The sequence below is a fragment of the Toxotes jaculatrix genome, chromosome 1, assembly GCF_017976425.1.
Source record: "Toxotes jaculatrix isolate fToxJac2 chromosome 1, fToxJac2.pri, whole genome shotgun sequence".
In the NCBI taxonomy this organism is placed as follows: Eukaryota; Metazoa; Chordata; class Actinopteri; family Toxotidae; genus Toxotes; species Toxotes jaculatrix.
Window position 1 is genome coordinate 4,240,008 of NC_054394.1, and position 129,216 is coordinate 4,369,223.

Below are 129,216 nucleotides of genomic sequence, written 5' to 3' on the forward strand. Positions count from 1 at the left end.
TAGGTATACTCACATACACACACAAGCAGACAAACAGTACTAGAGACACTTGTTCATGAACACACACACACATGCTGGAAATATAAACCCTAGGGGGGTTTACACACATGTGCTTGCTTACACACAAATACACAAACATTCAGATATATTCACACTCAAACATGTTCTGACAAAGTACTGTGCAAACAATAAACACGCACCAGAGTACCAGAATAAGCACACACACGTGATCACTCACAGACCTACACACACATGCACAGTGCACCATAGCACATATTCTACCACAGAAAACACAATCAAACACATACACAAACAAAACACACTGCAATTATATTTTCTCTCTCACACACAAACACACACACACACTCAGCATCCCAGGGTGAGGCAGGGCAGAGCAGTAGTGGAGGACACCGAGACAGAGACATGGAGACCACCTCTGGTAAAGCAGGTCAAAGAGACTGTGCTCCCTTAGCAACTCAACATCCCACAATAGCATCGTATCCACAGCCCTCCAACCTTCTGCTACAGAGGTGGAAACAGAATCTACTACAGTCATATGCTATGACCTTTGCAGTCACCAGATCTCCACCCAGTTGAACAGCTATGGTTCAAGACATTTTGGACTGATGTGTTAGACAGTGCTCTACACCGCCATCATCAAAACACCAAAGTCCAGAGACTTATAGACTCAATGCCCAACACCTTACACCTTAAGACACTGTATGTTGGGGTCTCCTTTAATTTGTCACCTGTCTGTAAACATGCTGTTGTGCAGGGTTGCAAAATCCAGTGTTTTGGGGGCTTGGCCTATACTTGAGACTGAAAGACATGATCTGCCACTTTGATTTTGACCTTTCTCTTATTGAAAAATCTTTTCTAACATTATGGAAGCATAACACCACACTGCTGGAGAGCCTCCTTAAATCAAAGCCACGTTCTCTCTTTTTTTTTCCTTTCTCCAAAATCTGTGAGTAAAATAGCAGCCTAACTGACTGGATTAATGGCCAAAAGTATGAAAATGAGACTTGGGTTCAAGCTAAATTTTCCAATAATCTCTCTGTGTGTCGAAATTCTTTGTTGTCTTTGTTATTTGCATCTTATCAGTAATTGCTGTATCCCATTAACAGCTGTTTAAATGTCTCACTTTCCCGATGAAGATTATCAAAGTTTAATCCAAAAACAAACAACAACAAAAAAAAATCAGACCTATTTCCTTACACTTCTGAATCCTCGCCATGGTTCCCATGGGTCCACCCCAGTGTTTAAGCTTTGGAGATAAATTGTCCTTGAAAAGCTATATTAAGTCTATGTGTCTTCAGGTCGTGGCCCGTCCCCGCTCAGTTATGATGATAACCTTTATCCGTCGGACTGCTTCAGAGCTGAGGGGGTTGAAAAGTTTGGGGACTTGATTGATTCCTTCCAACTTCCCCGGCCTTTTCCAGACTACATTTACGGAGTCAATCACCGGCGGAGAGTGATTTATTGGCACTGCTGGCATTTCCGTGGTACACCGCCACCACCCACCCACCACCACTACCTCCCAGTCCATCCATCCCTCCCTTAATACCCTCAATTAATGCATCAAGGCAAGCGCCGGGTTATCGTTCCCCATCCTCCTCCACCCTCCACTCTTGCACTCCGACGTCCCTCCATCCCTCCGTCCCTCTCCATCATTCTCAATTAAAGGGAGCTGGATGGGTAGCTCTTATCTGAGCTTATGAATATGCAAGCGACTCTTATCCGTTCGCCAAGCGGCAGGTAAAATGGTTACTGGAGCTCCACGCACTGCATAGAAATGTGTTTGGGGTTTGGATGGTGACGTGGTTTAGATAGGAAATACCTTTGCCCATCTGATCCCTTCACCTGTTATGCAGTGAAACTTCATTCAGTAATGGTTTATTTTCCATTTACTCTTATTGAATGGCGAGTGACACAAGACATTTGCCCTGCATCTGTTAATCTGTTCTTCTGTTTTCTTTTGAGTCTCTGATATTATGGGCTGTACCTGTAGAGTTATAAATGATTATTTTACTAAAGGTTATTGTGAGGATTATTTGTCTTGAACAGTAGGGGAACATAAATGTATGTATATTAATACACTGTAACTACAGAATATATACAGATTTTCAGTATATCTTCATTATATACAGAATTTCCTCTTATTGTGGTCCATATTTACCAAACTTCAACAAAATGAGGGAAAACTTCATTGGTTTTGAATGCAGCAACTACAGTCAGGAAGACTTGAAAGAGTGTGCACTTCCTTTAAGACCAAAGTATATTCAACTGACAGGTGGTGATTCACCTTCAGGAACTATTTTTGTGGATTTACCTTCCGTTTCATTTTACTTGTTGCTCCACTGTTTGTTTTTTTCACCGGTTTTGTGGGCAGTTTCTTTGTTGCTTCTACACATGAGCATTTATTTTGGTCACCAATATATGTATGAATGTTGTGCATAGTCCAGTGTGACAAAAGCACTCGATGTAACACAACCCTTCAAGGAAAAATGAAAATGCAATATACAAAAGACAGACATTCATTTCGAGCACAGCAGTGTAAACTGTGATAAACTGGGATAAAGTATTTCTTTGGGTCTTCACTTCATGGTATCATGAAGTTGATGCAAAGCAAATTTTGAACAAACCTTTTCAGACAGCAGCAATTTTATAGTTTTGTGGGTGAGAGAAGGAAATCATCAGTGTTAGATCATTAGTTTAGTCCTTGTTTGAGGCACATTCAAAAAAAACTGCAGGTAGAGTAAAAGAAGAGAATGAAAGAGAGATTTTCCCTTCAACAGACGAGAGACAGGGCTGAGAATATTACTGAGGAGTTTCAGTCATGGGTAACAGCACCATCTATAGGATGTTTACGGAAGCAACAAAGAAAAACTGAATTAAAATCACATCTTCTCTGATCATTAAAGAATATCTTATTGTGTGGTGGAGGAAGCAAGGAACAGAGGCATGCACGGTGGAGGAGTGGAAGGAAGAAGGAAAAATAACAGAAAATAAATGTTTAAAAAAGCAGAAAGGGGAGGAGAGGAGAATGGAGAGGGAAAGAACGTGCAAGAAAGGAAAGAAAAATAAAAAAGAATAAAAGAAGAGCAAGGAAAGGAGGTAGAGAAGGTAGAATACAGGAAATTCAACAAAATGCTCAAAAATGCCAAGAGGAGAGAAAAAAAGAAATATGGAGAGAGGTAAGAATGGAGCAAAAGAAGGAAAGTTAACCCAAAAAAAGGAGAGAGGAAAGGCAGAAGAAAAAAAAAGAATGAGGAGGTAAGAAAGGATGAACTTAAGATTGTGAAGAGCTAATTTTTGAAGTTCACAAATGATAGAGGAAAAAGGAAGGAAAGAGGGAAGGGAGGAAGGAATCAGGAAAAACAGAGAAAATTAGCTTTTGTGTTTTAAGAAAAAACAACCTCTTGAAATCACTGTTTGTATGAAAACATATAAATGATGTGCCTTACTTGTTGTATTATCACTTCATGTACTGTGGTTACAGCCTCCAGTAAGTTTGACACCTGGCTGAACCTCAGCATCCCCCCCCCCCCCCCCCCTTTGTCTCATCAGTTGGCCTCGTTACCCTGCAGACCAAATGGAGGACTGTTCCATGTCAGGGGGAATACGGGGAGAGGGATCGGATGGAGAGGGCCTGCAGGCTGAGTGTCACTCACATCAGCAGATGTGTCAGTGAATTTGACATATGTCTGATATATATGTGACACACACACATTCATAAACACACACACACACACACATACTCTTCAATGCTAGGTTCATAGCCAAGGGCCTACCGTTGGCTACTCTCTCATTTCACACACTTTAGAGCTGTAGCCTCAGGCAACCAACAAGCCAGCCCCCTGTTTCAGAACACACACATACACATAGACTCTCACAGTGGGCACAAATACAGGATCCCATTCCCACTAACATGCCCAGTTTAATGAGTGGACCACATATACATATGGACATGTTTGTGTATTTGTTTGGAATATAGGCCAACGTATTTCCTCTGAATCACACAAATGAGTTGTGATTCCATCAATATAGATATACATATAAACCAGAATAGATGAACATGTTTGTTTGTTTTTTTCCTTCTGAACCACATGGTTCTAAGATCAGTGGTGAAACCAGTCTGACTCAGTTTAGTTGAATTTTACATAGTTGTCTAAGTTAATGAGAATTGTGAAATATGATAATTTAATTGAAAAACTGTAGCATTAATGTGGACATATCTGCAAAATTACACAAATGTTTCATCATTTAATGTTAAAGAGCCACACTGATGTATCTGGCTTTTTTGCTTTTGATGCAGATTCGTTGAATTCAGTGATGTCCTAAGATAAGATGAGATGAGATGAGATAAGATAAGACTTTATTGATTCCACAGCGGGGAAATTTACTTGTTAGGCAGCTCACAAGAAAAACTGGAAAAAAGGGCAGAAAAACAAGAAGTGTGCATGCAATTCACCTACCACACACAGTAAAACTTTTTGAGCAGCTGAACAAACAAGTCTCCCAAAATGCTATTCATTTAAGTGGGAACCTCAGCGGTGGACAGTGCAGGAGATTGATCCTGCCAATAGAGGATCTAGTTGGCAGCACTACAATTTTGCAAACAAGCACCTGAAGCAAAGAAAATGGGGGCAGCTGAATGGTTAAACCTACATTACCTACTTTTTTTTTTTTTTTATTTAAACCTGCCATAGAACCAAATCCTCCAGAACATATTTTACATTTTTACCTGCTGTGGTGCCACATATTTTTCTAAATACAGAGATGTCTTAGCTGTATCCCTCAAAATTAGAAATATAAAAAAGTTGCACAAAATAACTTTAAACCACAATAAATTTGAGTGTATTCACTGGCTAGTCTTTGAGATACACTCAAATTTATAAACTAAGACAAAAACAAAACGAACACCCGCTATCTGGATTATACTAGTTTTATTGTGTGCGCTGTTTATGGATTTTTTGCGACTTTTTACTGGTTTTCTGCACACCCACTCGTGGAAGAGAACAGCTATCTGAGACATGTTTAAAGTTTGATATGTAAGTGTTACTCCTCCAGTTTAATATGCAAAAAGAATTATTGCTCTATCTTATGTGGTTGCAGTTTTACCGGCATTTAAAAATTGATATGCAAAAGAGATCGCCGGCGCTCCCGTCGGTTTAAACCCCTTAAAGATCGCCGGCGCTCCCGTAGGTTTAACAGGGTTAAATACCACACTGACATAAGAGTATGCTGACAGTTGCAGACACATTTTCATGTTGCATATGTAGGGCAACATTAGTATTCATTTAGAGTCATGTCCAATACTCAGTCTTCTTTCAGCTCTGGTTTGGCCTCCACCAGCTTTTTAGCTGCTAAATGCTCCACTACATTTATACGTTAGCTATAGTTGCATTCAGTCTCGCTCTGCTATTACACCAAAACTATGCCCTATGGCATGTTATCTTACAGTGTCTCAATATTTACTTATCATATTTTGCATGACAGGCTTTCTTCCACTTCAAAGAATTGTGAAATGGAAACATTACCAAAATGCTGGTGTTAATCATTTTAGTCACAGTTACCACTTCCATTCAGCTTTTATCTGTGCTCAACTCAGTACACTACAGTTCAGGTTCAGGTTGAAGGAAACAAGTTGTGAAGCACTCATCATGAGCATGTGCAGTTCAACTCTTTGAGTGCAGAAAGTTTGAAGTTAATATCAGGCCAAGGAGGTCCTTGGCCTGATTTGGGCCCTCAGACTATGATCTCTTCTTTAAGATGAAAAGCTCAGTGGTCACCATTTTTGACAGCGATGATGACATCATCGCTGCTGCGGACCACTTCCTGGAGGTCCAAGATGCTGACTTATACAAAGAAGGCATCTGTATGCTCCACTACTGGTGGACCAAGCTTGTAAATCCAGAAGGGGACTATGTTGAAAAATAAATGTGCTAAGTTTTCTTAAACTGTCTCCTTCTACCTTAGCCCATGAACTAATCAGTCACACCTTGTGTTATGCTTTAAAGTCTTTACCTCTAGGTTGATCACACCTGATGTCTTCCTATTTCATTGCAAATAAAAATCTAGTTTTGCCACACCATTGCTGTTCATGCCACTTATTACCAGCCTCCTAGTTCACCCCAATTAAACATGAGCTCTGGCTGCCCTTTATGAAACATCACCTTCCTCATGACAAATTAAACATTACTAGTAGAGCTAAAGATTGAATTAAAAGAACCCCCCACCCCCTCTCTCTTTCTCTCTCCCTTTAACTGTTCATCCAGTCAGCAATAACCCCAGCTCTAATTAGCAGCAGGGCTGAATCTCCAGACTGATTTGGTTCAGGCCAATTTGTCTGTATTATTACCTGGTGACATTCAGCTCTGCTGCCTTTACATATTTGCCGGGTTTATTCTCTAAAATCTGATTTTAGACTCAGCAGCAGAGCAAACTGATCTTGTATCTTATTGTGAAATGTAGCTTTAGTGAACCTGTCCTGTCACCTTGACAGAAATTATGAAGATGTGTGACAGCAGGATGAGCTTATATCTACAGATTACTAACATCAATGAGCAAGAAAATAGAGTGCAAAGGCCAAAAAACACATGACCCTGCCAGTGGATTGTCACAATGGTTTTATTTGTGAGAGAACAGCACAACTCATTTCCTAACATACAGTGTTTTTTTTAATTTTTTGCCCTGGGTTTACCTTACAGGTTGCATACTGGCTCCTGTTATTGGTCGAGGTTGTTGCTGCCATTTCCAGCCTGACAGAAAAATCTTCTATTGCCACTGCATGTTTTTTTGAGGAAATTCAATCTTGATCTTGACCTGTTGGGGTTAAAAAAAAAAAAAAAACAGACTCTTGTATGGAACACTAATCAAAGACAGGATAGTAAAGGACAGATGTAACTACAGAATAATACACCAATGAAAATGAATGTCATTTGTCGTTTGTGCATTAATAATTTCTGTAGAAATTCTTTCTTGTTTTTTTTTTTCCTTAGGCTTGTGTTATAAAACCTTGCTGCAGTTTAGCATTACCCATGAGATGAATGTTAACTACAGTAGAGGATGATAGGAATGTCATTAGTTGTGTAGGCTGTAAACTAAAGGGGTCCACAAACTGAAATTTTGACCTGATGTTGAGATATTTCAGTGTGTAACTGAAAAGTTTGACCTGCTTTTGGCTCCAGATGAAAAATCAAAAGATCACCAAAGTCATTAGCATTCAGCATCTGGGCTTCATGGATATCTGTACCAAATGTCATGCTGATAGAAAATTTTCCTAAAATCACAGTTAATTTCTGTCTTCAAAATCATTTAGTGGAAAACCTTTAACACTGTTCTGCTCAGGAGACTGAGAAAACAGTTGTTGGGAAATAGTCGGTGAAATTTGATAAACAGTCTTAACCTGGTCTCAATATGGGCCCCATATTTCCTCAGCTTTTGAACTTGCGACACATAATCATGCAGTCTTATTGGACCATTCATTCAAAAATTGTCATCTGGCCTGCAACATAAAAGCCCAGGCCCCTGACCTGCCCACCTATGGCTCCATCCCCGGCTTTCACAGCACCTTGAAATATCAAATGCATATTTCACATTTCTGCACTATGACCAGCTAAAAAGCAGCAACACACTCCATCTGAAGCTGTTATTGCTTACACTAAATCACAGATACAGACAAATTGGTCCAACCAGGATGGGCTGGACTGGGTGGGAGAAATAGTCTAGTTGTTTTGAAGCTCGACAAACAGTCTACACACAGCAATGTATAGTTACACACACACACACACGCAGCTCTGGTGGCTGCATAGGTGCTGAGGTTTTTTTTTTTTTCTTCCTGAGGCCTAATGGAGTGTTTACTACTATGTTTACCAGTCTTAAACATGTCATAAACAACGCTAATAGGGTCAGCTCTGCATGTCTGGGGTCAGTGCCAACATCAGTGAGAGCGAGTGAGGAGGAGAATCACAGCATGGTGTGATAAACTCTTCACCACCTCAGAGCTTATGCACTTAGCGTCCTCAGTTTAAGCTATGTACATATCGTATATCACATATAATATAAACTATGAGTGGAAAATATTGACTGTATGTCACCTGGTAAATGTCAAATACTGGCATTTACAAGGACAATTATGAGAATAGAGGCATGGATATTTCTTACAAGTGTTGCACTGCAATAACATTCAAGGTCAAGGTTCAGGTTGCCATTGGATACGCAGCTGTGCAGACTGTAGGCTTATAAAATAAAAAAAATAAAAAAGTAAATGCATTCAATATTCACTTTCAAAGGTTGGAATATTTATCCAAGCTGTGTTAGGATGATCCATATTTCATATTAGAGCAATGGAGTTTAGCAAGATATCACACCTGCTTTCTTGAGCTGTCATCGAGCTTGTTGAAGTTACATCAAGCTTACAACTGTGTAAATGTACGTACGTCTGCAGAGTGTGCATTTTCTTCCAGCTTGTGTAGTGTGTCTAGACATGAATCCAAGTGGCCAGCATGTGCGTCAGTGTGCCTGACTCATTAGGACACATTAACAGTGATTTCATTGCGGCTGACGCCAACATCTCCGTCTCATCCCAAATGAGAAGGGACGCGATGACAGCGTGCACACACACGGGAGGGATAGCTCCTCTGAAAGATGGAAAAAAAATAGTCCAAGCTGAAGAAACAAGATTGTGTGTGTGTGTTTTTTTTTTCATCTCTAGATAACAGAATTGCAGTGTGACAAACTCAAAACCCCTCGCTTTCAGCCCAGGGCCACATTAATTGCATTAATTTGCTCTGACAATTGCACAACAGGAAAAGAAAAGACAAGGGAGTGGGAGTGTGCCTGGTTTTGAGTGCGTGTATGTGTGTGTTTGTCGCAGAACTGTTCTTGTCATTTTTCAGCAATGATTAAATTAGCAACAAGAGTTCTGTCTGGCTATAATCAATCATTACCCTCACACCAGTGCCACCCAATATCACCAAAACCATATTTCCCCCACTTGAGGACAAAATGTTTCTTGATTGTGTGGCACACTTGTCTATAAATATATCAGACAGACCAATTGCTCCCTGCAGTATTGAATTTGAGGAGTTTTTTTTTTTTTCCTTTTTCACAATATGATTGTGTATGTGTACCTCTGTGTAAATGTGTTTGTTAGGAGTCTGTGTCCAGGGATCTTTCAAGAGTAAACATCTGTTTCTGCCTTTCCAGAAACAGATTAGTGACCTGAATACAGCGAGGCCTTGGTTGGACAGCTGAGTATTTTGAAATCGCTACTGATAATATTAAGATGTGCTGCAAAATATTCAATAAATACCATTCAAGTTAATTCAATTTAGTTTAGCCCAAAATTCCACTGAGTAATCCTTTAATGGGGAGAAAAGAGAAAATCCTGAGAATACAGCAACAACAGATGGTGTACAGCATGTACAGAGCAGAGAAACACAATGACATGTTCCCATCTATCTATTCATCAATTCATTGTACCTTACTTTATCAGTTTGTTTTGACAGTTTTCTTAAATTATTACAATTGTACTTTTTTTTTGTTTGTTTTGTTTTTGTTTTCTGATTTCTGAACTACTGATCTGCCTCGATTCAGGCATAATGTGAATCCACATAATCCACATTAAGCAAAAGTAAAGTTCCAGTAAAAATAAAAAGACTAAACATGACAACGGAACATAGAAAACCACACATCCTCTGTGCAAAACAATTAAAAAACTAAGCCACAGTCAAAAGAGCAATGAATTCACAGTTAAAGTTACAGTTAAAGCAAACTTCAAAGAGATCAAATAAACACAGAATTCAGAAGATCGTATAAGGAGGCTACCTTATTAAATTAAAATTGTAGTAAATATACAGTTTTATTCAGAAATTCACATGTGATTAAACCACTCCTCCCAAAAAATGACACAGAGCCTGCCAGATACTTATGTCAGTCTAACTCCAGTCGGCTGCTCACACAACACACCCTTTTAATCATGATGGTGCATTTAAGCCGTCAGTGTTCTGCTCAGTCTTTTGATGCATGCCTGCACACACCAATCACCTGAAAACCAGCTCCTATATAATTCAGTACAGATCTGTACACATACACACCTGGCACACAGCATATGGACGTGTTTTGTGAAAACAATAACACACTAGGTATTGTTCTGAATTTTTTTAGTATAAACTCTTTAACCAGCAGCTACAAGTTGGATGAACACACACACAGGACATGGTTAGTTCACAGTGACACAGTTTAGTGCCAAATCAATGAGACCCAGGTTTAAGACGATGAGTGACTGAGTGAAATTCTGAGAATGGCCAAAAACTTTGGCACATGCTCACAAGCCACAAGAAATAGCGTATAGGTGGTCATTTTCGGAGTGCTGCATAATTTACTGTATTTCAAAATGATGTTAGATAAGGTCGTAAAATGATTTAAACTCCTATTTTGATCAACTACAGAATATTCCAAGTCTTCAAACTAATCTTTATAGTTTTGGCCTTATCGTGCTTGTGATATTCTTTTTTCTTCACATGATCACAAATCATTTAGTGCAACTAGTGTGTCCCAGCTAGAAACATGTAGCTCCTACCTCCCGAACCTGTACATAATGTCATGTCAGAGCCCATATCAACTTGATCGTTGTGTTCAGGGTCATTGCTGGTGGTGATAGTCAGACAGGGGCCATTGCTCGCTGTGGTGCCGTGGTGCTGTGGTGATTTGTAAGCCGATTTGTTCCTTTATTTCCCCTGGCCATACACATGCAGTCACAAGGCCTTTATACTCACAAACACACACTCACACACACACACGCATCAAGCAAAACACACAAAGGCCCTCCCAGAGGACAATCTGTTCTGAATCGCATTACAGCCATTTCCCATTCTGTAGGAGGGGACTGGCCCCAGCAGAAATCAAATATTTATCATGTTGTATTAACCCCCACTGCTGCCCTGCACACACACACAAACATACACCATTGGCCCTCACACTGCCTCTACACACTGAATTCATTATCCTATTAGGCCATAGCTCAGGCACTGCGGCTGGTGTGTGTGCAAACAGATGCACGTACATTAGTACATGTGTCTGTGTGTGAGAATGGACATATACGCACATACTCACACACAGAAATTCTCATATTGCCAGGAGCCCACTATTGTTGGGTCAGTTAGCTTCAATGTAGCATTATGTTATAAATAATATAAAACCACATCCATTTCTTCCATTGATTCCACATAACTGTCTATCTACTGAAGCTCTGATCATTTTTCTTTGTGTCTGTCAACAAGACTCAAAAAACTACAGCAAGATTCCTGGAAATTTGTCTCTTTGTAACCCATTAAATGATATGAATATAGGCACCATCAGTATGTCACTAACATTATCCATGCTTTTTGGTTCTGTTGTCTGAAGGTGCATTTTGGGTTTTGATGTTGATGTTATCGTTCAGATGATACTTGCCAACAATTTTATTTATTTTTATTTATATTATTTATGGTTTATAGTTTTAATCTTGTGTCATATGTTGTTGGAAACTTAAAAATTGTTTTTTTAATCTCAACAAGGCTTTCCTGGTTAAATAATAGTTGGGTAAAAATTGAAATAAAATTTACTCCTCCAATTAGGATGATTTCACATGCTGTTGTAAAAAGGATGGGAGAGATGCAACAACCCATTGCAATCCATTTCTCCAACTGGTGCCAAGCAGTTGAGATCTCCTGGGTTGTATAGCAGTTTGTTTGAGTAGTTTACTACTAGGCTCTGGATGCATGATGGTATATGGAAGAGCAAAAGTGATGAGCCAGTGGAGAACCGACCTGTAGGCTTTTGCAAGATCCAACCAAAGTACATGAGGGTGTGGTCTGCTGCTCTTGCAGCATTTGTTTTGCAATCATGGCAGAATCTGCCACGCAGCCAAGAAACCCTGGGATACCTGCCCTCTGGGAGACTTTCTCCTCTGAGATGAAGGAGGTAACCACTCTGCTCCACACTGAATGGATGGATTGGGTTTTGCAGATAATGCCCATCAACTTCCACAAAAGTCAGGAACCTGCGGCAATTCTTGTATAGCCTATAGGGTTTGCCTTTTGGTCCAGGTGCAAATGCAGATCTTGCTCTACCACGTGTTTGACTTTGGACCTTTGCGGGGAGTGCTAAACTGCAAAGAGGGCTCATGTGGGCAAGGTACATGCCCTGGTCTGGTGATCTGACAAGCCTCTCCTTTTGGTTGAAGAGCTGGTCTTTGTTGCATTTCTCCAGCTCCTCTTTGTCCAGCTCAGTGGTCTGCAGTGTCCTGGTCTTCTTCTCCTCTACCAGGCCTCCGGCATAGTTGAGGGGGTCCCTGGAAGGATCTGACCCTTGCTTTCACCTTATAGCTTCTGTGTTCCCTGATCCTTTCAGCGCGCTTAAGGTGCAGAGTCTTATTTTATTCTGGTCCCACTGGTACTTCAAGCCCTCCTTTTCCTGGTCCTTGGCTTCCCTCCTTGATTTCTGCAAAAGGTGTTGCCAGCTGGAGCAGTTCCAATATCTCCTGTTGTGTTTTGGAAGGATGCTCCTCTGAGGTATCTCCCCAAATCTCTCTTTGCCTTTCTCGTAGATACTGACCCAAAGATGTGCAGTTTAGATGTTATGCTGCCCCTTAGTGTGTTATGGAAGGTGATGTGTAGTCTCTGGTTGAAGCTTCTCTATGCATCCTTGGCACTGGCATTTGGCCACTTGGATTGGTTTCTCTGATGTTCTTCTTGTGGGTACCCTTTGTGTTTCATTGTGATGCTCATGCTGTGGGCTGTGCTGTTGTAGATGCAAATCCAGCTGGTAAGGCTCATCTTCCTTTCTCTCACCAGTAGCACTGTGGTGCTCTACCTGGCTATGACTCCTCCTTGTCTGTCCCACTGCTGCAGTTCAAACTTGCATCTGGTTTCTGCTGCTGAATTTTGCCTTCCCCTGGTGGATTTGCATGGCCCAGATAGGTTGTCACTTTGGCCCACCCAAAGCTGCATGCTCTCAGGATCCTTCGATCACTCCTCTTTGCCATGCCAGTCTGTACTGTGTTCCATCCTGATTGGTCAATTTTGCATCCTGCCTCTTGGTGGACCTGTGGGCTGTTTTTTCTTCTTGATTGTAGTTGATTTGGGGAGTACATGTAGCAGGCACTTCAAGGACATGTTGAATGCTTAACTAACCCCTCCACCTGTGGTGCATTCTTTTCTGCTGCCAGCCAGTCTTCCCTGGCAGCCCTCCAGTCTTTCCTGGACACCAACTGCTCTGTTCACAGTAGTCACTGGCAAGTCAGATTAACTAGATTTGAGCACAGGTGGGTCCACCTGCAGGGCGTTTCTGCCCTTCTGCTATTGGAGGTATGTTGGGCAATTAACCAACTCAAAATTTTATTAAAGTTTGTTTATTTGAAAATTTAGAAAATTGAGCACATTTTCTCTTTTATTATTGTTATTGTTATTGTTATTGTTATTTTATTTTATTTTATTTTATTTTATTTTATTTTATTTTAACAATGCATCTACTGTATGTGCTGTCTTGGCCCACTTTCCAGGAATTGCATCCATATTGGAAGTTTCATTGGACGCCTTCCTTCTCTGAAGAAGTAAGGGTGTGAATGTGTTACTTTTGGTCAAAGTTTTGTCCCATCACATACCTGCAGTTAATTTTGCTTTGCTCATTAATTTTGTTTTTGGTTTTTGTTCTCCACCATGATCTTTCAGCCATATCTTTGTTATTATGTAGTACATAATAATAGTATCTTCTAAAAGTGTGGCTTCTAAAAGTGTGGTCTGGTCTGATGGTCTGGAGCCATTAGTTGACTGGGGACACATGGATGATTTCAGTGTCAGTTTTCTCATCAGTTAAGTTCACCACTGTGCCATCAAAAACATACTTACTAACTTTCTTAATAGCGCTTTTCCTCTCATTCAATATCCATGGCTAAAGCGCCCTTGAGCAAGGCACCTAACCCCCCAACTGCTCCACAGGCGATGCAGCTGTGGCTGCCCATTGCTCCAGGTGTGTGTGTGTGTTTGTGTGTGTGTGTGTGTGTGTGTGTGTGTGTGTACTGGGTTGAATGCAGAGGTCAAAAGTGTAAAAAAAAACCCCATACTTGGTGAAAAAAGAATTCTTCTTCTTCATGGTTTGGCTGTTGTTGCATACATCTGAATGTCTATTGGATTCCTGCAAAACAGATATTTATCTTCCTCAGAGAATCCCTGTCTGGAGAAAGAGGAGCTTGAGAATGACAACAATGAAAAAAAAAGATAAAAACACAAGTTGTGCGCATGCAAGTACACACAAACACACACACAAATACAGGTGTCTTCTTTTTGGACTCTTCTGCCCTTCTTTCTCTTCACCTCACCTTCCCTCTGCAGAATCAGTATAAGTGGTGGATACATGACCCAGCCACACATTGTTATAATCAATAAGCTGGTTGTTATAGTGATCAAATTGCATTCGTTTTTTTCTGCCCGTGGCAGGTCAAGACTAATGTACCTTGTCACTGCATGTGATGATAAAGTGTCTTATTACCCAACAAGCAGGAATTTTAAGATTACTATGAATATCTTAAGGAGTCAGTCTGACTCTGTACAGTTTTGTTGCTTTTGACCTAGTTGGGTGAATGTTTGTTTGAATGTGTGTGGTGCGCGAGCGCTTCTGTGAATGCTTGTGCAGCACATATACACTAATTGTGTGTGCATGTTCTTGTGCATACATATTTGTGTGCCAAACTGCGCGTATGCATGTTTGTGGCCAGGAGGTTGTGTACTCGTGTTGTTCTCTGCTGAATAAAACAAAGCAAGTCAGGGCATTTTTGGTCAACTCTATATGTATGTGCAATTGTGTGTGCGTTTCTATAGTTAGGCAACTTTTCCTCCTCTTTGTCCTAAACTCTACATACTGGAGGGTAAAAAGGCAATTAGAAGCAGTGAAAAACAACAGCATCGTCTCCCACCAACATTTATCTCAGCCCTGCTGCTACAAAAGCCAACTGGTCGGGCCGTCCACCCCTGTTAGCTGCGAGGTGTTAAGGACAGATTTATCGATGTAAATATTTTGACTCCTTGACTTTGGAGATAACTCCGATTTTACGAGGTAGTATTTCTGCCTGTTCTTTTTTTACATTAGGTGAATATTGCACTTAAAACTCCACCATTTAATTATTTGCACCGGCCCAATAAACATGACTTTATAGTGTCCATAAATCAACCAAACAAAAACACACTTCACACTGTTAATCTCACATATTCCACCATAAAGAACCATCTATAAAAAAAGATGTGTTTTACACCAAATGTGCGTGGCTGAATACCTTAAGTAAATGTAATAAATGTGGCAAGCATGGTGTATAAATCTCACATGCTGCATGTTGTTAATTTGATACATTAGGCAATAATTTGTTATAAATAATTGTTTATTAGTCGAGACATCCTGTGCTAAGGCCTAATGATATGTACTTAGCAAGTTTTAAGAGATGCCCCAATCAGTGCACAACTTTCCAGCAGCAGGGCCGTTTGTTAAGAGGAGAAAAAATAAAATGATTGTAAGTTAACTGTATAATTCAAAACAACACATCATTAAAAGGAGGGGATTAAATTTTCAAATTGCTCCTTTAAACATGGATTTTAATGTAGAGCTGGAACATACCCCCTCTAAACTTAACATATTAGCATGGAGGGTTTCATATGGACACTGTCCTCAAATTCCCAGTATATTTTTTCTTTTTCTTTTTTAAAAGTATCATATTTTAACAAATGAACTCTTAAGTTTCACAGTGTATAGGGCCATGTTTTGGTAGTAATGAAATGGAAAACAAATGGAATCTGCCAACCATGATGTTTGCAAATGTGAACAAGTAGCCCACCTATGGCCCACTCTCCGCTATCTATTCACTTATTTATTAATTCGCTTCATTTTATTCACCCGCTCTCTTGATCAATAAGTAATTAATTTCCCTGGCTGAGGGAAAACAGGCCCTATAATGTCACTAATGTTGCTCCTGCCTCTGACTTTTCTCTTTTCTTTTTTTTTTTTTTGTTTGAAAACTTCAAATTTAAATTAGAAGCAAGAGAGGAAAGGCGATAAATAGATGTCTCTCGCTTCGATTTCTCTGAGAGGGGAATGAGTGTTGCTTTGGCTCTGTTCTTCCTTACTGATAGTGGACAACATCTCATGATAATATTGCATTTGTTTTGTTGGAAGGGAGCCAAGGACAGAGGAGTTGGAGAGCAACTTTGAATTGAGTTACTGTACAGTTAAGTTACTGTTAAGGTAGTCTTTTTTTGTCTTCTACTCACTTTCTGCTCAACTTCTTTTTCTTTCCTTCCACACTTTAGCAAAGTGAACTAAACACATCTAACACTAAGCAAAGATGATATTTTTTTAAATTTTATTTAAGAATCGTAGTATAGATTTAAAACCATTTCTACAAAACATTCACCTGGAAAACTATTGATAGTTGTTGCTCACTTTGTGCATTATTCATGCATTTAATGTCATTTTCTGATTTAAAAACTGAAGATTATTTTTGAAAATGAGTGTCTCACAGTGTCTCACACAGGGAGGAGGGATCATCATCTAACTACACATTTAAAGGTGACTGACATACACACTTTTCTTAGAGAGCAATGTATTCAGAAATTCTTTCTTATTCCTCTAAATATTCCTAAAAAAAAATTTTTCCCTTCTTATTCATATTGTTTGCTGACCCTCAGCTGAGACGTGTAGTGTGACTTTTTTTAAACACACTGATCATTTCTTTATTATTTTAACATTTTAACACCTAAAAAAGTGTGAAAATGGTCAAATAAGCAGCAATTTATTAATTTATTTGTTTAAAGCTTCCACATAATATCTGTGTGAAATGCTGTTTGATAGTTTGTTTGTATAACTATAATATATATAGTACTGTATAATACTGTACCTATGTTGTGCTTGTGATACAAATTATCATAATAAATTACATTATTGAAGGCTCAGCCACCTTCCTGTACAGATTTAAGCCCAATTATCTTGTAATTTTTTTTTTATACTTTTATGACATTTCAATGTAAAAAATATCTGACTTTTCTGCCCTTTTTTTTCTCCACTGAAAACATCTTTAAAAAGTAATTTCATTAAACAGATTGGCAGTGTAGTATGAGTAGATTTTAGTGGCATTTGTTGGTGATTATTTTCATATGCAGATTAGTACACATTTGGTGATTCAGTGATTAGAGCTGGTCTATGTCTGGCTAAAATAAAAATAAATTACAGTGTCTCTCTGAACACCCAGTACAACAATGTGGCTCACTGATGTGTTTTAATAGTTTTCAGACACTGAGCTCTGAGGGTGTAGAGGAATAAGACATGTCTAGCTTTGGATACAGAAAGGTTCATTTTTGGTTTTGGTCTTTTCATAGGATTTGTTAACATTTAGATAAAAATATTGAAAACTGTTGTTTAGTTTATAATTGTTGATCAGCACTTCAAATCAGCTGAACTAAGAAGTCACAGTGCCTAGAAAACATTTCTGAATTCACATAGTAACACCACCATTCATGACCAAAACACCCTGGCAAACACGCTGGCACTTCTCCCAGCAGTCACCGCCACTGCAGCCCCACACGTAGACCCCAGTCTCCTCCAATTCCTCTGTGATAACATGATTCATATATTCGATATGGCCCAGATAGATCATGAAGACACATTATTTCCCATTCCTCAAATGAAAGTATTATTATGCCATGTTGTTATTGTTGTTAGGGCTGGTGTGTTGGTGTAGTGGTCACACAATTTTTCTTTTTCAGGTGAACCGTAGCTGTAAGATTGACCGGGGCAACAGAAAGAGAAATCACACCAGAGAGGAAGGGAAATCGGATCAGCGAGCACAATAAAACAGCAACTCCAAAGAAAATGACTTGGGAAGCAAGCCACATGCCCACCTCTCAGAGGGTGTGTGTGTGTGTGTGTGTGTTAGTGGAATATATTTTTAGGGGAAGAAGGACTGCGATACATATAACTACAGGCTGTCGTTTTGTTTGCTCACTCCCGTGGCAAAATGGAGGACATACATCGTCTCTTATTGCCTAAAAAAAAGAAAAGAGGCGAGAAAGAAAAGGGGGGGGGGCACAATGCAATTCCAGTTGCCCTTGGGTGTGGCGTGGCTCTGGTCACTCAGGGAGTGTGCTGCAGGAGTCACATGGTTCAGATGGATCACATCAATTTGCCACAAAAACAATATACCCCCCTCCTCCACCTCTCCTTCTCTCTCCCTCTTTCATATATTCTTCCTTCTTTCTCCACCTTCTCTAAGCCTTCAGTCCATCATCACGTAATATAAGAGGAGAACAAAATCCAAAGCCTGACCTCTCTCTTCACCTTTTTTTTTTCCTTGGGCTACTTTGTTCATCCACTCTGCACATTTTCCTTACACCTCTCTCATCTTTTCTTTAAAATATTTCCTCTTTTTCTCTCATTCTTTCTTTTTTTCTTTTTTCTTATTCTTTCCTGCCTTCACCCTGTATCTCTGCACAACATCATTTGCATTTGAAGTAAAAATAATATAAATCAGTTGTTCTCTCACTCTCTAACTTATCTCCTGTTTTCTGGTTTGTCTCAGTTTCTCTACATCATGTCTTCTCCAGTTTTATGTCTTTATTTCACTTTATTTGATTTACTTTAGTACATTCAAATGTGTTTCACTGGTATGTTAAGGAACGAAACCAATGTTGAAAAACTCAAACTAGATTACTGATATTAATTAAACACAAAATCACTAATATTGTTGTTATGAGCAATAATATGAAAACACTCAATAACAGTTTGGTCCGGTTTAAATTCTTTGCCTGTGTCTGTCTTTGTATATCTCATTCTTCCCCTGCGGTACATCACCCACTGACTAGAAGGTCACTACTGCCACCCTGTGGTAATCCTTGGAATAGCACAAAGGAAGTACACGCTGTCAAACTGATAAAGATGAACAGATAAAGATGCTTAGTAGGGAAGGAAACTTGTGCCATCAGACAGCACAACTTGTGATTCTGTTTTGAGTGTATCATTTGAGTTTCACATTTCAGAAACAGAAACATGAACAGATTTTTCCTCACTGGTAAACTGACCAGACTCCAGCAGAAGTTGGGATCACTGCGTTGTTAGTAATCCATCTGAACAGTGAGAGAAGAACTATAAGTTATTTCAAACTCTGCTGAATTTCTCACAATTCTTCTTTCAAAAGCCTCTGAACATTCCCTCAGTCAGCTTTTCACTCCTCATTAAGATACGCACCAATCAGAATTGAGTAATATTCTAATTAAAATATGATGACAGGTGTGGGGTTGTTGCTTATGTGGGCAGATCACTGTCAATCAAATCTGATGACAGCACATTTACACAGCAGCAGAATGTCTATGTGTTTCTTACAATATGCTGTAAAACAATGCTTAGAATTAAACAATTAGAATAAAACTGACAAAAGTCATGATTATCCTTTGTCTTGAGTGATTAAAGAGGGACTCCACTGATTTTACACATCAAAATCAGTTTATGTGTCATGAGAATACAGCTCAGCCTTTGACAACAGCTGGAGATGTTCAGTCGGGCACCAGAGTGAAGTGAGGAAAGAACCTGGATAATATATTTAGGCTGGTTTCAATGTCAGCTTGGAAACACATTTATGACAGAAAGTCATACAAATCCTTTAAATTCAATGAATTGTTAGCAAGTTTTAAAAAAATCTAAACCCAAATCTTAGTTTTTTGTTTGTTTGTTTATTTGTTTGTTTTAATCCACATCTCACTGTCATCATGTGATCCAAGTATGGAGCTCTGAGGAATCTGAGGTGCAGTTGACAACACCAGAAAAAAAAAAGTGGACTTCTTTTTTTTCTCATCAGTGGCCCTATACATTTCCTTCTGTACATTTCCCCATTTCAGTCTATACACTGTGTCCTTTCTTTCCCTCATTCACATTCAGTCAGTCCCCACTCAGCTCCGTGGTTGGAAAAAATAACACACCCTGAAATAATAGCTTAAACTGAAGTATTACTTTAATACTTCAATAGAAATAACCTGATTTCAACATTTTGAAAGGAGCAGGCTCAGTTGCCCAAGGCTATACTATATGTGTGAGTGAAAGTATATGGGCTGTCACTTCAGATTAGAGAACAGTCTCAGTGTGTCTTTGACGGAGAGGTAACAGGGGTAATAGGAGGTGGAAGGAATTACAGTTCATAAAAATCACATATGAATGGAGATAGCCAACAATGAAATATGTCATTTTCAGCACACGCTTGTTTTACACCAATTGGGCCTGAATTACATGGAGGGTATTTGTGTGCGTGTGTGTGTGTGTGTGTGTGTGTGTGTGTGTGTGTGTGTGTGTGTGTGTGTGTGTGTGTGTGTGTGTGTGTGTGTGTGTGCGTGCGCATGCATGTGCGTGTCCACTTCTACCTGTACAGTTCCAAGTAAATGTCTGACTTGAACAAATCATTCAACATCATTTGAAGTCCTGACTAAAATCCTTAAATGTTTTATCTAATTTATTCATCAAACATAAATGTGAACGCACACAGAAAAAAATACAGTTGCAATGCTGTCCACAAATGTTATGTTTAATGTCTTATTTTAGCATCTGCATTGCTGCATTGTTTTATCTACACAGCAAATTAATCAACAATTTACATTTACAAATTGAGATGCTTGATTTATGAGACTCCATATGGAGTCTGTGCAGTTGTAAGATTTTGAGCATTTGACATAGCAGCTAAAAATAGTCATTCAGCTTGTCTGTGAGAAAATTATCTTTGCACTTTAAGATTCAGACTGAGAATCTGTATCATGAAATATGTTGTTTGACATATTTACATTGCCTTTCTGTTTGAGTATTTGATTTCATTTATTTCCATGGAAGCAGCCCTGTTTGAATTTCAGACCATTCCTGCTTCATTGCACACACACACACACACACACACACACACACACACACACACACACACACACACACACACACACACACACACACAAACAAGATCCTTGCAGTTGGGATCCTTTGTGATTGGGATGTGAAGAACAGGTGACACCAAGATATTAGATTAATTCAAGGAAAAACAAAAATCAGACAAGAGGTGAATGGAAAAAATGAATGGTCATGACAGAGGGACACAATAAAACAAGAGTTAATGTTAATGAATTTGTGCTGACTGTCTGAGAGCAGAGCCTGGTAGCCTGTAACCATTGTTGTCTAGAATCATTATTCAGGCTGTGCAAAATCTGCAGAATCTACGTTCGGTGCAGAGCACTGCACACTATTGACACAGACACACACACTCACACACACTCACACAGACTCACACAGACACATACACTCACACACACTCACACAGACGTAGTGTGTGTGTGTCTGTGCGTAGCACCACACGCTATTGTTATTCTCAGTTTAGGATTTTTGGTTTGTAACTTGTCCCACACCATTGAGCGCACACCAACAAATTATACATCAAAATGTGCAGCTCGATCGGACTGGGTATGCTTGTATACACTTTTCCAGAATATAAATTTTTTGCAACATAATTCGTGAAAAACTGCAAAAAATTTCCCAAAGGCAAAACATCGGCATACAAGAAAACAAGAGAAAACAAAGTCCTGTGACGATCCCAGTGTCCTGACATGGTGCAGGCACATTAGATCCATTCATAGGATCAGACAAATTATTACTGTGATTAGCAGTGATAACAGTAGTCATACTAACTGCAGTAAAAGTCAAATATAAAATAGATAAAAATAGTAACAGTAGCAGATTTAGTGGTCAGCAATTGCAGCAAGTGCAATAAAAGGGAAAAATGTGAACATGCTATTGTTTCTGAACAAAAACCTATAAATCTGTGGCTCTAAACATGGGGACAGGGACCAAAAGGGGACCTTAGCCAAAGGTTGTGAATGACAGTCAATCGTAGTTTTTGCTTTTGTTTAGTTATTTGCACTTTTTTATTTGCCCTATTGATTTTATTTTTCACAAACAACTATGTGCAAGGCAAGCAATTTTTTTTGTTATTTTTTATAGTGTTGATATTATTTTGTTATATTGTTGTATTGATATGTTGTTATTGTTTCTGACCAAAGAAATGAACAAAAATCTTAACTGAAGAAGTAAAATTTAAATTTTGACTTAAAAAGTATTTTTTATTTGCCTAAAATCTTTGTTCTGTGTTTTATTATGATCATAATCATGATCAACTAATTGAAAACTGAAAAATCACAAAATCATTTAGTGATCATGAAAATTCAAATTTTCAATTTTCATTCAAGTTTGCATATTGCATTCACGTCATTATGACGCATTGCTCCGCCCTACACAAAAGTAGATCAGCTGCTTTTCTGAGTATTGATATTGGTATGGGTATCAGCAGTACTGGCCCTGTATTTACTTGGTATCCGATCATACCAAATTTTGCAGTATCGCACACTCCTGCTGGTTTCTATGTTTTGTTTCGTAATACATTACCTGCATGGTCTGGCTCAATTATCACTGGCCAATCATTAGCCAATCAGAGATGACAACCCACCTGGTTGTTAGAGGGGTGGGACTTAAAAAGGACAGGTGCATGCCGGGCTGACGCTAGAAAGAGTTTATTCAAATCTGTGAGATACTGTTGTTCATCAGGTGAAGAGTCTTCACTGAAGACCCGGGACTTTGAGTCAAAGTGTAACCTGATAAAACCGGACGCTGAGCCGTGTGTTGGAGCTGGTTTCAGCTCGTAGTTCAGCTAAACCACGGTACCACTGCGACCACCACGCAGTGCACCAAGCCCGCCATTACCGCGCCGCTTTGGAGGAGAGGAGAGCGCGTGTGCGCGGAACACAGACTTCCACCGAGTTTCTGAGTGAGTATGGAAACAGTGTGAGCACACTGAGGGAAACAGACCAGGTGTATCAGACCAGGTGTATCAGCCTGTGAATCTCTGTATTTCAGGTGCTGCAACGGAGGCCTTTCCACCGTGTGAGCCACAGACGCCACTTTCTGCACACGCCCGCGCACACCCTCGCGCACACAGCCTCAGTGCGCGTGTCTCCATCGCACCGCTCACCTTGGACAGACTGCTTGGAAACGGCTTTCTGGACTTTCTACGAAAAGTGAGTACACACAGCATTTCAGTCCACGATTTCAGACGAACCCCAACGAGCGCGCCAACGACATGGTTCCGAAAACAGACACACTTTACGGTGCTTTGGCTCACAGGTGCAGCAGCGGCCTGGGTGAAGGTGAATCTGAGGGCGGTGCTTCGCTCTGAGTGAAGCTCGGACGGTAAAATACCGCCATCAGTTTGATCAGTGTTAATTTTCCGTTTTACTCGTTGAGCAGAATTTAATCAATAAACAATATTTAAAGATTGTGAAACGCTGCTCAGTGAAGAGAACGTGCTGCCGATCAGTAAACCACCTGGAGTCAGTCTGAAAATCTTCATCTTTCAGCTTCACCACAGTCATCCTCACTCACACATCACAGTCTCCAATATGATAAATAACTATGACAGGAATATTCCATAAGCTCGATCACAGCAGGAGAAATTCTTATTTCCAGATCAGTGTGAGGTGTGTGTGTATAAAGCTTCACACAGATGGGTTTATATTCAGTGAACTGATGTCTGTCACTCTGTCTTCACAGGTGAACTGGCTCTGACCTGCAGACTCAGAGTGAGCTGGTTCTTCTTCTTCTTTCAGGTCCACAAACAGCTCAGCATGAGAATAAATCAGCTAATTGTAAGTGAAGTTTGTATTCTGCTGCTGGTGTGTTTGTGTGTGTGTCTCTCTTGCACACACACACAAGCATACGCACACACACATGGCCATTGTGCCAATCTGTCTCACCCTCTTCTTCTTTCTGTCTCACACATGGTCACCATGCCATAATTATTTGTCCGCCCGACCGTTTGCCCGTCTGTCTCTCTCTTGCACTCTAACCCTCTTTCAGCATTGTAGCGTCGATTTTGACCACGTTGGATCAAGAGGCTATGCGAGGTATGAGTTTCATGTCTTTGATGCTGGGATGTCTGGCCGCCGTGCCATAACTTTTCCTCCTACAGAATTTGTTCCTGTCCATCCAGTATGGCTGCCATCGGTTGTCTCTCTTTCTATCAGTCTGTTGGTCGGGCGGTTGTTTGTTTGTTTGATTATTGTTTGCTCGTCGATTTTGACCACGTTGGAGAAGAGGCTATATGAGGTATGCGACTTTCACTTCTTTAATGCTGGGATGTCTGGCCGCCGTGCCATAACTTTTCCTCCCACAGAATTTGTTCCTGTCCATCCTTCCAACCTGGCTGCTGTCCCTCCGTCTGTTGAGTCTTCAAGAGGTTTGTGCTATGTGATGTTTGCTCAGCCACAGTGCCTTCACTTTACCTTGTCTCGGCTGCTGTACCTTGTCTCTGTCCTTCTGTCTATCTCTGTCTCACACACAGACTCACACCCACACCTCTGTCTCTCTCCCTCCCTCTAATCAGCCTGCTAGGGGTTGATCTGGGGGCCCAACATTGGGGCTGTTTAGGGCCTGTTTTGGCCTCTCCCATCCTCACTAGCTTTATGTGGGCTGATTTGGGGACCCTGTGTTGGGTCTTGGATTTTGGCCTGCCCCCCTATTAGCTTTATTGGCAGATCAGATTAACCTAAACACCAAATTTCCAAAGCAGACAGATGATTGGCAGAATACACAGTGATATTTATCAGCAGTTATGTCACAAGACAAAATGCTTCAAATACGACAAATTAACTTGAACTTGTGACCATAGTCACAAGTGTGGAAGGACAAATAACACAGGCAGCTGTTTAAAAAAAAAAAAAAAAAAGTAAAACAATCAGGCATTTTGATAAATGAGACCCTCCTTTCAACTTTCAGTTTGGATAGTTAGGATCAGGTCAGGGTAAGGAGCTAAGGCATTATGCTTCAGTGTGTCCTCACAACTGAAGTAAGACAAGAATGTGTGTGTCAGATCTACTGTAAATAGAAGTGATTACTGAGGAGGTGAAAGGTAGAGTATGAGCAAGGAGGTATCTACAGCCGCCATGTTGGTGTGCTGGCTGTCTCTTGGCTCTGATGGCGTTTCCTCCAAGGAGGTGCTATATTTCAGTTTAATCAGAATCTGAATGTTTGAATGAACTTTTTAATATATATATATATATATATATATATATGTAAATCTATATGTTTTTTTTTCTTTTTTTTCTTTTTTTTTTTAACTCTCTCTGCATGTGCTTCCCTGTAAATTCTTTTAATTTTTTGATTAATCTTGTTATTTCCTGGTGTTAACTTCTCTAAGATCATCATAACTGATTATGACCAACTTTGATAATGACTTGCCTGTACTTTGAGTGGTCTAAACGGAATTATTGATAGAACATTGCTATTCTGATCTAGTTGTAAATGTGTTTCTGATGTTTGCTTTTTTTTTTTTATATGGAGTAAAATCATTGTTAGGTCAGTAAGTTGCTAAGTTTTCAATCATTAAATGGTGGAGGTACACGAGCAGGTCTGATGTAGATCGATTGGGGATCCTCTAAAGTAAGAGTTGTTTTTTTAATAGTATTCAGCCTGTGTCCTGAGCACAGTTGCACTGCCGTCCATCATCACCAGCCAAATTTTGATAGAAGCTTTATTGTACAGGGAGGGTGAGTTGGACTTTGAGGTCAAACACTGGCTCATCTCGCTCTGCCAAGTTTCGCAGTGTCAACTGTGAAAACCTAATAGATATGTCAAGTTCACCAGGTTGAACAATAATGATTAATTTGCTCCTACTGAGCTATGTGCTATTGACATACTTGAAATGAGACATTGTCATGGGCTGAATTAAAGAGAAAGTCTTAAGGAAAACAGGCTTTGTCTTGAAGTAGAACTGCTAATCTCTATAAACAATGTGAACAGAGTGACAGCCATTTCAGAAGGCAAACCTGAAAAGATGTTTACAGATGCTAGAGAAACCATGTCATAGATGCTAGAGGGGAAGACACAGTTAAGGCCTCGTTTCAGTGCTTGAAGGAACAGAGTGAGGAAGACATGTTGAAGTTTGGACAGACCATAAATTCTGCTTAAATGATTGTGTAGCTGTTGTAGTTCCATTATGAACTGAGGCCTTACTCTGTGGCTGAACTTCCAGTGATGGTGTTACTCTCTTTATCCATGTTATTTACGTTTACATTATCTGTTGCACACATTGCTCCCTTATTGTCAGCAGACGTTGTTAGTTTTCTGTCCTTTTGCACTTTTTACATGTGCTTGTTATTTATTTTAGTTTGACTTTACATATTTATGTGTAGGTTTTTTTTTTAATTCCTTTCATAGCTATCCTTTTTCTTAAAAATTTGTTATTGTGAATTTTTTTTAACTTTATCACTTAGATGAAGAAAAGCTTGTACTCTGTAGTGCTTGATCATTTGTGTTTTTTTTAAACTTCTGGCTTTCCATTTGGACTTATCTGCAAAAGGTGTAAAGTGCAGTAGGAGACAATAGTGTTTTCTAGTGCCTCTATGTACGTAAGGACATTGGACTTGCTAATTACTGCTGAGCCTCTGTGGAAGGGTTTGCAAAGATCACAACACCACGGCAGAACATGCTGAGGAGGAGTTCCACAGGCAATACAGAACTGGAATGTGATGAAGTTTTAACTTAATGGATTGATGGATTGATGGATAGATGAGTTCAGAGACTCCCAGCAGACTTTCAACCCTGCAGGAATGGATGCTCTGGACTGTTCCACCACAGTCTGTGAAAGCAGCAGACACCAGAGTCAGAGGAAGTGAAAGAGCGGCAACCAAAGGTGAGATCTGAGGTCATGTTGAAGGTTTGCTTTAGTCTGTTTGTTTTTTACTTATTACTAATGATTGTTTTTTTTTCTCTGACTCATATGTCCAACCTTAAGGAGGGCTGGAAGGAGAATGTTGTGGCCTGACCTGATCCACCAATCCCTGGATCTCCTGACCTGACCTCTGAAGGATTGTTGCAGCCCACATCGCACAAGTCTGCAAGCTGCTCTTCAAACTACAGGACATGAGCAGGAAGTGAGTCTGCTGCATCTAGGAGGTGGATGGACAAAATGGTGGTCAAACATCACATTGGTTTCTCACAGTTTCAAATAATTTTCTTCCGAACAAATAATTTATTTGGTTTTTCTTTCATATTGGCCAAGATGTTGAAACGTCAAAGGAAATCATATAAATTTAAACTGATGGTGTGAAATGAATGATAAAGCGTGTGAAAGTAAGAAAAACTGTACTTCTCTTTAAGAGAAACAAGGTCTAACATGTCAAAAGGTTCTTTAAAAACTCTACAATTACAAGTTACTACTCAACAAAGGAAAATATGCAGGAAATGTATTTTTAGTTGGTTTTTTTTGAAAGCCTAAAAAGCGGCAAGTTATTTTCCAGATTGAAGCGTTATTTTTCATTTTCCTCTGGCGCCTTGGTCTCCATTGGTTCAGATTCAGGTCAGCGAGCTCATCTGTGGACATTTCTTCCTGCTTTTCCTCGGTGGTGTTTTGCTGGGGAGACTGGTTTTCTTCTCTCTTAGCTTTGAGCTTAGTGGAGAGATCAAGGTTGAGCGAAAGCTGTAGGCTGAGCTGAGGTTCCAGCTCCCCCAGTTCTCTCTGCAAAGCCATCTCTTTCTCAGCAGATTTTTCCTGCTCTGTTCTGATCTCCTGTTCCGTCGTCACACGGAGGGTGTCTTGCTCAGCCCTCAAGTTCTCGATCAGGAGCAGGTTCTGTGAGTCTCTCTCTGCATGAGACTTGTGTTCACTCTCAAGCTCACTCTGAAGGTTGTCAGCCTTCTCCTTCACTTTTAGGACCTCAGCTTCATACTATTGTTTTTCCTCCAGGTGTGAAGTTCTCAGTCTCTCAAGTTCTTCTTGAAGATTTTCAGTCAGTTTGGAATCAAAAGCAGGTTTTAAACCTGTTCTGAATGGTGATAGTGGGACAGATCTTGAGTTTACATTTGAAGACATCTGAGATCAGGGATGATTAAAGCATGTCTACACCTGCATCTTTTACTCTAACACACATCTCTGATGGAATAAACTCTTCATCAATCCAGGTGTCTGCACAGGCTGCATGAAAACCAAAGTGTATGTTAACACATCAGGTCTAACTGCCATGATTGTGTATTTGGCTCTTTAGTTATCCATTGAAAACTCACCTGAGAAAACAAATCTGATAAATAAATAAATAAATGGAAACCCACCAACCTTGAGTTGCACATGCATGAAGGAACCACTAGATGTTGACATTAAGCTGTAGATAATGTAGCAGGCCTCCACTGAAAATAACAGCAGCTGGAGGTTTCAGTGGACCACGGTCAGTGGAGTCTGGATTAAATTAAAGTGTAATGTGTACTTGATTTTGCCTTCTCTTCTATGTTGAGGGTGGGCATGTATTTTTTTTTTATCTTCATCTCCACTTCCAAAACAAGTCAGGGATTTTCAGATGTTAGTTTCATTATTATTATTATTATTATACACCAGAATGGGTTCATCCTCAGCTGAGGCAACACACATCTTTATAGGGATAACTGAGAGTGGTCATATTTGAAAGGTTAGAATTTCATATTCACACACATGAATAATGTGGTTTCTGTAATTTTTGTGTAAACTGTATAAAATCATTACACAAATTTTATCAAAATCCATCACCTGGAAACTAGTGGAAATGTGAGAGTGCTCATATACACATACATTTTCAAGTAATTCTGTATTTCTTTGTGTAATTATCTTGTGTATTTGCACCCAGTTTTATTATATTTGAGAAAAAATGGTTAGCCCCTTCAGAGGGTTCTCCCCTCCCTATAAAAACATACTAAAGACTCAACAGATAAAGCTGTCAAACTCTACAAGGGTCTACAGACGGGAACCCATCAGACATGTCATAGGAATATTGACAGAAGCAAATCTCATGAAATGAGTTTACGTGAAACACTCTGCTCACATATGTAAGTCACCACTTTATTAAGATGGTATATTTAAGCTGTCAGAGCCCTCACTCAGGGTCTGATTCAGTTATTACTGCTGCTCACCGTACCCCACATCCTCCAGTTTTGTTATTTATGTTTATTTTATTTTATTTTATTTTATTTTATTTTATTTTATTTTATTTTATTTTATTTTATTTTATTTTATTTGTTGTTGTTGTTACTGTCAGCTCTCCCACTGTATGTGCAAAGGCAAAATTATCAAGGCAAAGTTACAGAATTCTGGTACCAGCTCTGTCCACCTATGCTATCACATGAATGATACACAATGTGAATAGTAATTCAACTAGAAAATGGAAACATGTCATTGTAATAAGCACTGGTTAACAGGGACTCACACAGCAAGGCAATCCAGCAAATAAATAACACAGTCAGTAAGCAGCAGTTGAATGGTTGGATAGTTGGATGGATGGATGGATCAACATATATGCGCACACTGATACACACCATTAATCACTCTCTCCTACCACCGTATCTGCATGACTGCACTCAATGAATTAAATGAGAAATTGTATTAGTAATTTACAGCATAAACGCCTTGCGCACACTTGCGCACACATTTGTCTTTGTAACCACGACATTAGTCGCTGTTTTTGCTAAATCTTTCTCAAAGCCCTGAACGCATCGACGAGAAGCTCGAAAACCCGGAGGTGTGTTTTACGAGCAGCATGTGAAGGCAGCATCAGGCAACATGGTAATTCGTGTCGGCCACCTGACCCAAACTCCGAGTCACGTGACTGATATTCCATCCTCGCCATTTTGCAATGTGGGAGAGAGAGGCCACTTTTTATGGCTAACGAATAAAACAAAGTAGTTTTATGTGGTGAGGACAAAGAGCGCCGGGCCTTTCTGTGTCAGTGAGTATATTTTCATTAAAGTACAGTCACGAGCTTCTCCGTCACTCATTAACAGAAAAGATCATTAAAATGCCCTTGTACAGTAAAGTGAGTAACTGCTAGCACAGTGTGAGACTCGTGTGTGTGTGTGTGTCTTTGAATAGCACACAGCAAGCTGTGAAGCTAACTGCGAAGCTAACAGTGTATGTCCTGCTCCCTTTTACTCAAATTTCGTTCTCCCCTCATATGGAAGTGTCTTTAGTGTCGCAGCAGCTTCAGCATGTCGGCTAACGTTAGCCAGCTGATTTAGTACAGTAGTTATCCGGTGTGTCAGGATGAGTTGTGTTCAGCTTCATTCTACAGAGGAATGAACGTGGATGAAATATTTTTAGATCCTGACATAACAGCTGCTCATCTTAGACTGGTTTGAAGCACATGATGGTGTCCACAGAAAGGCTGCACTGACCGCACTCCACACTCAGCCTCATAAAACTGTGTCAGACGTACTACAGGAGGCCTGGCTTTTATCTTTTCTACTGACAGACTTTAAGTTAGTTGACCATGCGTTGGTTATTTGGCAGATTTACATTGTTCTGGTAAGACGTTTCTAATAGAAAAAGTCTGTTATTGTTGAGTGAATTATTCTTGTATGATAATTTTAGGCCAGCCTCTGTTTAATGTGGTTACCCCTTTCCAAATGTGTGTCCTCTTGCTTTGATGTAGTCATACAGAAGCAGAAGTAGGAAAAAGAGGAACGTGAGTTGTGGTCGGAAAGTGAGAAGGAAGAAAGTGTTGGATTTGCTGAGATGAAGTTATTTCACCCACATGAGATGTGACCATTTCCCTCAGGCTTGGTTTGTAAACAGATGCACATGGTGCACGCGCCTGTAAGCCTGTGTGTTGGGGAGCAGTGGCAGGGCTTCTCATGAATGAGTTAAACTGTCACACTTATTGTGGTGCTCATTTTCTCCACTTCCCTATTCTTCTAAACAGCCAATCCCCTCACTAGACTCTTTGTACATCTTTGTTTTTCCTTCAACAGATGTAAATAGATTGGATTTCTCTGGGTACCCATATAGAAGTTTAACTGGTTTGCGTTTGTCTGTTCTTTTTTTTTTTAATCATTGTAAATTGAATAACTTTGGACTTTGGTTAAGACAAAACAAATAATTAGAAGAAGACACTATGGTCTGTTGCAGAATATGATGGATATTTTTCACTCTCTTCCTGTATTTTATAGAATGAGTCATTAAGTTGGAAAAATATATAGTAACTTTAGACAAATAAACTATACTGACAATAATTGTTAAGAATCATGCACTAAAATAGTGATAGCTGTTGTCCCTCTGAGAACATGAGTCATTAGTAAATTTAAGCCATCAGGTTGGATAGGTAGGCTGTCAGTGTTAATGTCACTCAGTTAGGATATTGAGGATTTTATCTCAAACATACTACTTTTTGTTATAAGAACATCCTATCCTGCGTAAAAATAAACTGATGATTGTCTAAATGCTGTGTCACATTCACCCTGACTGGGATAAAATTCTGAAAAACCAGTATCCATATTAGTTTTAAGGGGACACATCTGTTGAAATACAGTTCATCAACCAGATCACACACTTATTTCTTTGTTCTCTGCTTTCTGCCAGGTCATGGAGGAGATCAGCAATGTAGCTGTACTCATCACACACTCCTCCACTGTCTCCTCTTCCTCTTCTACTCCATCAGCACTGCAGTCCCCCTCTCAAACCCAAAACCAGCAGGAAGTACAGGACACCTCCCACAGTTTTCAACATAAACAAGCTCCTGATTCTCTCATCCAGGTCATTGAGAAGCTCAGTAAAATCGTGGAGAAACGGCCCCAGCGCCGCTGCACCTTGGCAGGACCGAAAAGAGCATTCCAACAGGCCTCCTCTCTACAGGGAGGAGGGGGTGAAGAGGGGGCAAGGCGGAGCAGAGGAGGCTCTCCCAATAAGAAAATTAAGAGGAACTGTAAGGAGCAGGAGAGCATAGAGGTGATGAGATTAGATGGCAGCATAGCTGATGGTGCACTTTCTCCACCCGTGTCAGGTGACAGTAACAACAACAACATCACTTCCACGGTAACAGAGGTAGGCAATGCCAGCAGCAGCAGCAACCACAAGCGGACGGTAACATGCTATCAGTGCAGCCTGTGCCCCTATCTCTCCCAAACGCTGCCTCTGCTGAAAGAGCACCTGAAGCAGCACAATGAGCAGCACAGTGACCTCATCCTCATGTGCTCTGAGTGTCGCTTTACTTCCAGAGACCACGGGCAGCTGGAGGAGCATGTCAGGCTGCACTTTGACAATGGAGGCAACCTGAAGAGGAACTCCACTCAGTTGGATACCTACGCTGAAGGGAAGGAAGAGGTTTTAAGAAAGCAGGATGGGGACTGGACTGGGAGTGGTGGCAGTTTAGGAACCGAGGTCATCAAAGGCTCATTGGACGGTTCCAAGGAGCTACCACAGAAGAAGAAATGGTATAGCTACGAGGAGTATGGATTGTACAGGTGCCTGATCTGCAGCTACGTGTGCAGCCAGCAGCGAATGCTGAAGACCCACGCCTGGAAGCACGCTGGCCTGGTCGACTGCTCTTACCCCATCTTCGAGGATGAAGATGGGGCTCCTACCATGAGAGAGGCCCAGGCTGCAGCCAACACTGCCGCAACCAGAGAGGAAATAGTTGTTCTTTCTCCTGTCCTTCAAGATAAAAGTCTGCAAAAGCTCCCCACTTCCTTCAAGCTGCAGCTCTGTGTGCCATTGGCTGTTGACAATAAACAGAATGTGTTAAATCATCCAGTTGCTAATATCAGTGAAAGTCCAAAAACGGCAGGAGAGGAGGAGGAAAGTGTGTACCCTATCAAAGACCTGACCTCCGAGGAGCCCATGGTGGAGGTGCAGGTGACAACGGAGGCGGAGACCGAGGTTGAGTTAGATAGACATCACGATAGTACCTCTGTCACAGACAGCTTACTGTCATCGGCCCAGAAAATTATCAATAGCAGTCCTAACAGTGCCGGCCACATTAACGTGATTGTAGAGCGCCTTCCTTCAGCTGAGGATTCAGTCATGGCAACTAACCCACTTCTTCTTAGACCAGACGTGGACAGGGCTAAGAGCTTACTGCATGCGGAGGAGGAAGAGCGTGACCACGTGGGAGCTGCGAAGGATGAGGTGCTCCTTGGCTGCAGTGCAGGTGCTACTGACAGGCAGCCGTTAGGAGCTGATATTAAATCCTCTGTCGCTATAAGCAACTCTCCGAGGGATGAAAACATTCCCCCAGCTGGTCGCAAGAGGACGCATTCTGAGTCTCTTCGCCTGCACTCACTGGCTGCTGAGGCTTTGGTAGCTATGCCTATGAGGACCCCTGAATTCCCCACCTCCAGCACCAAGGTAGGAGCGAAGACCATCACAGCCCAGGCACAGAGCCCGAATGTGGGCCAGAAACTGGTAGAAGTGAGCACAGCTGGACAGAAGTCTTCTGACATAGGGACAACAGCTGCTCTCTTGGACTTGGAGCTTCATAGCGGGGGCAGGGAGGAAGAGTTGGGGTCGCTGGACCTCGGGGAGGGAGATGAGGAGGGCCCTGCCACTAAAGCTGGCATCAGCCTTTCACTGCTCACTGTCATTGAAAGACTGAGAGAACGCTCGGACCAGAATGCCTCTGATGAGGACATCTTAAAAGAGCTTCAGGACAATGCACAGTTCCAAAACGGAGCCATGGCCGGCGTGGTCACAGGAAACGGAGCTGGGAGCTACATGCGCACCATCCCAGGAATGGATGGGTTGGTTGCCTCACCTGATGGCGGTCTTGTGGACTACATCCCTGGCAGTGAAAGGCCATACCGATGCCGCTTGTGTCACTACAGCAGCGGCAACAAGGGCTACATTAAACAGCACCTGCGGGTGCACAGGCAGAGGGAGCCGTATCAGTGTCCCATCTGTGAGCACATCGCCTCAGACAGTAAGGATCTGGAGAGCCATATGATCCACCACTGCAAGACCAGGATGTACCAGTGCAAGCAGTGCCCAGATGCCTTCCACTATAAGGTGAGGAGATTTCAACATTCACATACAGCATTTCAATCCTGTTACTTTAATGGTCATATTCATGGTTTTCATCACAGTAGAAGTGCAGGATATGCTGAACCACAAACTGTATGTGGATATTTCCCAGTAAATATAACACTGGCAGAGCAAGTCTTTCTTGTACCACTGTGTAAAAGCCCCCCCCCCCCCACACACACACATGCAGTGTCTAGTTGTTAGTGGGGGGGGGGGATAAGTTTTTGTCCATGTTTCTGTTTAATTTCTTTGGTTGTATTAAGATCGTTGTGGGCCATGTTGCAAATGACTGAGCAGGATTGTTGTAATGGAAATATGGAAATATTTGATTTTTTTTCCATCAGTGTAATGAAGTATCTTGATTTCTGAGGCATTTAATTCAGTGGATTAATGGAATATTTTGTGTAAAATCTTGACTGTGAAGGTTTTTGACTTTTAGACATCAGCAGACACTTTGTGTCCTCCCTGGTGATGCTCTCCGAGCATTCACTGCAGCCACCTCCAGCTCTTCCTTGCTGTGGGCTCTCTCTGCCTTTAGTCTGGTCTTCAGCAGGTGGAGTGCATCTCTATAGGACTGAGATCAGGTGACTGACTCTGCCAGTCAAGGACATTCCTCCTCTTCACCCTGAAAAGTTCTTTGGTTGTTTTGGCTGTATGTTTAGGATCACTGTCCTGCTGAATGATGAACAATGAAATATCATCCAATGAGTTTTGCCTGAACAGGTTCAGGTTTGACTGAACCTGAGCACAGAGTGCTCCTGTAGACCTCTGCATTCATCCTGTTGCCTCTGTCAGCAGTGAAATCATCAATAAATACCACACAAGTCATAACAGAATCAGCACCTGTTTGTTAGATGAGGTGGTGGTGGTGTTGCTAGGTGGTGGTGGGTCACAAGCTGTTCCTTTTTTTTCCCCTCCACACTTTCCTCTCTCCATCATTTTGACAGAGTCTGATTTTTGTTTTATCAGTTTATAGAACTGTGTTCCAGTTCTTTTTGCATGTTTTTACTAATTACAACCTGGCCTTTGTGTTTTTGAGGCTCACCAGGGCTCATGAAGCTTTCTCTACAGGAAAAACATGTCCATCTACATTCTTGAGAGCATTCTTGACTTTCTGTGCCATCTCACAAAGCGGTGTTTCTTTACCATGCAAATGTTTTCCCCGTCACCCACAAGACTTCTGCTCATTGCTCTACCAGGTCGTTTATTGTTTTCTCATTCTCCTGTGTTCACATCTGCCTTTTTTTAGAACATACTCGACTGTTGATTTTGGCAAATCAGTACTCTTTTTCTGGTCATCTCCTTACTTGCCCCTCATCTTGACAGACAACTCCAAGTCTCTACTCTCTCTGAGCCATGTCTGCTCTTTTGTGCATGAACTAATATTGAAATGACACAAAGACGACCAAGAAATACAAAGTAGCCAAGCGTCCAATTACCTTTGAACCCTTACAATTTGGGCACTCTGTATTAAAGGGGCTATAAAGTCCATTATATTGTTTCAGATTAATTGTATAGAGGAATTTATTTATGTTATGTTGTTAGTTAAAATGCCAAACATTGTCTGGCTCCAGCCTCTGAAGTGTGAAGATGTAATGTTGAGTTTTGGGCTTTTGATTGAGGCAGTTTGTGTTAATTGGGCTTCTGGGAAATTATGATGCACATTTTCACGGTTTTATGACATTTTGTGGATGCGAACAATTAAATGAGAACATAATCATCAGGTTAATAAATATTTAAAATACTTATTCATTTCAGCCATATAACATAGGAGGGGACAGGTTTTGAATGGATGACAGCAAAGACCACAGTGTAGTTTAGGTAATATTCTGAGGACACAATAGGTTTTTTTGTGTGTGTTTTTTTAAAATATCTGTGTAGAACATATATTGGAAGATTCATTGTCTTTGCATATGTTTTGTGGTAAGACTGTAATATGCAGGCAGTGGCTTGTATAGAGAAATGGAAATCCAGAAGCTACACAGCTTGGAGCCTGCCTCACTCCTTTTACAGCCCTCTGGCTCTGCCATGGCCTATGGGGTCGTGTCTTGTCCTTGGCTGCTGCTTGTGTTTGCGTCTCCCTTTAGGAATTTACATTACTGCATCAGGGTGCTCCTGGCCAGTCCATCTAGAATGCATGAAAAATACATTCTGGACCATTTGTCATGGCCTAAGAGCCGGGCCGTGACACCTCCTGTCAGAGGTTTTTTGTTTATCAGCAATTCCAAACATTAAAGAAGATGAGTTAAGGCCTATAGAGGCCTTAAATTAGCTGTATGAGTTCCCTGTGTGCAGTGACAGACCTTGTCAGTAAGAGATGTAAGTTTGAAGATCCTGGTGCAGCTCAGCAGTGAAAGTTTGCCTCAGTTTGATGATACAGGCAGAGGAGAAAACTATTGATTCCACTGCTATCGTGGGATTCCAGTCCTGATCTGCAGCAGAGATTATTAAGTTCATCATATTATTCAGCAGATGTGGGAGTTAGGCTATAAGAGAGTTTGTAATTGTGCAGGGTGAAGACTGGCCCACTGCTATGATATCTGCTCCAGAGGTGGCATTAGTGAGTCAGAGGGCCTAATAAACCTGCATGGTGCATCACTGAAGATCACTGCAAGCTGTTTTGAATGTTAACTGCGCACATTATCGTTTCTTTGTGCAGAAATCTTATTGTGTGTGTGTGTGTTTCTGTTTCTCTGCATTGCCTTTACTTAGAGTCAGTTAAGAAATCATGAAAGGGATCACCATAGCTTCAGCGGGGACATGGCAGGTCTCACACCCGTCACTGAAACTGTGGCCACAGTGGAGGAAGCTGAGCGGGTCACAGATGAAGGTAAGATGCTTTTAAGGCTTCATATTTAAACAGCCAGCTGACACTGTCCTCCATCATCAAAATCATAGGGCTCCTGTTGCTGTATGTTTTTTTTTTTTGTTGTTGTTCTCGGTTTCATTTGTGCTCTGTTATAGAATGTCAAATGCAGAAGATGTATAAGTGCGATGTGTGCGACTACACCAGCTCTACGTATGTCGGGGTGAGGAACCACCGGCGCATTCATAACTCTGACAAGCCTTATCGGTGAGTTGTTAAGAAAAGTTGAAGAAATGCACCACTGTCGCCAAAATGCAAGTAGTCATACCGGTACTTGATAACCAGTCCAGAGTTACTGGGTGTCCACAGGTCCTGAATGAAGTCTTAAAATGACTAAACTTCCTAATTAGGAACTATGAGCAATCGGTGTGGGGTTTTGTTTCATTAGCATTTTGAATGAGTTTTAATAACAACAGCTTAAAGTTACAGGAAACTTGATTTAGAATCGTGTTTCCTACATATCTGTGTAGAGGAATTCATGTGATGTTATGTGCACAGCCAGTGATGTTACTGAAAACATCAGATAATCACTAAGAATCCCCAGTGATTTTTATGTATACCAGCTAGATGATGACTCCATGAAATTTTTCTGTGTTGCCCTTTTGGAATAAAAAAAAAAAAGAGAGAGACAAAATGAAGAAAGCATGAAGCTCAGAACTTAATGTATGTTAATAACCTGGAGTTAGTCCCAGAGTGGAACCAGCTTTCAGAAGTCAACTCTAAATCTGAGTCTAAATCTGTTCACACTGGTTTGTAATCAGTTTCTGGTTGGGTGCACGAGGATTAAACCGTGTGAATTATTTAGTATGCATGTAAAAAGTACGTGGAACATAATAAATAATTTACCCAGAGTATATGCTTCATAAATTATGGAGTAAATTTGTGAAAACTCTCCATGTAGTTGTTTTAATCATTTAATGAGCCCTTTCAACACCTATTTGTTTGACTGATGAGTGAATCTGACTTCAGCTTCTCATTTTCACTGAGAGAAAAGCACGTGAGAAGTGAGAAGTTTCCTTTTTTTCATTATGGAATGTATTTCATTAATAAAATTGATCTTCATAGTAATCATAGTAAAAAATCATTTTAAAAGTCCTAAATGTCAGTGTTCTCCATGTACTGTAGATATAATACATCATATTTTTCTTAGCGTGGTTGGGTGTTATTCTTATTACAGCATATATGGTCACAGTGAAATAGGACATGAGAGCAGTTTCAGTGAACAGAGCAAACTGGCTTTGTTCTTGATATTGACTTAAAAGTTTTGGGTTTTGTTTTCTACAACAAAAGAAATGTCAAAATGTCAAATTCAGAGTTTGAAATCTGATCCAGTTGCTCCTTTGTTTGTTTCTGAAAAATGGATGTGTTTTATTGTTTATGTTAGTGGTACATTACATGTAATGTTTAGCTACACTGACAGCACATTAATGAGGCAGACACCAACCTCTGCATTTTTGATTGCGTCTCTTCTCTGCTGCAAATTGGACATAGACGTTTTGTTCATTATTTTGCAGACGTTATCCTGCCTTAACAGGGCTTTAGAATATGTTAAATAAGTTTTTTTTCATGTATATTATAAGTAAAACTTGTCAGCACCAGATTTGAGCAGATAGAACATTGTTTAGAGCTCAGATCCTCTCCTGTGTTTCTGCTGTGTTCACTGAATATTACATTTTTAGTTTTCTCTCAGTTTCAGTTCAGTTCTTCACTTCCTAAATGAGCTAAACAAATACTATAACCTAGCTTTTTATTCACTAACTCCAGTACAACTATGTTTACTACACGGATGTTCATTAGAGAAGGATCCATTAGGTGGCAGTAAGTGCTCAGTAATGCTCGGACCAGCACAGTGATCTCACCGTGTAGGCACAGTCTTACTTTCTCACTCTGTGCCCTTCTTGAGTGTCTCTCCCACACTCTGTATTAGCACTTGGCCTCGCTCGGCGTGAACACATATGGGTGTTTGCGTCAGCTTTCTTAACGGTACACTGTTGCCTGTGCTCTAAGGTCAAATGTACATACAAAAATACACACACATACACATTACAGGGCTTCTCTCTGCTCTGGAAAAGGTCAGGTAGCTAGAATGATCAAGCACTCTGTCAGCCAATGGTAAGAGCAAGAGTTAAGAAATATTGTATGAGCCAGATCTATATATTCCAAGTACATTCAAATAGGTGAAAACAAGGGAACCGTCTAATCTCCTGAGATTCACTCAACAGTCCCTATAGGTAATGCATAATCATATTTGGTATAAATAAAATGAATATAAATAATTATATGTTGTTGAAACAAAGTGTTGTAAGACTGTATCTTTTTCTTCTTCTTTTTTTTTTTGCTTTTTAACTTTTCCTTTGGTCAGATCTGTCTTGTTAATATTCTAGCCCCAGTAACCCTCACATTATAAGGTGCAAATGCATGCATCATGCAGAGCCAGTGGCCCTGAGTGTAGCCTCTGTTTGCAGACCTCGTGTTTGCTTCTGAGCAGCTGAAAAGCCAGTTTCACCTTCCAACCGCAGCATCTGAAGTTCAACAGAGTAGAAAACACTGTGATTTATACTTTTTCTTAAAGTAGCAGTTTCCTCTCTGTTTTGTTGTAAATCCCTGATCTCCCTTCAGGCGACAAGTGTAAAGAAGCAACACGATGACCTCAAAAGCAGGCTTGTTAAACCAGTTGCTCTATCTCCACGTCCTCTCATCTCTCGTCTCTCCTTTTTCCATCTGCCAGGTGTTGTAGCTGTGATTTTGCCACCACCAACATGAACAGTTTAAAGAGCCACATGAGGAGGCACCCTCAGGAGCACCAAGCTGTGCAGCTGCTGGAGCAGTACAGGTGAGAAACATCAAACACACATTGACTACAGAGAGAGATGATAAGAATGACCACTGGACCTCCGGGGCGAGAATGAAGAACTGCTGGGCTTCTGTGACCACATTTGTGCGCTCTCATGGTGCCAACAGGCTGTAGACTTGAGAAACGGGCTTCTGATTGCGATGTTAGTGGTTGGTGGGCGGAGGAAGTGAATGGGGGTGAATACGCAGTCCTTCTTCAAATGTTAAATAACCTGAGCCCTGAGCATGGCACTGATTGCTGATTTCCACTCCACTGAGTACTTGTGCAATTATTATAGTGTCATCAGTGCCCACGACGCTGGAATGCATGTTTCCATACGGAAACGAAATACAGACGGTGCCGTTCTTTGTCCATTAAGGGTAAATAACTCAAGTTATTTAGCACTGCACCTTCATGAAGTCAGGGCGCTTGTTCTGAGTTATTCATTATGGTCAGACAGATTTTTAACAGAACAGAGGACAGAGATATGTCCTGACTTTGAGGACACTTTCACACCTGTAGCACAGTTCATTTGGTCCGGACCAAGAAGAACGTGATTCAGGTCTGGTCTGTTGACACTGGCTTTTTACAAAAAAAAATAAAATAAATTGTTACACAGTGCCCACATGGAAAAAAAAATCATATTCTGGTGAGTGGCAGCCAGTCAGTCTGCACTTCACTGAAAGTGTCTATTTATCTTCTCTGGTGTCAAAAAAGAGAAATAAGTGATTGTGAGCATCATTAGCCCAGACTACAGCTTTTAGTGGTGTCAGGAATTATCTGTGTCTGGGCAGCTGGTCTATCCAGACTAAACCGGTCTGATTACACCTTAAAGATAGGGATGAAAACTAACCATACATGTTCAGGGTATATGGGAGATAAAAATATCATCAAGTGGGCAAAAGTCCCTTTGATATTCTTCATGGTGATCAGGTTCAGTCTGGGCTCAGTCTGTGGTCAGCAGTCTGCTCTGAATGTGAGATTCTTTAGTGTGTGTTTGTAAAAATATTGTAGCAACATCACACCCCAGCCTACTACAATGTTTTAAATGTGAATATCAACGCAGGCTTTCTGAAAACTTGATTTTCTTCTCACCTTTTTTTTTTTTTTAAACAACACAGTCTGTTAATTAACCTGTGGCTGCTGTGGGAAACATGTTTGAGTTCTTTATCCTGAATGTTATTTGATACTTGAAGCATTTGGATAGTTGTTAAAGAAATGATCCATAATTCTTTTAATTTGACTCCACCAGTGGGCTGTAAATCCTATTTCTGCCCTCCACTCTTTGTCTCTGTCTCTCAAGCTTAGTGTACCCTGTGGAGCCTTGAGTCAGGATGATTCCTCTTGATAGAAAGTAGGAGAAGGATTAGTAGAAACTCAGTGCGCATATTAAATCAACTTTGACTTGATCCGCTCTCACTCTGTTACTCATCGTCCCTCCTCTTTATTTCCCATTTCTTCGCCTCTCTAGGTGCTCTCTGTGTGGCTACGTGTGCAGTCACCCTCCGTCACTCAAATCCCACATGTGGAAGCACGCCGGAGACCAGAACTACAACTATGAGCAAGTTAACAAAGCCATTAACGAGGCCATATCCCAGAGCAGTCGGTAAACACATGACCTCAGCTACAGTGGTCTCTGTAGTTTGGGTTTCTTTAAGGTTTTGTTTCTGTACTTGCACATATCTACTGTACATCCACTGGCAATCCTGGAAAAGCTTTAGCTGTATTCAAGGATTGAATACAGCTAAATACAGCTGCTGATGTTTGTTAGAGTAAAAGCCTGAACTGTTAGTGCCACCATCTGTAGTCCCTGGTGTACAAAGTTTAAAGAGTAGCTTTAAATAAAATAAAATGCATTTCATTCATGTGCCCTTTTAGTGAATACAAATTATTTGATTTCTTTGACACTGAATGCAGGTAAGAAAATTCCTAAAGGCTGCTAAATGTAATTGAAACTTGTGGAAATATCCAGTTTATTGTATTTTATTTAAATTATTTAACAGGGACATTTATTGCCCCAGATACAGCTAAAGGCTCGTTTCCATCTGTAGTCCCAGCAGAGGTCACCAAAGACGCACAGGCTGACAAAGTAAAAGATAACAGTCGGTGTGAATGTGGTGAATCAGAGCATTACAGCTTCAAAACAGATACCATAATATTACAGCCAGGAAAAAAAATACACCGGTTCCCAACCAGGGAGTGTATCTAGTTAACTGTCCGGTTTTATTTTCTTAGTAATTCCCACAGGTTATTTGTTGAGTGTCTTTTGCAGCTGCAGTCTCTTCCCAGTGGCCACATTCAGCCGGTGTATTTTCTGACTTTAATAACTACATAAAACAAAAACAGGAAAGAATGTGAAGACAGATCTTTGAAAGAAAGCAGTTCCTCCCGTATGATGGCAACAAGTTTAAACATTTTTTTTAACACAGACTGGATGTGAATATTTGATTAAGATATCACTGGTTGATTTCTCATTTTCCTCAAACCTCTTTCATTATATTTATGGCATCGATGCACTGAGGTTTATATGACGTCTGTCTTTCTCTCTTTTTCCTCAGTGGTCTAACACTTCCCTGAGAGCGAAATTTACAGCTCAGTGGTTTAATTTGGCCTCCTGATGATTCTTTTATTTCCCACAGAGCTCCTCAGAAGCTGTCTGCAGTGCTGGAGTCCGTGGCAGAGCGCCCTGCTGTGGCCCAGCCCTCCAAGGACAAAGTAAAAGGCCCTGTGGAACCAGTGCCAGCACCGACAACAACAACAACAACAGCAGCAGCAGCAGTTGACCTGGCTGTGGACAGGTCAGCGGGCCTCCCCAAACCCACCACAGACCCTTCACAGTGGCCTGGTGAGTCCCCAAGCCCCCAGGGGAAGGACCCTGCACAGCTCCAGTCTCAGGCCCAGAGCCAGCCACGCACGACCCAGGCCCCTGTCCCGGGGCCCAGTATGGAATACTGTGTGCTCTTGTTCTGTTGCTGTATCTGCGGCTTTGAGTCCACCAGTAAAGAGCGGCTGATGGAGCACATGAAGGAGCACGAGGGAGACATCATCAGCATCATTCTCAACAAGGAGCATCAGCAGCAGCAGCAACCAGAAGCACAACCAAGCCTCCAAACAGCAGAGTGAGACCTGTCCTTCCCTCCCTCTCTTTACGTTAACACTGATCCTGTGCTCATACAATGATCTGCTGCCCACAAAAGTATTTCATTATGTTTCTTTACCTCAAGGTGGTTGTGGTGGATGTCAAGGTGTAACCATTTCACGTCTACTGTACCATAGCAGTTAACTGTCATTTCTCATGTTGTGTGATCAGGTCGGTTGTGGCGTCAGAGGGTTCCCGACCGTAAGGCTGCGATAACTACTGTCCAATCCAGACTCTCTGAACAGGTGTGGAGACAAGTGATGAAATGATTTTCTGAGTGGCACATCCTTTGAAAGGAATGTAAAAAAAATAGAACAGTGTTATAAGCTGTTAATATTTGTATCAAATAATTTGACGATAGAGACACAGAGTGTGTCTGTAGGGAAGCGATTCTGATTTCAAGGGACAAACCCGAGCTCTAACCCAAGTTAGATTTTTCACTATACAGGGACAAGTTCATACCTCACAAAACCACACAATCCCTCACCAGAAATGGAAAAATAAAAATAAAAATCACATATTTTCCAGTTTAATTCATATATTGACTATAAGGCAGCTTTTTTATTGCTACTGTAATATTTAATGTATTTAATTTGACACAGTTGAGGCTCTAGCCTTGTTCAGAAGGTACATGTGCAAACTCACCAATGCCTAAAGGCATTTATCACAGCTTGAATATGATTTGATATTTATCAGGTTTTTATGCATGTTAGTTTCCGTTATGCCAGTTTAAAGAGGCAAATGTTTATTGTTATTTGCAGTTTTTGTTTTCTTTTGTTTCTATGAGCGACTGTAATTTTACTTGTTGGATTGTTTATGAAGTCTTTAGAGGAGAAAGAAATAGTTCTCAAAGGAGGCGTGGAAGTTGACGAGCAGAAATTGGTTTTAGACGACTGTAGTCTTGTGGCGACAGAGGTGTTTGGTCATGGCTGAAAAAGAAATGGAATGATTAAAAGGGAAGTTAGCATAGGCAGGGCTGTTATTTCAATTGTATGGTGCCTAGATACATAAAAGCAGGAAAACGATGTAATGAATCAGACACACCTGTTGTCACTTGATTGTGGTGCTAGGCACACTTTAATAGTTGTCATTGAAGGCATAGTCCGTTTTTTATAGCCCATTCAATTTATGATGTATATATTAACATTTTATAATAATTATTACTCTCTTTTTTTGTCAGTGTTTTTAAAATACAGACTTTCTAGTGTCAAACTCGACTTGAAATGACTGCTGTCCCAGCTAAAATACTTGCCTGAAATAAGAAGACCTGGAAAATAAAGTTTGGAAGGTCACATGTGTTTGAGGTTTCTTGGCATAGTCGACCCATGTCCTCTCATGTGACTGACCAGACCAGAAACAGGAGTGTGAGATAATTACTGCAGAGCTGATGTTAAAAACACTCAACCTGGTACAGTGATAAAAATGTAGGCTTCATGCTCACATGTTCACTGTGATGGGTTGGTTTTCGCTGTCTGGAGATTTTTTTTTTTTTCATACAGAATAAATGTCAGCAAACAGCTTTTTTATTCTGAAAGGAGAAAAATTGAAACTAATCACCCAGAAACATGTTAGGAACAACCAAAATACGTCTCGCACTTTAATGTTCATTCATGTCAGACTAACTGTGCCATTCATTCGGGAAACAAAATAATAAATAAATAAATAAATAAAATGGGGTGCTTTCGTGTGGGTAACTATAGAGCCTTACAGGAGAACATTTCTGTTTCTGCTGCAGTTTTTGCCCAAAAACTTAGCGATTTCATTTCAAGAATTTGAAATTAACAGAAAATTCAGTTAGATTGAAGTCAAGGCTTATTCTCTTAATCCCAACAGTCTTCTAATGTATCGTGTAGTTCTGTCATGCAGAGCACACCATGTCACGTTCGTGTTCATTCATCAGTATGCCATCCCCTTCCTTCCATCCACACAGACAGAGCTGAGGAAATTAAGATAAAATGGAATATCCATAATTCATACCCACCCACCACCGCCCTGCCTTACATAACAACTTGAAATTGTGTCTGCACGTGCTTGTGTAGCATAGTGGAAAAAACGAAATTAAATCTCTATCTCAAAGACCTGTTACCTGGCCTGGAATTCTCATTATCGTAGCAGATAATTATTGTCTGGCTTTTAATTTACAATCCTTCGTGGCAGAACTAAAGACCGCTCACATGTCTGACTGAGAAAAATATAACACGAAAGTGAGGCTTCTGTGTCTCCTCCCATCTCATTAACTCACAGACACACCCCGCCCCCCTCCGTTACATGAGATCCTCCATTAATGGCTCGTAATGACTGAGTTCCATCAGTGAATAAATGAAAGCTGCTTTAAAGGAATAATTCTGCTTAACCTGGATTTTATTTTCAGTCTTTTGTCAGTCATTTCTGTGGGCCAATAACACTCAGCACTCACCGGGGGAATTTCGGAGTAGGGCTGCCCCTTTTTCAGGAAAAAATGTTTGAACTAATTTTGTAGTAACATGTCGTTCTCTTCGATAAATTCAGATAAATTCCACGTTCTAAACTATGTTGTAAAACTGATGGTTCGTTCATTTCACTGTTCCTCCGCTGCCTCACTAATGCGACATACTGACATTATTGTAAGGCTGTTCTATGTAACAACCAGCAGCCTTACCTTTATCCACTTTTTTTAATCTGTGGTGTTAAATCTAAAATGCTTTACTTCTCAGATGATTTGGTGTGATGATTATCTGTGCAGCGTGGCTCACTAGTTTTCTCCAGATTGTGTTAATATAGAAAACAATAACAGCCCAGCCTACAACTACTTAGACAAACTTCATTGGTAAAACCAAAGGTGAACAAAGTGTCTGTTGTACAGTTGTGAGCACACACAGTTTTCCTTTGCAATCAGAGATGCCGCATATCTGGGTCCAGGCCCAGGTCGTGGGGGCTACTGTCTCCCAGCTGACAATGCACTGAAGTCCTATGGCACCTCCCACAGGTGGTGGGCCCCCACTCTGGGTGCAGCCTGGAGTGGGGTGCAAACCCACAACCCTGAGACTGAGTCTCATGCTCTACCAGCTGAGCTAACCGGGCGGTGCAGTCAGAGATTATCAACAATATTTTGGGTGCACTCCTTTTCTTCTTTTGCTTTTGATACAAATAAAGTTTTGATAATCTGGCTCAGCTGTTAGTTTGTAATTTAACAACTTGTCTATTTTTTTTTCTTGCCCCAGCTAGCGATATGTTTTTGTTATTGTCAGCAAATCCTGTGAAAGGACCAAAGCCGACAACATGTTAGGACGTCTGTCAATAATTTCCATCTTTCCTACCCCATTTAGAACAATAGCCCAAAGCTATTCATTAAACATTTATGAAAACCTGCCATAAACACTTTCTGAAAAGGTTTAGCAAATGTCAGGCAGAAAGGCTGTAAATTGTGCATTTACTGGGGACTATTTTTAGCCGTGCATTAATTCACATTTGGTGCGTTACAGAGTGTGAGCAGCAGCAGGGTGGTGCATGTGGGATTGACTCAAATCAGAGGCATGTCATCCAGTGCAACAGTGTGGGCTCATTGATGTGTTTTTTTGCCTTTGTTTAACAGTGAGTGCAGAAAGAGGCAGAAAACACGGGAGGAGAGAAATGATGTATTTTAGTTATCTTTTTTTTTTTTTTTTTTTTTATTTTGACAGAAAACCAGGCAGTGCAGTGTCAGCCAGAGCTGGAAAATTTTACAAGTAGTTAGGGACTATCCCTGTTCACTATAGTTACACTTTCCTCAGTCAGTTATAATTTATGCCACAACTACAGAAACATAAATCTGTGCCATGTTAGATCATTTGAAAGCAATAAGCTCTGACTGTCATTGAAAGAATTGTCTTTTGTTGTGGTTTATTGTGCCTTTTAGTTTCGAGGTATTATTTGTTTTGAAGCTAGAATTTTGACCTTTCTGCCAAACCTTGAGTCAAATATCTAAATATTCTAGTGAGAGACCCAGATTTTATTTTAACAGTCATTGTTATTGAAGTGGGATTGAAAACCTTGATCCCCTCAGCAGATTTTCCATGGAGACAAATCTATATTTTCTTTTTATTTAGCGGTTTGGGTGGACAACAAACAACAACAAACCAAGTCTGTGAAACAGCCCTTTCATATATTATTATGAGCTATTTTACCTAGTAAAGACTTGGTACTGTATTTTAAATTTATAGTACCAAGATATGTACATATTGTAGATTAATACTGCAGAACCTAAAAACTTACTTTTTTTTTTATAAAGATGTATTTTAATGATCTGATTTCAAAAAACAAAAGAGAAAAACAATGCAAAAAAAAGTTTTAGATTAAATCTGGGTTCTGTTCTTATTTACTCAGTCTGTTTTGAGCTAAACACAGCAAAATGAGCCGCGTGCGTTAAACCAAAGGAGGTGAAAACATATAACATGTCTGTCCTGATCAGTGTATTTTTACTCATATTCAATTTTGTATTGGGGGTTCGTCATGGAATTGTCTTGGACAGCAGTGTGAGGTCTGCTTTATGTTTATTTATTTTTAGAGCATCATCTGCAGTATTATGTCACTACTTTGCAATTGTATTTTTGGTAATAAAGACTGAGTAATAAAAAACTGTGGTCATATTTGTGAGGTAAGGAGCTGCACTATATATGTATACTTTTAAACGTTTTTAGAATAGGAATCAGGAATAACTTTGTATGTGGCTGCATAGTCAAAGTTGACATATCAGATTGAGTGAAAGTGCTGAAAGGAATTCAAGTGTAAATGTGAGTTATCAGTTGAGCTGGTTGGTGTCAGCTGAGGTGGAAGTCCTGAAAGGAATTCCTACCAGTTCAACTGAATGAACTGAATGAAAATGTCAGTTGAAAGTATTGAAGTGTGAGCGCTGACAGATAAACTACAAATTAAAGTCAGTCAGTCTGTCAGTTCATGTGTAGGTGCTAAATGCAGTTGGAGCAGCAGTTGAAGAGTAAAAGATAAAAGCATTTGACGCAGGAAAAAGAAAAAAAAAAACAAAACAACCCTGCTGTCTGGTTGTTGGTGTACAGTACTTTTTAGAAGTTAAAATGAGACGTCCAAAGTACAATGGGCCTGCCATGCTTTTCTCTTCCTTAGCATCAACTGTGGGGCCAATAAATGAAGCAGTTCTATGTCTCTGCAAAACCTGCTCATTGAATAGTGTTATAAAACTGTCTTGTAGAAGACAAGACTTTATGAGACTGTATGAGAAAACATGTTCCTCCTTGCTGTTTCTTTGCACAACAATACCACAGGAGTGAGTGAGCTTTTGTCTTTCAAGAAGGCTTTGCTATTTTACTGGAAAACTTTTCAAAGTAGGCTTAGGGTTAGGGGTCCAGAAAACACCGCATTACACTGCTATTGAAGGCTGTTTGCAAGGTTAACATTAAATTAAACGTTTTAGATACATAGGGGAAAGAATTCAGCTGCATATAAAGCAGAGCTTTTATAAGGCTTCTTGGAAAACTATTCAGAAATCAGTAGGTGTATACATCCACTACCGTATTCAAGCTGAAAAAACAAATCTTTACATTCATGCAGTTTTTTTTTCTTATAATTTCTTATGAATTATGATAACTCAAGGTCCAGCAGTGCAGTGATAAGCCGAGCTAGTATTGCCATGTACCATGACTTCACACACATGCATAGACATATACACCCACATGCACATTTTGAAAGAAAAAATAGCCTGTTTCTGTAATCCCTTTCGCTTTTACACGAAACCAACAGCACAAGCAGGGGGAAAAAAATCATACCCTTCTTTTCTTTAAAGGATCAAGTTTGCCACCTAAACCTTTTAAGGGCCCACCATGAAAGTGGAGATCAGGGCCAAAATATATATATATATAAATATATATGAAATAAGGCAAAGAAAGAAACGAGGGTGAAGATAGGGTGAGTAGCTGGAGATACTCTAGAATCAGTTCAGGGGACTCTGCTTTTCGACTTGGTCAATGGTTAATTCCCAGATTTCTTTACTCTATGAACCTTGTTTTGTGTTACAGTGAGTGAAAAAGGAAAAGGATTTTCAATCCCATGCCGGCTAAAGGGAGTCAGATTGGGCACACTGGGAGAGAGGAGGGTTATCTTTAATGGCCCATCTTCCTGCAGTCTTACTCCCATGCTTTGGATGACAAGACTTAGAGAAATGAAAGGAGGGAGGAAGGAAGAGGATGAATTTAGACTGGGTCTCTGTATGCCCTGCAACAAAATGATTCCAGCTAAAGGGCCAAATTCAGAGAGTACAGCCATTAAACAATCTGTTTTCTTCTCCAATAATCCTTCTTTCCCGCAAGAGCCCAGCCAATTTATTTTCATAAATCTCTTTGATAATCTCCAGGTCTTTCATGTCAGCCCTTGCACATACTCTCTGTCCTTTCCATCTGAATGCCCTGAGCATCCTCCCACTTGACCTGTTTGCTGTCTCAAAGGCACTCGTCAACACAGTGCAGTTTGTGAATGTCTTTCATTGATTGAATTGATCTCTTTGGTGTGGTGGTTTGGGTTGTTGTTCTTATGGACGTGTAGATGAAAGAGAGAAAAGGAACATTTAAAGGAGAAATCACAAACCACAGTGTGAACAGTTTCCACAGGGGCTATGGAAACTGTCTGTCTGCGAATTAGCATTTGTTTCCCGAAAAACACATTCACCTCCATTGTATAGGGGTGAAGGCAGAAATGTCAATTGATGGTTATCTCAACCTGGACACACATAAAAGAAAAACAGTCAGGATAGATGTCATACCGTAGCATAATATATACACAACATGTTTTCCTTGCTCTTCAATCTGGCACTGGTGTTTCAGATCAGTTGGATATGATGGTTCCTACAAAATACCACCACAGTTTCCTCCCTATATGATGCTGCAGTTTGTACCACGTATAAGCTTTTCAGCATCAGAATAATCCTCTGCCTTCAAATGTTAACTTCAAACATGTTTATGGCAGGATTGTTTCCGCTAGCGGTGTTTAAACTGCACGACCTACTGTGTTTGAACAATGGCAATAAACCAGTAATGTATGTCTGAAAATTCTGCTCAGAGCTAAATCACCATATTGTTCAATATTATAGAAACATCTCAGCAGCAGTCGAGTACTATTTCTCCACAGAGGAAGAAAGAAATTCAAAGAGAACATAGAAGGGAAGAGACCTTGTTTAAACATTTAAGTTATATCTTTTTTCAAAGGTTGGCAACTGAGTAAAGAGAAGGAGCAGAAGCAGGATAACATAGCAATGCAGTAACAGTAATAGTAATTTCTCAAAAGGCAGCCACAGCCAAAATAAACCACCAGGCCGTGCGGGAAATCAGTTCCAGTTTCGATGTGAATTTTTCCTAATTTGATGTTTCGATGGCTGCACCCACCATCTGCTCAGGATGGTCTGTGACAAAATGAGAGTGAAACAGATGAGTGAGTGTCCAGTCACACAAAGAGAGGTAAAAGCACATACACACAAACTGGACAATACGTATAAGTATGATGTGGTGTTTGTGATGTAGTGTTTCAACAGCTCTTAGGTACAAACAAAGAGAGCTGAGTCGTACTTTGTGAGAGCTGCTTTTTTATCATTGTGCCCAATGTTCACTCCCTGAAGAAGGTGCACTTCTTTTTTTCCATTGTATGGTGGGTGACAACCAATATTAAGGTGCATTACAGTGCACCTTCTATTTTGGTCAGTCAGTTTACATGGCCAGCCTCACTGTTGTGGTCCAGTCAAAAAGAAAAAAAAAGAATGATGAGGCTCTTGGAACGGAACAGATAGGGCTCCCTTCAAAGAGGTGTAATTCCCATCACTATTGTACTGCCAAAATCCACAAGTGCAAACAAGATCTACACTCTCTTGTGTGTATATCTGTATCTCTATTTATTATGTTAATACTGGCAGTGTGAATTTCTTTGCCTACACTTACATTTTACCAAAATAAAAAAAATGTACAAATAACTACAGGGACTTAAGTTAAAAAACTAATTATCAGCATTTTATCAAAATGAATATCAACAATAGAGGGACCATCAGACAGAGCTCAGACAAACACAATGCTCGGGGTAAGATTTTGCAGATATTCAGGTCATGTCAGTTTTATTTTGTAAAGCTCCAAATCACAACAGAAGTTATCTCCGGGCACTTTTCATGTAGAACTGGTATGTGTGGTTTGTCCAACTGGTCTTGCAGTACTTAGCTGTCCAAGACAGCATTTCCACTTGACCAGTTATATGTAGATCTCCTTCATATGTCAATGAAGATTGCAATATGGTAGATCTGAGCTATATTTTGAACTTTCACATGACACAGAATGACCTTTCACATGCACATGCTGTCACTGGAAACGGAAGCGAGATTTTCAGCATACATTGCATGCTGGGGAAGAACTCCATTTGAGTTATTTGCAGTTTCCAATGTTGCACTGGACCCATCTTCAGATTGAAACTTGTGCCTCCAGCATTCTATTTCTTGTCCTACTGTTTCTGGGTCACGTAGGTCTTCATGGTACCACTTGAACAGCTCTTCCTCTCTTTCCTCTGTGAGCTTCTTCAAAGACTTTAGTACCAAATAAGCTGCAAGCATTGCAGGCTTATTCCTTTCAGAAAACCTCTCAGCCAGCTCATTTGTTTTATGATCTACAAAAGGGTAGAAGAGATGTATCTGGTAATGGTCCTCCACTCTGTGGATATGCATGACCTCTAGATTCGCTTTACTGCTGTTCTGTGCCTGGCTGGGATAACATCAATGGAGTTGGCCAGTGCTGAGGCTTTTTGAACACGGCCTGAATCCTTGCTCATTCCTTTGGTTGGCTAATTTCTCGCTTCCTCATATACTGCGAGTATGTCCAAGTTTGTAGCCTACAGCAGTTTGGTGGGAGGCTGCATGTAACCCAGCACTTTGCTAGCCATTACTGCTGTAACAATGGTCTCGAATTATTCCATACTATGCAGGAGAGTACTGGCCTTTCTAGAGAAATTTTTTTCTGTCTCCATAGCCTCCAAAACATAATGTAGAGCAGTTCCCAGGGGCTGATTTTTTATTTCATCTTTTTTTTTTAAATCTAATTGTATTTAAATTCAAATGTTTAGATCTATAGATCCCAGTGATCCCAAAGGTGTTCTACTGGATTCAGATCTGTTGACTGGGGAACCAGAAACCAGTGTGAAACTACTTTAGCTTTGTGACATGGAGCATTATCTTGCTGGAAGTAGCCATTAGAAGATGGTGAACTGTGGCCATAAAGGGATGAACATGGTCAGCAACAATACTCAGACACACTGTGACATTCAGACCATGACTGATTGGTATTAAGGCCCAAAGTGAACCAAGAAAACATTCCCCACACCATCACACCACCACCACCACCAGCCTGGACTGTTGACACAAGGCCATGGATTCACGCTGTTGATGCCTAATTCTGACCCTACCATCTGCAGCCTCAGCAGAAATCCAGATCCATCAGACCAGGCTACATTTTCCAGTCCTTGACTGTCCTGTTTTGTTGAGCCTGTGTCCACTACAGCCCCAGATCTCTGTTCTTGACTGACAGGACTGGAACCTGATGTGGTCTCTGCTGTTGTAGTCCAGCCACCTCAAGGTTGGACATGTTGGACATGTATCACTCGGAGATGTTTTTCTGCTCACCACAGTTATGGTTGTTACCGTAGCCTTTCAAACCAGCCTGTCTGGCTCCAAGAATCATGCCATTGTCAAAGTCACTGAGTTCACATTTTTTTCTCCTTTGTGATGTTTGAACATTGACTGAAGCATTACCTGAAGCTCCTGACCTGTATTTGTGTGATTTTATGAATTGCACATGATTTTCTGTATGGATAAGTACATGAATAAGCTGCACGGTTCTGATTTTCCTACTGAATAATTGTGCTGTGTGGATGTTAACACAACATATCAAACAAAGCAGCACATTAAACTTTTCACATGTGGCTTGAACCAAATGAGACGAGCTCTAGGAAGGACTGTAGCCTGTAGCTCATTATCCTTTTCCTAGCTACTGTACCTTGGCCTCATCTTTCCCCAGGTGGCCTCCTCTGGTTTTGCAACATGAAGAGATCAGTGAAAGGGACTAGTCTTTCCATAACCAGAATATGGTCCTCTTCTAGATCAAAAAAGTCAGGAAGGGAGACAGCAGCAGATCTCCTATGTTATTCAGCTCCAACTGCTGCTTTTAGCGGCTGACCTCATCAGTGACCACATACACCTTTTCATTCTGAACCTGGAGGAAAAAAATGCATGCTATGTTTTGCATGGGTTGATAAATAGCAAGGACATGTCATGAAAACTACAAGACTAAAGACCTCGAAAAGAGAAGTTACCTTTCTGATTATTTTCTGGCATATGCACAAGGGTCAGTCCATTCAAACAGAGATGAGACATGTTCATAGTCTGCATGAACAGAAGACAATCTTGCAAGGTCGGATGGCAGCCTTCATAGGCCAAAAATCATACAGGTTTGAAGCAGTTTTCTCAGGAGTTACATCTTTCCCATGGCCTGGCCTTGGCTCGCAGAGAGTGTGTTTCTGTACAGATAAAAGATAATTAGATCCTGTGCAGGAAGAGAAATAGTCCCACTAAGGTGTGCATCGTTATTCTCTCCCATAAGCAGTGTCAGCAAAACTTGGATATCAGTACATGAAAGTCACACAGGATTAATATGAAAAATGAAATTTCCACTACAGGGAGAGAGAACAAGAAATAAAATTTGTTCTTAAGACTTAATGGCAGGGGCGTAGCCCCAAAATCTGGTCTGCATACACATGCAGTCTCAGTGAGCCCCTTTGCCCTTTTAATAATCCATGTCCACATCTGTACAAATAACTGAAGTTCATTTATATTTTATTGTTAGTTTGTTGACTAACACTGCTCACTGGAAACTCATAAAATTACTGTTTTGAGGTGAAGCTAATAGAAGTTACAATGCTAAACAGGATAATACAGCAACAAATTTAGCTCCACAGGTAGAGGGAAATGACCTGTGATATCAAAAAACAACAGCTGACAGCACAGGTTAAACATAAAAGCATAACGTTTGCATAACTCTATGGTTGTTGAACTGTTTGCTGCAGCACAGGTTAAGAGAGATCTGTGGTACTCAGTATTTATGCTGGACCAAATAACTTCTGGGTGTGATAGAATGAGTGGAGTGGAGTGGAGTGGATTAGTATTATACTACACAGATTATTCAAAGTTTGGTTGCAAGAAAGTGTAAATTTGTGGAGGTATGAATTTTTGAAAATGAAAGATTCTTTGTTTAGGTAAGAAAAATAATTTGACTTTTGTAAAACTTACTGCAACAACTATTTACATGAATACATGTCACAAATAATCTTTAGGGTTTCAGTACAAACTCCAACCCAGTCCAGTGAAAAATAAGTGATTGGTAAGGCTTACAAATAATCGCAGAGATGATGAAATTTAGCTCTGAGGGCAAGAGTTCAAAAATTCATGAATGAAAGTATTTGGGGTAGAACTACGGGATTTTGCAAGGTCCCATGAGTTTAATAGAAGTTCTTACATGAATTTTGTTCAAGAAAATCCATGATGTGAACTGGGAAGCCCAAGATGAGTTGGAATGAAATTCCTCTTCATTCCGTATAAACAGAAATCTAATCTCTGGGTTGGTGCTTCCATCCTCAGCTCCTCCTGTTCATGTGTCAAAGTGTCCTTAGGCAAAACAGTGAACCCAAAGTTGCTCCTGATGCTCAGGCCAGTGTCTTGTGGGGCAGCTGCATCACCATCAGTGTGTGTGTGTGTGTGTGTGAATGGGTGAACGAGAGGCAAAATTGTATAGCAACTAGTGCCTTTTTACCTAAATGGTACAACTAGTCTATATAAATACAGTCCATTTAACATTTAACTAAATAAAAAAAGTAACATGACTGGCCTTTTACTTGTTTTGATGACTTTAATCCCTCTAATATTTCTTTGTGTTTTCCTTGTTCTCTATTCCTTGTTTCCTATGTCCTATACAGCCATAGACATTTTCCTTTTAGAATTCACCCTCCCACCATGTAGGACACTTTGGCCTTGGTCGTGCTATTTTAGGTGTATTTTGTCTGTAATAAAAAATGGTTTTCTTCTGATTCCATCTGTGCAAAGCATTTCAGATCAACATATCACTGCAACAGGTGTTGACACCGAATTGGTTGAGTGTTGTGTTTATGGCTCCAGTGTGTTGAAGTGGTCTGCATACAGAGGGTGTAGTCCCTTTTTTTTAATGACAATAAATAAATAAGTAAATAAATAAATAAAAATAAAAAAAAGTCAAAACAAAACGAAACAGAAAACCACCATGGTTGTGCCACTGTTTTTTCAGTATCTCTTTCATTTTGAGTTTAAGTTTGTAAAATTTCAAAGTAGAAAAGGGTTATGACTGTAAGCAAACTTTTTTTTTGTTTTGAGTACTTTATTTTCGGGCTTGTGCGAAGGAAAAATGGGGCTGATGTGGTAACCGTGTAACCCATCCAGAGACATTATTAGTGTCTCCTCCAGCGCACGTCTTACAACTCAAAACTCCTGCCTTTTACAAAAAGTGATATTTCTGCGCTTTTATTTTGAAGGCAGGCTCTCCTGTGTTCCGGTATTGTCCCGTGGTTTGGTTAAACCCAGTGCGGTAAGAAGCTGATCGATGAATTTTAACGGGAGGGGAAAAAAAAGATGAGAGAAAAATTAAAGAGGAGGGAGACAGAGGGACTTAGAGAAAGAGGGAGAGAGAGGGGGAGGTAGAGAAGAGCTGTCGGACCATCCTACCAGCCGCTGCTGTAGAGGAGGGTGAGGCTTGTACATGTACCGTTGGCTCAAGTCTTTGTTGCCGTCAACGAGAGAAAGCAAGTGTGGCGTCCATAACGGGAGCGCGCCTTTATGTAAAATGCACACTGATAATAACACGGCTGGAGTTGTGTGTTCGTGCTACACAGTAGGACTTTAATCCTGTCGTACTTCATCGCATTCTGTGTCTCACCCATTTCGCATCACCCCCGACGTTAATGTCCCCGCTAATACTCTGTTAGGCACTTTAACATTTGCTGTCATGTTTGGCGTAGCCAGCCATCATAACGCTAAGAACACGGTGGGATTAATGGAGTTTGCCGGTGATCCGGGTGCAGTCGGTGTTCATAGATTATTCTGGCAGCAGCGTGATGTGAGGACATGCCGCCGTGAGCAGGCCTGTCCGCCCCATCTATCAGTGTTTGACTGAATGAAAGGCTCCAAACAGTGAAGGGAAACCAACAGTGGTGCAGGTCGTTGTTTGCTTTGGCTCAAATTGCAGTGGCGCACACGCTGTTTGTGTGTTAAGGATATATGCCTGTGTATGTGTGTATTCACTTGGTATCTGTTGATGCCTCCATCAGATCTGTGTGTGTAATCAGACACACTGCCCCTGTCTGGTTACAGCGTTTCAACATGACAGCCCTGCGTCAGAGGAAGGGCAGCAAGGGGAAGGAGCACCCTCCTGGTGCAGAGTTTCAGTCCCAGGAGCCCAACATCTGCACCGATCATCATCCAGAGAAGATGTTGCATGGTGAGTGAGCCATCCTCCCGCCCGGCTGATTTTCATATGTAGTTTTTTTTGGTGGGTGGGGGGGCGGGGGCAGCAGCTGAACAGCCTAGTGGCTGCAGGAAATGCCCTTTGATGGGGAGGTAAGCACGGTTGGCAGACATCCACCGTGCTGAGGTTTGTTTGAATCACATCCATATCCAGGGTCAGTGCCCTGGATCTGACCCTGACCTCTGACCTGCTGTGGGTACAGAATGGGAAGAAAAGTTCTTAGTGGGGTTGAAATAAAATGCTGGTTAAAGCCTGCACTCTCACACCGTTTTTATGCCCACGGATATGTAGTCACGCTTTACTTCACAGACTTAAATATAAGTGACTGTAATTAATGTTGTTTATATTACATGCATAATCTGTATTTCACTGGTATCCACTGAACAAAACTCACAGTTATAACAAGTAAAATTTATAATGGTTGCAGTCATATTTATGTGTTTAAATGGTCCCGGTATTGTGCAGGTTGAGTCAGTGACCTGGTTTAGTGCAGCACTGTAATAAAATGCAGCCATCACAGCCATTATTAATCACAGCAGATAGTTTTTCTGTTCTATTTATGTGTTTTTAAAAACTGTTAACTTGACAGCATCAACTCACTGACATGTTAATGATCCTGCAGGTGATTGGTCATGGGGGGCAATAGTCTGGACATCTGTTGGTTGGTCTGTGTCTGTTGGTCTTGGCCTGCTGTGCTGTATCTACGTGGCCACACTACACGAGAACGACCTGTGGTTCTCCAACATCAAGGTAAAGGGCCCCTCACTGTTACAGTGTTTGAGCCAGGAAATTCTCTTTTTGTTTTGTTGATGAAGAAATTTTCTTGAAATAATTGAGACTCAATTTATTTATCGTAATGCCAAATTCACAAGGAGGCTCTAGCAGTGAATGCTGGGATGCAGTCTGCGTTTCACAAGCTACTATATGTAATGTTTACCTCTGGCAGGGTAAATTTAAATTGGTAAATTATTTAAAGAGGGTTTTGTGACTTAAGAATGGAGTGAGTTAGTGTTGCTGTTTATGAGAATTGTGAATGTTACCAGTTGCAACTGGTACACCTGCTACACCTGATTCCTCAGTGGTTTAGTAAACCTAAGTGCTGTGTGTCTCAGCGACAGTTTAATACAAAGCATTGCCACTGGGTTTGTGCCAGGCCAAGAAGATCTGGGAATGCTGAAAGCACATGGACTCTTTCATCTGTTTTATGAGGCTCTTGTTAAGAAGCAGCAGAGATGGCTGGATTGATGTACCTGGCATGTTTATATGGAGGTTATCTTGGGTTTTGACATCCATGTGTTAGACTCATCAGCCACATCACAGATGTGGATATTTACAGATGGAAAATGTCTCCCGGTTTGAACATCTAAAAGCTAAAAAAATTTCCACTCCCATTCTCTGCTTATCTCAAGAGGAAATGTAGCTTCGGCATAAATGCCAATCAGACACATCCCCTCATCCAGTTTTCTCCCTCAAATAGCCTGAAAACACATCATAAACACTTCATCCTGAAATGGGAAGATTGTTTTTCCATGCACTGCAGTGGATTGATTTTCAGACCCGTTATACGAACCGCACGAAGTCCTGAAACACCGGGGCAACTGGTTGTTACTCAGTCTTCTTCAGAGTCTGTTTAGCTCCGTGCAGCAGCAGAACATTGTGCCCTGCCAGATATGATGTAATTTTTAAATCCCCCCCTTCCAGAGCTTCACCAGCACCCTGGTTCAGACTGAGACATACATGGCAGATTTTGAGCTGGTTGACATGGCAGAACAGATTGCTCTGTCATAGTCATAACTGGGGCAAAATGTAAATGAACGCTGTGGCTGTGTGTTGTTTTTGCCTCATTTAGAGGTGCAGTAATAGTCATTTGTTTTGGTAAGTGTATGAGTCAACTGAGCCAAGGAATGCAGGTCACTTTTTGTGTAGCCTGTTTCAGTCCCGTGTTGTGTGGTTTGCATGCAGTGTTACGATACTGTGGGACGACTTTTTGTCTAAAAAGTGGTACCAGCCACAATCCCACCCACTCCTCTCCTGTCCTGTCGGCCAGATACATTCTCTACACACACACACAGCTACTTTCAGCAGTTTATTCCTGAAAAAAATTACAAACAGAAAAAAAATGTCACTCGTGCCTAAAGTTTTCACAGTATCCTAAAAAGTGCTGTTGGCACCACAAAATTTAACTCCCCAGAGGCAGTAACCGAGGCCACAGGTGGTTTTATTTATTTTTTTACTTAGTGTTTCATTGCTGTTGCCATTTTATCTGTGTTGTTCTTGTATCAGATTGTGGACCATGGATCAAGTCCTGGAGATAGAGACTGTGCACACTCCTGACCATAGCAGGAGTCCTCTTGGTGCTTTAAGTGACACTTCCATGATCAAGTAGTTCTACAGCAGACACTTAGCTCGAGTGTATAAAAATATGTTGTCGAAATGGTGAGTTCATATTTCTCAGTTTTCACAGTTTGGTGGAAGCTGTTCCCTGCCTGTACGGAGTAACCATACCTGATAGCAGAGATGCATCTGTACATATTAGTTCAGATTTTGAGGCATTATCCTAATCACAGAACAGACTTTCTTTTTTGTGGAGATCAGAGGGAGAGAGGGAGGAATCAAACAAAACAACCGAATGGGCCGGTCCTCAAAAATTCAAAAAAACTCAGAATTTGTCTCATCTGTCAGGGGTAACTTGCTGTGCCAGCCAGGTGCTTCATCTGTTTCTCATGCAAATGTGCTGTGCGTCTTGACCCACATAAAGGCAATCTGCATAGGATAATTTGTGAGTTTTTGTCACTGGGAGACAAAGCAGCACATCGAGTTAATTGAGCGGAGTCCGCATGGACACAGCTTGTGGTCCTGTGCTGTCTTGTTTCTCTTTATGTGTGTGTGATGGGAAGAGACAGACAGATGCTTTCATTTATAATAAACACAGGTCACTTTACGGGCCTGGTGAACATTTCCCCGAAATGTTCTCACATAAGAGGGCTCCTGGTTGACATCATCACACATTGCACACACGTGTGTGTGTGTGTGTGTGTGTGTGTGTGAAGTGTTTCCTTCTGTTAATGCTATCAAAGCCTGTGTCTAAGGCCACGTTGACACAGAGCTGGCTCAATATGAAAATGCTCTTTACAAGTAACGGCAACGTGCATCCACACTAACACATTCTACAGACAGTTTTAGTAAAGATCTCCATCAACACTGAAAAGCCCACTGAATAGGAAAACAGATAAATCTCATTTAGTATCTTCTCTACAAACGACACAAATGTGCATCGCAGCCAGCTTCTGGTCAGAGGTGTGGCAGACAGCCTACCGGCTGTATTATACTCAATTGTAGCTGCTTGTTGGATGGTCAAAGAGCTTTGGAAACTCAGCATCTCACAGGATTCTGGTGTTGGTTTTGGGTGGCTATACTTCACGATTCCTTTAACTTTCTTAAACCTCACCCAGAGCTTGTGGAGGTAAGAGTGTAAGCAGGGTTTGAACTACTCTGTCAAGCTTTCTTTTCCATTTGTTGCACAACTATTTGTGGCAACATGTGAACAAGTGAGAGCATGTCTTCCAGGAGAGACTTTGCATATTTAAAGGATGGCAAGTGTCCCCCACTGTCAGCGATGGTTGGCTTCTCTGTCTGCCCTTCAGATTGGACAATCAGAACAAGTCAGGCTTTTGATTTCCAACAACAGTACTGTTCGCTCATTCATTTCCAGTGAGGCCAGTGCGCTGGCTCAGCAGCAGTGCCAACAGACAGTGCTCCAATAAAATCTAAACCTAAAAGTAAAATCTAGTTCAGCTTTTGCTGGCATCGAACAAGGTGCTGTGTTTTCCAGTCAGATTTGTGCAAATGCATATTGCTCTTTGTGATTACCTATGATGTGTTTTAATACAGCTGAAGGCAAAGTTGTCTAATCAAAAGTACAGATTATTAAAACAGTGGGCAGGCATTTTTGTTTGTTTTCTAAAAGTAATGTTCTTCATTACACTGTACCAGTGTTTTCAGATTTATCCACTCTGGAGTAGAGTTTGTGAACTGCCGGCTTAGTGGGGACAGAGGGGCCAAAACAGAGGGAAACAGATTCATGTTCACATTTAGCTGACTTAGTGTGGACTTACCCTAAATCCTAACTCTAAGTCCACATGCCTCACTTTTCCAAGCCGCAGAAAATGGTGTAGTGTACACCTAACACGCTATTCAGATGTTTGTGGCTATGCCAGCTGATGCTTGAACTGCTTGCTGTTGCTCCCTCAGCCAGTGAGATGATGTATTTCATTTCCTGCCTGTAGAGACCCACTGTCTCTCTCTCTATCTCTGTCTCACTTTTACCCTTCCGCTTACTGTCTCAGACACACACATGCTTTCTAAAGTTTCCTCTGGTCAAGTAGGATGGAAAGAACCGTGAAACACGCTGGAAAGTAATTTGGGAGTTTGGGAGTCCTTCTCGCTTGGTGTTGGCACTTTGCGGTTCTTGCTGCCTGACCTGACCCCTCGTGACGGATGGTATCGGAGTGTAGGCAGTCTGTGCAGAAGCGATTGTTCAACAGAAAGGGCGCCATTTGTAATAATCTCACATGTGGTTTCCTCACCCAGTGTGTTGTTGAAGGAATGTGGTGGCAGCGTTAGTCTGAGGTTTATCATTGAGTTCTTCTTGCTCCTTTGCTGTTCCTCTCTTTTACACACATCCTTACAGTTCTCACAGTCACAGGTCTTCCTCTTACGTATGCAGTCAGACAGCTGGCTTTATCTGGCCTCTTGAATTCATCAAGTGTGAAGTCATGTCCACGTTGGTCCCAGTGCCTAGTGGAGTCTATTTCAGACATGTGCTCACAGTTTGAAGCTGGTTCCAGGTCCACAAACCCTCTGACAAATGTTCGCTGCATTTTCCGAACGATGTTCCAACATGTTCCCCTCACTGCTCTCCACCCCCACCCATCTTATTCTTTTCCTGCGTGCATGTGTGCTTTTATAGACAAGAGGTCACCAGTAGTCAACTCTCTTTTCTTTCCCTCCCTCTGGCTGCTCTACTTATCTACAGCCCGTCCTGTTGTTTGCAGACTCACTGTGGCTCAGTCTTTATGTTTGCTTTTGTCTTCATACGTAGTCGTTGATTTGTTGAGTAAGACTTCTTTTTGTTTTGGAGTCTCTGTTGGAGCTCATGGGAGGCGGAGGTCGTTCATGTTTAGGCTCTGGAAGACATAAAGTAGAGGAAAGACGAAGCAAGGCCAGTGCTGGACCGACCCTTGGATTCTTTGAGCACCACATCAGAGAGATAGGAGTTATTCAAAGACCCATAAAGACGAAATGGTAACAGAGAGAAACAGAGAGAAGAGGAGCCTTCGGAGAAATGAACTAGCTTTCAGGGTAATGAGCAATGTGTGAACTTGTTAACTAGGCTTATTCTCTTTGACCTTAATTTAAACTGAGGATTAGCCATCTCATCAGAGTTCTTGGTGAAAAGCCAAGGCTTGTTTTGCCTCGGGCAAACTCAAAAGAAGGATTGGGAAGGAAACTAACTGCTCATTCCCTCAGAGAAAGCGTTTGCATATTTCCTTTGGCAAGGAACTTGAAGCGATTAAAAAGCTAATTTATTTGGACTGACTTCAAGAAAAGAAAAACACACCGCATTTACATTTATTACCGTAATGGATTTGGATCACTTCTATAGCTCAAGCCAGGAGCATGCTGTTTATCTACCTGGGTTCAGCTCATCAAAGGATCCAAGAACTTATTGATAATCTCCGTCTTCTCAGGCAAAATGGAGCTTCGTAAGAGAGTTAAGCCGAACGAGCCAGAACAGAATTTGGGCCTTTCACAAGATGCACCGGCTGACGGGAGATGCAGCAATAACTTGATGTGGGGGACTGCAAGTTCTAATGCCACACAGGATCGGGGTAGAGGGAGGGTTTCTCTGTTTGGAGGATCAGACACTTGTTCCGGTTCAGGAATTCCACCCCTGTGGCCTTGGAGACGGTGTGTTTCCATGGCAGCAGGGTTGTTAGTGGCTGGGATGTTGGCACTGACTCAGGCCTGGTGTGTTAACACCATACATGAGAATCTGTTGTGGTTCTCTCAGCTCATGGTAGGACTCATTACTTGTTTTATTGATACTGTGTGTGTGTGTGTGTTTCTGCTGATGGCCAGCCCAGCGCTGCTTATTGAGTGTGTATTGATGGATGAATGAGAAGTATCCAGTACTATCATCAGTACTGGTAGATGTACAGTAGGTGGAGCTATGCTCAGAGTTTGCTGAAGTCACGAAACTTTAAAGGTGTAGGTGCAACAAAATTAACTTATGCACAAGTTAAGCACAAGTCTTTACATGCTCACATCTCATGTCCTGCGAACATGTCTAATTAAACCAGTAAAGTGAACACCTGTGTGGCTGGACCATGTCTGTGGAGGGTCCTGAGGGTGAAAACTCCCATCACACTCTTTTAGTGAAGATGTTCATCATTTCTTCCTGTATTTGCGTGTTATAGAGGGGCCCTCTCTACCCAGAAACATGTTAGGACTGATATCTCTGCATCATCAATCAGTGGTTCCCTATTTTACTCTGCAGGACTCTGAACCCAGCTAGTTTTCAATCAGTTAATCAGCAAATAGTTCAAAGCAGGTAAATGAAATGAACCAACTGGTGGGAAGACCTGTGTGAGTCTGGAAAATGACTGACAACCACTAGCCTGTGTAGTTACTCACCTGTGCTGCTTGGTGTCCTGCCTGTTTTTGATCCTCTCTATTAGCTGTAGAACCACATCTGCTGTCAGGTACAGGCTGGGTGTGATGATCTGCATCCTTTTTTTTTTTTTTAGGTCACCTGGTAGTTGTGGTGGAGCTACAGGCTATAGACTGACATTTTAGGGAATATTTTACATCCAAACTTTATTTGAGTGTCACTCCATGGTGGATCAGTGTATTATTCAGCATAATAGCTTTGGTTGTAATGCAAATGGAAATCTGTTGAGCTGTTCCTTCTCAGTCTGTCATTTAGTCGACGCATCAGTGTCGTATCAATTTTGTGTCCATTAGTTGTGATTTAGGTCTCGTTAAGTCTTTTTTTTTATGAAGGATGAGCTGTTAATCAGAAGTCATTACTGGAAAAAGGATCACTTAAAATGGCTTTGTAACAATGCTCAGAAATATGCTCGGGTTTTTAATAAGCAGATTTCAAGATTCGTGGGAATGAATGCATTTATCTGTGGAGGGACAATAATCCTGGAGACAAAAAAAATAAAAAATAAAAAAATCTTTGAGTTAAATCATACAACTGATATGCCAAATAAATCTGTCACTATAATCAAAGAATTTCTTTTTTGTCAAGCCCAGCTGTAAAAACTATTTACTAACTGAACGTGATATTAATATTCTGCAGCTGGTTGTCTACTGTTTGCTCTCTCATTTTACCCTCCCCCAGCTGAACAGTATTCATGCACAGAAAGCACAAAATCTCTTGGGAATACGTCCTCCAAACACGTACAGTACACACACACACACACACACACACACACAGACTGTGTTACCTGTCTTATTGTTACTGTTGAGGATTAGCGTGTATTAGCTGCTTTGCCTCTATCCTCCATGTTTCTGTCATGTCTTGCCAGTATAACTGTTTTCCGTATTACAGAGAACAGAAGTGCTTGGTTTCATGCAACCAAATTCCCCTTTTTGCTTTCAGGAAGTGGAGCGGGAGATTTCCTTTCGGACAGAGTGTGGACTCTACTACTCGTACTACAAGCAGATGTTGCAGGCCCCATCCATACAGGAAGGTATGCACTATGTTTCTGATGATGTGCCCCTCAGGTTACAGGTTTTAGCCCTGTTAATGCTGTCACTGTTCAAGTAGTACTTCCTTACTGTGTGGAATAGATGCTGTCAGATTTTAGGCCAACGTTAGCAGCTCTTTCTTTTTTTTTTAGTTTGAATTAACATCCCTGCAACTCCAGTCAGTGTAACCTGAGAAAGCGCTGCATTGGCCAAACACACGTTTGTTGGTCCTCATCCCAAAAAGCTTTTCTTTGGTAACATTGACAGTTTGATCTTACATTGTCCCTTATCATACTGAAAATGCTATCTCTGGTGACTGAGCTGTCTTTCTATCACATGTAGATTTGTTTTTGTGTTTTTTTTTTTTAATTTACTTGTGTTTGTACATGATATAATGGATCCAGTTATCTGAACATATCTACCTTTATCTGTGTTCTTGTTTTAAAATGTGTCAGCTGGCTGCATTAGTTGGTTGAGAACCATCTAGCATTAGTTTAATTAGGTAGGTAGGGTTAGCTGATAAAAATCTACCAGTGACACTCGTTTTTTTCAGCCAGAAAAATTGGCGGCCACCGGTTAGAAATCAAACAGGCCGTAATGATCACAACAAGACAATGTCAGTAAAAAATCACATAATTTTTTATACTTTGATATTTGTAATTTTGTGAAACTGCTATGGCTATAACAAAAACTATTTACATGGATAGAGACACCAGATGGCTGTCTATACCTGCTTCTCCAAAGAACTTTGTGTCCCTCCAACCAGACCAAACAAATCACTTCAGTTTCTCATGACGCACGGTCTGGTCTGTGGGAAATTAGTCTAATTATTTTGTTCCCATTACCATGTAAAATTCCTCGTTGGAAACAGGCCTAATTTTCCACTAAGGCAAATAACTGAGCTGTGGGGTAATCAGTTGAGGAACTGGCTGACCTCCCTCTCTACTTCACTATTTGCTTCTTTTCCTGTCACACTTGTTATAAAAGCACAAGGGACAGCAGAACAACATGACATGCAGAAACTACAGTAGTTTTAAGGGTTGCAAGTAAGGAAGGGAGGAAGGGAGGAGACATATATAGGGATGGAAGCAAGAATGAAGTGATGGCATAACGGAAGAAATGAGAAAATAAAATATTCATGTGGAAGATAAAAAAAGTGAGGTGAGAGAAAGGGAATAAGGGTGGAAGCAAGAATGAAAGGAGAAAAAAAATAAATCTACAGAAGCAGGGGTGAGAGCTAAGGTATAAGTACAGAGGGGAAGGATAAAGGAGCTATGATAGGTAAGAGGAATCAAAGTGAGATAGGAAAGAGTGAGAGGAAAAGGATGAGAGGAGAGGGAGGAATGAAGTGGCATAAAGCAAAATTGACAGTTCAAAAGAAAGAGATAAAAAAGAATGAATGAAGTGGAGTGGGTTGTGTGTGTGTGTGTGGGTGGTAATGTGTACTTTGTTTATGGAAAACAGTACTGGTTTTTATGGTCTTACATGGATCAAGAACACAGCAGGGATCAGGCTGACACATCCCAGCCTGCAGCAGAAACCCAGCTCTCTGCTGCTACTTTGGTGTCGCACTTTGTTTCAGTCAAATGAAATGCATAGCAATGATACTGTACCAAGTGCCTAATTTGAAATGATGATACCAGTGTGTGTCGCTACCAGTCTTTTTGCATGGCAGGACAATGCCATTGTTAAAGAATAATTCTGGTTTATTACAACTTGGGTCTGTTTTAGTAGATTTTGCCATCTATCTGTAATGATACCGTTCACCGCTCACCAAAGTAATTGCTGAGATGGCAGGATGCAGCAGCGTCGCTGAACAGAAATCAGACAAGGCAGGAAGCATGTGTAGTCTGACTGTCAGACCGGTTGGAAACCAAGGCCCTTTAAAGGTGAATGCTAAAATTATAACCATCGCAGTTTACACACTGACTTGCTGATTCAACATTGACCTACTGTACTTGCTGTAGTTGCACTCAGAATTGTTTCCTGTTCAATGAGGGATGATTGCCAACATTTCAGGTGTGTTCACTTTCAGTTTTACGTGGTAAAATTATCCGACTAAACTATTGTCCTGGAGTCTGACCGCTCGTGTTGTTTTTACTGTTGGATTTTGCTGTGCCAGTGTTGCCATGTTCCCACATTTCAGCAGTTACTTTGGTGACTTGAGTGTTATCACAAATTATAGAAATAAAGATATAAAAACAAGTGATAATAAACCTGGATATCATTTAAACCTACCACAACAGATTTTTGACCACTTGGTGGCAGCAGAAACGTATTAATTAATATATCACCTTTTAAGTTGATATTGTGAGCTTGTTACCTTTTGTCTCACTCATCAGATATGGAGCAACATCAGCGCTTATTTGGACTTGTGTTTGTGGCAGATATCAGTCCAATATTTACTTTCCTGTTGTGTTCACCAGCTCTGCTATTTGTTGTGGGGCAGGAACTGTACAGTGGAGTTTGTGTATATGTATATATACAGTATATATATTTTTATTTTTTTGTACAGCTGCCTGCTACAGTTCCGACTGGACAAAATCAATAAAGCTGTAAATCATCAAATCAAAACACCAGCTGAAAGGTGCTAAAACTCTCCAGAGTCAAATCTGTGTGGGCTCATCAGTCAGTAGTAGTAAGTGGTGGTCTGTTCTCAGTATTAAAAAAAATATGTTGCTTATAGGGCTTTAAAGGTCCTTGGAAGAATTTCCTCATCTCTATACAGGATTTCCTTCAGCAAAAAAAGTGATGTTTGAGGGCTGTCGAGGTTGAATGCACTGATGGGTTCAGACATCCATTGTGCTTTCAGCAATTAAGGAATTAAAGTCAAGCAGAACAATCTGTGGCTTCAGTTCTTGACAGAAATTTCAAACAGTGTTATTGTTCTTTACCAGCACCACACTGTAAATGAGCAACGTGAGCTCTGAGAAACATTCATACCCTTTCCTCCCAGGTCGTCACAAACCAATAATTGTTGTTATCAGTCTATGTCACTGCGGCATTTTTAAAGTGTGTGTTTATGTGTGTGTGTGTGTTCCTAGGGCTCTCAGATTTGATCCATGACAACTTGACAGAATCCAAGAGGACCATTAATCTCCTACAGCGAATGAATATCTACCAGGAGGTCTTTCTCAGTGTTCTCTACAGATTGTTGCCCATACAGGTAACACATCATTCAGCTGTCAGCTGTTTACAAAAAGCTTGTGAAACACAAAAGATTAGAGGAATGACTGCTGCCATTACAAAGGGATCGACTGTTTCTGTGGCTTTTCTTGTCATTTTGGGCCATAAAATAAATCATTCAGAGAAAATATAAAAATAATATTTCCCTCCAGGGAACTGAAAAATATATATTTTTCCTTTTGTAATTTTTGTTATACTATTACTAATACTACTACAACAACTATTAATAATAATATAATAATTATTACCACCAAGTTACAGCTACTGCTATGAATGATTGTCATATTAGGTGGCTGTCAGGCATTTGAGTTGCTGTGGCATTTTGGTCTTACAGCTGACATGGCTCGGCACACTTGCACTTGTCACACCAGAGGAAAAGGTTTCGGTACTGGCATATCAATTAACTGAGAAACAGCTACTTAGCTTCATGAGTGATCTCACTGTGTGACAAGAATGTCATAAAGTAAAATATCAGACCAAACTTTGAAAATGCCACAGTGTTCCTGAGTGCCCGAGCCAGTCGCTGTCACTGCAGTCAACTCTCTGTGTTCATTTACAGAGCCTAATGAACCAATGGTTTCTCTCTCTCTCTCTCTCTCTCTCTCTCTCTCTCTCTCTCTCTCTCTCTCTCTCTCTCTCTCTCTCTCTCTCTGTGTGTGTGTGTGTGTGTGTGTGTGTGTGTGTGTGTGTGTGTGTGTGTGTGTGTGTGTGTGTGTGTGTGTGTCTGTGTCTGTGTCTGTGTCTGTGTCTGTGTGTGTGGTCCAGTCGTATCTGGAGCCAGTGTATTTCTACATTTACACAGTGTTCTCGCTCCAAGCGGTGTATGTGATCGCTCTGTACCTCACAGCATGGCTGCTGTCTGGTTCCTGGCTGGCTGGTGCTCTCACTGGGGTCTGGTACATTCTCAACAGGTGGGTGACGACTGTGCGTTCATGTGTGTGAATGAGACAGTGAAAGGGCGAGAGTGTAGTGCCCCTTTCACTTGACTTGCGCTTGATCTCTGTAAATGTTAGGGCAAATTTACTTCAGCATAAGATGAGGGTTTGATGTGGATGACATCCAGGTGAATCACTCCAGCTTGACAAACTATACATTGTTTAAAACCATAAAATCTCAAAGGGATCCCATAACTTTGGGTACCATTTTCCACAACAGCTATTTTCTGACCTTTCCAAAAATATGTGAGTGATTTACATAAAATAATCCACACTTTCCCCCATATATCAGACAACTGTGTATCTGCTTGCTTTAAATCTTGGATGTGATCATTACATTTTTTTAGTTTTTATTTTTTGGTAGAGTTCCATCTGTGTCCTTGAATTGGTGGATGTGTGGGTTTTTTTTACATTTACATATTTCACAGGTTTTCATGCTTTCTTTTGCCTTTCTTTAATATGTATTTAATTCAGTGTTTATCATTAGTAAGTCATTCCTTGATATTACGCTACAATTATTACTTTCTTTGTATGCTTTTTCTTTCTGTATCACTGCTCAACTCTTTATACCGTGTACAGGAGCAGTCAAATTAACAGAATTACCATGGACAAGGTCCTTCTTAAAACAGCAGCACAACCGAGGTCAATTTTAATTACTATTTCTTATACACAAAGAAAATAAATCAGTTAAATGAATCACTCCAGCTACACAATTCTGTGAATGAGCCCATTTTAATAAAGGTTCTTTTTATGTTAGATGTGAATATTTTTAAGATGTGTTTTTATTGAGGGTTAGTTTTTCTGATTGTTCAGTGGAAATGAACATAAATCGGCTGAAACATCAAGTCCCTCTGAATGATGAATTTCCAGCAAAGGAATATAATGTGAGCAAAGTATGAATTCAGTGAGAGCCAAAACTTAACTCTGATCTGGTGCCCTTTTTTTTTTTTTACTGTAGCGGCTTGGACACTGTCGGACTGTGGGAATCATTCAGCAGCATTTGGTCTCTTTTGGTGTGGACATGGTTAAGGACTCAGTTTCATGTGGTGAATGGCACCACTTCAGTTGCATTAGTATTACTGGAGTAAAAGAGTGGTGCAAGATTCAGTGGTTGTAATAAATGTGTTAAGGACTTGATGTGTTGTACAGGTGCTAGAGCTGTGGCCTGTCTGGAGTTACCTGTCACTCCTGTAGTATGACGGCCCAGTGACACAAATGAGGCCGTCAAACTGGAAACCAGCATGTTTCAGTGTTATTTCTGTAGGTGAAGTCCAACAGGAAACTTCTTGGGTGTCACCAGCCAAAAAACATTTTGCAGCACATAACTCCCTGTAAAACCACAACTTATTTTTACGTTTCTGTGTGTGGATTAAATAAATGAGATAATGTGTTACTTAGTCAAATTTAGAGGTTGCTGGCAGGCTTATTGTGATATTTTTGGACAGAGCCTGGCTAACAGTGTACTCGTTTCCAGTCTTTACACTCATGTCTGCTGGCTTCACATGTACCATGCAGACATGAGAGTGGTGTCAATATTCTCACCTAACTAAAAAAAAAAAAAAAGGTAGAAACATAATTCAGAAAAATGTTGAACTATCCCTGTAAGACACTGTAGTTGCACTGGGCACCAGAGGGCATGAAGACCTTTCTGTTTGCCTTTGGTGTGAACTAGTGTGAGTGGGTTGTTGGAAATGTGCCTAAAGTTGAAATAAGTTCAGAAGCCCTGCTGGTGTTTTCTCTGCCGTCCTTTTGGATCAATAGACGGGCCGAGATTTCTCTGGCGACCTCTGTAAACAGTAAAATGGAGGGTCACAGAGTTTTACAACTTCAAAAAGTTACACAAAGAGCTGCTGTGATGAAAAAGAAAACAGCAGAGTTTGAAGCATATTAGTATTTCACTTGAAACTCACTGGGACTCTATATATTACAATGTGCTTTTGTTAAGGTAAATTACATCATTCCGTTTTTCTTCACAGTAGCTGTCAGTGAATCAGCCTTTTTACACCTTATCTTAACTGATACTATAAAACACCATGAAACTGTGCCCCATTAACACACAAACCACAGGAAGCTACAAACAGACAAAGAGTCAGTGCAGTATGCCTCACACTGTTCAGCCCTCCATTGTGAGTCCAACATTTTTAATATTACATCAGTTTTTAAAATTGATTTCCACCCTCCGCCTATTTCTCCATCCCTCCGTTGCTCCCTCTCTCCCTCTTTCCAGGGTAGATACCACTCGTGTGGAGTTCACCATCTCCCTCAGAGAGAACTGGTCTTTGCCCTTCCTTGCGCTGCAGGTCACTGCTATCACCTGCTACCTTAGGCCTCAGCTCACCGCCTTGCAGCAGGTACACACACACACAAATCGAACTTCTTAACCATCCTGACCACACAGACTGGCCTTGACTTGACACACCCAGCCTGTTCGACAGTCTGCTGTCTGTAAAAAGAGCTGGCAGCCCAGCAGGAGTGAGTTTGTATGCCATTGGTATTCAGTTCAGGAACTTAACCCCTGTGTGTCTGTATGTGTGTTTCCCTCCTTAGAAGGTGATGGTGTGGTTGATGTATGTGACGACGTTCTGCTTCTGTTTGACGTGGCAGTTCAACCAGTTCATCCTCCTTGTTCAGGCTCTCATCATATACACCCTGGACTGTGTCGACTTCTTAACAACTACACAGGTATGGCTGGAAGAAGGACCAAATACTTAAAGTTCCATTGATGTATTATAATAACTGGATACCAGACTTCAAAATGGCGGCCGTTTGTCTGAATGAGAACTGAATGATAAGCCAAAAATGTTTTCTAGCGTGTGGGTTTGCTTCCATGTTGTATAAACTCACTGCACATGCACATCAGTGTTGGCCCCTGTCACCCGGCCTGCACAGTCCCACTTGGTCCATAGCCTTTTCTAGACAGTTTAAAGTTTAACAAATATAAAAATATCATAATAAAAAGAGTAATAGTTCCAGGTGTCCTCTCAACACTTTTATTGACCTCTTTTTAATAATCGTGGTTTATGAGGAAAATGCTTTTTGGGCCACAGGTAATTTTGTCGCTGCACTATCACTGGTGCCTACTGGGGACAAATCTGCAGCAAGGCTGAGTGTTGGATCAGTACCCTGCTCTAATTAATTCAGTCATGGTCAGTTCAGTTCTCTCAAAGTACAAAAAAGCAATACTTTCTCACATACTTTGAGTAGACTCTAGCCATGCAGATAGTTTTGCTTTTATTTGCTTAGATTTATTTGTCCCTGAGATTTATGCCTTCACTCCAGTGCAGTGCAGGTTAATGGAATTTAATTAAAAAAAACATTGAGTCAAACTGAAATTTGAATTCTCCTTACTTTCTGTGTAAAGATTTATCAACTCTCATGATGCTCCAGCTATTGTACACTCAGGAAAGTGGAGTGGAGGTTACTCGGAAGGTGGAAGCTAGTTAGCCTGGTCTGCTAACGTTAGCACTGGTTCTGACAGGAAGTCATTTCATTATGTTTTTTTAACACCTGCTGAATCATTGGCTCCCACACTTTAATGTTTGCCTCTCCTACATTATCCAAACAAAGGGGTTTAGCTACTGTTAAGCTAATGGGTCCAGTTGTGGTGACGGTAAATGCCCAGACAGTCAAAGGCAGGCATTTATACACTATGCACTAATGGAAGTGTACTGTTCCCATGTTGGTGTCTGTAGTCGTGTGATATGGTTGGTACTGGCTGCTAAAAAATAAGAAATGACGGAAGTTTGGCTGCATATAAAAGAAACACTCCACCTCTCAGAGCAACATTGTTCACTCTGTGTGTGTGTGTGTGTGTGTGCGTGTGTGTGTCTGTGTCTGTTTGTTTCTCCAGGTGACCACTCTGTACCTTGTTCAAGTCAGCGGTCTGCTGAGTGTGTGGCTCCTCCAGTTCTGTAACTCCATGATACTGGGATCACTGGTCCTGAGCTTCATTGTAGCCGCGCTCTTTGTCAGACACTGCCAGGTTAGTGTGTGTACGTTTGTGTATGTGTGTGCGGTGGATACTGAGAATAGAAGTGAGAGTGAAATTCAAATCATAGAGGGCAGCAGTCATAGAGAACATTAATAATTAATACAACACTGAATGTAAATCCAGGCCTCACAGAGAAAGATCCAGACAGTAGTGGTATCTTGTTTACAAAACACAGATGGAAGATTAACCTGCACTGACATGAAGAGAGGCCTGTGCTACTGTGAGCTTTCTGCAGAGGGTAATTCCAATTTGTATGCTGGAGACACATTTTCATGTTAGGGCTCAATGTCATTTAGTTAAACCAGATCTTATCACAGTAACAATTACTGAAACATTTAATGTGACAGAATGAGAGAGGAAGGGAGAGAAGGAAGGAAGCAGTTTGAGAATCAGAAATATGGAGAGAAAGATTTCTCTTCTGGCTATAAAACATTGTGTACTGTAACAGCATGCTCTCATTGGCAAATGTTTTATTGAAAAGGGCTCGAATAATGAATCCGATGACCCTTCCACTCGAGTTGGAGTTTCACACCGACAACTTCACTTGGACTCGAACCTTTTGACTTTGAATGACTTGATATCCTCCCAAGCCCAAATATGAAAGTGTATGTTACAAACAATTGTGTGGTGCATCAACTCTTCACCTTCCTGACAACAGATTGAACTTCGAATCAGTCCGACAGCCGCCAATCACAATACATAAGCAAGAGGGAAAAGTGCCCTTAGCACTGTAGACCAGCACATTATCACTTCAGGGCCAAAACATTTCCGAAAAGTAAACCTCTGTTTTTTATGAGACTTACTTATAACTTGTTAAACAACTACTTTGTCTGACCTCTGGGTTCAAACATATAAAGTGGCTTATTAGTATTTTCTCATCTGAAAATATTGTGTTAGCCACGGCACACAGTGTTGGTGTTTAATATCCTGAATAACATAAAGATGCATGTAGCTAACACAGTGTGCGTGTGTGTGAATGAAGATTTTCTAAATGCCAAAGTGCATTGAGATTATAACAGATGTGCTGACTAATCTCTGGTTGCTGTCTGATCGTACAGTCTAGTCTGAAGACAGGAAGCCTGCTGGCTCGTCTGGGCAAACTGCTTCTCCACAGTGCCATGGTTCTCCTCCTCACCTTCACCATCAACTACCTGGCCAAGGTGCTTCTCCAACCCCCCCTCCCTTGCGTCTGTCCTTCATTTCTCATTCTCTCCTTTCTTTTTCTGCCTTTCTCTTCTTCACTTATACCCTTGTGTGGTTTCCATTCACTCTTCCCTACCTTTCCTCTCTCCAGCCTCTTTCTCCTCTTATCTCCTCTCCTGTCTTCTGTGCTCTTGTAGTTTCTTTCTGTTCTCTCTACCTTTCTTCTCTCCCTCCCCTCCTGTCCTTCCTCTTCTCCTCCCTTTCTTACATTCTTCTTACTGCTGCCTCTCCTCTCCCACCTCCCTCTGTACTGCATCCCTCCTGTCCTCCTCCTCCTGATGTTTCTAAAACTTGTAGCTTAACTTATTTATATGTCTCAGATCTGATCTTTAGCCCTAACAAGATGACCCTATCTGTGTGTGTGTGTGTGTGTGTGTGTGTGTGTGTCTGTCTGTGTGTCTGTGTGTGTCTGTGTCTGTGTGTTTACAGAAAGCACTTCAGCTCAGATCAGACGAGCACATCTTTAAATTCATCAAGTCAAAGTTTGCCTTGGGGCCAACGAGGTATGAACACACACTCATAGAGACATACGTACACACACACACACAAAAAAAAACATAGATTCTGTGTACTTCTGTTCCTGAACACAGTCGTACAGCACTCTTACATATTTTGACACAAGGACGTGCTCCCACACAGTGTATACACACAGTCTGTACACTTCTTGACTTGATCCAGCTTGACTGTATTATTCACTAAGCACCAGTGTTGTAGCACCTGGAGTGTTAGTGTGTGTGAATAATAGATGGCGGGGGTAACACCAGCAGGCCTCCCATCGATCAGATACTGTGTGTGTGTGTGTGTGTTGAGCAGCTCAGCCACTGGATAGCCGCTTCGGGGTGGCAGATAACACAGCTCACAACCCAACACCACACAACTGGCTCTTAAATTATTCAGGAGGCTGTGGAAAATGCAGTGCTTACTCTCCGCTCTATCTCTGCCTCTCCCCCTGTTCCTGTTTCTCTCACTCGCTGAGACGTCGCTCTTCTCTCCAACTGTGTCTTTTTTTTTTTTTTTTTATCTCCGGAGTTTTGTACTGTGTTTTGTGATATCTCAATTCTCAGTTCAATTACTTATCAGCATGGCAGTGTATCAGAAGCAGTATTGCCAATGTAATGCGCGAAATGTATGCTCTACAAAAACAACACGAGTTAATACTTCACATTCATGGCATACTGAGAAAGCTTATTTTAAAAACATTTGTGTACCTCTTCTTCTGTCAGCCTAAAGAGAAGCATCCCACATAAGGAGGCATGGAGCAATGAATGGAGTTGTTATTAGAGCAACAAGTCATTATGCCAAACCTGCAGAGAGCTGGATCATGACCAAAACTCCTTAGGGTGAATTCCACTTATGAACTAAGTACTTTAAAGTAACTCAACCAGCTAAGTGAACAGTAAACTGCTGTTAACACTTGCATCAGTAGTACTAATGTAAAATGCATTTTTTTTCTGCAGAATTAGTTTTTTTTTTTTTTTCTTTTGATACCATGTTCACATTTGAACATTACTAAAGATTTTGAATGCAGGACTTTAATTGAGTGTCTTTACACTACACGCTCCACTGATACTAGAGCCTTTGCAAAGGACATTTTAAATGAAATGAGATATAGGTTAAACTCAGCGAGAAGTATCTGTTATCAAACCTTCAGAACCACAAAACAAGGCATTTCCTTAAAGTGGAATTTGTCAGTGAAATGCAAATTTTTTTGCATTTGCATTTCATGAACACAATAGGTGGCACATAATTAGACTGGAACACGTTGCCAAAAAATTGCACTTGCAGTGCACTTTATAAGTGATTTGCCAGGGTTTCAGTACATATGTAGACAATTCAGGAGGCATTACTGCTGGATAGAATTGTGGAAAAGTGGTGGGAGTGTGAAAACAGTGTAAACAGTGTAGAACACAAAGATGTAACTCAGCAAATAAAATGAGACTTGAGGTGCATGTTGGGAGGCTTCCCTAAATACCTGCTTCATATACATGCAAGTGCCATATTACGTATGAAGTCAGTGCTAATCTTGGTGTTGACTATCCACTTATTTTGCCCGTGTTTCAACATAAAAACTCACTGATAATCAAGATAAGTTCATATAGCATTTAAAAATCAATTCTCTAAGATCAAAGAATCAAAATAGCTGGATGAGAATTAATATAATCATTCTCATTGTCCTTATATCAGTGTCTATTGCATGTCTGTCCGTCTTGGAAGAAGGATCCCTCCTCTGTTGCTCTTATTTTGGTTTCTTCCATTTTTTCCCTGCTAAGGTTTTTTTGGGTTGGTCTTGGTCCAAATGAAGACAAATATGGCCATGTAAATAAGACTGACTTGACTTGACATTTTAGCCTAAAAACATATTATCCTTGTTTAGTTAAGCCACGTTGACACATTTTTAGAACAAGGTCATAGCTGGTTGCACTCCTGTAGCATGTTTACAACTTACAGAAAGTTGAGTTTCATCACCAGTGTGTTAAGCACCAAACACTGAGAAACAAAACTAAAAAATATATACCACTCATAGTTCAAACTGCTGACAAGTTCTCTTCCTGACTCTCCCTGTATCATCTTAATTTGTTTTATTTCCATACCCCCCCTCCCCTATCTTGATTCGTTTCACACCCCTCCTGCAGGGATTTTGATGCCAGTCTGTATCTGTGTGAGGAGGCCTTTGGCTTGCTGCCCCTTGACACACTGGAGCGACTGGCTGGTACCCTCTTGCTGTACCCCTACATCCTCACACTGCTGCTGCTCAGTGGCATGTTGGCAGTGGGCGCACTGAAGAACTTGAGGTAGGTGATGGCTGGACAGAAAGTGGTGGAGGGAACATGGGAGGGGGAGAAGGTGTCCTTGTGAAACTTTTGAAACTCCTTATTGTCACGTGTTGGAGAAAAAGCTACTTATTACCCACACCAGCTGCCCAGCACCAAGCTGGTTCACAGACAAAGACAGTGACTAACTTGTGAACATAGTGGAGCATTTAGCAACTAAAGACCAAGATATTTCCCTCAGTAATTGGTGGACAGCTAATTATAAAGGTGATAATTTATCAGTGTTGTGTTTAGAGCTTGTTTCAATAAGTTAATGCAGGTTTAACATATTTTAGGACTGAAAATTATTATTAATACTTAACCGTTAGCTTTTAATCTTATTGTAACCAAAAGGGCTGTTACTTTTCAGTTTCAAAAAATCTGTTTTGAATTGCTTCCATGAATCAGTACACAAAATTGAAATAAATTAAATTAAAAGTTATTTATTTGTAACTCTTTCTCTTTTAGAAATGTCTAATTGTGCGACAGAGAGATGGCTCACCTCGTTTCTGCCTTTAATTAGTATTTAATCCTCAAATTTGGCAGCGATGAACAGGTTATTGAGCAACCTTATGAGAAGAGGTTGATCAAAAGAGCCAGTGAAGTGTAAATGAATGGAGAGTTTCAGCCCTTCCACAGAGTTAAAGGGAGTTTCAGCTTAGAAGAGGACATCAGAAGGGCCATCAGGAGGCAGAAACCCAGCCACCATGGTTGTCACCGTCCCTGTGCGTCTGCACCACATGGCTGCAGATGTAGAAATGCTGTTGTTTGTTTCATGCTCAGAAAAACATTTTACCAGCTGCTTCTCAAAGCCTCGTTTGCCTGTGGTGCAAGGTGAGGGGCCACATTGAAATAAACACATCAGCATATCAACTCGCACTCTGCTGTGGGAGGGCTGGAATACTAACCTCATAGAACAGAGGCCTATTTGCCAATTCAGGAATTAATTTAATTCAGTTTACTCCACCTCACGTAGAAGGAAGGAGCCAGACCGGATTTGTATTCAAATGGAAGCCAGCGTCGGTCTGATTTGGTGCGGGAGGCCAAATTGTGGGAGTGACATCATTGCCCCCGGGCTTTTCACTTGTTTGTCTGCGTGCTGACTCCTGCAGACGGGGATGGTTGTGGGTGTGCATCATTGCGTGTCTGCTTGTGCGCAAACGGCTAATGAAATCTGAGTAACAGCTACTGAAATCTGAATAATCTGAATGATATTAATTCCACCCACCTATCCTTCTGCTGCTCCTCTCAAGCATCTGGCTGTAATGTTTTATGTATCGCTGTTGTCTTTTGTCTCGCTGCCTTTTTTTTTTTTTTTTGTTCCTCAGCAGGCCTAAAGGAGGTGCAGCTGAGGAGAGGAAAGGAGCCGGAGAGGGGTGTGCTGTGGCTTTTCGTCCAGATGTGGCCTATAATCTGGTGCATACGCTCTTCTATGGCCTCCTGGCTTTCAGCACTATGAGGTGAGCTCGTGCACGCGCACATGTAATTGCAGGATCACGTATATGCAGATACCTGAATTCACACACATTCCCAACTAGCTGCACTGGTTTAATTCCCAGGCAGCACCCCTTCAAATGTACCTTTCCTCTTCACAGCTTGATTGCCTGTGCTCCTGAACAGATGCTAAAAATCTAAGTGCCTCTTAAATGCTTCTCAGCAAGTGTCTGAATGATACACTTTAGCCTTGATCAACCTTCCAAAGCAAGTACCATCCTGCAGTCTCAGATAGTGGCATCCTTCACAGAAGAAACACAAAGAGTGGACACAGTTGGATGACTGACAGTTTATACTCTGAACTACTACTCTTTGGATGACACCTTGAAATTTCAAATTCAGATGTTTGTGAGCTAATTTGTAAACCGACACACAAAATGGGGCTCGAAAAATGCGTTGGCCTCATCCCACACGAAGTTGGGAAGTCTGGGGGGGAAAAAAATGAGCGTGCCTTTCTGGAAGGGGTCCACGTGTAAATATCATGTTGTTGGGACACGCTGAGCCTTTCATGTAGTGGTAAATGGGTTTATACTTTTTCTTCGCTCTTTTCTTGTGGTGATTGTAAGTTTTCAGAATCAGCTAACACGATATTCTACCCTTGATTGTTTTATTCAGATCTATAGTATTTCAACTGATTTAGGGAGAACTTAAGAACACAAACATTTGCGCAGTTGCAGTTTATTTAACTATAATCACAATTCAAAAAACAGATGAAAACAATGCATGGCATCATCTTGTGTATCACTCCTGATCCACCGTTAGCCCCATTAGCCTTCTCTCTCATATTCTGCTCAAATTTTATGTTGCCTCTCTTTCTTTGGTGTCGTGGTGGCACACACAAACACTGTGGCCTGTTTCTCTGGTTCACCTAACTGCATCATCCATTGGCAGGTTCCAACTGTGGAGCAGCACCACCACAGAGGCTGTCTCCAGTTACATGTGCCAGAGGGCCCTGAGACCGGCTCTGGCACTTAGGCTGAACAGAAATATCTTTTTTGTGGTCGACTTTCATATCCAGCCACTTCTTCTTCTTAATTTCCAAAATGTTTCAGCTCTCTGCGCCGGGAGCTTTTACTGCTGCTGTGACATGCTGCCTCTTGACAAATTTGTTCTTATTGGTCACACCAGAACTATAACCACCAAACAATATGGGGCTGACTGGCCTCATCCTCTGCACCAACTGCCTCAGTTTTCCACACAGTGCAGTCTGTGTTCTCCATTTTCCTTTGTAGAGTCATTTTTTTTTGTAATCCTTTTAAGTCTTTAAATATTTTTAATGTTTAAACATTAGTAGAGAAGAGATGTACTCCAGGAACCAGTGGCCCCACTGGGGGGTGTCACACCCATGTCAAGTGATAGTCCTTACTATCATTATCAGTAAATTTCCCAGGCTAGCAGAATTCAGGCTTCAAACAGAGGCTGCCGTGCTTGACATCCAAGATTCATTATTGTGAAAGTGTAATTGCCTTTAACTTTAGGCTCTTTGTGAGGCGTGTCAAGAAAATCACGGCGATTACAATTTGAATCATCACTGCTTTTGCCCGTATTAAAGGAAACCTGCAATTACTCAGTCAAAAAGAAAAGGGGAATACTCTGGCATCTGCTTTATTCATAGTAACATGGGAATGTAGGTTTGCAAAGGTTCAGCTAATCAGTAGCTGGTTTACTCTATGCATGTAGATGTTGTACATTGTGTTCTTGTGGCAGTCTGAGTGTATGTGGTGGGCGAGATGTGGAATGACATGCAATATACAGTTCATTCAATACAAATAGTTCATACGGTGCGTTCCTGTTACAGCCCTGAATTAAAGCGCTGATTGAATTCACAGCAAAGGAGCAAAATCTGAAAGCTTTTAACACAACAGCAGCCAGGTAGCGCAGAGCCTGACACATTTGATTTCAGCACTTTCTCTAAAATGCTGATTAAGAGCGAAAGGCCAAAAGTGCAGAAAGCCATTTGTTTCTGCCAGACAGCTCCTTTGCATAAAAAGTATTGAGATTTATTTCTGTGAGGCAGCACTTCTTAATGCTCCCTCCCTCTCTCTCTCTCTCTCTCTCTCTCTCTCTCTCTCATGGCTCCGTCTCTGTACCTGTCAACAATTTTTCAGCTCGTTTCATTCCCTCGCTCCTCTTTCTACTGTTCGCTCCTCTCTGTTTAATCTTATCCCCATTAGAACTCTAATTCATGTGGTTTGGATCTTGGATAACAATGCTGTGTTTTAGACACTAAATTCAGTTTAGCCACATTGGAACCATTATACTCGAGTACACTGAGTCCTCTGCTAATACTAAAGATGATTTGGTTGCCATGTTTGAATTAAATGCTCTTTGCCGGGTTGAGAGATCATCCTAAAGTCCAAGTATCAAAATTAAAGAGCAGCATTTTTACCTTCTGTATAATCTTAGTCCTTGTATCATGGAGATTAGGATTAAGTCTCTTTTCTTCTCCAAAAAACATGAATTTCTTACTTCACTGCCTCTGAAAATTTTTGTAGTGAGTGGAATTTTATGCAGGTGAAACATATTTGAAAATCTGCCTCTCTCTCCCACTCTCTGCCCAGGATGAAGTATATATGGACTGGCCACATGTGTGCCATCGCAGCCTATGGTGTGTGTGGGACAGAGCTGTGGACTCCGCTTCTCGCTGCCCTCCGCTGCAATAGCAAAGCTGTGGTACGAGCTCACAGCTGCACGTCCAGCTCCAAACATCTGCTTCACTGTTTTCTTTTTCCAGGTTTGATAAAAGTGTGTAAGCTTATGTTCACCATACAGGATGTGTCACACATTTAATTCTAAAACTGCACTAACCAATATTTTTTGTATGATTAATAGAGGGGTTTATTGTTTATAATGTGAAAGATGTTGCTGGTACTGATGAGCACACAAAGAATTATCACCTGACCACAATCCCCCTCAGCTCTATGGAGCATTTAGCCTCTTTTAGCTCATAGCCTTGTTGCTCATAAACCTCCAGATAAATGAGAATGTTGCTCAGTGTCTGTAAACGGGCAACTGTTTGCTAACACATTTGGAATAATAACTTTACAAGATGATGTGTCAGATGTTGTATGTTTGTAAGTTTTAACACATATTCACAGCATTAGTTTTGCCCACTGGGGAAGGTATAGTTCAACACAGTTCGTCCTGTGCTTCTGGCCACTGGGTAACCACACTGTGAAAATACACCTCATAAAAATGTATTTGAGCAAGTGGAAAGAGATTTTTTCATTTTTTTTCCCCCCACAGCTTGTTAACCAGATCCTGTCTGGCCCGGGGATTGGATTGAGCAACCCTCCATTCACAGACCACCTTTTCTAACCTGCAGTTCAGAGGAATTTGAAGTGTATAGCCTGGTCAGCTAGGGTTTCGGTTTCTCTGATCCGGCAGAAGCATTTGATACTGAAGAACATTAAATGATAAGCAGGGCTGGGTATCTTTTGAAATGTTTAAATACAAACACACAGTCTGAGCTTCAGTATCAATACTTTTTTTAATTTATTTTTTATAGTACCTTAGTTTCAGGAGTATAAACATGTTTTTGCCACAAAACCCTACTTTTATTTAACTACCTCAGTGCACCACAACTTTACAAGAATGTTATCTAAATAAGATGCAGGCTAACATGAGTGATTGTTTAGACCAGGAAATATCTAATCAAAGAATAAGTTAACAACACTAAGGATACAGCTTATGATACCTGACAGGTTTTTATACTGTAAAGTCACATTTGCATCAATGCTCAAAGTACTGAGGTTGATATCTCAAGATGAAGGTGATGAAGATGAACCATTTTGTTGCCTAATGATCATAATGATGAGTTGGATTTGAATCCACAGCCTCTGCTCTGGACTGGTAATAACATGACTGGTGAGGCCACTAGGTGTCAGTGTGGTCACAACCTGACAGCGGCATGTGTCAGATAAGAAATGAGACTTGGGAGCATTGCTGCTCTGTCTGACTCTCACTTTCTCTGCCTCTGATACGATTATATTCTTTCATTTCATTATAGCTGTTTTCTCTCTCTCATTTTGCAGTTAAGGCTTGTCAGATATGCAGTTCCACTGGTGATGATCGGTTGCCTGTATTACAAGGTATGCCATTCTCTTGGTTGTTCATGTTCATCACTCCAGTGTCGGGCTCATTACAAAGCCGAGCTGGTTTGTACAAACCATGTGCGGCGATATGAGGAAAGGAAAGTGCTAAAATGGAAGTTGCGGAAGAAAATGATAACAAGCAAATGGATCATAACAGGATACTGAAATGATTGCTTTTCTTTAATTTATTTTGCTGTTGGAAGAGTCTAAATGACTGCCATATACACTGATGTATACAGTGCAATAATGAGATGTTATTTAAGATATGTCCATAGGTGTCATATTCTGTTTAACAGCCTCTGTGAATGCTAACACTGGGTTTTCCATCACTTGTCTCCATCTGTTTCCCTTTAGTTCTGGCCTAAGCTGATGGAGGAGTTATCAGAACTGAGGGAGTTTTATGATCCAGACACTGTGGAGCTCATGACCTGGATTAGGTACACACACACACAAATCCAGAACACACATCAAATTGAAGCAAATCTGATTAGCTTGTTTCCGCAGATCAAGTTTCACTTTGCCTGATGTCCTTGATTAGTCTGTGTGAATGTGCATGTGTGTGTATACATGTGTATCTGCACTAGTTTGCGGGGGAGTCTTGCTGATGAGTGATGAGAGCCGTTGGGTCTCCATGAATAAGACATGGGGGTGCTGGAAAGGGCCCAGCTGTTGGCAGAGCTCTAACCCACCTCGGGGTCTCTGTGGCCGGGCTTTCGATCAAGAGCATCAGCCTGATGGGATCAGAGATGGAGCTGTGATTTGGAATGGCTCCGTACTGTGTCAGCTGTGTGTGTTTTTGTGTTTGCACATCTGCGTGTGCCTCTGTCGTTTTCTGGTCATCAGGTTGGATGTAGCTCGTTGGGCTTACTGATGGGTTAGCACTTCATATTGCACACCATGTAACAATGCAACACATCACATCACACGTAGACCGCACTTCCATGTTTCTTGTTGTTGTCCCTTGTTTAATATTAATCACCAAAAAACAAAATAACTTTACATAAAGTTGTTTTGTATAAATTAGTTCTGTGTAACTAAAGTAAAGAGTTACTGTACTTCTGTACTACAGCCTGCTTAGTGCAGAATAGGGAAACGTGTAGACGGAGGGTTTTATCTGTGGTTTTAATTTGGAAGACTTCACACACTTAGTCCTGCACACAGGTTCATTCACGTGCCATCAACAACAGATCCAGGGGGAGCGAACAGGCGTTTTCGATAACCCATTTAAATGGTTTGCTGCTGCTGATTGTTGTTGCTTTGTACTGAACACCAAATGAATATCTTAAAATTGTCAGTGTTTCCATGTTTTTCTTCATGTTTTTCTTGTCAAGATAGAAAACCCTTTTAGACAAAATTTTGATAATTGGCCAAAACTCTCTAAAAGCACAAAAGTGCTTTTAGAGAGTTTAGATTCAGGTCTTTCCCCATAGATGGTCACTGTGGTTCACATCTACGATGAATAAGTCATAACTCAAAGCTCATTATTTCCATCCTATCATCATCAGCATGATGAAACTGAATGGACCAGATGGGATTTTTAAGAAATGGCCAATTTTGTTCTAATCCTATTAGACAGATAGTGGAATGGCACAGAGAGAGGCAGAGGGAGATGGATAGCGAGACAGCGGAGGAGAGGTTGGGATTTTGAATGTATTTGTGTGTGACATGGGTTCCCTTCCCTCTGGAGCTAATCCCATTAGACTCTGAGGATTAGGAGCTGCCTAGAGTTACCTTGGTTGGGGCTGAGAGGAGGGCAGAGCGCAAAGCTCCTTGCTGCTGCGCCAGTTACATTCCAGATGAAAGTGTTAAGATGGGGAAAGGGGTTCATTTTACGCCGTGTTCTCCAGCTGACTGAGGCCGAGGCTGTTTTGTTTTATATGGAAAGATCACGGGAGATTCTCAAACTGTGGCGTAATGAGGGGCATAACAAAGATAGATGCATGCATATAGAAGAGAGTATATTTCTGTGCTGACTAGCATATTTATGTAAAGCTGTCAGGGACTCATTGCGGTAATTCTAGCTGCAGGCGATGTGCTGCATGTATGAATCATGTATAACTGATAAAGGTTGCAAATGTTCAGAAAAGGATTTAATGTGGCCTGTTGTTGAAATCAGAGGAAAATGCAGATCTGGGGGGATTTTTATCTGTTTGTTTGTACTTGTGTTTTTTTAAAAGGGTGAGCTGTCTTTAACAAGGATGAAATGTTCAGAAAAGTCTCTCAGAATTTTTCCAACTCTTATTTCTACAAAGAGAATCTAAAATCAGAATTTAGATTAGGTTTAGGAGAAAGGATAAAGATGTTAGTTTAAAAGATGGCTTTAGAGATGAGTTTAGGATTAGATTAGAGATAAGAAGGCCCTCACAAGAGCTAATGATTCATGTCCTAGGCCCCCATGAGTTTAGAAATGCGTTAAGACACGTTGATTAGGGGATTAGCATAGTTCCCTGGGCAATCATTCGTGCCTCTGGCCTTCAGTGGTTTGAAGAACTAAGGTCTAGGTTAATGTGATAACAGCCGGTAGAGGTTCATCTGTATTTTTGCTAGTTTCCTCTTTGCAACAGCGGCGGCTGCGGCTTCATAGCTCAGCTGTAGGCTGATACTCTGTTCTGAATGGACTTTCAGTAAATCAATAGCAATGCCTGGTCATTCCACTGCTTCCAGCTCTGAGTTTTAGTTCTAAGTGTGCAATTTTTAAAGTTATCCATACTGCTTCTATCTAACCTGTTCTATCTGCCTCTCGGCTTCCTCATCAGTCTGCAGCTTCAGCGTTTTTAACATTCAGATGTGTTGCAAAAGCAGTATGACATCAACCAGGCAAGGCTAATAAGAAACCACTAAAGGAGTGATTATTAGCAGGTGCTTCATCTCTCTGCTCTCTGACATTAGAGCTCAGTGCCGGGCCTGAAGAGTTCAAGGCGGTGAAGGCGTTTACATGTGCAGCATGTAGAGGAGCAGCTTAAGCTCAGCAACGTGTTTAATATAAACAGCTGCGTCTCAGGCTATCAGGCTACCACAGTCCATACTCAGTGCTGTCACTACACTGCACACGGCAGCGCACTGCAGTCTGGAATAGGAAACAAAGCTTACATGTCACATCTCACAGTACGGATGAGAGCTAGGAGTGTGTTCGTCACATGTTGAATGTTAGTTGGAGAGTTGGAGGTTATATATAAGATTGGTTTGGTTTTCATAATGTTCTCTGTACTCACAGTATCATTTGTTCTTTGTGTTTACTTCTTCACTGGCAGAAAAAAAACTGATATTTGCAAAACATATAACAGCACACCATATACATTTCACCAAATAAAGAGGTCATCTGATAATATAAGTTTCGTGCTGATATGCATATATATATATTATATATTAAATTTATAATATAACATTTTTTTTTTTTTTTTTTGAAGGATTCCTTGTTTTTTTTCCTATCCTCCTACCTTTCCTTTGCTGCTCTCACCTCCTCCTCTGGGTTCAGATATACAGTCTGTGGTTGAGAACTATGAAGGCTGCAGTGGAAATTAGTACTGAGAGCTCTGACAGCAGTTTTGCTGCAGATTCAGGAGGCTCATCTAGCTCCTCAGCATGGAGACCCATTCAGAGAAGGAACGGGCGCAGATGAAAGAGTCAGCATATTTGAGTAACACTGACTTTGTTTATCCCACGAAGTCTCACTCTTAAACAAGAAAATAGGTCATTGCCTTCGAATAGACCTTTATGACCATTCCAAAATGACTGATAGGAACATTTTGTGATCTGAAGCTGATTAAACTTCAGTCTAACTGAACACCAGCATCATGCTGAAGCATCAGCATCAGCCTGGCTGAGGCTGTCACATAGCTACACCTGCTACCACATATAATATTAATCATCTTTGTACTTGTTAGCTAACTATACTAACTACTTATATAACTACTTATATATACTATAACTATATAGCTAACTATATACTTTTTTCTGTCCTGTGTCATGTTTATTATAATTATGGGAAGTTCAGAGTTTTTCCTGCTGACAGACTGATCAGTACACATGGACAGGACTTTCAGTGAATCATAAATTCAACAGATAGCCTGTCAGTTTTCTGCCACTGACAGCATATTTGAGAGGTTGTTTATTAATATTTGGGTCTGTATTGTTGTGTTTTGGGACTTTGGGGCTTCATGGGCTTCAAACCACATCCAGTCACCTACTTTTGGTAAATTTAAAGGACCAGTTTACCCAAAGTTTTTTTTTTTTTTTTTTTTTTTTTTTTTTTTTAATCTTTCTAGAATCTATGCCCAATACAGAGGGAATGAATAGATAATCCAGATGGGAAATGTAAAAAATAAATAAATAAATAAATAAATAACAGCCTGTGTGAAACCTGTCCACAGATCCATTGTTTTGGCGTGGAGGCAGAAAACTCAGAAAAGAGAGGGCGAAAAAAAAACAGTGTCTCTCCAGCTAGTTGTTGAAAGTTGGCAACTGAGATAACATCTTCATATTCAGGTGTAGGTCTCCTGTCTTCATCGAGGACCAGACTGCAAATAAGTCTTAATAAGTCTTAATAATAAGCTGTTTTCTCATATGAACACCGCACAGTGTTCAAAGAATCAGGACCGGACGTTGTCCAGAGTTGCTCTTTCACACATACAGCTGGAGATTGTCCATGTCAGACGCGTTCCTACCTATTTGAAATACACCGTCTGGTTTAGGTGAGGGAAGGCGTCTGGTTAGTGTGTACAGGAGGCAGGATATGATGCAAAAAGCAGGCTGGGGAAATTGCAGTGTCTTGTTTACAGCACATCGAAGATGCTCTGATGCTTTCGACAGATGTAGTATCTTCTTCAATAGGAGTCCCAAAATCAGCTTCCAGAAGGGACCTAGTTTTTTCCTTGTTTTCAACGGTGCAGCTGATGAGTAGCCTGTAAAAATTCTTCCAGGCTGACTTAGAGTTTTTGGTGTCTCATAAAAATTATTCAATTGGTGAAATTTGGAACTGACCCCTGTAAGACTTAATGATATTTCAGCTAAAGCATCTTGGCTGGCCTCCAGACAGTTTTTGGGTTTGTGTAATTTCATGCTAATCCTGCCTGTGCTCCCTCTCAGGCTTGTTTTGGAGAACTGTCTCACTGTGTCCATCTGTCTTTCTAATTAAAACAAATGACTTTATCCGTTCTTAGGACATGTGCCACTATTCATCTGTATATCAATCCTTCAGCAAAATTCTCTTCCATTTGGCTCTTTCTGTGAAACTGTATCCTCACATTCTTTTTTTTTTTTTTTTTTTTTTACGTACTCTCCTCGCTCTTTCTCTGACTCGCTCTCTCGCGTCCTTAATTGTCTTCCTGTCATCCTGCTCCTTGTCGTCTTTTAAATTGTCTAAATTAGCAGCATTTGGCCTCCTCCTTAAATGGAGAAGTAGCAAAGCTCTGTGTCTGTGATCTGTGTGTGTATATATGTGTGTATGTGTGTGTGTGTTTGTGTTTTCTGCAGCATTCTAACTCACTCAGAGATAGAGAGAGATGGTCAGAAGGACAGAGAGAGAGAGAGAGAGAGAGAGAGAGAGAGAGAGAGAGAGGTCCTTTATTGAACTACACATTTCTCAATCTGAAGTGAGACTTCAGAAGAAAATCTGTGACCTGGCACATTTATAACAATTGCACTATTTGTTGTCATCATCATTTCCACTCAGTACCACTTAACTGTGTGTGTGTGTGTGTGTGCGTGTGTGCGTGCGTGCGTGCGCGCACTTGGCGCATGAGCTCAACTCCTTGCAGGTTGAATAAACACTAAGAATAAATGAAAAATAAAATAGCGACTCAGACATTTTACAGTGCCGTCCCTGTGTGTCCATACATGTTTCCAGTTACTGTGAAAGGCTAAACCTCTGCTCTGGCTGTGGATGTTGTGAAGCTGTGAGGTTCTTAAACACATTTCACTAATAGAGAGCATGCACCGATATCACATTTCTACCTGAGTCCACCCCCTCACCACCGAACACGTACAGTATGTTCTGTATAGAGAACAGAAGCCTCTTCCTACGTTGTTTTAAATGTTGTCAGCCTGATCAAATTCACACAGACTTCAGTGGATGTTCTGGTTGTCTGTGATTATGTTTTAAAAATATTTAAGTTCTATTTATTTATTTATGTGTAATTCAGAACCCTTAAGTAGTTTTACAAAGCAGCTTAGAACAGATCTTTCCACTTCTCTTTAGTCTGTAAAAGTGAATTCAGAAAGAATTCAGGCGTGCATCAGTCATGTTGCATTTAATGAGAAGAGATCTAATTAGACAAATTTAGTGAAAACATCTGTGTGGGTGGACCGTGGCTTGTGTAGATGCTTCAAGTTAAATGGGAATTAGTTCTGTGCCTGTGTCAAAAGAGGCGACTAACAAAGTTGTGAAGAGCCATAGAGTGAGTCCTTTTGTGACTGCAGGTGATAAGTTAATCTGTTCTAAAGCCAAATGCTGGTATGACTCTAAAAAGAGTGTTTGCTGCTATTATAACAAATCTCCATAGCAACATCATGCACATCTGAGTGTTTGAAGTCAGTGGTGTTGAGTAGTAGGCAGAAGTACATAGTATGAACAGGGGGATTTGTTTAGATTTTCTTCATATTGATGGGCTGAAACATTTTCCTGTGTATCGATTTAGATGCTTTTGAACTGGTTCCTGGTTCATATTTACCATATATATAGTATATATACTGTTGGTCTTGTTGTTTTTTATTTATTTATTTATTTATTTATTTTCCCTTCATTGTGACATAGTAGCAGGAAAGCTACAGGTCTAATTAATAACATTAACAACAACAATCTACATTAACTGCCTTTTTATTTTTCCTTACTCTTTTGGCCACACTGCAGCCACCACAGGGACATACAGTCCCAATCTATAAAGTTGTTATGGCAAACAAGCAAACAGTTGCCTTTATATGTTCAGCAGACACCAAGCAATATTTACATTCATTTGAACTTGTGCTCCAGGCAGCTTAACAAAGGTAAGCCCAGTCTTCAGTCTCCACTCAGTGCTTCACTGTGTTTTCTAGCTATAGTTACTAACTTTGTCTCTCTGTCACTTGGTGGTCGGCAGGGAACATATTGTCTTTTTATCAGAACGTTTTAGCAGGAAACGGCTTTCTGCTGTGGCTGGAAATGAGTTTGAAGAGAGAGTGAACGAAACATGAACCAAAAAAGTGAAGTCGCACGCCATAAATTGTAGAACAGTCCGCTAAACGCTCCACAGAGCTGAGGGGCAGAGGCTGCAGAGAACTGCAACGTCGACTCAAAACACGGCTCAGTCATTTCATCCATTATATGAAAATAGTGATTAGAGCAGTTTAATGTTATTCATTACACCTGTGCTTTTCCTGCACAGAAGCTGCTGCTGGTGTTACACTGTATTATAATAGTGTCATTAGTATTTGGGATTAGCTGCTCACTCCCTGTATCTCTTCCCTTTCTCTTCCTTTTATGTTTCCTCTTCTTAATGGTGCTCTGTGAAGTTGAGCAACAGTTGCTAATGAAGATTTTCAAATACAAGTACACGGACCTGTAAACAATTACCACAGTTAATTTCATTATTTAATTTTTAAAGTGTCAGCGGGGGCACATGCCCACGGCGTTTACATATGAGAATATAAACGTGAAATTAAATGTAAATTATCTTGGAGGGGATGGAAGTTACTCCCTGGGATGCAGTTAGAGATTAAATCCACACACTCTACAGAGATGAAAATGACCCACTTCTGCTGCAGGTCAGGAGGAGGCCAAGACATCAACCCACACATCGCCCCAGAGCATGTATGAAAATACACATCCATGCCCCATTGCAACATTAAACCCAGTTTTAATGTTGTGGCTGATCAGCATGAATGGACAGTGTGTGATGGTGTTAAAGTGTCTGCACGTGTGTGCTCCTGTACGTCTCAGCAGTTTGAAGCTTCCTCTTCCTCGTTATCTGTAAATTTGAGTGATTATATACAGAAAAAAAATCATTTCATCAAACCATTTCTGTAAGATGATAAGATGGATGTTTTCGATGTTGCGGTGTTTGTAGAAGTGAAGAAAGTGAGGTATGGCTGTGCCATGTAATGTACTATTTGTTTTTGTACTTAATCCTGCAGTTTCCCATCAGACATGAATCATGTTCAGTCATACCTTATATTTATTCTGATTATACTGTTAGCTTTCTGACCCTGTCTCAGTATCTCATGTTTTATCTTGTGTTGACGATATGAAACCAGAGTGTCCAGTTTTCTTAGCAATCATAGAAAAGCTCCAGCAGCACTGAGCTTTGTGTAGGCATGACTTCAGATTAAATATGGCCCCTAGGTTAACATTATAAGATTGAAATATGTGTGTGTGTGTGTGTGTGTGTGTGTGTGTGTGTGTGTGTGTGTGTGTGTGTGTGTGCGCATATGCATGTATGTGTGGTCATAATAGACACCAGTTAATGTCAAGTTTGCTTAGCAAGCAACACAGATGAACATACAGACATACAAGCAACTTGTCATATAACTTGTTAATAACACAAACCTCAGCATGTCCTTGTGCCTGCAGAATTTCCTGTGCCCCATCATGTACCACAACAGTACATCTTTTACCATGTCACTGTGATTTCATTTGTCTGTACAGAGAATGCTTTTGTATTTGGTCCTGATGTAGATAGCCGCTGTCCTTGAAGCCACGTCTCTGAAAGAAACTTTTAAATGCCATCAGTATGTCTCAGTTATTGCGGCAAATGCAGAAAGCAAAAGCATGCGGACTGAATAACAAAGCTAGAAAATAAACTGAAGCAAAATTCAATCAAACTTTTTGATGACTGGATGCACCTGTGAATACCCTTCAAAGTTTCTCATCTCCTTCAAACCGTAGAGCATTTCTCTACTGTAGATTTTTTTTTCTTCTCTTCTTTTACAGTCATTCACAAAGCTCTTAAACATGCTGTAGTTCATCAAAAGCTTTGTTATGCCATACATTATCCCTGTATTTATAGCAGTGAATAATGTGTCCTTCTCTCTCCTTTGTCTCTATGTTTGTCCACAGCACAAAGACCCCTAAGCGGGCTGTGTTTGCAGGGAGCATGCAGCTGCTGGCTGGCATCAAGCTGTGCACAGGCAGAGTTCTCACCAACCACCCCCATTATGAAGATAAAGACCTGCGGGAGAGGACCAGACAGGTAACACAGGCTGCAGTATACTGTCAAGCATACACCGGGGTGTGGAAACTACCAGAGGGGCAGCATGATAACACAAACCAAATATATGGAAAACTTTTACACATTTATGAATTTCTTTTATAAACACTCCGAGACGAAAGGAGAAAGAAAGGAGAAACTGGAGGGAAATAGAAGAAATAAGTGGAGGTTTCATACAAACACACACAGCCCAGTGGCATTAAGCTTGAAGTCTGATAATCACTGTGTCACTTGACCATTAGATGCTAGTTGTCCATCTAAGTTGACCATTGGTTAAAGCCCTTCCCTGAACAGCAGTTGCTGAGTTTAAGAACTCAGGATTTCTCTACATGGTGAAATAGTAGTAAAAGCAATATTGTGCAGTATTGTTCTTTTTATTGTGCTTTCTTGTGCTAGAAATAAAACAGTAAAACTGCAAGAAACATTGGTGCAATAAAAAAAGAAATATACTGTATGTACAGTCACTTCAGAAAGTATTCCCTTCACGTTTTGCACAACTTGTTGCGTTTGAAATTCAATATTAAATTGATAAAATTAAAGTTTTCGCTCATCAATCTATGCTTAATTCAAAATGACAAAGTGAGAAGTGTTTTTAGAATTTTTTTTGAAAGTCATTGGCAGCAATGGTAGCTTCCATTCTTCTTGGGTAAATCTCTACTCTCTACACTCTGGATTTGGGCAGTTTGTCCCAGTCCTCCTGGCAGATGCTCTCAAGCGCCATCAGATTGGGAGGGAAACATCTGTGAACTGCCATCTCCAGGTCTCTCCACAGATGTTTTATGGGGTTTAAGTCTGGGCTTTGGCTGGGCCATTCACTTGTCCAGAAGCCACTTCAATGTTGCCTGGCTACGTGCTTCAGGTTATTGTTGTGCTGAAAGCTGAATTGTTTCCCCAGTCTCTGGACATGTGCACTCTGGGACAGGTTTTCTTCAAAGACCTATGTGTATTTGGCTTTATCCATCTTTCCTTCAATTCTGACCAGTCTTCCTGTCCCTGCCTTTGAGAATTACCCCTCCATTGCATGATGCTGCTACCACCATGCTTCACCATAGGGATGGTATCAGCCAGATGATAAGCCGTGCCTGGTCTTTGCCAGACACAGTGGTTGTGGAGTTTTCTCATCAGACCAAAAAATCTTTCTCCTCATAGTCTCAGAGTCCTTTCAGTGCCATTTGGCAAACTCCAGGCAAGCTGCCCAAAGCCTTTTACTCATGGTGGCCTGATAAATGGAGTGCTGTTGACATTGTCATCCTTCTGGTCCTCTGTAGAAAACCTCTGAAGCTCTGTTAGTGTTCTCACCTGGTTATTAAGTACTTTGGGAAGAGTCCTGGTGGTTCTCAGCTTACACACTCAAAGCTTTAGACATGGTTTATACCCTTGCCCTGATCTTTCCCTCACCACAGTTTTATCACACCTTATATAACATGTGAGCCTTTTTAAACTAAGGGACAAATAAGAGAAACAGTTGTCTACGGACAATTGAGAGTCGCCGGTGAACCTAACGTGCACGTCTTTAGGCTGTGGGAGGAAGCCGGAGTACCCAGAGGGAACCCACACATGCAAGTGGAGGACATGCAAACTCCACACATGACTAAAGCACCATCAGGGAGTGATCTAGGGTACGATTTGTTGCTAGACTAATCCTTAGAGTGGCATGGTCTGAGATAATATATTGTGGATTGTTGAGTCAGGGATTCTATGTGAATTTGAGTAGTTCATTCTCGTGTTTCATTTATCAAGTACTTCATTTATAGTCCATAAAGGCATGGGCTAACGTCTGGATCCATATAAAAAATATTATTGGTGTAAAGCTCGTCATGAGAGAGACTTACCCTAATGATCTTCTTTGCCTTGTTTCCACGATGGATGGGAGATAGCTTTACACCCGTGGGATGGTTCTGTTCATTTATTCCAAATGTCTTCCCAAAAGTATTTAGGATGTATTTTATTCAGTGTTTTGAGAAGTTTCAATTTATTCTCCTTGATTAGAAGCACTGTGCTCTTTTCTGCGCCTGCTAATTCTGGAAACTGTAACATTTATGATATCCAGTGATAATTGACATTTAGTTTAAAAAAAAAAAGCTTGTGTCTTTCTAGCCTTTACAAGAGCAAATCATTATTATACTGTGTTTACCGTACTTTATTTTGCAGTTGGGTACAAAGGTGGTTACCTTCCCTAAAATGTGTAACAACATATTTCACGACACAAAAATGCGACGATCCATGCACAGAGCTGAAATCTGTTTCACCGTATTCATTCATTTTCATTATGTGACTGTTCTTTTTTGGCTTTTTTTTGGACCACTGGAATGGTGTTTCTGTCTTTTGGCTGCAGTCTTTTGTCCTCAAGCATTCAATGGACAAGTCTCCCAGCTGACGACTGATGTATGACAGCTCTGACTGCCAAAGTTGCCAGGACTTCCACTTTTTCTTATTTTCCTCCAGACCTTCCTCCTCCTTTCCTTTCTGGTGCTGTCTTTGCATTCATGGTGTCAGTGGAACTCAGGATAACCACAAATTTTCACTCAAGTTCAAACATTTCAAACATTTTTATGCGTCTGTATTTGAGGCGCACACAGCAAATTTCCTTGTCTGTTTCCATTCCTGTATTTCCATTGACTTTGTTGCAACACACACTGCCTCTAAATATCACTTTGTGCTTTGAAATACAATTGAGCAGCAGCATTCACTTTTTCTTCTTTTTTTTTTAAGTTGTGGTTTATAGCCAGCTGAGGTGTTAGAATATGTCACCAGACGTCTGTTCTTTATATTCACAAGAATGTTTTCTTTGTTTAGTTCAGTATAACAAGCTGATTTACGAATGAATAAATCAGCTTGTTTTACTACTAACTCTACTACTACTACTACTCTCAGTTGAATAAAGCTGATGGTATATAATTCACATTTAGCAGCAATAAAAAATACTAAAAAAAATAGTATTCCCAGTAAAAATCAGAATCTCCCTGTCATAGTAAATATAACAATGTTTAACTGTAATTATACATCATCTTTTTTTCCCTGCTTGCTGTTGTATTGCAGTAGAGTACAACCTTCAGATATTATTTTGGGACTACGAGCAAAGTTGCGAATTTTCTGCTTTTGTCAGGAACTTGCTGTTGCTCTTATGGAAGCTTCTTTCCTACAAAGAGAAATCTGTAGTGTGCAACTGCAGCCAAAGCCACGTTCCCGCACCCATCCATCTCACTCAGCTGTGCTAATGTCTTGCGTGAGAGGCCAGGGAATTGTCTGTAGATGGGCCAGTGACCTGCAGTGATTGCATGAATGAATATGGGATCAGAAGATGCAGTGAGTACAAGGTGCATCCATTAAGTCAGACTGAATAGTAAGACAGGAAAAATGGATGTCTAAAACGCTGCGTTCCAGGAAAAAAGAGATGAATCATGACGCTTGCACTTGAGTGCATCTTAGTAATGTGCGTGAGAAATGCTCCAGAAGAGCATTGTTTATTTTTTTTTCCTTTTGTGTTAATGTGGATGTAAGGGGTTTTTACCGTCATTAATGGAGCAAAGCAGTTTTCAAACCAAGCTAAGCAAATGTGATGTTTCCATTTTATTCTGTTTATTTTACCAATTGTTTTATTTACTTTTTTTTTCAAATGACGTAAACAACTCAAATTTGATTTATTTGAAATTTTATTTATCATCTGCATTGTGTCTTTTTCTTCCCTCTGGCCTTCACGTGACTGCTGTTCTTATGTGTCCAGCCAGTGGACTTAAACTGTGTGTTTCGACTGAATTTCAAGACTGTGAAATACGAAAACACTGATCACAAAAACGTATCCAGGCTCAAACATGCTATGAACACAGCCACATGAAACTGATGAAAAACATTGTAGCAAATTAGGTTCACTGTTATCCGTTTGGTTCTGCTTCTGTATTCTCTGTGGGTCTTGTCCACGATGAGCAAGAAGTAATGTGTGGGTCATTTCTTGGGTAGCTGAGCCTATGTTTTGCCTCCCAGCAGGAAGCCATCCATGCTGAGCCGCTGGCGAGGCCGGAGCTTAGTGTGGAGCTCATTAATGATCCACGACACTGGTGCAGACCTTCTGGGCTCTGAGAGAATGTGTGTGTGTGTGTGTGTGTGTGTGTGTGTGTGTGTGTGTGTGTGTGTGTGTGTGTGTGTGTGTTTGAGGAGCTAAAATCTCATCTTAATGTGTGTGTGTCACCATTCTATGTGTTTTTCTTTTCTCCTTCCTGAGTTAATTCACACACACAGCAGAAAAACAGGGAAATATTCAGAATTAGGAGCAACAGTTGAAAACTTTTATTTTTTTATTATGCTGAAAGTTTGACATCAATAACTTTTGGTGTTCTTTCTGTTTCGGGTCATTCAAAATTTCAAGTCACCTCTGTCAGAGGAAAAAGTCAGTACTTCTACCTTAGGCCACTAACTTATCAATCACCCCTCACAGAGTGTGTAAACTGTCGCACAAATACACCCTTCCTCTATAACACTGGACTGGGTTTCATAAAAAGAAAAGCCTGAGTGTGCTTTGTCCAAAAAAAAAATCTAAGAGCATGGAGTGTTTCTGGGGGTTTTAAGGATAAGGTTGGTGTTATTCTACATTTTCTTTTTCCTTTTTCTCAACAAATCCCATGAAATGAGTCCATCTCTCTGTGCTCTGTGACTCTCAGCTCCAAATTCATTTATTCTTTCTAAAGATGTAAATCTGTAAAAATGGGTCACAAATATATTGTTTCATTTCTGAAAAGTCTATGCAAGGATGTAAACAGAGTGTAGACCAGGCACACCCATTAAACAGTACCACAGGGGCTGCATCATAAATCAAACTAAAGACAAGAATCAGACGGAGGATCCACACACTGTACTAACAGCTCCCTGCAACTTTAATTGAGAGACAGGTATTTTTGAGGTGACTATATAGTGCATATATTTTACATTCAGAAATTCAAATAAAATGGTGCGTTGTGGGTCAGTATTGTGCAGTGTATAGTCACAGACAGGGTCTTGGTTTGGTGTAGAAAGCTGTTGGATTGTCACTTCAATAATCCACCTCTGCTTCAAACAAAAACCTGTTTAAAGACTGCTGGGCTGAGTTTGGTCCCTGCCAAACATCTGTAGAAAAATATTCTGTTCTTCTGAACTTGCTGCTTGCATAATTTGTCCATTTAGAACTGTTGTTGTGTGAAATTGGTCAAAAGTTTTATTTCATCTGCCACAGATAAAAGATGAACCATAGCAGATTTCAGAAAGCTGGGATCTGTTATGGTTAACACTTTTGTTTTTGTTCTCCCTCTGATTTTGTTTCACTCATAATTGTTTTCGTTCAGGTTTTCAGTAAACATGTTATAATTGAATCTAAGCCAACTTTCATCAAAACAGTAATTCAGAAAGTAAATGTGCCTGGTAATTGAGTTCCAGGAGAGAAGTTTTCTCTCCTTCCAACAATATTGGTGTTAAACTATAAAGCCAGATGATCCTTAGGCAAAAAAGTAATCACAAATCCACACAGACCTAAATAAATCCACTTATACTCTGTGTGTGTTTGTGTATGAGCAGGTGTATCAGGTTTATGCTCGTCGGTCCCCGGGGGACGTCCACGACATCCTGAGGGCTGTCGGGGCCGACTACGTGGTGCTGGAAAACAGCATCTGTTACGAGCGGAGGCACAGGCGAGGCTGCAGACTGCGGGACCTGCTCGACCTGGCCAACGGACATGTGGGTGGCATTTATTTAACATGACTGAGTGTATGTGTGTGTGTCTGTCTGTCTGTCTGTCTGTCTGTCTGTCTGTGTACGTGTGTGTGGCCGCATGTGCCATCCCCTCTGCCAACTTATGTGACTGACTGAAAGCTCCCAGCCTCCGCATAGATCAATAGTCTCACTTCTGGTCTGTGCGTCAGTGTCCCTCACTGCCCCCCCCCCCCCCCCCCCCTCCCTCCATCTCTCCTTATTTTGATGTCGGATGCCGCACACTGGCTATTTGGATTACCAGAGGCAAGACAAGCTTCAATCTGGCTGTCTGGCTCAGTGTGGTGTAAGACACATGAAACACAGAGTTGATGTGTGTTTGTGACGGCGTAAATGTCACACAGCATACACAACATCTAGACAGCTTTATTGAAGGAGTGCTGAATTTACATCTGTCCATCCTGTTCTTTCTTTCCTCCTTTCTTTTTCTTGTTGTCTTTTTCTGTCTGCCTTTTTTTCCCTTATCTTCTGTGTCTTTGTTGTTTTTCACATTCTGTCTTTTGATGTCAGTCTTTCTTTGTTTCTTTCTGTTGTTTCTTTCTTTCGGCGTACTCTGCCTCTCGCCCAGTGCCAGCTGGGTTTGCTCCACCCCAGCAACCTTCAAAGGCCACGCTTTATAGCTAATGGATGGACTTCAAACTCCTGTTTTGCACAATAACTATGACTCTGGTGGTTCTTTGGTTGGGGTAGTAGTTGAATAAAGAAATGTAATGACTTGAATTGCACCAGATCTCTGAAAATAAAGTCAGTGTGGCTTATAAAGCCCTTGAAAATTTAATTTAACGATGACAAAATAAGCTACAATCATTTGAAGTTTTGGATAAAACCATCTTTAAGTATTATTTATTAAGATCTTAACAATCCAAAAAAAACTCAGCTAATGTGCTTCACTGGGACTTTGTGGTGGTGTGGTTTGATCAGATTTGATTGACTCCGTCTTGGAAACATAAGCAAACGACCCCAGTGACATCTTGATTTAAAATTGGTGCACAGAAAAATGTGACCATCACTTTTTTTTTTCTTTTTCCAAATGAGTCAAACCCATTTCAGAACAGAGACGAGAGCAAGGACAAAGCACAAATTACAAAAATGTCTCTTGTGAAACTAAAACTGTTGTAACTTTCAGAGAATAATTCCTTTAGTACTTATAATGATTGCGTTATTCATTTTCACTTTAGTTCTTTGTTTTGCCTTGGAGCACAAACTAGGATTATTTTTTGGTAAGCCCAAAAAAACATTTTCAAGTGTTCATTGCTAGTTTCTTTTGATGCTCACTTTTTCTGAGAAAAGAAATTCTATCATCTCTCTGTGTTGTTGAAGTTGCACTTCCTCTTGCAGTTTGGGGGCAGAATCTATCACATTATTTATAATACAAAACTACTGGCAGAAGTTTTTATCAATATAGCAATCAGTAATTTAAAAAAATGAAACTCACGCAGAATAAAAATCAATTTGGCTGTGTGTGTCTTAATAGTGTTAGGCAGTTCAGGAGCACAAAGTGGAATCAGAGCCTGCTGATCATCCTGTTGGTGGTATTTATTTATATCTATACATGTGTTGATGATGTATTGTACAACACAAACCTCTTTACAAATATACATCAGTGTTAGGCTCCTGCCATTTTTCTCACTTGACGATGACCTGCTCATTCTGTGTACCATCAGATCATGGATGGACCCGGAGAGAACGAACCAGACCTCGTCCCCGCCTCCCACCCTCGATTTTGCGAGGCCATCAAGACGGACACGGCGGGGTACACGGCTCTGTTCACCAGAACATTCCAGAACAAAACCTTCCACGTGTACCGGGTCAAGAAGAAACGCAAGAAGAGCACCAAGAACCCGTCTGAGCCCGGTGCAATTCAGTAGCAGGAGCTGGACTGGAAGAAAAACCCCGTCGGAAGCCAGAGGGGAGAGAGACAGAGGAGAAGAAGAAGGAGAAGAGATGAAAGCACTGAATCCTCGCTGTTCCTCTGTCTCCTCCCTGCACTGTGCCCAGCTGTGATCATGGCCATTATTTTGTTTAACACATGGCTCTGTGAACTGTGGTGTTAGAGCAGTGGGACGGTTCAGGCTTGGGGCTGCATTGTTTTAGTTAGAGGAGTGTGGGAGCACCTGTAGGAGTCCTTCTGTGGATCGTTCTGTCTCCACCTGTCCAGTCGCTCTCCTCCCGTCTCTCACCAGTGCAGATGCACAGACACAGGCAGACTTCTGAGCAGGGTCTGGAAGTTTAGTTTCATTAGTTTAATTTCCACAGAGCATCATGAAATAAGCATCATGAACCAAAATACTATAAATAAGTAGTTTTACTATTTTCTCTTTCATACAGAGGAAGCTTGGGGATCAACAGCATTTAGCTAGATCCAACATCAGATCAGAATCCTTTAAAATCCTCTATAAGATCTTTCATTTTAGTTTTGCTTTTAACACTAAGATTAATAATGAAATACTCAATGCACTGTGATGGACAAAGCTTTTCTGGATATGCAGTAAATTACATATTTCATATTGAGCTTTTCTTTACCAATTAAAAAAGGGGGAGAAAGTAAAAGATTTGCCAATAGATTTGGTTCAGTTTAACAAATCTGGATATTTTAAATAGCTTGGGGCTGGCTGTTGGAACACAACCTTAATTCACACTTTTTCTTTTATGAACATAATAAGATGTTTTTGAAGGTGCTAGTTGTTACTGCAGTTCTGACTTATTATAATTATGAATGCTGTAAATAAATAGATTTGATCCAGATTTGATAAACGTGCACACTGCCAGTGTTTGAATGTGCCATATTTTCACAGTGTTGATTAAAAATGAAATTAAAGCTGCAAGCAGCGAAGAGCGGGCCCTCGCACCCCTTGCGACCCGCACTAGCCGCAGCCACCGCAGCCAAGCAGAAGAGTCCTCCTACGTCCTCTCCCTTCTCTCCTGCTCTTCTCCCCAGAGAAGCACAGCAGTATACAGCAAGAGAAAAGATATGCCCCCCCTCCCAGCAGGGGGCGCTATGAGTGTATCATCATATGAGCATATAAATCAGTTCAGAGTCTGAGAGTCATCCTGACTGTAAAGTTTGATCCACATTGGATGAAGTATGTGGGAGATACAGCCACAAATACATCCATTTCCTGTGTGTTGGTGATAACTTTTTGTCCCTAATGCCTTGTAAGCAATCTGACCAAAATTCAGCTCAATCGGACTATTGCCTTTGGAGGAGTTTGTCAAAGTACGGCAAGTTGGTGCAGTCTTTCCAAAATGGCCGACTTCCTGTACATAGTGGAATTTTGCTCCAAGAGGCTTTTGTTCTCGTCTCAACGTGATGCATCTGTGTACCGATTTTCAGGTCCGTAGGTCATACTTTGAATATTTTCATACTGTAGGGGGCGCTGCAGAGCCTTTTGGCCATGCCCAATTGTGCTAAAACAGTGCCCTGTGGCAAGACTTGTAGGGGATTATAGGTTTCAAGGCAGAGTATTAGCCACAATGGATGATAAGTGGGAAAAACCCAAAATCGTGTAACGTAGAGAAAAGATTTTGATAACTTTTGGACAATAGTGTCTAAAGAGCAACATGACAAAATTTCAGCTCCATCCAATGATTTCCCTAGGAGTTCATTAAGGAAAAAAAGAAACCGCTACCATTAGGGGCTGCTGTGACCATCATATAAGCATATCAATCTGTTCGGAATCACATGATCATCATGCCGGATTTTTTTCGTCCACTTTTGATGAAGTATGTGGGAGATACAGCAACAAATACATCCATTTCCTGTGTGTTGGCGAAGGGTCATTTTCATGGTGGTGCCACGGACAGACCATGTGATCCACATCAAAAAATTTGATAACTTTTGGTCCCTTTTGGCCTTCTGTGCAATCTCATCAAAATTCAGCGCAATTGGACAATTCCCCAAGGAGGAGTTTGTCAAAGTACGGTGAGTGCGAAACGCAAGATGGCGCATTCTTTCCAAAATGGCCGACTTCGTGTACATGGTGGAATTTTTCTCCAAGAGGCTTTTTTTCTCGTCTCGACACGATGCATCTGTGTACCGATTTTCAAGTCTGTAGGTCTTACTGTGAATATTTTCACACTTTAGGGGCGCTGCAGAGCCGTTTGGCCACGCCCAGTCGCACGGATAGTTTCAAATGAAAATTTTTGTCAGGGGACAATTTTGGGCAAAAATTGGTGACTTTTCGTGTATGTTGAGGGGGTCAAAATTGACCTCCAAGTCGCGAAAGAATAACTAAAGCTGCAAGTAGAGATGGGCGGGCCCTCGCACCCCTTGCAAGCCACAGGAGTCGCAGCCATGCACAAAAGTTCTCCTATGCCCTCTCCTCTCTCCTGCTCTTCTCCCCAGAGAAGCACAGCAGTATACAGCAACAGAAAAGACATGGCCCCCTCCCAGCACGGGGCGCTATGAGTGTATCACCATATGAGCATATAAATAAGTTGAGACTGTAAAGGTCATCATGATTATCTGTGCAGAGCAAACATGTAATTTGGTTTAATGGACAGTGTGTTATTTGTAAATTACTCTTGTTTACAGTTTGTGTAGGCTTTTCAATGGTGTTATTTTCAGCCACATGTGTTAAGAATACCAGGATGTCCTTGATTAAATATATCCTGGTATTTGTGGATATATATATATGAAAAAGTTAACGTACTTTGAGTGAGTTGTGTTTATGTGACTACATGTATAATGTGCTTACAAGAAAGTTGCACATGTTAAGAGTAAAAAGTAAAAAACGTAATTTGGTTTGATGGACACTGTGTTATTTGTAAATCTCCTTAGTGTTGGTTAGAGTTTGTGGATGGAGGTTGAGAATGTTTTAGTGATTAAAAGCAATTTTACAATGGTTGTGGCTTGTTGATGTACACAGGTAAGCATCATAGCCCTTTTTTCCTTTTTATCTTAAAAATTTATTTCTACTATGTGTTTATTACTGATACACAACAGAGCTGTGCAACACAACCTTTTTAATCTCTTTTTTTCTTTAATGAAATTTGTATTTTTCCTGTGTTTTATATAGCTGGTGCACAAGAAATCTGTGGCACAGCCTTTTTGACTTTGTGGCTTTGCTTTTTTTGTCATGCACAACAGAGATGTGTGATGCAGAACAGAAATACGTTGCAGTCTTTTTTACCTGTTTTTCTGAACTTATATTTTTATACGTACTGGGTTTTTATTGCTGGAGCACAACAGAGCTCTGGTGCATTTTTGACATTTCTACTGTGTTTGTGTGCTCTTTACATGTCCAAATCCTTTGCTCTCTCTTAGGGATGGGGCCGATCCGATCCAGTATCGGTATCGGGTTCCGATACCAGCATTTTTCACAGATCGGAAATTTCCTATCCAACCTGCGGAGATTTCCGATTCATGAACCATGTTTATGCTTTAATGTTGTGTGCTGAAATGACTCCACAAGTGATTCCCTGCCGGCTGCTCTGCTAACTGGCTGCAAACGGCAGCGTGTCTCATTACTCAGCGTCTCATTGAGATAAGCCTCTGTTCAGGAAATCCATTCCACAGTTTGCAGCGAGCTAGCAGGCGAGCATTGAACAGCACCATGGCTAACCAACTTTTTGCAATGTTTGCAAAGCCGTTGTACCGAGGGACGGAAGTTCCGTCGCGACCTACAAGTGGTAATAAGTAGTGATTAGCTCAATGCTAACATAATATGGAGAATCCCATTGACGGGCTAGCGCATTAGCATTGGTCGCGCTATTTTATATATTTAACTTTTAAACAAACGATAAACCAAAGCGGGACACCATAACAGGTAAGTCATACAGGTAATTCACACACCAACAATATATTACTCACAGACTTATGCCCCTTCCAGGTACAGCAGGAAGAAAATGAATGGTGAGTGAGCTTCCGCCCATCGGGATCTTTGAGATTTGAAAAACCTTTATTTGTTTCTGCTACAAGAGCCAGTATACTTAATTTATGCAGATCACATCAAGTAGCCATTTTTATTTCTATTTTATTTGGAGAGGGGTAGTTTAAGAGAAGGTTACGGGTATCTCTTGAATTTAATAAATATTGACTGTTTTTATGACTTTCTTTTCTGACCTTATACTTACCTCAAGTTGCCTTTTGGGACATACATGCTTACATTTGTACATATCACACTTGCCTGTAGAGAAAATTTATTACAGCTTCATATAAAATCAACAACAATAATGATAATAATAATATTAAAGCAAACAGCTCTGGTATCGGAATAGTATCGGTATCGGCAGATATCCAAATTCTGGTATTTGGATCGGATCGGAAGTGAAAAAATGTGGATTGGTGCATCCCTACTTTCTCAACAATTAAGAACTATTTCAAATCATATACAATCATGTACGTCACCACTTACCCACAGACGTAACGCAAAAATACACAATATAGATTATATGTCATAAATCCATGCTTTGATTCTATAGCAGTAATACCTACTGTACATATATGTCATATACATTATTCAAAGTAAAGTTTTCTTTCCTATATTACAACAGAATTTCCACGAATGCCATATCTCATTCTAACTAGATATGTTGATAACACAATATTTAAGAAATGCTGTTGAAATATGGGTTTTGCTTTACCTTTACATCACTTCAAAAAGCAAAAGGCACTGGTTATGGTACACCTAGTACACTAGGGTGGGGTTCAATTCCCTGCAGTGCCCTGCTAATAGATTGATGATGTAAGATCCACACAAAATCCTAAATGTAGACAGCTTGTCATGACAACTCCATGTTAACACATCTATGTAAAATGTATGTATTTCCATTATATAACATTTATGGCTCCAAGTAAAAGGAGCTAAACTGCACCAATGCCTCCACTATCTTCTTTCCAAGGAAAAAGGTCATACTATAGTAAGGCGTCAAAATTGGCCAAAAAAAGTCATACTTTAGTATGACCTCGAAATGTGCCAAAAAACGTCATAGTTTAGTAAGGCGTTTTTTTCGGCCAAAAAAAAGTCATACTTTAGTATGACCTCAAAATGTGCCAAAAAACGTCATAGTATAGTAAGGCGTTGTTTTCAGCCAAAAAAAGTCAAAATTTTTTATGACCTCAAAATGTCATAAAAAACGTCATAGTATAGTAAGGCGTTTTTTTCGGCCAAAAAAAGTCAAAATTTTTTTTGACCTCAAAATGTCATAAAAAACGTCATAGTATAGTAAGGTGTCAAATCGGCCAAAAAAAGTCATACTTTAGTATGACCTCAAAATGTGCCAAAAAACGTCATAGTATAGTAAGGCGTTTTTTTCGGCCAAAAAAAGTCAACATTTTTTTTGACCTCAAAATGTGCCAAAAAACGTCATAGTATAGTAAGGCGTCAAAATCGGCCAAAAAAACTCATACTTTAGTATGACCTCAAAATGTGCCAAAAAACGTCATAGTATAGTAAGGCGTTTTTTTCAGCCAAAAAAAGTCAAAATTTTTTTAGTAAGGCGTTTTTTTCAGCCAAAAAAAGTCAAAAAATTTTTTGACCTCAAAATGTAATAAAAAAGGTCATAGTATAGTAAGGCGTTTTTTTCCGCCAAAAAAAGTCTAAATTTTTTTTGACAGTCAACATTTTTTTTGACCTCAAAATGTCATAAAAAACGTCATAGTATAGTAAGGCATCAAAATCGGCCAAAAAAAGTCATACTTTAGTATGACCTCAAAATGTGCCAAAAAACGTCATAGTATAGTAAGGCGTTTTTTTCCGCCAAAAAAAGTCAAAATTTTTTTTGACCTCAAAATGTCATAAAAAACGTCATAGTATAGTAGGGAATCAAAATCGGCCAAAAAAAGTCATACTTTAGTATGACCTCAAAAATTCATATAAAACGTCATAGTATAGTAAGGCGTTTTTTTCGGCCAAAAAAAGTCAAAATTTTTTTTGACCTCAAAATGTTATAAAAAACGTCATAGTATAGTAAAGCGTCAAAATCGGCCAAAAAAAGTCATACTTTAGTATGACCTCAAAATGTGCCAAAAAACGTCATAGTATAGTAAGGCGTTTTTTTCGGCCAAAAAAAGTCAAAATTTTTTTTGACCTCAAAATGTCATAAAAAACGTCATAGTATAGTAAGGCGTCAAAATCGGCCAAAAAAAGTCATACTTTAGTATGACCTCAAAATGTCATATAAAACATCATAGTATAGTAAGGCGTTTTTTTCGGCCAAAAAAAGTCAAAATTTTTTTTGACCTCAAAATGTCATAAAAAACGTCATAGTATAGTAAGGCGTTTTTTTCGGCCAAAAAAAGTCATACTTTAGTATGACCTCAAAATGTGCCAAAAAACGTCATAGTATAGTAAGGCGTTTTTTTCGGCCAAAAAAAGTCAAAAAATTTTTTTACCTCAAAATGTCATAAAAAACGTCATAGTATAGTAAGGCGTTTTTTCGGCCAAGAAAAGTCAACATTTTTTTTTACCTCAAAATGTCATAAAAAACGTCATAGTATAGTAGGGAATCAAAATCGGCCAAAAAAAGTCATCCTTTAGTATGACCTCAAAAATTCATATAAAACGTCATAGTATAGTAAGGCGTTTTTTTCGGCCAAAAAAAGTCAACATTTTTTATGACTTCAAAATGTCATAAAAAACGTCATAGTATAGTAAGGCGTTTTTTTCGGCCAAAAAAAGTCAAAATTTTTTTTGACCTCAAAATGTCATAAAAAACATCATAGTATAGTAAGGCGTCAAAATCGGCCAAAAAAAGTCATACTTTAGTATGACCTCAAAATGTGCCAAAAAACGTCATAGTATAGTAAGGCCAAAAAATCGGCCAAAAAAAGTCATACTTTAGTATGACCTCAAAATGTGCCAAAAAACGTCATAGTATAGTAAGGCGTTTTTTTCGGCCAAAAAAAGTCAAAAAATTTTTTGACCTAAAAATGTCATAAAAAACGTCATAGTATAGTAAGGCATCAAAATCGGCCAAAAAAACTCATACTTTAGTATGACCTCAAAATGTCATAAAAAACGTCATAGTATAGTAAGGCGTTTTTTTCAGCCAAAAAAAGTCAAAATTTTTTTTGACCTCAAAATGTCATAAAAAACGTCATAGTATAGTAAGGCGTTTTTTTCGGCCAAAAACAGTCAAAATTTTTTTTGACCTCAAAATGTCATAAAAAACGTCATAGTATAGTAAGGCGTCAAAATCGGCCAAAAAAAGTCAATATTTTTTTTGACCTCAAAATGTCATAAAAAACGTCATAGTATAGTAAGGCATCAAAATCGGCCAAAAAAAGTCATACTTTAGTATGACCTCAAAATGTGCCAAAAAACGTCATAGTATAGTAAGGCGTCAAAATCGGCCAAAAAAAGTCATACTTTAGTATGACCTCAAAATGTGCCAAAAAACGTCATAGTATAGTAAGGCGTTTTTTTCGGCCAAAAAAACTCATACTTTAGTATGACTTCAAAATGTCATAAAAAACGTCATAGTATAGTAAGGCGTTTTTTTCGGCCAAAAAAAGTCATACTTTAGTATGACCTCAAAATGTCATAAAAAACGTCATAGTATAGTAAGGCGTTTTTTTCGGCCAAAAAAAGTCATACTTTAGTATGACCTCAAAATGTGCCAAAAAACGTCATAGTATAGTAAGGCGTTTTTTTCGGCCAAAAAAAGTCAAAATTTTTTCTGACCTCAAAATGTCATAAAAAACGTCATAGTATAGTAAGGCGTTTTTTTCGGCCAAAAAAAGTCCAAATTTTTTTTGACCTCAAAATGTCATAAAAAACGTCATAGTATAGTAAGGCGTCAAATCGGCCAAAAAAAGTCATACTTTAGTATGACCTCAAAATGTGCCAAAAAACGTCATAGTATAGTAAGGCGTTTTTTTCGGCCAAAAAAAGTCAAAATTTTTTTTGACCTAAAAATGTCATAAAAAACGTCATAGTATAGTAAGGCGTCAAAATCGGCCAAAAAAAGTCATACTTTAGTATGACCTCAAAATGTGCCAAAAAACGTCATAGTATAGTAAGGCGTTTTTTTCAGCCAAAAAAAGTCAAAAATTTTTTTGACCTCAAAATGTGCCATAAAAGGTCATAGTATAGTAAGGCGTTTTTTTCGGCCAAAAACAGTCAAAATTTTTTTTGACCTCAAAATGTCATAAAAAACGTCATAGTATAGTAAGGCGTCAAAATCGGCCAAAAAAAGTCAATATTTTTTTTGACCTCAAAATGTCATAAAAAACGTCATAGTATAGTAAGGCATCAAAATCGGCCAAAAAAAGTCATACTTTAGTATGACCTCAAAATGTGCCAAAAAACGTCATAGTATAGTAAGGCGTCAAAATCGGCCAAAAAAAGTCATACTTTAGTATGACCTCAAAATGTGCCAAAAAACGTCATAGTATAGTAAGGCGTTTTTTTCGGCCAAAAAAACTCATACTTTAGTATGACTTCAAAATGTCATAAAAAACGTCATAGTATAGTAAGGCGTTTTTTTCGGCCAAAAAAAGTCATACTTTAGTATGACCTCAAAATGTCATAAAAAACGTCATAGTATAGTAAGGCGTTTTTTTCGGCCAAAAAAAGTCATACTTTAGTATGACCTCAAAATGTGCCAAAAAACGTCATAGTATAGTAAGGCGTTTTTTTCGGCCAAAAAAAGTCAACATTTTTTTTGACCTCGAAATGTCATAAAAAACGTCATAGTATAGTAAGGCATCAAAATCGGCCAAAAAAACTCATACTTTAGTATGACCTCAAAATGTGCCAAAAAACGTCATAGTATAGTAAGGCGTTTTTTTCAGCCAAAAAAAGTCAAAAAATTTTTTGACCTCAAAATGTGCCAAAAAACGTCATAGTATAGTAAGGCGTTTTTTTCGGCCAAAAAAAGTCAAAAAATTTTTTTACCTAAAAATGTCATAAAAAACGTCAGAGTATAGTAAGGCATCAAAATCGGCCAAAAAAACTCATACTTTAGTATGACTTCAAAATGTCATAAAAAACGTCATAGTATAGTAAGGCGTTTTTTTCGGCCAAAAAAAGTCAACATTTTTTTTGACCTCAAAATGTCATAAAAAACGTCATAGTATAGTAAGGCGTTTTTTTCAGCCAAAATAAGTCAACATTTTTTTTGACCTCAAAATGTCATAAAAAACGTCATAGTATAGTAAGGCGTCAAAATCGGCCAAAAAGAATCATACTTTAGTATGACGTCAAAATGTGCCAAAAAACGTCATAGTATAGTAAGGCGTTTTTTTCAGCCAAAAAAAGTCAAAATTTTTTTTGACCTCAAAATGTCATAAAAAACGTCATAGTATAGTAAGGCGTTTTTTTTCGGCCAAAAAAAGTCAACATTTTTTTTGACCTCAAAATGTCATAAAAAACGTCATAGTATAGTAATGCGTCAAAATCGGCCAAAAAAACTCATACTTTAGTATGACCTCAAAATGTGCCAAAAAACATCATAGTATAGTAAGGCGTTTTTTTCAGCCAAAATAAGTCAACATTTTTTTTGACCTCAAAATGTCATAAAAAACGTCATAGTATAGTAAGGCATCAAAATCGGCCAAAAAAACTCATACTTTAGTATGACCTCAAAATGTGCCAAAAAACGTCATAGTATAGTAAGGCGTTTTTTTCAGCCAAAAAAAGTCAAAATTTTTTTTGACCTCAAAATGTCATAAAAAACGTCATAGTATAGTAAGGCATCAAAATCGGCCAAAAAAAGTCATACTTTAGTATGACCTCAAAAATTCATATAAAACGTCATAGTATAGTAAGGCGTTTTTTTCGGCCAAAAAAATTCAACATTTTTTTTGACCTCAAAATGTCATAAAAAACGTCATAGTATAGTAAGGCGTTTTTTTCGGCCAAAAACAGTCAAAATTTTTTTTGACCTCAAAATGTCATAAAAAACGTCATAGTATAGTGAGGCGTCAAAATCGGCCAAAAAAAGTCAACATTTTTTTTGACCTCAAAATGTCATAAAAAACGTCATAGTATAGTAAGGCATTTTTTTCGGCCAAAAACAGTCAAAAATTTTTTTTGACCTCAAAATGTCATAAAAGACATCATAGTATAGTAAGGCGTTTTTTTCAGCCAAAAAAAGTCAAAATTTTTTTTGACCTCAAAATGTCATAAAAAACGTCATAGTATAGTAAGGCGTTTTTTTCGGCCAAAAACAGTCAAAATTTTTTTTGACCTCAAAATGTCATAAAAAACGTCATAGTATAGTAAGGCGTCAAAATCGGCCAAAAAAAGTCAATATTTTTTTTGACCTCAAAATGTCATAAAAAACGTCATAGTATAGTAAGGCATCAAAATCGGCCAAAAAAAGTCATACTTTAGTATGACCTCAAAATGTGCCAAAAAACGTCATAGTATAGTAAGGCGTCAAAATCGGCCAAAAAAAGTCATACTTTAGTATGACCTCAAAATGTGCCAAAAAACGTCATAGTATAGTAAGGCGTTTTTTTCGGCCAAAAAAACTCATACTTTAGTATGACTTCAAAATGTCATAAAAAACGTCATAGTATAGTAAGGCGTTTTTTTCGGCCAAAAAAAGTCATACTTTAGTATGACCTCAAAATGTCATAAAAAACGTCATAGTATAGTAAGGCGTTTTTTTCGGCCAAAAAAAGTCATACTTTAGTATGACCTCAAAATGTGCCAAAAAACGTCATAGTATAGTAAGGCGTTTTTTTCGGCCAAAAAAAGTCAACATTTTTTTTGACCTCGAAATGTCATAAAAAACGTCATAGTATAGTAAGGCATCAAAATCGGCCAAAAAAACTCATACTTTAGTATGACCTCAAAATGTGCCAAAAAACGTCATAGTATAGTAAGGCGTTTTTTTCAGCCAAAAAAAGTCAAAAAATTTTTTGACCTCAAAATGTGCCAAAAAACGTCATAGTATAGTAAGGCGTTTTTTTCGGCCAAAAAAAGTCAAAAAATTTTTTTACCTAAAAATGTCATAAAAAACGTCAGAGTATAGTAAGGCATCAAAATCGGCCAAAAAAACTCATACTTTAGTATGACTTCAAAATGTCATAAAAGACGTCATAGTATAGTAAGGCGTTTTTTTCGGCCAAAAAAAGTCAACATTTTTTTTGACCTCAAAATGTCATAAAAAACGTCATAGTATAGTAAGGCGTTTTTTTCAGCCAAAATAAGTCAACATTTTTTTTGACCTCAAAATGTCATAAAAAACGTCATAGTATAGTAAGGCGTCAAAATCGGCCAAAAAGAGTCATACTTTAGTATGACGTCAAAATGTGCCAAAAAACGTCATAGTATAGTAAGGCGTTTTTTTCAGCCAAAAAAAGTCAAAATTTTTTTTGACCTCAAAATGTCATAAAAAACGTCATAGTATAGTAAGGCGTTTTTTTTTCGGCCAAAAAAAGTCAACATTTTTTTTGACCTCAAAATGTCATAAAAAACGTCATAGTATAGTAATGCGTCAAAATCGGCCAAAAAAACTCATACTTTAGTATGACCTCAAAATGTGCCAAAAAACATCATAGTATAGTAAGGCGTTTTTTTCAGCCAAAATAAGTCAACATTTTTTTTGACCTCAAAATGTCATAAAAAACGTCATAGTATAGTAAGGCATCAAAATCGGCCAAAAAAAACTCATACTTTAGTATGACCTCAAAATGTGCCAAAAAACGTCATAGTATAGTAAGGCGTTTTTTTTCAGCCAAAAAAAGTCAAAATTTTTTTTGACCTCAAAATGTCATAAAAAACGTCATAGTATAGTAAGGCATCAAAATCGGCCAAAAAAAGTCATACTTTAGTATGACCTCAAAAATTCATATAAAACGTCATAGTATAGTAAGGCGTCAAAATCGGCCAAAAAAATTCAACATTTTTTTTGACCTCAAAATGTCATAAAAAACGTCATAGTATAGTAAGGCGTTTTTTTCGGCCAAAAACAGTCAAAATTTTTTTTGACCTCAAAATGTCATAAAAAACGTCATAGTATAGTAAGGCGTCAAAATCGGCCAAAAAAAGTCAACATTTTTTTTGACCTCAAAATGTCATAAAAAACGTCATAGTATAGTAAGGCGTTTTTTTCGGCCAAAAAAAGTCAACATTTTTTTTGACCTCATAATGTCATAAAAGACATCATAGTATAGTAAGGCGTTTTTTTTTTCGGCCAAAAACAGTCAAAAATTTTTTTGACCTCAAAATGTCATAAAAAAGGTCATAGTATAGTAAGGCGTTTTTTTCCGCCAAAAAAAGTCAAAATTTTTTTTGACCTCAAAATGTCATAAAAAACGTCATAGTATAGTAAGGCGTCAAAATCGGCCAAAAAGAGTCATACTTTAGTATGACGTCAAAATGTGCCAAAAAACGTCATAGTATAGTAAGGCGTTTTTTTCAGCCAAAAAAAGTCAAAAATTTTTTTGACCTCAAAATGTCATAAAAAACGTCATAGTATAGTAAGGCGTTTTTTTCCGCCAAAAAAAGTCAAAATTTTTTTTGACCTCAAAATGTCATAAAAAACGTCATAGTATAGTAAGGCGTTTTTTTCGGCCAAAAAAAGTCAACATTTTTTTTTACCTCAAAATGTCATAAAAAACGTCATAGTATAGTAAGGCGTCAAAATCGGCCAAAAAAACTCATACTTTAGTATGACCTCAAAATGTGCCAAAAAACATCATAGTATAGTAAGGCGTTTTTTTCAGCCAAAATAAGTCAACATTTTTTTTGACCTCAAAATGTCATAAAAAACGTCATAGTATAGTAAGGCGTCAAAATCGGCCAAAAAAAGTCAACATTTTTTTTTGACCTCAAAATGTCATAAAAAACATCATAGTATAGTAAGGCGTCAAAATCGGCCAAAAAAAGTCAAAATTTTTTTTGACCTCAAAATGTCATAAAAAACGTCATAGTATAGTAAGGCGTCAAAATCGGCCAAAAAAACTCATACTTTAGTATGACCTCAAAATGTGCCAAAAAACATCATAGTATAGTAAGGCGTTTTTTTCAGCCAAAATAAGTCAACATTTTTTTTGACCTCAAAATGTCATAAAAAACGTCATAGTATAGTAAGGTGTTTTTTTCGGCCAAAAACAGTCAAAATTTTTTTTGACCTCAAAATGTCATAAAAAACGTCATAGTATAGTAAGGCGTCAAAATCGGCCAAAAAAAGTCAACATTTTTTTTGACCTCAAAATGTCATAAAAAACATCATAGTATAGTAAGGCGTTTTTTTCGGCCAAAAAAAGTCAACATTTTTTTTGACCTCAAAATGTCATAAAAGACATCATAGTATAGTAAGGCGTTTTTTTTTTCGGCCAAAAACAGTCAAAAAATTTTTTGACCTCAAAATGTCATAAAAAAGGTCATAGTATAGTAAGGCGTTTTTTTCCGCCAAAAAAAGTCAAAATTTTTTTTGACATCAAAATGTGCCAAAAAACGTCATAGTATAGTAAGGCGTTTTTTTCGGCCAAAAAAAGTCAAAAATTTTTTTTACCTAAAAATGTCATAAAAAACGTCAGAGTATAGTAAGGCATCAAAATCGGCCAAAAAAACTCATACTTTAGTATGACTTCAAAATGTCATAAAAAACGTCATAGTATAGTAAGGCGTTTTTTTCGGCCAAAAAAAGTCAACATTTTTTTTGACCTCAAAATGTCATAAAAAACGTCATAGTATAGTAAGGCGTTTTTTTCAGCCAAAATAAGTCAACATTTTTTTTGACCTCAAAATGTCATAAAAAACGTCATAGTATAGTAAGGCGTCAAAATCGGCCAAAAAGAGTCATACTTTAGTATGACGTCAAAATGTGCCAAAAAACGTCATAGTATAGTAAGGCGTTTTTTTTCAGCCAAAAAAAGTCAAAATTTTTTTTGACCTCAAAATATCATAAAAAACGTCATAGTATAGTAAGGCGTTTTTTTTCGGCCAAAAAAAGTCAACATTTTTTTTGACCTCAAAATGTCATAAAAAACGTCATAGTATAGTAAGGCGTCAAAATCGGCCAAAAAAAGTCAACATTTTTTTTGACCTCAAAATGTCATAAAAAACATCATAGTATAGTAAGGCGTTTTTTTCGGCCAAAAAAAGTCAACATTTTTTTTGACCTCAAAATGTCATAAAAGACATCATAGTATAGTAAGGCGTTTTTTTTTTCGGCCAAAAACAGTCAAAAAATTTTTTGACCTCAAAATGTCATAAAAAACGTCATAGTATAGTAAGGCGTTTTTTTCCGCCAAAAAAAGTCAAAATTTTTTTTGACCTCAAAATGTGCCAAAAAACGTCATAGTATAGTAAGGCGTTTTTTTTCGGCCAAAAAAAGTCAAAAATTTTTTTGACCTCAAAATGTCATAAAAAACGTCAGAGTATAGTAAGGCATCAAAATCGGCCAAAAAAACTCATACTTTAGTATGACTTCAATATGTCATAAAAAACGTCATAGTATAGTAAGGCGTTTTTTTCGGCCAAAAAAAGTCAACATTTTTTTTGACCTCAAAATGTCATAAAAAACGTCATAGTATAGTAAGGCGTTTTTTTCAGCCAAAATAAGTCAACATTTTTTTTGACCTCAAAATGTCATAAAAAACGTCATAGTATAGTAAGGCGTCAAAATCGGCCAACAAGAGTCATACTTTAGTATGACGTCAAAATGTGCCAAAAAACGTCATAGTATAGTAAGGCGTTTTTTTCAGCCAAAAAAAGTCAAAATTTTTTTTGACCTCAAAATGTCATAAAAAACGTCATAGTATAGTAAGGCGTTTTTTTTTCGGCCAAAAAAAGTCAACATTTTTTTTGACCTCAAAATGTCATAAAAAACGTCATAGTATAGTAAGGCGTCAAAATCGGCCAAAAAAACTCATACTTTAGTATGACCTCAAAATGTGCCAAAAAACATCATAGTATAGTAAGGCGTTTTTTTCAGCCAAAATAAGTCAACATTTTTTTTGACCTCAAAATGTCATAAAAAACGTCATAGTATAGTAAGGCATCAAAATCGGCCAAAAAAACTCATACTTTAGTATGACCTCAAAATGTGCCAAAAAACGTCATAGTATAGTAAGGCGTTTTTTTCAGCCAAAAAAAGTCCAAATTTTTTTTGACCTCAAAATGTCATAAAAAACGTCATAGTATAGTAAGGCATCAAAATCGGCCAAAAAAAGTCATACTTTAGTATGACCTCAAAAATTCATATAAAACGTCATAGTATAGTAAGGCGTTTTTTTCGGCCAAAAAAAGTCAACATTTTTTTTGACCTCAAAATGTCATAAAAAACGTCATAGTATAGTAAGGCGTCAAAATCGGCCAAAAAAAGTCAACATTTTTTTTTGACCTCAAAATGTCATAAAAAACATCATAGTATAGTAAGGCGTCAAAATCGGCCAAAAAAAGTCAAAATTTTTTTTGACCTCAAAATGTCATAAAAAACGTCATAGTATAGTAAGGCGTCAAAATCGGCCAAAAAAAGTCAACATTTTTTTTGACCTCAAAATGTCATAAAAAACATCATAGTATAGTAAGGCGTTTTTTTCGGCCAAAAAAAGTCATACTTTAGTATGACCTCAAAATGTGCCAAAAAACGTCATAGTATAGTAAGGCGTTTTTTTCGGCCAAAAAAAGTCAAAATTTAGTATGACCTCAAAATGTGCCAAAAAACATCATAGTATAGTAAGGCGTTTTTTTCCGCCAAAAAAAGTCAAAATTTTTTTTGACCTCAAAATGTCATAAAAAACATCATAGTATAGTAAGGCGTTTTTTTTCGGCCAAAAAAAGTCAACATTTTTTTTAACCTAAAAATGTCATAAAAAACGTCATAGTATAGTAAGGCGTCAAAATCGGCCAAAAAAAGTCAACATTTTTTTTGACCTCAAAATGTCATAAAAAACGTCATAGTATAGTAAGGCGTTTTTTTTGGCCAAAAAAAGTCAACATTTTTTTTGACCTCAAAATGTCATAAAAAACATCATAGTATAGTAAGGCGTTTTTTTTTTCGGCCAAAAACAGTCAAAAATTTTTTTGACCTCAAAATGTCATAAAAAAGGTCATAGTATAGTAAGGCGTCAAAATCGGCCAAAAAAAGTCATACTTTAGTATGACCTCAAAAATTCATATAAAACGTCATAGTATAGTAAGGCGTTTTTTTCGGCCAAAAAAAGTCAAAATTTTTTTTGACCTCAAAATGTCATAAAAAACGTCATAGTATAGTAAGGCGTCAAAATCGGCCAAAAAAAGTCAACATTTTTTTTGACCTCAAAATGTCATAAAAAACATCATAGTATAGTAAGGCGTTTTTTTTTCGGCCAAAAACAGTCAAAAATTTTTTTGACCTCAAAATGTCATAAAAAAGGTCATAGTATAGTAAGGCGTTTTTTTCGGCCAAAAAAAGTCAAAATTTTTTTTGACCTCAAAATGTCATAAAAAACGTCATAGTATAGTAAGGCGTCAAAATCGGCCAAAAAAAGTCATACTTTAGTATGACCTCAAAATGTGCCATAAAAGGTCATAGTATAGTAAGGCGTTTTTTTCGGCCAAAATAAGTCAAAATTTTTTTTGACCTCAAAATGTCATAAAAAACGTCATAATATAGTAAGGCGTCAAAATCGGCCAAAAAAAGTCATACTTTAGTATGACCTCAAAAATTCATATAAAACGTCATAGTATAGTAAGGCGTTTTTTTCGGCCAAAAAAAGTCAAATTTTTTTTTGACCTCAAAATGTCATAAAAAACGTCATAGTATAGTAAGGCGTCAAAATCGGCCAAAAAAAGTCATACTTTAGTATGACCTCAAAATGTGCCAAAAAACGTCATAGTATAGTAAGGCGTTTTTTTCGGCCAAAAAAAGTCAACATTTTTTATGACTTCAAAATGTCATAAAAAACGTCATAGTATAGTAAGGCGTTTTTTTCGGCCAAAAAAAGTCAAAATTTTTTTTTACCTCAAAATGTGCCAAAAAAGGTCATGGTATAGTAAGGCGTTTTTTTCGGCCAAAATAAGTCAAAATTTTTTTTGACCTCAAAATGTCATAAAAAACGTCATAATATAGTAAGGCGTCAAAATCGGCCAAAAAAAGTCATACTTTAGTATGACCTCAAAAATTCATATAAAACGTCATAGTATAGTAAGGCGTTTTTTTCGGCCAAAAAAAGTCAAATTTTTTTTTGACCTCAAAATGTAATAAAAAACGTCATAGTATAGTAAGGCTTTTTTTTCGGCCAAAAAAATTCAAAATTTTTTATGACCTCAAAATGTCATAAAAAACGTCATAGTATAGTAAGGCGTTTTTTTCGGCCAAAAATAGTCAACATTTTTTTGACCTCAAAATGTCATAAAAAACGTCATAGTATAGTAAGGCATCAAAATCGGCCAAAAAAAGTCATACTTTAGTATGACCTCAAAAATTCATATAAAACGTCATAGTATAGTAAGGCTTTCTTTTCGGCCAAAAAAAGTCAAATTTTTTTTTTGACCTCAAAATGTCATAAAAAACGTCATAGTATAGTAAGGCGTTTTTTTCGGCCAAAAAAAGTCAACATTTTTTATGACTTCAAAATGTCATAAAAAACGTCATAGTATAGTAAGGCGTTTTTTTCGGCCAAAAAAAGTCAAAATTTTTTTTGACCTCAAAATGTGCCAAAAAAGGTCATGGTATAGTAAGGCATTTTTTTCGGCCAAAATAAGTCAAAATTTTTTTTGACCTCAAAATGTCATAAAAAACGTCATAATATAGTAAGGCGTCAAAATCGGCCAAAAAAAGTCATACTTTAGTATGACCTCAAAAATTCATATAAAACGTCCTAGTATAGTAAGGCGTTTTTTTCGGCCAAAAAAAGTCAAATTTTTTTTTGACCTCAAAATGTAATAAAAAACGTCATAGTATAGTAAGGCGTTTTTTTCGGCCAAAAAAAGTCAACATTTTTTTTGACCTCAAAATGTCATAAAAAACGTCATAGTATAGTAAGGCGTCAAAATCGGCCAAAAAAAGTCAACATTTTTTTTTACCTCAAAATGTCATAAAAAACGTCATAGTATAGTAAGGCGTTTTTATCGGCCAAAAAAAGTCAACATTTTTTTTGACCTCAAGATGTCATAAAAAACATCATAGTATAGTAAGGCGTTTTTTTTTTCGGCCAAAAACATTCAAAAATTTTTTTGACCTCAAAATGTCATAAAAAAGGTCATAGTATAGTAAGGCGTTTTTTTCGGCCAAAAAAAGTCAAAATTTTTTTTTACCTCAAAATGTCATAAAAAACGTCATAGTATAGTAAGGCGTTTTTTTTGGCATAAAAAATGTCAAAATTTAGTATGACCTCAAAATGTGCCAAAAAACGTCATAGTATAGTAAGGCGTTTTTTTCCGCCAAAAAAAGTCAAAAATTTTTTTGACCTCAAAATGTCATAAAAAACGTCATAGTATAGAAAGGCGTTTTTTTCGGCCAAAAAAAGTCAAAATTTTTTTTGACCTCAAAATGTCATAAAAAACGTCATAGTATAGTAAGGCGTTTTTTTCGGCCAAAAAAAGTCAAAATTTTTTTTGACCTCAAAATGTCATAAAAAACGTCATAGTATAGTAAGGCGTTTTTTTTCGGCCAAAAAAAGTCATACTTTAGTATGACCTCAAAATGTCATAAAAAACGTCATAGTATAGTAAGGCGTTTTTTTCGGCCAAAAAAAGTCATACTTTAGTATGACCTCAAAATGTGCCAAAAAACGTCATAGTATAGTAAGGCGTTTCTTTCGGCCAAAAAAAGTCAAAAATTTTTTTGACCTCAAAATGTCATAAAAAACGTCATAGTATAGTAAGGCGTTTTTTTCGGCCAAAAAAAGTCAACATTTTTTTTTACCTCAAAATGTCATAAAAAACGTCATAGTATAGTAAGGCGTTTTTATCGGCCAAAAAAAGTCAACATTTTTTTTGACCTCAAGATGTCATAAAAAACATCATAGTATAGTAAGGCGTTTTTTTTTTCGGCCAAAAACATTCAAAAATTTTTTTGACCTCAAAATGTCATAAAAAAGGTCATAGTATAGTAAGGCGTTTTTTTCGGCCAAAAAAAGTCAAAATTTTTTTTTACCTCAAAATGTCATAAAAAACGTCATAGTATAGTAAGGCGTTTTTTTCGGCATAAAAAATGTCAAAATTTAGTATGACCTCAAAATGTGCCAAAAAACGTCATAGTATAGTAAGGCGTTTTTTTCCGCCAAAAAAAGTCAAAAATTTTTTTGACCTCAAAATGTCATAAAAAACGTCATAGTATAGTAAGGCGTTTTTTTCGGCCAAAAAAAGTCAACATTTTTTTTAACCTAAAAATGTCATAAAAAACGTCATAGTATAGTAAGGCGTCAAAATCGGCCAAAAAAAGTCAACATTTTTTTTGACCTCAAAATGTCATAAAAAACGTCATAGTATAGTAAGGCATTTTTTTCGGCCAAAAACAGTCAAAAATTTTTTTGACCTCAAAATGTCATAAAAAACGTCATAGTATAGTAAGGCGTTTTTTTCGGCCAAAAAAAGTCAAATTTTTTTTTGACCTCAAAATGTCATAAAAAACGTCATAGTATAGTAAGGCGTCAAAATCGGCCAAAAAAAGTCAAAATTTTTTATGACCTCAAAATGTCATAAAAAACGTCATAGTATAGTAAGGCGTTTTTTTCGGCCAAAAATAGTCAACATTTTTTTTTACCTCAAAATGTCATAAAAAACGTCATAGTATAGTAAGGCGTTTTTTTCGGCCAAAAAAAGTCAACATTTTTTATGACCTCAAAATGTCATAAAAAACGTCATAGTATAGTAAGGCGTCAAAATCGGCCAAAAAAAGTCAACATTTTTTTTGACCTCAAAATGTCATAAAAAACGTCATAGTATAGTAAGGCGTCAAAATCGGCCAAAAAAACTCATATTTTAGTATGACCTCAAAATGTGCCAAAAAACGTCATAGTATAGTAAGGCGTTTTTTTCGGCCAAAATAAGTCAACATTTTTTTTGACCTCAAAATGTCATAAAAAACGTCATAGTATAGTAAGGCGTTTTTTTCGGCCAAAAAAAGTCAACATTTTTTTTTACCTCAAAATGTCATAAAAAACATCATAGTATAGTAAGGCGTTTTTTTTTCGGCCAAAAACAGTCAAAAATTTTTTTGACCTCAAAATGTCATAAAAAAGGTCATAGTATAGTAAGGCGTTTTTTTCGGCCAAAAAAAGTCAAAATTTTTTTTGACCTCAAAATGTCATAAAAAACGTCATAGTATAGTAAGGCGTTTTTTTCGGCATAAAAAATGTCAAAATTTAGTATGACCTCAAAATGTGCCAAAAAACGTCATAGTATAGTAAGGCGTTTTTTTCGGCCAAAAAAAGTCAAAAATTTTTTTGACCTCAAAATGTCATAAAAAACGTCATAGTATAGTAAGGCGTTTTTTTCGGCCAAAAAAAGTCAAAATTTTTTTTGACCTCAAAATGTCATAAAAAACGTCATAGTATAGTAAGGCGTTTTTTTCGGCATAAAAAATGTCAAAATTTAGTATGACCTCAAAATGTGCCAAAAAACGTCATAGTATAGTAAGGCGTTTTTTTCAGCCAAAAAAAGTCAAAATTTTTTTTGACCTCAAAATGTCATAAAAAACGTCATAGTATAGTAAGGCGTCAAAATCGGCCAAAAAAAGTCATACTTTAGTATGACCTCAAAAATTCATATAAAACGTCATAGTATAGTAAGGCGTTTTTTTCGGCCAAAAAAAGTCAAAATTTTTTTTGACCTCAAAATGTCATAAAAAACGTCATAGTATAGTAAGGCGTCAAAATCGACCAAAAAAAGTCATACTTTAGTATGACCTCAAAATGTGCCAAAAAACGTCATAGTATAGTAAGGCGTCAAAATCGGCCAAAAAGAGTCAAAAATTTTTTTGACCTCAAAATGTCATAAAAAACGTCATAGTATAGTAAGGCATCAAAATCGGCCAAAAAAACTCATACTTTAGTATGACCTCAAAATGTGCCAAAAAACGTCATAGTATAGTAAGGCGTTTTTTTCAGCCAAAAAAAGTCAAAAATTTTTTTGACCTCAAAATGTGCCAAAAAAGGTCATAGTATATAGTAAGGCGTTTTTTTCTGCCAAAAAAAGTCAAAATTTTTTTTGACCTCAAAATGTCATAAAAAACGTCATAGTATAGTAAGGCGTCAAAATCGGCCAAAAAAAGTCATACTTTAGTATGACCTCAAAAATTCATATAAAACGTCATAGTATAGTAAGGCGTTTTTTTCGGCCAAAAAAAGTCAAAATTTTTTTTGACCTCAAAATGTCATTAAAAACGTCATAGTATAGTAAGGCGTTAAAATCGGCCAAAAAAAAGTCAAAATTTTTTATGACCTCAAAATGTGCCAAAAAACGTCATAGTATAGTAAGGCGTTTTTTTCAGCCAAAATAAGTCAACATTTTTTTTGACCTCAAAATGTCATAAAAAACGTCATAGTATAGTAAGGCGTTTTTTTCGGCCAAAAAAAGTCATACTTTAGTATGACCTCAAAATGTGCCAAAAAACGTCATAGTATAGTAAGGCGTTTCTTTCGGCCAAAAAAAGTCAAAATTTTTTTTGACCTCAAAATGTCATTAAAAACGTCATAGTATAGTAAGGCGTTTTTTTCGGCCAAAAAAAGTCATACTTTAGTATGACCTCAAAATGTGCCAAAAAACGTCATAGTATAGTAATGCGTTTTTTTCGGCCAAAAAAAGTCAAATTTTTTTCTGACCTCAAAATGTCATAAAAAACGTCATAGTATAGTAAGGCGTTTTTTTCGGCCAAAAAAAGTCAAAATTTTTTTTGACCTCAAAATGTCATAAAAAACGTCATAGTATAGTAAGGCGTCAAATCGGCCAAAAAAAGTCATACTTTAGTATGACCTCAAAATGTGCCAAAAAACGTCATAGTATAGTAAGGCGTTTTTTTCGGCCAAAAAAAGTCAAAATTTAGTATGACCTCAAAATGTGCCAAAAAACGTCATAGTATAGTAAGGCGTTTTTTTCGGCCAAAAAAAGTCAAAATTTTTTTTGACCTCAAAATGTCATAAAAAACGTCATAGTATAGTAAGGCGTTTTTTTCGGCCAAAAAAAGTCAACATTTTTTTTAACCTAAAAATGTCATAAAAAACGTCATAGTATAGTAAGGCGTCAAAATCGGCCAAAAAAAGTCAACATTTTTTTTGACCTCAAAATGTCATAAAAAACGTCATAGTATAGTAAGGCATTTTTTTCGGCCAAAAACAGTCAAAAATTTTTTTGACCTCAAAATGTCATAAAAAAGGTCATAGTATAGTAAGGCGTTTTTTTCGGCCAAAAAAAGTCAAATTTTTTTTTGACCTCAAAATGTAATAAAAAACGTCATAGTATAGTAAGGCGTCAAAATCGGCCAAAAAAAGTCAAAATTTTTTATGACCTCAAAATGTCATAAAAAACGTCATAGTATAGTAAGGCGTTTTTTTCGGCCAAAAAAAGTCATACTTTAGTATGACCTCAAAATGTCATAAAAAACGTCATAGTATAGTAAGGCGTTTTTTTCGGCCAAAAAAAGTCATACTTTAGTATGACCTCAAAATGTGCCAAAAAACGTCATAGTATAGTAAGGCGTTTTTTTCGGCCAAAAAAAGTCAAATTTTTTTCTGACCTCAAAATGTCATAAAAAACGTCATAGTATAGTAAGGCGTTTTTTTCGGCCAAAAAAAGTCAAATTTTTTTCTGACCTCAAAATGTCATAAAAAACGTCATAGTATAGTAAGGCGTTTTTTTCGGCCAAAAAAAGTCAAAATTTTTTTTGACCTCAAAATGTCATAAAAAACGTCATAGTATAGTAAGGCGTTTTTTTCAGCCAAAATAAGTCAACATTTTTTTTGACCTCAAAATGTCATAAAAAACGTCATAGTATAGTAAGGCGTCAAAATCGGCCAAAAAAAGTCATACTTTAGTATGACCTCAAAATGTGCCAAAAAACGTCATAGTATAGTAAGGCGTTTTTTTCAGCCAAAAAAACTCAAAATTTTTTTTGACCTCAAAATGTCATAAAAAACGTCATAGTATAGTAAGGCGTTTTTTTTGGCCAAAAAAAGTCAACATTTTTTTTGACCTCAAAATGTCATAAAAAACGTCATAGTATAGTAAGGCGTCAAAATCGGCCAAAAAAAGTCATACTTTAGTATTACCTCAAAAATTCATATAAAACGTCATAGTATAGTAAGGCGTTTTTTTCGGCGAAAAAAAGTCAAATTTTTTTTTTGACCTCAAAATGTCATAAAAAAAGTCATAGTATAGTAAGGCGTTTTTTTCGGCCAAAAAAAGTCAACATTTTTTATGACCTCAAAATGTCATAAAAAACGTCATAGTATAGTAAGGCGTTTTTTTCGGCCAAAAAAAGTCAACATTTTTTTTGACCTCAAAATGTCATAAAAAACGTCATAGTATAGTAAGGCGTTTTTTTTCGGCCAAAAAAAGTCATACTTTAGTATGACCTCAAAATGTCATAAAAAACGTCATAGTATAGTAAGGCGTTTTTTTCGGCCAAAAAAAGTCATACTTTAGTATGACCTCAAAATGTGCCAAAAAACGTCATAGTATAGTAAGGCGTTTTTTTCGGCCAAAAAAAGTCAAAATTTTTTTTGACCTAAAAATGTCATTAAAAACGTCATAGTATAGTAAGGCGTTTTTTTCGGCCAAAAAAAGTCATACTTTAGTATGACCTCAAAATGTGCCAAAAAACGTCATAGTATAGTAAGGCGTTTTTTTCGGCCAAAAAAAGTCAAATTTTTTTCTGACCTCAAAATGTCATAAAAAACGTCATAGTATAGTAAGGCGTTTTTTTCGGCCAAAAAAAGTCAAAATTTTTTTTGACCTCAAAATGTCATAAAAAACGTCATAGTATAGTAAGGCGTTTTTTTCAGCCAAAATAAGTCAACATTTTTTTTGACCTCAAAATGTCATAAAAAACGTCATAGTATAGTAAGGCGTCAAAATCGGCCAAAAAAAGTCATACTTTAGTATGACCTCAAAATGTGCCAAAAAACGTCATAGTATAGTAAGGCGTTTTTTTCAGCCAAAAAAACTCAAAATTTTTTTTGACCTCAAAATGTCATAAAAAACGTCATAGTATAGTAAGGCGTTTTTTTTGGCCAAAAAAAGTCAACATTTTTTTTGACCTCAAAATGTCATAAAAAACGTCATAGTATAGTAAGGCGTCAAAATCGGCCAAAAAAAGTCATACTTTAGTATTACCTCAAAAATTCATATAAAACGTCATAGTATAGTAAGGCGTTTTTTTCGGCGAAAAAAAGTCAAATTTTTTTTTTGACCTCAAAATGTCATAAAAAAAGTCATAGTATAGTAAGGCGTTTTTTTCGGCCAAAAAAAGTCAACATTTTTTATGACCTCAAAATGTCATAAAAAACGTCATAGTATAGTAAGGCGTTTTTTTCGGCCAAAAAAAGTCAACATTTTTTTTGACCTCAAAATGTCATAAAAAACGTCATAGTATAGTAAGGCGTTTTTTTCGGCCAAAAAAAGTCATACTTTAGTATGACCTCAAAATGTCATAAAAAACGTCATAGTATAGTAAGGCGTTTTTTTCGGCCAAAAAAAGTCATACTTTAGTATGACCTCAAAATGTGCCAAAAAACGTCATAGTATAGTAAGGCGTTTTTTTCGGCCAAAAAAAGTCAAAATTTTTTTTGACCTAAAAATGTCATTAAAAACGTCATAGTATAGTAAGGCGTTTTTTTCGGCCAAAAAAAGTCATACTTTAGTATGACCTCAAAATGTGCCAAAAAACGTCATAGTATAGTAAGGCGTTTTTTTCGGCCAAAAAAAGTCAAATTTTTTTCTGACCTCAAAATGTCATAAAAAACGTCATAGTATAGTAAGGCGTTTTTTTCGGCCAAAAAAAGTCAAAATTTTTTTTGACCTCAAAATGTCATAAAAAACGTCATAGTATAGTAAGGCGTTTTTTTCAGCCAAAATAAGTCAACATTTTTTTTGACCTCAAAATGTCATAAAAAACGTCATAGTATAGTAAGGCGTCAAAATCGGCCAAAAAAAGTCATACTTTAGTATGACCTCAAAATGTGCCAAAAAACGTCATAGTATAGTAAGGCGTTTTTTTCAGCCAAAAAAACTCAAAATTTTTTTTGACCTCAAAATGTCATAAAAAACGTCATAGTATAGTAAGGCGTTTTTTTTGGCCAAAAAAAGTCAACATTTTTTTTGACCTCAAAATGTCATAAAAAACGTCATAGTATAGTAAGGCGTCAAAATCGGCCAAAAAAAGTCATACTTTAGTATTACCTCAAAAATTCATATAAAACGTCATAGTATAGTAAGGCGTTTTTTTCGGCGAAAAAAAGTCAAATTTTTTTTTTGACCTCAAAATGTCATAAAAAAAGTCATAGTATAGTAAGGCGTTTTTTTCGGCCAAAAAAAGTCAACATTTTTTATGACCTCAAAATGTCATAAAAAACGTCATAGTATAGTAAGGCGTTTTTTTCGGCCAAAAAAAGTCAACATTTTTTTTGACCTCAAAATGTCATAAAAAACGTCATAGTATAGTAAGGCGTTTTTTTCGGCCAAAAAAAGTCAAAATTTTTTTTGACCTCAAAATGTCATAAAAAACGTCATAGTATAGTAAGGCGTTTTTTTCGGCATAAAAAATGTCAAAATTTAGTATGACCTCAAAATGTGCCAAAAAGCGTCATAGTATAGTAAGGCGTTTTTTTCAGCCAAAATAAGTCAACATTTTTTTTGACCTCAAAATGTCATAAAAAACGTCATAGTATAGTAAGGCGTTTTTTTCGGCCAAAAAAAGTCAACATTTTTTTTTACCTCAAAATGTCATAAAAAACATCATAGTATAGTAAGGCGTTTTTTTTTTCGGCCAAAAACAGTCAAAAATTTTTTTGACCTCAAAATGTCATAAAAAAGGTCATAGTATAGTAAGGCGTTTTTTTCGGCCAAAAAAAGTCAAAATTTTTTTTGACCTCAAAATGTCATAAAAAACGTCATAGTATAGTAAGGCGTCAAAATCGGCCAAAAAAAGTCAACATTTTTTTTGACCTCAAAATGTCATAAAAAACGTCATAGTATAGTAAGGCGTTTTTTTCGGCCAAAAAAAGTCCAAATTTTTTTTGACCTCAAAATGTCATAAAAAACGTCATAGTATAGTAAGGCGTCAAATCGGCCAAAACAAGTCATACTTTAGTATGACCTCAAAATGTGCCAAAAAACGTCATAGTATAGTAAGGCGTTTTTTTCGGCCAAAAAAAGTCAAAATTTAGTATGACCTCAAAATGTGCCAAAAAACGTCATAGTATAGTAAGGCGTTTTTTTCGGCCAAAAAAAGTCAAAATTTTTTTTGACCTCAAAATGTCATAAAAAACGTCATAGTATAGTAAGGCGTTTTTTTCGGCCAAAAAAAGTCATACTTTAGTATGACCTCAAAATGTGCCAAAAAACGTCATAGTATAGTAAGGCGTTTTTTTCGGCCAAAAAAAGTTAAAATTTTTTTTGACCTCAAAATGTCATAAAAAAGGTCATAGTATAGTAAGGAGTTTTTTTCGGCCAAAAAAAGTCAAAATTTTTTTTTACCTCAAAATGTCATAAAAAACGTCATAGTATAGTAAGGCGTTTTTTTCGGCATAAAAAATGTCAAAATTTAGTATGACCTCAAAATGTGCCAAAAAACGTCATAGTATAGTAAGGCGTTTTTTTCGGCCAAAAAAAGTCAAAATTTTTTTTGACCTCAAAATGTCATAAAAAACGTCATAGTATAGTAAGGCGTCAAAATCGGCCAAAAAAAGTCATACTTTAGTATGACCTCAAAATGTGCCAAAAAACGTCATAGTATAGTAAGGCGTTTTTTTCGGCCAAAAAAAGTCAAAATTTTTTTTGACCTCAAAATGTCATAAAAAACGTCATAGTATAGTAAGGCGTCAAAATCGGCCAAAAAAAGTCATACTTTAGTATGACCTCAAAATGTGCCAAAAAACGTCATAGTATAGTAAGGCGTTTTTTTCGGCCAAAAAAAGTCAAAATTTTTTTTGACCTAAAAATGTCATAAAAAACGTCATAGTATAGTAAGGCATCAAAATCGGCCAAAAAAACTCATACTTTAGTATGACCTCAAAATGTGCCAAAAAACGTCATAGTATAGTAAGGCGTTTTTTTCAGCCAAAAAAAGTCAAAAATTTTTTTGACCTCAAAATGTGCCAAAAAACGTCATAGTATAGTAAGGCGTTTTTTTCTGCCAAAAAAAGTCAAAATTTTTTTTGACCTCAAAATGTCATAAAAAACGTCATAGTATAGTAAGGCGTCAAAATCGGCCAAAAAAAGTCATACTTTAGTATGACCTCAAAAATTCATATAAAACGTCATAGTATAGTAAGGCGTTTTTTTCGGCCAAAAAAAGTCAAAATTTTTTTTGACCTCAAAATGTCATTAAAAACGTCATAGTATAGTAAGGCGTCAAAATCGGCCAAAAAAAAGTCAAAATTTTTTATGACCTCAAAATGTGCCAAAAAACGTCATAGTATAGTAAGGCGTTTTTTTCAGCCAAAATAAGTCAACATTTTTTTTGACCTCAAAATGTCATAAAAAACGTCATAGTATAGTAAGGCGTTTTTTTCGGCCAAAAAAAGTCATACTTTAGTATGACCTCAAAATGTGCCAAAAAACGTCATAGTATAGTAAGGCGTTTCTTTCGGCCAAAAAAAGTCAAAATTTTTTTTGACCTCAAAATGTCATTAAAAACGTCATAGTATAGTAAGGCGTTTTTTTCGGCCAAAAAAAGTCATACTTTAGTATGACCTCAAAATGTGCCAAAAAACGTCATAGTATAGTAATGCGTTTTTTTCGGCCAAAAAAAGTCAAATTTTTTTCTGACCTCAAAATGTCATAAAAAACGTCATAGTATAGTAAGGCGTTTTTTTCGGCCAAAAAAAGTCAAAATTTTTTTTGACCTCAAAATGTCATTAAAAACGTCATAGTATAGTAAGGCGTCAAATCGGCCAAAAAAAGTCATACTTTAGTATGACCTCAAAATGTGCCAAAAAACGTCATAGTATAGTAAGGCGTTTTTTTCGGCCAAAAAAAGTCAAAATTTAGTATGACCTCAAAATGTGCCAAAAAACGTCATAGTATAGTAAGGCGTTTTTTTCGGCCAAAAAAAGTCAACATTTTTTTTGACCTCAAAATGTCATAAAAAACGTCATAGTATAGTAAGGCGTTTTTTTCGGCCAAAAAAAGTCAACATTTTTTTTAACCTAAAAATGTCATAAAAAACGTCATAGTATAGTAAGGCGTCAAAATCGGCCAAAAAAAGTCAACATTTTTTTTGACCTCAAAATGTCATAAAAAACGTCATAGTATAGTAAGGCATTTTTTTCGGCCAAAAACAGTCAAAAATTTTTTTGACCTCAAAATGTCATAAAAAAGGTCATAGTATAGTAAGGCGTTTTTTTCGGCCAAAAAAAGTCAAATTTTTTTTTGACCTCAAAATGTCATAAAAAACGTCATAGTATAGTAAGGCGTCAAAATCGGCCAAAAAAAGTCAAAATTTTTTATGACCTCAAAATGTCATAAAAAACGTCATAGTATAGTAAGGCGTTTTTTTCGGCCAAAAAAAGTCATACTTTAGTATGACCTCAAAATGTGCCAAAAAACGTCATAGTATAGTAAGGCGTTTTTTTCGGCCAAAAAAAGTCAAAATTTTTTTTGACCTAAAAATGTCATTAAAAACGTCATAGTATAGTAAGGCGTTTTTTTCGGCCAAAAAAAGTCATACTTTAGTATGACCTCAAAATGTGCCAAAAAACGTCATAGTATAGTAAGGCGTTTTTTTCGGCCAAAAAAAGTCAAATTTTTTTCTGACCTCAAAATGTCATAAAAAACGTCATAGTATAGTAAGGCGTTTTTTTCGGCCAAAAAAAGTCAAAATTTTTTTTGACCTCAAAATGTCATAAAAAACGTCATAGTATAGTAAGGCGTTTTTTTCGGCCAAAAAAAGTCAACATTTTTTTTAACCTAAAAATGTCATAAAAAACGTCATAGTATAGTAAGGCGTCAAAATCGGCCAAAAAAAGTCAACATTTTTTTTTACCTCAAAATGTCATAAAAAACGTCATAGTATAATAAGGCATTTTTTTCGGCCAAAAACAGTCAAAAATTTTTTTGACCTCAAAATGTCATAAAAAAGGTCATAGTATAGTAAGGCGTTTTTTTCGGCCAAAAAAAGTCAAATTTTTTTTTGACCTCAAAATGTAATAAAAAACGTCATAGTATAGTAAGGCGTCAAAATCGGCCAAAAAAAGTCAAAAATTTTTTATGACCTCAAAATGTCATAAAAAACGTCATAGTATAGTAAGGCGTTTTTTTCGGCCAAAAATAGTCAACATTTTTTTTGACCTCAAAATGTCATAAAAAACGTCATAGTATAGTAAGGCGTCAAAATCGGCCAAAAAAAGTCAAAATTTTTTATGACCTCAAAATGTCATAAAAAACGTCATAGTATAGTAAGGCGTTTTTTTCGGCCAAAAAAAGTCATACTTTAGTATGACCTCAAAATGTCATAAAAAACGTCATAGTATAGTAAGGCGTTTTTTTCGGCCAAAAAAAGTCATACTTTAGTATGACCTCAAAATGTGCCAAAAAACGTCATAGTATAGTAAGGCGTTTTTTTCGGCCAAAAAAAGTCAAAATTTTTTTTGACCTAAAAATGTCATTAAAAACGTCATAGTATAGTAAGGCGTTTTTTTCGGCCAAAAAAAGTCATACTTTAGTATGACCTCAAAATGTGCCAAAAAACGTCATAGTATAGTAAGGCGTTTTTTTCGGCCAAAAAAAGTCAAAATTTTTTTTGACCTCAAAATGTCATAAAAAACGTCATAGTATAGTAAGGCGTTTTTTTCAGCCAAAATAAGTCAACATTTTTTTTGACCTCAAAATGTCATAAAAAACGTCATAGTATAGTAAGGCGTCAAAATCGGCCAAAAAAAGTCATACTTTAGTATGACCTCAAAATGTGCCAAAAAACGTCATAGTATAGTAAGGCGTTTTTTTCAGCCAAAAAAACTCAAAATTTTTTTTGACCTCAAAATGTCATAAAAAACGTCATAGTATAGTAAGGCGTTTTTTTTGGCCAAAAAAAGTCAACATTTTTTTTGACCTCAAAATGTCATAAAAAACGTCATAGTATAGTAAGGCGTTTTTTTCGGCCAAAAAAAGTCATACTTTAGTATTACCTCAAAAATTCATATAAAACGTCATAGTATAGTAAGGCGTTTTTTTTCGGCGAAAAAAAGTCAAATTTTTTTTTTGACCTCAAAATGTCATAAAAAAAGTCATAGTATAGTAAGGCGTTTTTTTCGGCCAAAAAAAGTCAACATTTTTTATGACCTCAAAATGTCATAAAAAACGTCATAGTATAGTAAGGCGTTTTTTTCGGCCAAAAAAAGTCAACATTTTTTTTGACCTCAAAATGTCATAAAAAACGTCATAGTATAGTAAGGCGTTTTTTTCGGCCAAAAAAAGTCAAAATTTTTTTTGACCTCAAAATGTCATAAAAAACGTCATAGTATAGTAAGGCGTTTTTTTCGGCATAAAAAATGTC

General features: G+C 38.7%; 2 protein-coding genes across 8 annotated transcripts; both read left to right on the top strand.

Moving 5' to 3' along the window:
- Nucleotides 1–29,741: 29,741 nt before the first annotated feature.
- Nucleotides 29,742–47,323, top strand: znf507 (zinc finger protein 507). 2 transcript variants are annotated; one of them, XM_041036477.1, is made up of 9 exons: nucleotides 29,826–29,837; nucleotides 30,859–30,906; nucleotides 31,466–33,886; nucleotides 36,614–36,731; nucleotides 36,866–36,974; nucleotides 39,496–39,600; nucleotides 41,072–41,206; nucleotides 42,240–42,719; nucleotides 42,911–47,323. In XM_041036477.1, exons 3-9 carry the CDS (start codon nucleotides 31,469–31,471, stop codon nucleotides 42,942–42,944), a joined length of 3,399 nt encoding a protein of 1,132 aa, XP_040892411.1. In that variant the 5' UTR covers nucleotides 29,826–29,837; nucleotides 30,859–30,906; nucleotides 31,466–31,468; the 3' UTR covers nucleotides 42,945–47,323. The 2 variants fall into 2 exon arrangements, with proteins under 2 accessions (XP_040892403.1, XP_040892411.1); XM_041036469.1 differs by lacking the exon at nucleotides 30,859–30,906 and having other exon boundaries at nucleotides 29,742–29,837.
- Nucleotides 47,324–55,360: 8,037 nt separating this feature from the next.
- On the top strand, nucleotides 55,361–99,420 carry dpy19l3 (dpy-19 like C-mannosyltransferase 3). 6 transcript variants are annotated; one of them, XM_041042177.1, is made up of 19 exons: nucleotides 55,361–55,511; nucleotides 56,093–56,262; nucleotides 56,912–57,039; nucleotides 63,962–64,052; nucleotides 67,095–67,216; nucleotides 68,002–68,147; nucleotides 70,399–70,522; nucleotides 70,719–70,853; nucleotides 72,022–72,153; nucleotides 73,221–73,322; nucleotides 73,795–73,868; nucleotides 75,999–76,157; nucleotides 77,504–77,635; nucleotides 80,231–80,342; nucleotides 81,704–81,760; nucleotides 82,118–82,200; nucleotides 90,792–90,924; nucleotides 96,484–96,642; nucleotides 98,340–99,420. In XM_041042177.1, exons 2-19 carry the CDS (start codon nucleotides 56,145–56,147, stop codon nucleotides 98,541–98,543), a joined length of 2,211 nt encoding a protein of 736 aa, XP_040898111.1. In that variant the 5' UTR covers nucleotides 55,361–55,511; nucleotides 56,093–56,144; the 3' UTR covers nucleotides 98,544–99,420. The 6 variants fall into 6 exon arrangements, with proteins under 6 accessions (XP_040898111.1, XP_040898102.1, XP_040898120.1 ...); XM_041042168.1 differs by having other exon boundaries at nucleotides 56,136–56,262; XM_041042186.1 differs by having other exon boundaries at nucleotides 56,136–56,262; nucleotides 77,507–77,635.
- The last annotated feature ends 29,796 nt before the right edge of the window (nucleotides 99,421–129,216 follow it).

Excerpts from the sequence above, each read along its gene's own strand:
- znf507 (XM_041036469.1), top strand. The coding sequence starts at position 31,469 with ATGGAGGAGATCAGCAATGTAGCTGTACTCATCACACACTCCTCCACT. Across the intron at positions 36,732-36,865 it reads TGAGCGGGTCACAGATGAAG|AATGTCAAATGCAGAAGATG; the intron begins GTAAGATGCTTT and ends GCTCTGTTATAG. Across the intron at positions 42,720-42,910 it reads CCAAGCCTCCAAACAGCAGA|GTCGGTTGTGGCGTCAGAGG; the intron begins GTGAGACCTGTC and ends TTGTGTGATCAG.
- dpy19l3 (XM_041042151.1), top strand. The coding sequence starts at position 62,045 with ATGGAGCTTCGTAAGAGAGTTAAGCCGAACGAGCCAGAACAGAATTTG. Across the intron at positions 77,636-80,230 it reads CTGGCTTTCAGCACTATGAG|GATGAAGTATATATGGACTG; the intron begins GTGAGCTCGTGC and ends CTCTCTGCCCAG. Across the intron at positions 80,343-81,703 it reads GCTGCAATAGCAAAGCTGTG|TTAAGGCTTGTCAGATATGC; the intron begins GTACGAGCTCAC and ends CTCATTTTGCAG.